We start from the raw sequence: 144179 nt of genomic DNA, 5'->3' as shown, positions 1-144179 counted from the left end.
TGACTGTGCTCAGTCCGCTGCTCTGCTCACTTCACACTGACTGTGTGACTGTGCTCAGTCCGCTGCTCTGCTCACTTCACACTGACTGCGTGACTGTGCTCAGTCCCTGCTCTACTCACTTCACACTGACTGTGTGACTGTGCTCAGTCCGCTGCTCTGCTCACTTCACACTGACCGTGTGACTGTGCTCAGTCCGCTGCTCTACTCACTTCACACTGACCGTGTGACTGTGCTCAGTCCGCTGCTCTGCTCACTTCACACTGACTGTGTGACTGTGCTCAGTCCCTGCTCTACTCACTTCACACTGACTGTGTGAATGTGCTCAGTCCCTGCTCTACTCACTTCACACTGACTGTGTGACTGTGCTCAGTCCGCTGCTCTGCTCACTTCACACTGACTGTGTGACTGTGCTCAGTCCGCTGCTCTGCTCACTTCACACTGACTGTGTGACGGTGCTCAGTCCGCTGCTCTGCTCACTTCACACTGACTGTGTGACTGTGCTCAGTCCGCGGCTCTACTCACTTCACACTGACTGTGTGACTGTGCTCAGTCCGCTGCTCTACTCACTTCACACTGATTGTGTGACTGTGTTGTCAGTCCCTGCTCTGCTCACTTCACACTGACTGTGTGACTGTGCTCAGTCCGCTGCTCTACTCACTTCACACTGACTGTGTGACTGTGCTCAGTCCCTGCTCTGCTCACTTCACACTGACTGTGTGACTGTGCTCAGTCCGCTGCTCTGCTCACTTCACACTGACTGTGTGACTGTGCTCAGTCCGCTGCTCTGCTCACTTCACACTGACTGTGTGACTGTGCTCAGTCCGCTGCTCTACTCACTTCACACTGACTGTGTGACTGTGCTCAGTCTGCTGCTCTGCTCACTTCACACTGACTGTGTGACTGTGCTCAGTCCGCTGCTCTACTCACTTCACACTGACTGTGTGACTGTGCTCAGTCCCTGCTCTGCTCACTTCACACTGACTGTGTGACTGTGCTCAGTCCCTGCTCTGCTCACTTCACACTGACTGTGTGACTGTGCTCAGTCCGCTGCTCTGCTCACTTCACACTGACTGTGTGACTGTGCTCAGTCCGCTGCTCTGCTCACTTCACACTGACTGTGTGACTGTGCTCAGTCCCTGCTCTGCTCACTTCACACTGACTGTGTGACTGTGCTCAGTCCGCTGCTCTACTCACTTCACACTGACTGTGTGACTGTGCTCAGTCCGCTGCTCTGCTCACTTCACACTGACTGTGTGACTGTGCTCAGTCGCTGCTCTGCTCGCTTTACACTGACTGTGTGACTGTGCTCAGTCCCTGCTCTGCTCGCTTTACACTGACTGTGTGACTGTGCTCTGTCCCTGCTCTGCTCACTTCACACTGACTGTGTGACTGTGTCATCAGTCCCTGCTCTGCTCACTTCACACTGACTGTGTGACTGTGCTCAGTCCCTGCTCTACTCACTTCACACTGACTGTGTGACTGTGCTCAGTCCGCTGCTCTGCTCACTTCACACTGACTGTGTGACTGTGCTCAGTCCGCTGTTCTGCTCACTTCACACTGACTGTGTGACTGTGCTCAGTCCGCTGCTCTGCTCAATTCACACTGACTGTGTGACTGTGCTCAGTCCGCTGCTCTGCTCACTTCACACTGACTGTGTGACTGTGCTCAGTCCGCTACTCTGCTCACTTCACACTGACTGTGTGACTGTGCTCAGTCCCTGCTCTGCTCACTTCACACTGACTGTGTGACTGTGCTCAGTCCCTGCTCTACTCACTTCACACTGACTGTGTGACTGTGCTCAGTCCCTGCTCTGCTCACTTCACACTGACTGTGTGACTGTGCTCAGTCCGCTGCTCTGCTCACTTCACACTGACTGTGTGACTGTGCTCAGTCCCTGCTCTACTCACTTCACACTGACTGTGTGACTGTGCTCAGTCCGCTGCTCTGCTCACTTCACACTGACTGTGTGACTGTGCTCAGTCCGCTGCTCTGCTCACTTCACACTGACTGTGTGACGGTGCACAGTCCGCTGCTCTGCTAACTTCACACTGACTGTGTGACTGTGCTCAGTCCGCGGCTCAACTCACTTCACACTGACTGTGTGACTGTGCTCAGTCCGCTGCTCTACTCACTTCACACTGATTGTGTGACTGTGTTGTCAGTCCCTGCTCTGCTCACTTCACACTGACTGTGTGACTGTGCTCATTCCGCTGCTCTACTCACTTCACACTGACTGTGTGACTGTGCTCAGTACCTGCTCTGCTCACTTCACACTGACTGTGTGACTGTGCTCAGTCCGCTGCTCTGCTCACTTCACACTGACTGTGTGACTGTGCTCAGTCCCTGCTCTGCTCACTTCACACTGACTGTGTGACTGTGCTCAGTCCCTGCTCTGCTCACTTCACACTGACTGTGTGACTGTGCTCAGTCCGCTGCTCTGCTCACTTCACACTGACCGTGTGACTGTGCTCAGTCCGCTGCTCTGCTCACTTCACACTGACTGTGTGACTGTGCTCAGTCCCTGCTCTGCTCACTTCACACTGACTGTGTGACTGTGCTCAGTCCCTGCTCTACTCACTTCACACTGACTGTGTGACTGTGCTCAGTCCCTGCTCTGCTCACTTCACACTGACTGTGTGACTGTGCTCAGTCCCTGCTCTACTCACTTCACACTGACAGTGTGACTGTGCTCAGTCCGCTGCTCTACTCACTTCACACTGACTGTGTGACTATGCTCAGTCCGCTGCTCTGCTCACTTCACACTGACTGTGTGACTGTGCTCAGTCCGCTGCTATGCTCACTTCACACTGACTGTGTGACTGTGCTCAGTCCCTGCTCTGCTCGCTTTACACTGACTGTGTGACTGCTCAGTCCGCTGCTCTGCTCACTTCACACTGACTGTGTGACTGTGCTCAGTCCCTGCTCTACTCACTTCACACTGACTGTGTGACTGTGCTCAGTCCGCTGCTCTGCTCACTTCACACTGACCGTGTGACTGTGCTCAGTCCGCTGCTCTGCTCACTTCACACTGACCGTGTGACTGTGCTCAGTCCCTGCTCTACTCACTTCACACTGACTGTGTGACTGTGCTCAGTCCGCTGCTCTACTCACTTCACACTGACTGTGTGACTGTGCTCAGTCCCTGCTCTACTCACTTCACACTGACTGTGTGACTGTGCTCAGTCCGCTGCTCTGCTCACTTCACACTGACTGTGTGACTGTGATCAGTCCGCTGCTCTGCTCACTTCACACTGACTGTGTGACTGTGCTCAGTCCGCTGCTCTACTCACTTCACAATGACTGTGTGACTGTGCTCAGTCTGCTGCTCTGCTCACTTCACACTGACTGTGTAACTGTGCTCAGTCCCTGCTCTGCTCACTTCACACTGACTGTGTGACTGTGCTCAGTTCCTGCTCTACTCACTTCACACTGACTGTGTGATTGTGCTCAGTCCCTGCTCTGCTCACTTCATACTGACTGTGTGACCGTGTCGTCAGTCCCTGCTCTGCTCACTTCACACTGACTGTGTGACTGTGTCATCAGTCCCTGCTCTACTCACTTCACACTGACTGTGTGACTGTGCTCAGTCCGCTGCTCTACTCACTTCACACTGACTGTGTGACCGTGTCGTCAGTTCCTGCTCTACTCACTTCACACTGACCGTGTGACTGTGCTCAGTCCCTGCTCTACTCACTTCACACTGACTGTGTGACTGTGCTCAGTCCCTGCTCTACTCACTTCACACTGACTGTGTGACTGTGCTCAGTCCCTGCTCTACTCACTTCACACTGACCGTGTGACTGTGCTCAGTCCCTGCTCTACTCACCTCAGACTGACTGTGTGACTGTGCTCAGTCCCTGCTCTACTCACTTCACACTGACTGTGTGACTGTGTCATCAGTCCCTGCTCTACTCAATTCTCACTGACTGTGTGACTGTGCTCAGTCCCTGCTCTACTCACTTCACAGTGACTGTGTGACTGTGCTTTGTCCCTGCTCTGCTCACTTCACACTGACTGTGTGACTGTGCTCAGTCCCTGCTCTACTCACTTCACACTGACTGTGTGACTGTGCTCAGTCCGCTGCTCTGCTCGCTTCACACTGACTGTGTGACTGTGTCATCAGTCCCTGCTCTACTCACTTCACACTGACTGTGTGATTGTGCTCAGTCCGCTGCTCTGCTCGCTTCACACTGACTGTGTGACTGTGTCATCAGTCCCTGCTCTACTCACTTCACACTGACTGTGTGACCGTGTCGTCAATCACTGCTCTACTCACTTCACACTGACTGTGTGACTGTGCTCAGTCCGCTGCTCTACTCACTTCACACTGACTGTGTGACTGTGCTCAGTCCGCTGCTCTGCTCACTTCACACTGACTGTGTGACTGTGCTCAGTTCCTGCTCTACTCACTTCACACTGACTGTGTGATTGTGCTCAGTCCCTGCTCTACTCACTTCACACTGACTGTGTGACCGTGTCGTCAGTCCCTGCTCTACTCACTTCACACTGACTGTGTGACTGTGCCCAGTCCCTGCTCTACTCACTTCTCACTGACCGTGTGACTGTGCTCAGTCTCTGCTCTACTCACTTCACACTGACTGTGTGACTGTGCTCAGTCTGCTGCTCTACTCACTTCAGACTGACTGTGTGACTGTGCTCAGTCCCTGCTCTACTCACTTCACACTGACTGTGTGACTGTGCTCAGTCCGCTGCTCTGCTCACTTCACACTGACCGTGTGACTGTGCTCAGTCCGCTGCTCTACTCACTTCACACTGACCGTGTGACTGTGCTCAGTCCGCTGCTCTGCTCACTTCACACTGACTGTGTGACTGTGCTCAGTCCCTGCTCTACTCACTTCACACTGACTGTGTGACTGTGCTCAGTCCCTGCTCTACTCACTTCACACTGACTGTGTGACTGTGCTCAGTCCGCTGCTCTGCTCACTTCACACTGACTGTGTGACTGTGCTCAGTCCGCTGCTCTGCTCACTTCACACTGACTGTGTGACGGTGCTCAGTCCGCTGCTCTGCTCACTTCACACTGACTGTGTGACTGTGCTCAGTCCGCGGCTCTACTCACTTCACACTGACTGTGTGACTGTGCTCAGTCCGCTGCTCTACTCACTTCACACTGATTGTGTGACTGTGTTGTCAGTCCCTGCTCTGCTCACTTCACACTGACTGTGTGACTGTGCTCAGTCCGCTGCTCTACTCACTTCACACTGACTGTGTGACTGTGCTCAGTCCCTGCTCTGCTCACTTCACACTGACTGTGTGACTGTGCTCAGTCCGCTGCTCTGCTCACTTCACACTGACTGTGTGACTGTGCTCAGTCCGCTGCTCTGCTCACTTCACACTGACTGTGTGACTGTGCTCAGTCCGCTGCTCTACTCACTTCACACTGACTGTGTGACTGTGCTCAGTCCGCTGCTCTGCTCACTTCACACTGACTGTGTGACTGTGCTCAGTCCGCTGCTCTGCTCACTTCACACTGACTGTGTGACTGTGCTCAGTCCGCTGCTCTGCTCACTTCACACTGACTGTGTGACTGTGCTCAGTCCGCTGCTCTGCTCACTTCACACTGACTGTGTGACTGTGCTCAGTCCCTGCTCTGCTCACTTCACACTGACTGTGTGACTGTGCTCAGTCCGCTGCTCTACTCACTTCACACTGACTGTGTGACTGTGCTCAGTCCGCTGCTCTGCTCACTTCACACTGACTGTGTGACTGTGCTCAGTCGCTGCTCTGCTCGCTTTACACTGACTGTGTGACTGTGCTCAGTCCCTGCTCTGCTCGCTTTACACTGACTGTGTGACTGTGCTCTGTCCCTGCTCTGCTCACTTCACACTGACTGTGTGACTGTGTCATCAGTCCCTGCTCTGCTCACTTCACACTGACTGTGTGACTGTGCTCAGTCCCTGCTCTACTCACTTCACACTGACTGTGTGACTGTGCTCAGTCCGCTGCTCTGCTCACTTCACACTGACTGTGTGACTGTGCTCAGTCCGCTGTTCTGCTCACTTCACACTGACTGTGTGACTGTGCTCAGTCCGCTGCTCTGCTCACTTCACACTGACTGTGTGACTGTGCTCAGTCCGCTGCTCTGCTCACTTCACACTGACTGTGTGACTGTGCTCAGTCCGCTACTCTGCTCACTTCACACTGACTGTGTGACTGTGCTCAGTCCCTGCTCTGCTCACTTCACACTGACTGTGTGACTGTGCTCAGTCCCTGCTCTACTCACTTCACACTGACTGTGTGACTGTGCTCAGTCCCTGCTCTGCTCACTTCACACTGACTGTGTGACTGTGCTCAGTCCGCTGCTCTGCTCACTTCACACTGACTGTGTGACTGTGCTCAGTCCCTGCTCTACTCACTTCACACTGACTGTGTGACTGTGCTCAGTCCGCTGCTCTGCTCACTTCACACTGACTGTGTGACTGTGCTCAGTCCGCTGCTCTGCTCACTTCACACTGACTGTGTGACGGTGCACAGTCCGCTGCTCTGCTAACTTCACACTGACTGTGTGACTGTGCTCAGTCCGCGGCTCAACTCACTTCACACTGACTGTGTGACTGTGCTCAGTCCGCTGCTCTACTCACTTCACACTGATTGTGTGACTGTGTTGTCAGTCCCTGCTCTGCTCACTTCACACTGACTGTGTGACTGTGCTCATTCCGCTGCTCTACTCACTTCACACTGACTGTGTGACTGTGCTCAGTACCTGCTCTGCTCACTTCACACTGACTGTGTGACTGTGCTCAGTCCGCTGCTCTGCTCACTTCACACTGACTGTGTGACTGTGCTCAGTCCCTGCTCTGCTCACTTCACACTGACTGTGTGACTGTGCTCAGTCCCTGCTCTGCTCACTTCACACTGACTGTGTGACTGTGCTCAGTCCGCTGCTCTGCTCACTTCACACTGACCGTGTGACTGTGCTCAGTCCGCTGCTCTGCTCACTTCACACTGACTGTGTGACTGTGCTCAGTCCCTGCTCTGCTCACTTCACACTGACTGTGTGACTGTGCTCAGTCCCTGCTCTACTCACTTCACACTGACTGTGTGACTGTGCTCAGTCCCTGCTCTGCTCACTTCACACTGACTGTGTGACTGTGCTCAGTCCCTGCTCTACTCACTTCACACTGACAGTGTGACTGTGCTCAGTCCGCTGCTCTACTCACTTCACACTGACTGTGTGACTATGCTCAGTCCGCTGCTCTGCTCACTTCACACTGACTGTGTGACTGTGCTCAGTCCGCTGCTATGCTCACTTCACACTGACTGTGTGACTGTGCTCAGTCCCTGCTCTGCTCGCTTTACACTGACTGTGTGACTGCTCAGTCCGCTGCTCTGCTCACTTCACACTGACTGTGTGACTGTGCTCAGTCCCTGCTCTACTCACTTCACACTGACTGTGTAACTGTGCTCAGTCCGCTGCTCTGCTCACTTCACACTGACCGTGTGACTGTGCTCAGTCCGCTGCTCTGCTCACTTCACACTGACCGTGTGACTGTGCTCAGTCCCTGCTCTACTCACTTCACACTGACTGTGTGACTGTGCTCAGTCCGCTGCTCTACTCACTTCACACTGACTGTGTGACTGTGCTCAGTCCCTGCTCTACTCACTTCACACTGACTGTGTGACTGTGCTCAGTCCGCTGCTCTGCTCACTTCACACTGACTGTGTGACTGTGATCAGTCCGCTGCTCTGCTCACTTCACACTGACTGTGTGACTGTGCTCAGTCCGCTGTTCTACTCACTTCACAATGACTGTGTGACTGTGCTCAGTCTGCTGCTCTGCTCACTTCACACTGACTGTGTAACTGTGCTCAGTCCCTGCTCTGCTCACTTCACACTGACTGTGTGACTGTGCTCAGTTCCTGCTCTACTCACTTCACACTGACTGTGTGATTGTGCTCAGTCCCTGCTCTACTCACTTCATTCTGACTGTGTAACCGTGTCGTCAGTCCCTGCTCTGCTCACTTCACACTGACTGTGTGACTGTGTCATCAGTCCCTGCTCTACTCACTTCACACTGACTGTGTGACTGTGCTCAGTCCGCTGCTCTACTCACTTCACACTGACTGTGTGACCGTGTCGTCAGTTCCTGCTCTACTCACTTCACACTGACCGTGTGACTGTGCTCAGTCCCTGCTCTACTCACTTCACACTGACTGTCTGACTGTGCTCAGTCTGCTGCTCTACTCACCTCAGACTGACTGTGTGACTGTGCTCAGTCCCTGCTCTACTCACTTCACACTGACTGTGTGACTGTGTCATCAGTCCCTGCTCTACTCAATTCTCACTGACTGTGTGACTGTGCTCAGTCCCTGCTCTACTCACTTCACAGTGACTGTGTGACTGTGCTTTGTCCCTGCTCTGCTCACTTCACACTGACTGTGTGACTGTGCTCAGTCCCTGCTCTACTCACTTCACACTGACTGTGTGACTGTGCTCAGTCCGCTGCTCTGCTCGCTTCACACTGACTGTGTGACTGTGTCATCAGTCCCTGCTCTACTCACTTCACACTGACTGTGTGATTGTGCTCAGTCCGCTGCTCTGCTCGCTTCACACTGACTGTGTGACTGTGTCATCAGTCCCTGCTCTACTCACTTCACACTGACTGTGTGACCGTGTCGTCAATCCCTGCTCTACTCACTTCACACTGACTGTGTGACTGTGCTCAGTCCGCTGCTCTACTCACTTCACACTGACTGTGTGACTGTGCTCAGTCCGCTGCTCTGCTCACTTCACACTGACTGTGTGACTGTGCTCAGTTCCTGCTCTACTCACTTCACACTGACTGTGTGATTGTGCTCAGTCCCTGCTCTACTCACTTCACACTGACTGTGTGACCGTGTCGTCAGTCCCTGCTCTACTCACTTCACACTGACTGTGTGACTGTGCTCAGTCCCTGCTCTACTCACTTCACACTGACTGTGTGACGGTGCTCAGTCCGCTGCTCTGCTCACTTCACACTGACTGTGTGACTGTGCTCAGTCCGCGGCTCTACTCACTTCACACTGACTGTGTGACTGTGCTCAGTCCGCTGCTCTACTCACTTCACACTGATTGTGTGACTGTGTTGTCAGTCCCTGCTCTGCTCACTTCACACTGACTGTGTGACTGTGCTCAGTCCGCTGCTCTACTCACTTCACACTGACTGTGTGACTGTGCTCAGTCCCTGCTCTGCTCACTTCACACTGACTGTGTGACTGTGCTCAGTCCGCTGCTCTGCTCACTTCACACTGACTGTGTGACTGTGCTCAGTCCGCTGCTCTGCTCACTTCACACTGACTGTGTGACTGTGCTCAGTCCGCTGCTCTACTCACTTCACACTGACTGTGTGACTGTGCTCAGTCTGCTGCTCTGCTCACTTCACACTGACTGTGTGACTGTGCTCAGTCCGCTGCTCTACTCACTTCACACTGACTGTGTGACTGTGCTCAGTCCCTGCTCTGCTCACTTCACACTGACTGTGTGACTGTGCTCAGTCCCTGCTCTGCTCACTTCACACTGACTGTGTGACTGTGCTCAGTCCGCTGCTCTGCTCACTTCACACTGACTGTGTGACTGTGCTCAGTCCGCTGCTCTGCTCACTTCACACTGACTGTGTGACTGTGCTCAGTCCCTGCTCTGCTCACTTCACACTGACTGTGTGACTGTGCTCAGTCCGCTGCTCTACTCACTTCACACTGACTGTGTGACTGTGCTCAGTCCGCTGCTCTGCTCACTTCACACTGACTGTGTGACTGTGCTCAGTCCGCTACTCTGCTCACTTCACACTGACTGTGTGACTGTGCTCAGTCCCTGCTCTACTCACTTCACACTGACTGTGTGACTGTGCTCAGTCCCTGCTCTGCTCACTTCACACTGACTGTGTGACTGTGCTCAGTCCGCTGCTCTGCTCACTTCACACTGACTGTGTGACTGTGCTCAGTCCCTGCTCTACTCACTTCACACTGACTGTGTGACTGTGCTCAGTCCGCTGCTCTGCTCACTTCACACTGACTGTGTGACTGTGCTCAGTCCGCTGCTCTGCTCACTTCACACTGACTGTGTGACGGTGCACAGTCCGCTGCTCTGCTAACTTCACACTGACTGTGTGACTGTGCTCAGTCCGCGGCTCAACTCACTTCACACTGACTGTGTGACTGTGCTCAGTCCGCTGCTCTACTCACTTCACACTGATTGTGTGACTGTGTTGTCAGTCCCTGCTCTGCTCACTTCACACTGACTGTGTGACTGTGCTCATTCCGCTGCTCTACTCACTTCACACTGACTGTGTGACTGTGCTCAGTACCTGCTCTGCTCACTTCACACTGACTGTGTGACTGTGCTCAGTCCGCTGCTCTGCTCACTTCACACTGACTGTGTGACTGTGCTCAGTCCCTGCTCTGCTCACTTCACACTGACTGTGTGACTGTGCTCAGTCCCTGCTCTGCTCACTTCACACTGACTGTGTGACTGTGCTCAGTCCGCTGCTCTGCTCACTTCACACTGACCGTGTGACTGTGCTCAGTCCGCTGCTCTGCTCACTTCACACTGACTGTGTGACTGTGCTCAGTCCCTGCTCTGCTCACTTCACACTGACTGTGTGACTGTGCTCAGTCCCTGCTCTACTCACTTCACACTGACTGTGTGACTGTGCTCAGTCCCTGCTCTGCTCACTTCACACTGACTGTGTGACTGTGCTCAGTCCCTGCTCTACTCACTTCACACTGACAGTGTGACTGTGCTCAGTCCGCTGCTCTACTCACTTCACACTGACTGTGTGACTATGCTCAGTCCGCTGCTCTGCTCACTTCACACTGACTGTGTGACTGTGCTCAGTCCGCTGCTATGCTCACTTCACACTGACTGTGTGACTGTGCTCAGTCCCTGCTCTGCTCGCTTTACACTGACTGTGTGACTGCTCAGTCCGCTGCTCTGCTCACTTCACACTGACTGTGTGACTGTGCTCAGTCCCTGCTCTACTCACTTCACACTGACTGTGTGACTGTGCTCAGTCCGCTGCTCTGCTCACTTCACACTGACCGTGTGACTGTGCTCAGTCCGCTGCTCTGCTCACTTCACACTGACCGTGTGACTGTGCTCAGTCCCTGCTCTACTCACTTCACACTGACTGTGTGACTGTGCTCAGTCCGCTGCTCTACTCACTTCACACTGACTGTGTGACTGTGCTCAGTCCCTGCTCTACTCACTTCACACTGACTGTGTGACTGTGCTCAGTCCGCTGCTCTGCTCACTTCACACTGACTGTGTGACTGTGATCAGTCCGCTGCTCTGCTCACTTCACACTGACTGTGTGACTGTGCTCAGTCCGCTGCTCTACTCACTTCACAATGACTGTGTGACTGTGCTCAGTCTGCTGCTCTGCTCACTTCACACTGACTGTGTAACTGTGCTCAGTCCCTGCTCTGCTCACTTCACACTGACTGTGTGACTGTGCTCAGTTCCTGCTCTACTCACTTCACACTGACTGTGTGATTGTGCTCAGTCCCTGCTCTGCTCACTTCATACTGACTGTGTGACCGTGTCGTCAGTCCCTGCTCTGCTCACTTCACACTGACTGTGTGACTGTGTCATCAGTCCCTGCTCTACTCACTTCACACTGACTGTGTGACTGTGCTCAGTCCGCTGCTCTACTCACTTCACACTGACTGTGTGACCGTGTCGTCAGTTCCTGCTCTACTCACTTCACACTGACCGTGTGACTGTGCTCAGTCCCTGCTCTACTCACTTCACACTGACTGTGTGACTGTGCTCAGTCCCTGCTCTACTCACTTCACACTGACTGTGTGACTGTGCTCAGTCCCTGCTCTACTCACTTCACACTGACCGTGTGACTGTGCTCAGTCCCTGCTCTACTCACCTCAGACTGACTGTGTGACTGTGCTCAGTCCCTGCTCTACTCACTTCACACTGACTGTGTGACTGTGTCATCAGTCCCTGCTCTACTCAATTCTCACTGACTGTGTGACTGTGCTCAGTCCCTGCTCTACTCACTTCACAGTGACTGTGTGACTGTGCTTTGTCCCTGCTCTGCTCACTTCACACTGACTGTGTGACTGTGCTCAGTCCCTGCTCTACTCACTTCACACTGACTGTGTGACTGTGCTCAGTCCGCTGCTCTGCTCGCTTCACACTGACTGTGTGACTGTGTCATCAGTCCCTGCTCTACTCACTTCACACTGACTGTGTGATTGTGCTCAGTCCGCTGCTCTGCTCGCTTCACACTGACTGTGTGACTGTGTCATCAGTCCCTGCTCTACTCACTTCACACTGACTGTGTGACCGTGTCGTCAATCACTGCTCTACTCACTTCACACTGACTGTGTGACTGTGCTCAGTCCGCTGCTCTACTCACTTCACACTGACTGTGTGACTGTGCTCAGTCCGCTGCTCTGCTCACTTCACACTGACTGTGTGACTGTGCTCAGTTCCTGCTCTACTCACTTCACACTGACTGTGTGATTGTGCTCAGTCCCTGCTCTACTCACTTCACACTGACTGTGTGACCGTGTCGTCAGTCCCTGCTCTACTCACTTCACACTGACTGTGTGACTGTGCCCAGTCCCTGCTCTACTCACTTCTCACTGACCGTGTGACTGTGCTCAGTCTCTGCTCTACTCACTTCACACTGACTGTGTGACTGTGCTCAGTCTGCTGCTCTACTCACTTCAGACTGACTGTGTGACTGTGCTCAGTCCCTGCTCTACTCACTTCACACTGACTGTGTGACTGTGCTCAGTCCGCTGCTCTGCTCACTTCACACTGACCGTGTGACTGTGCTCAGTCCGCTGCTCTACTCACTTCACACTGACCGTGTGACTGTGCTCAGTCCGCTGCTCTGCTCACTTCACACTGACTGTGTGACTGTGCACAGTCCCTGCTCTACTCACTTCACACTGACTGTGTGACTGTGCTCAGTCCCTGCTCTACTCACTTCACACTGACTGTGTGACTGTGCTCAGTCCGCTGCTCTGCTCACTTCACACTGACTGTGTGACTGTGCTCAGTCCGCTGCTCTGCTCACTTCACACTGACTGTGTGACGGTGCTCAGTCCGCTGCTCTGCTCACTTCACACTGACTGTGTGACTGTGCTCAGTCCGCGGCTCTACTCACTTCACACTGACTGTGTGACTGTGCTCAGTCCGCTGCTCTACTCACTTCACACTGATTGTGTGACTGTGTTGTCAGTCCCTGCTCTGCTCACTTCACACTGACTGTGTGACTGTGCTCAGTCCGCTGCTCTACTCACTTCACACTGACTGTGTGACTGTGCTCAGTCCCTGCTCTGCTCACTTCACACTGACTGTGTGACTGTGCTCAGTCCGCTGCTCTGCTCACTTCACACTGACTGTGTGACTGTGCTCAGTCCGCTGCTCTGCTCACTTCACACTGACTGTGTGACTGTGCTCAGTCCGCTGCTCTACTCACTTCACACTGACTGTGTGACTGTGCTCAGTCCGCTGCTCTGCTCACTTCACACTGACTGTGTGACTGTGCTCAGTCCGCTGCTCTGCTCACTTCACACTGACTGTGTGACTGTGCTCAGTCCGCTGCTCTGCTCACTTCACACTGACTGTGTGACTGTGCTCAGTCCGCTGCTCTGCTCACTTCACACTGACTGTGTGACTGTGCTCAGTCCCTGCTCTGCTCACTTCACACTGACTGTGTGACTGTGCTCAGTCCGCTGCTCTACTCACTTCACACTGACTGTGTGACTGTGCTCAGTCCGCTGCTCTGCTCACTTCACACTGACTGTGTGACTGTGCTCAGTCGCTGCTCTGCTCGCTTTACACTGACTGTGTGACTGTGCTCAGTCCCTGCTCTGCTCGCTTTACACTGACTGTGTGACTGTGCTCTGTCCCTGCTCTGCTCACTTCACACTGACTGTGTGACTGTGTCATCAGTCCCTGCTCTGCTCACTTCACACTGACTGTGTGACTGTGCTCAGTCCCTGCTCTACTCACTTCACACTGACTGTGTGACTGTGCTCAGTCCGCTGCTCTGCTCACTTCACACTGACTGTGTGACTGTGCTCAGTCCGCTGTTCTGCTCACTTCACACTGACTGTGTGACTGTGCTCAGTCCGCTGCTCTGCTCACTTCACACTGACTGTGTGACTGTGCTCAGTCCGCTGCTCTGCTCACTTCACACTGACTGTGTGACTGTGCTCAGTCCGCTACTCTGCTCACTTCACACTGACTGTGTGACTGTGCTCAGTCCCTGCTCTGCTCACTTCACACTGACTGTGTGACTGTGCTCAGTCCCTGCTCTACTCACTTCACACTGACTGTGTGACTGTGCTCAGTCCCTGCTCTGCTCACTTCACACTGACTGTGTGACTGTGCTCAGTCCGCTGCTCTGCTCACTTCACACTGACTGTGTGACTGTGCTCAGTCCCTGCTCTACTCACTTCACACTGACTGTGTGACTGTGCTCAGTCCGCTGCTCTGCTCACTTCACACTGACTGTGTGACTGTGCTCAGTCCGCTGCTCTGCTCACTTCACACTGACTGTGTGACGGTGCACAGTCCGCTGCTCTGCTAACTTCACACTGACTGTGTGACTGTGCTCAGTCCGCGGCTCAACTCACTTCACACTGACTGTGTGACTGTGCTCAGTCCGCTGCTCTACTCACTTCACACTGATTGTGTGACTGGTGGTTGTTCAGTCCCTGCTCTGCTCACTTCACACTGACTGTGTGACTGTGCTCATTCCGCTGCTCTACTCACTTCACACTGACTGTGTGACTGTGCTCAGTACCTGCTCTGCTCACTTCACACTGACTGTGTGACTGTGCTCAGTCCGCTGCTCTGCTCACTTCACACTGACTGTGTGACTGTGCTCAGTCCCTGCTCTGCTCACTTCACACTGACTGTGTGACTGTGCTCAGTCCCTGCTCTGCTCACTTCACACTGACTGTGTGACTGTGCTCAGTCCGCTGCTCTGCTCACTTCACACTGACCGTGTGACTGTGCTCAGTCCGCTGCTCTGCTCACTTCACACTGACTGTGTGACTGTGCTCAGTCCCTGCTCTGCTCACTTCACACTGACTGTGTGACTGTGCTCAGTCCCTGCTCTACTCACTTCACACTGACTGTGTGACTGTGCTCAGTCCCTGCTCTGCTCACTTCACACTGACTGTGTGACTGTGCTCAGTCCCTGCTCTACTCACTTCACACTGACAGTGTGACTGTGCTCAGTCCGCTGCTCTACTCACTTCACACTGACTGTGTGACTATGCTCAGTCCGCTGCTCTGCTCACTTCACACTGACTGTGTGACTGTGCTCAGTCCGCTGCTATGCTCACTTCACACTGACTGTGTGACTGTGCTCAGTCCCTGCTCTGCTCGCTTTACACTGACTGTGTGACTGCTCAGTCCGCTGCTCTGCTCACTTCACACTGACTGTGTGACTGTGCTCAGTCCCTGCTCTACTCACTTCACACTGACTGTGTGACTGTGCTCATTCCGCTGCTCTGCTCACTTCACACTGACCGTGTGACTGTGCTCAGTCCGCTGCTCTGCTCACTTCACACTGACCGTGTGACTGTGCTCAGTCCCTGCTCTACTCACTTCACACTGACTGTGTGACTGTGCTCAGTCCGCTGCTCTACTCACTTCACACTGACTGTGTGACTGTGCTCAGTCCCTGCTCTACTCACTTCACACTGACTGTGTGACTGTGCTCAGTCCGCTGCTCTGCTCACTTCACACTGACTGTGTGACTGTGATCAGTCCGCTGCTCTGCTCACTTCACACTGACTGTGTGACTGTGCTCAGTCCGCTGTTCTACTCACTTCACAATGACTGTGTGACTGTGCTCAGTCTGCTGCTCTGCTCACTTCACACTGACTGTGTAACTGTGCTCAGTCCCTGCTCTGCTCACTTCACACTGACTGTGTGACTGTGCTCAGTTCCTGCTCTACTCACTTCACACTGACTGTGTGATTGTGCTCAGTCCCTGCTCTACTCACTTCATTCTGACTGTGTAACCGTGTCGTCAGTCCCTGCTCTGCTCACTTCACACTGACTGTGTGACTGTGTCATCAGTCCCTGCTCTACTCACTTCACACTGACTGTGTGACTGTGCTCAGTCCGCTGCTCTACTCACTTCACACTGACTGTGTGACCGTGTCGTCAGTTCCTGCTCTACTCACTTCACACTGACCGTGTGACTGTGCTCAGTCCCTGCTCTACTCACTTCACACTGACTGTCTGACTGTGCTCAGTCTGCTGCTCTACTCACCTCAGACTGACTGTGTGACTGTGCTCAGTCCCTGCTCTACTCACTTCACACTGACTGTGTGACTGTGTCATCAGTCCCTGCTCTACTCAATTCTCACTGACTGTGTGACTGTGCTCAGTCCCTGCTCTACTCACTTCACAGTGACTGTGTGACTGTGCTTTGTCCCTGCTCTGCTCACTTCACACTGACTGTGTGACTGTGCTCAGTCCCTGCTCTACTCACTTCACACTGACTGTGTGACTGTGCTCAGTCCGCTGCTCTGCTCGCTTCACACTGACTGTGTGACTGTGTCATCAGTCCCTGCTCTACTCACTTCACACTGACTGTGTGATTGTGCTCAGTCCGCTGCTCTGCTCGCTTCACACTGACTGTGTGACTGTGTCATCAGTCCCTGCTCTACTCACTTCACACTGACTGTGTGACCGTGTCGTCAATCCCTGCTCTACTCACTTCACACTGACTGTGTGACTGTGCTCAGTCCGCTGCTCTACTCACTTCACACTGACTGTGTGACTGTGCTCAGTCCGCTGCTCTGCTCACTTCACACTGACTGTGTGACTGTGCTCAGTTCCTGCTCTACTCACTTCACACTGACTGTGTGATTGTGCTCAGTCCCTGCTCTACTCACTTCACACTGACTGTGTGACCGTGTCGTCAGTCCCTGCTCTACTCACTTCACACTGACTGTGTGACTGTGCTCAGTCCCTGCTCTACTCACTTCACACTGACCGTGTGACTGTGCTCAGTCTCTGCTCTACTCACTTCACACTGACTGTGTGACTGTGCTCAGTCTGCTGCTCTACTCACTTCAGACTGACTGTGTGACTGTGCTCAGTCCCTGCTCTACTCACTTCACACTGACTGTGTGACTGTGTCATCAGTCCCTGCTCTACTCACTTCACACTGACTGTGTGACTGTGCTCAGTCCCTGCTCTACTCACTTCACAGTGACTGTGTGACTGTGCTTTGTCCCTGCTCTGCTCACTTCACACTGACTGTGTGACTGTGTCATCTGTCCCTGCTCTACTCACTTCACACTGACTGTGTGACCGTGTCGTCAGTCCCTGCTCTACTCACTTCACACTGACTGTGTGACTGTGCTCAGTCCGCTGCTCTGCTCACTTCACACTGACTGTGTGACTGTGCTCAGTCCCTGCTCTACTCACTTCACAGTGACTGTGTGACTGTGCTTTGTCCCTGCTCTGCTCACTTCACACTGACTGTGTGACTGTGCTCAGTCCCTGCTCTACTCACTTCACACTGACTGTGTGACTGTGCTCAGTCCGCTGCTCTGCTCGCTTCACACTGACTGTGTGACTGTGTCATCTGTCCCTGCTCTACTCACTTCACACTGACTGTGTGACCGTGTCGTCAGTCCCTGCTCTACTCACTTCACACTGACTGTGTGACTGTGCTCAGTCCGCTGCTCTACTCACTTCACACTGACTGTGTGACTGTGCTCAGTCCGCTGCTCTACTCACTTCACACTGACTGTGTGAATGTGCTCTGTCCCTGCTCTACTCACTTCACACTGACCGTGTGACTGTGCTCAGTCCCTGCTCTACTCACTTCACACTGACTGTGTGACTGTGCTCAGTCCCTGCTCTGCTCACTTCACACTGACTGTGTGATTGTGTCATCAGTCCCTGCTCTACTCACTTCACACTGACTGTGAGACTGTGCTCAGTCCCTGCTCTGCTCACTTCACACTGACTGTGTGACTGTGCTCAGTCCGCTGCTCTGCTCACTTCACACTGACTGTGTGACTGTGCTCAGTCCCTGCTCTACTCACTTCACAGTGACTGTGTGACTGTGCTTTGTCCCTGCTCTGCTCACTTCACACTGACTGTGTGACTGTGCTCAGTCCCTGCTCTACTCACTTCACACTGACTGTGTGACTGTGCTCAGTCCCTGCTCTACTCACTTCACACTGACTGTGTGACTGTGCTCAGTCCCTGCTCTACTCACTTCACACTGACTGTGTGACTGTGTCGTCAGTCCCTGCTCTACTCACTTCACACTGACTGTGGGACTGTGCTCAGTCCGCTGCTCTACTCACTTCACACTGACAGTGTGACTGTGCTCAGTCCGCTGCTCTACTCACTTCACACTGACTGTGTGACTGTGCTCAGTCCGCTGCTCTACTCACTTCACACTGACTGTGTGACTGTGCTCAGTCCGCTGCTCTGCTCAACTCACACTGACTGTGTGACTGTGCTCAGTCCGCTGCTCTGCTCACTTCACACTGACTGCGTGACTGTGCTCAGTCCCTGCTCTACTCACTTCACACTGTCTGTGTGACTGTGCTCAGTCCGCTGCTCTGCTCACTTCACACTGACCGTGTGACTGTGCTCAGTCCGCTGCTCTACTCACTTCACACTGACCGTGTGACTGTGCTCAGTCCGCTGCTCTGCTCACTTCACACTGACTGTGTGACTGTGCTCAGTCCCTGCTCTACTCACTTCACACTGACTGTGTGACTGTGCTCAGTCCCTGCTCTACTCACTTCACACTGACTGTGTGACTGTGCTCAGTCCGCTGCTCTGCTCACTTCACACTGACTGTGTGACTGTGCTCAGTCCGCTGCTCTACTCACTTCACACTGATTGTGTGACTGTGTTGTCAGTCCCTGCTCTGCTCACTTCACACTGACTGTGTGACGGTGCTCAGTCCGCTGCTCTGCTCACTTCACACTGACTGTGTGACTGTGCTCAGTCCGCGGCTCTACTCACTTCACACTGACTGTGTGACTGTGCTCAGTCCGCTGCTCTACTCACTTCACACTGATTGTGTGACTGTGTTGTCAGTCCGTGCTCTGCTCACTTCACACTGACTGTGTGACTGTGCTCAGTCCGCTGCTCTACTCACTTCACACTGACTGTGTGACTGTGCTCAGTCCCTGCTCTGCTCACTTCACACTGACTGTGTGACTGTGCTCAGTCCGCTGCTCTGCTCACTTCACACTGACTGTGTGACTGTGCTCAGTCCGCTGCTCTGCTCAACTCACACTTGACTGTGTGACTGTGCTCAGTCCGCTGCTCTGCTCACTTCACACTGACTGCGTGACTGTGCTCAGTCCCTGCTCTACTCACTTCACACTGTCTGTGTGACTGTGCTCAGTCCGCTGCTCTGCTCACTTCACACTGACCGTGTGACTGTGCTCAGTCCGCTGCTCTACTCACTTCACACTGACCGTGTGACTGTGCTCAGTCCGCTGCTCTGCTCACTTCACACTGACTGTGTGACTGTGCTCAGTCCCTGCTCTACTCACTTCACACTGACTGTGTGACTGTGCTCAGTCCCTGCTCTACTCACTTCACACTGACTGTGTGACTGTGCTCAGTCCGCTGCTCTGCTCACTTCACACTGACTGTGTGACTGTGCTCAGTCCCTGCTCTACTCACTTCACACTGACTGTGTGACTGTGCTCAGTCCCTGCTCTACTCACTTCACACTGACTGTGTGACTGTGCTCAGTCCCTGCTCTACTCACTTCACACTGACTGTGTGACTGTGTCGTCAGTCCCTGCTCTACTCACTTCACACTGACTGTGGGACTGTGCTCAGTCCGCTGCTCTACTCACTTCACACTGACAGTGTGACTGTGCTCAGTCCGCTGCTCTACTCACTTCACACTGACTGCGTGACTGTGCTCAGTCCCTGCTCTACTCACTTCACACTGTCTGTGTGACTGTGCTCAGTCCGCTGCTCTGCTCACTTCACACTGACCGTGTGACTGTGCTCAGTCCGCTGCTCTACTCACTTCACACTGACCGTGTGACTGTGCTCAGTCCGCTGCTCTGCTCACTTCACACTGACTGTGTGACTGTGCTCAGTCCCTGCTCTACTCACTTCACACTGACTGTGTGACTGTGCTCAGTCCCTGCTCTACTCACTTCACACTGACTGTGTGACTGTGCTCAGTCCGCTGCTCTGCTCACTTCACACTGACTGTGTGACTGTGCTCAGTCCGCTGCTCTACTCACTTCACACTGATTGTGTGACTGTGTTGTCAGTCCCTGCTCTGCTCACTTCACACTGACTGTGTGACGGTGCTCAGTCCGCTGCTCTGCTCACTTTACACTGACTGTGTGACTGTGCTCAGTCCGCGGCTCTACTCACTTCACACTGACTGTGTGACTGTGCTCAGTCCGCTGCTCTACTCACTTCACACTGATTGTGTGACTGTGTTGTCAGTCCGTGCTCTGCTCACTTCACACTGACTGTGTGACTGTGCTCAGTCCGCTGCTCTACTCACTTCACACTGACTGTGTGACTGTGCTCAGTCCCTGCTCTGCTCACTTCACACTGACTGTGTGACTGTGCTCAGTCCGCTGCTCTGCTCACTTCACACTGACTGTGTGACTGTGCTCAGTCCGCTGCTCTGCTCAACTCACACTGACTGTGTGACTGTGCTCAGTCCGCTGCTCTGCTCACTTCACACTGACTGCGTGACTGTGCTCAGTCCCTGCTCTACTCACTTCACACTGTCTGTGTGACTGTGCTCAGTCCGCTGCTCTGCTCACTTCACACTGACCGTGTGACTGTGCTCAGTCCGCTGCTCTACTCACTTCACACTGACCGTGTGACTGTGCTCAGTCCGCTGCTCTGCTCACTTCACACTGACTGTGTGACTGTGCTCAGTCCCTGCTCTACTCACTTCACACTGACTGTGTGACTGTGCTCAGTCCCTGCTCTACTCACTTCACACTGACTGTGTGACTGTGCTCAGTCCGCTGCTCTGCTCACTTCACACTGACTGTGTGACTGTGCTCAGTCCGCTGCTCTACTCACTTCACACTGATTGTGTGACTGTGTTGTCAGTCCCTGCTCTGCTCACTTCACACTGACTGTGTGACGGTGCTCAGTCCGCTGCTCTGCTCACTTCACACTGACTGTGTGACTGTGCTCAGTCCGCGGCTCTACTCACTTCACACTGACTGTGTGACTGTGCTCAGTCCGCTGCTCTACTCACTTCACACTGATTGTGTGACTGTGTTGTCAGTCCGTGCTCTGCTCACTTCACACTGACTGTGTGACTGTGCTCAGTCCGCTGCTCTACTCACTTCACACTGACTGTGTGACTGTGCTCAGTCCCTGCTCTGCTCACTTCACACTGACTGTGTGACTGTGCTCAGTCCGCTGCTCTGCTCACTTCACACTGACTGTGTGACTGTGCTCAGTCCCTGCTCTGCTCACTTCACACTGACTGTGTGACTGTGCTCAGTCCCTGCTCTGCTCACTTCACACTGACTGTGTGACTGTGCTCAGTCCGCTGCTCTGCTCACTTCACACTGACTGTGTGACTGTGCTCAGTCCGCTGCTCTGCTCACTTCACACTGACTGTGTGACTGTGCTCAGTCCCTGCTCTGCTCACTTCACACTGACTGTGTGACTGTGCTCAGTCCGCTGCTCTACTCACTTCACACTGACTGTGTGACTGTGCTCAGTCCGCTGCTCTGCTCACTTCACACTGACTGTGTGACTGTGCTCAGTCGCTGCTCTGCTCGCTTTACACTGACTGTGTGACTGTGCTCAGTCCCTGCTCTGCTCGCTTTACACTGACTGTGTGACTGTGCTCTGTCCCTGCTCTGCTCACTTCACACTGACTGTGTGACTGTGTCATCAGTCCCTGCTCTGCTCACTTCACACTGACTGTGTGACTGTGCTCAGTCCCTGCTCTACTCACTTCACACTGACTGTGTGACTGTGCTCAGTCCGCTGCTCTGCTCACTTCACACTGACTGTGTGACTGTGCTCAGTCCGCTGTTCTGCTCACTTCACACTGACTGTGTGACTGTGCTCAGTCCGCTGCTCTGCTCACTTCACACTGACTGTGTGACTGTGCTCAGTCCGCTGCTCTGCTCACTTCACACTGACTGTGTGACTGTGCTCAGTCCGCTACTCTGCTCACTTCACACTGACTGTGTGACTGTGCTCAGTCCCTGCTCTGCTCACTTCACACTGACTGTGTGACTGTGCTCAGTCCCTGCTCTACTCACTTCACACTGACTGTGTGACTGTGCTCAGTCCCTGCTCTGCTCACTTCACACTGACTGTGTGACTGTGCTCAGTCCGCTGCTCTGCTCACTTCACACTGACTGTGTGACTGTGCTCAGTCCCTGCTCTACTCACTTCACACTGACTGTGTGACTGTGCTCAGTCCGCTGCTCTGCTCACTTCACACTGACTGTGTGACTGTGCTCAGTCCGCTGCTCTGCTCACTTCACACTGACTGTGTGACGGTGCACAGTCCGCTGCTCTGCTAACTTCACACTGACTGTGTGACTGTGCTCAGTCCGCGGCTCAACTCACTTCACACTGACTGTGTGACTGTGCTCAGTCCGCTGCTCTACTCACTTCACACTGATTGTGTGACTGTGTTGTCAGTCCCTGCTCTGCTCACTTCACACTGACTGTGTGACTGTGCTCATTCCGCTGCTCTACTCACTTCACACTGACTGTGTGACTGTGCTCAGTACCTGCTCTGCTCACTTCACACTGACTGTGTGACTGTGCTCAGTCCGCTGCTCTGCTCACTTCACACTGACTGTGTGACTGTGCTCAGTCCCTGCTCTGCTCACTTCACACTGACTGTGTGACTGTGCTCAGTCCCTGCTCTGCTCACTTCACACTGACTGTGTGACTGTGCTCAGTCCGCTGCTCTGCTCACTTCACACTGACCGTGTGACTGTGCTCAGTCCGCTGCTCTGCTCACTTCACACTGACTGTGTGACTGTGCTCAGTCCCTGCTCTGCTCACTTCACACTGACTGTGTGACTGTGCTCAGTCCCTGCTCTACTCACTTCACACTGACTGTGTGACTGTGCTCAGTCCCTGCTCTGCTCACTTCACACTGACTGTGTGACTGTGCTCAGTCCCTGCTCTACTCACTTCACACTGACAGTGTGACTGTGCTCAGTCCGCTGCTCTACTCACTTCACACTGACTGTGTGACTATGCTCAGTCCGCTGCTCTGCTCACTTCACACTGACTGTGTGACTGTGCTCAGTCCGCTGCTATGCTCACTTCACACTGACTGTGTGACTGTGCTCAGTCCCTGCTCTGCTCGCTTTACACTGACTGTGTGACTGCTCAGTCCGCTGCTCTGCTCACTTCACACTGACTGTGTGACTGTGCTCAGTCCCTGCTCTACTCACTTCACACTGACTGTGTGACTGTGCTCAGTCCGCTGCTCTGCTCACTTCACACTGACCGTGTGACTGTGCTCAGTCCGCTGCTCTGCTCACTTCACACTGACCGTGTGACTGTGCTCAGTCCCTGCTCTACTCACTTCACACTGACTGTGTGACTGTGCTCAGTCCGCTGCTCTACTCACTTCACACTGACTGTGTGACTGTGCTCAGTCCCTGCTCTACTCACTTCACACTGACTGTGTGACTGTGCTCAGTCCGCTGCTCTGCTCACTTCACACTGACTGTGTGACTGTGATCAGTCCGCTGCTCTGCTCACTTCACACTGACTGTGTGACTGTGCTCAGTCCGCTGCTCTACTCACTTCACAATGACTGTGTGACTGTGCTCAGTCTGCTGCTCTGCTCACTTCACACTGACTGTGTAACTGTGCTCAGTCCCTGCTCTGCTCACTTCACACTGACTGTGTGACTGTGCTCAGTTCCTGCTCTACTCACTTCACACTGACTGTGTGATTGTGCTCAGTCCCTGCTCTGCTCACTTCATACTGACTGTGTGACCGTGTCGTCAGTCCCTGCTCTGCTCACTTCACACTGACTGTGTGACTGTGTCATCAGTCCCTGCTCTACTCACTTCACACTGACTGTGTGACTGTGCTCAGTCCGCTGCTCTACTCACTTCACACTGACTGTGTGACCGTGTCGTCAGTTCCTGCTCTACTCACTTCACACTGACCGTGTGACTGTGCTCAGTCCCTGCTCTACTCACTTCACACTGACTGTGTGACTGTGCTCAGTCCCTGCTCTACTCACTTCACACTGACTGTGTGACTGTGCTCAGTCCCTGCTCTACTCACTTCACACTGACCGTGTGACTGTGCTCAGTCCCTGCTCTACTCACCTCAGACTGACTGTGTGACTGTGCTCAGTCCCTGCTCTACTCACTTCACACTGACTGTGTGACTGTGTCATCAGTCCCTGCTCTACTCAATTCTCACTGACTGTGTGACTGTGCTCAGTCCCTGCTCTACTCACTTCACAGTGACTGTGTGACTGTGCTTTGTCCCTGCTCTGCTCACTTCACACTGACTGTGTGACTGTGCTCAGTCCCTGCTCTACTCACTTCACACTGACTGTGTGACTGTGCTCAGTCCGCTGCTCTGCTCGCTTCACACTGACTGTGTGACTGTGTCATCAGTCCCTGCTCTACTCACTTCACACTGACTGTGTGATTGTGCTCAGTCCGCTGCTCTGCTCGCTTCACACTGACTGTGTGACTGTGTCATCAGTCCCTGCTCTACTCACTTCACACTGACTGTGTGACCGTGTCGTCAATCACTGCTCTACTCACTTCACACTGACTGTGTGACTGTGCTCAGTCCGCTGCTCTACTCACTTCACACTGACTGTGTGACTGTGCTCAGTCCGCTGCTCTGCTCACTTCACACTGACTGTGTGACTGTGCTCAGTTCCTGCTCTACTCACTTCACACTGACTGTGTGATTGTGCTCAGTCCCTGCTCTACTCACTTCACACTGACTGTGTGACCGTGTCGTCAGTCCCTGCTCTACTCACTTCACACTGACTGTGTGACTGTGCTCAGTCCCTGCTCTACTCACTTCACACTGACCGTGTGACTGTGCTCAGTCTCTGCTCTACTCACTTCACACTGACTGTGTGACTGTGCTCAGTCTGCTGCTCTACTCACTTCAGACTGACTGTGTGACTGTGCTCAGTCCCTGCTCTACTCACTTCACACTGACTGTGTGACTGTGCTCAGTCCGCTGCTCTGCTCACTTCACACTGACCGTGTGACTGTGCTCAGTCCGCTGCTCTACTCACTTCACACTGACCGTGTGACTGTGCTCAGTCCGCTGCTCTGCTCACTTCACACTGACTGTGTGACTGTGCTCAGCCCCTGCTCTACTCACTTCACACTGACTGTGTGACTGTGCTCAGTCCCTGCTCTACTCACTTCACACTGACTGTGTGACTGTGCTCAGTCCGCTGCTCTGCTCACTTCACACTGACTGTGTGACTGTGCTCAGTCCGCTGCTCTGCTCACTTCACACTGACTGTGTGACGGTGCTCAGTCCGCTGCTCTGCTCACTTCACACTGACTGTGTGACTGTGCTCAGTCCGCGGCTCTACTCACTTCACACTGACTGTGTGACTGTGCTCAGTCCGCTGCTCTACTCACTTCACACTGATTGTGTGACTGTGTTGTCAGTCCCTGCTCTGCTCACTTCACACTGACTGTGTGACTGTGCTCAGTCCGCTGCTCTACTCACTTCACACTGACTGTGTGACTGTGCTCAGTCCCTGCTCTGCTCACTTCACACTGACTGTGTGACTGTGCTCAGTCCGCTGCTCTGCTCACTTCACACTGACTGTGTGACTGTGCTCAGTCCGCTGCTCTGCTCACTTCACACTGACTGTGTGACTGTGCTCAGTCCGCTGCTCTACTCACTTCACACTGACTGTGTGACTGTGCTCAGTCCGCTGCTCTGCTCACTTCACACTGACTGTGTGACTGTGCTCAGTCCGCTGCTCTGCTCACTTCACACTGACTGTGTGACTGTGCTCAGTCCGCTGCTCTGCTCACTTCACACTGACTGTGTGACTGTGCTCAGTCCGCTGCTCTGCTCACTTCACACTGACTGTGTGACTGTGCTCAGTCCCTGCTCTGCTCACTTCACACTGACTGTGTGACTGTGCTCAGTCCGCTGCTCTACTCACTTCACACTGACTGTGTGACTGTGCTCAGTCCGCTGCTCTGCTCACTTCACACTGACTGTGTGACTGTGCTCAGTCGCTGCTCTGCTCGCTTTACACTGACTGTGTGACTGTGCTCAGTCCCTGCTCTGCTCGCTTTACACTGACTGTGTGACTGTGCTCTGTCCCTGCTCTGCTCACTTCACACTGACTGTGTGACTGTGTCATCAGTCCCTGCTCTGCTCACTTGACACTGACTGTGTGACTGTGCTCAGTCCCTGCTCTACTCACTTCACACTGACTGTGTGACTGTGCTCAGTCCGCTGCTCTGCTCACTTCACACTGACTGTGTGACTGTGCTCAGTCCGCTGTTCTGCTCACTTCACACTGACTGTGTGACTGTGCTCAGTCCGCTGCTCTGCTCACTTCACACTGACTGTGTGACTGTGCTCAGTCCGCTGCTCTGCTCACTTCACACTGACTGTGTGACTGTGCTCAGTCCGCTACTCTGCTCACTTCACACTGACTGTGTGACTGTGCTCAGTCCCTGCTCTGCTCACTTCACACTGACTGTGTGACTGTGCTCAGTCCCTGCTCTACTCACTTCACACTGACTGTGTGACTGTGCTCAGTCCCTGCTCTGCTCACTTCACACTGACTGTGTGACTGTGCTCAGTCCGCTGCTCTGCTCACTTCACACTGACTGTGTGACTGTGCTCAGTCCCTGCTCTACTCACTTCACACTGACTGTGTGACTGTGCTCAGTCCGCTGCTCTGCTCACTTCACACTGACTGTGTGACTGTGCTCAGTCCGCTGCTCTGCTCACTTCACACTGACTGTGTGACGGTGCACAGTCCGCTGCTCTGCTAACTTCACACTGACTGTGTGACTGTGCTCAGTCCGCGGCTCAACTCACTTCACACTGACTGTGTGACTGTGCTCAGTCCGCTGCTCTACTCACTTCACACTGATTGTGTGACTGTGTTGTCAGTCCCTGCTCTGCTCACTTCACACTGACTGTGTGACTGTGCTCATTCCGCTGCTCTACTCACTTCACACTGACTGTGTGACTGTGCTCAGTACCTGCTCTGCTCACTTCACACTGACTGTGTGACTGTGCTCAGTCCGCTGCTCTGCTCACTTCACACTGACTGTGTGACTGTGCTCAGTCCCTGCTCTGCTCACTTCACACTGACTGTGTGACTGTGCTCAGTCCCTGCTCTGCTCACTTCACACTGACTGTGTGACTGTGCTCAGTCCGCTGCTCTGCTCACTTCACACTGACCGTGTGACTGTGCTCAGTCCGCTGCTCTGCTCACTTCACACTGACTGTGTGACTGTGCTCAGTCCCTGCTCTGCTCACTTCACACTGACTGTGTGACTGTGCTCAGTCCCTGCTCTACTCACTTCACACTGACTGTGTGACTGTGCTCAGTCCCTGCTCTGCTCACTTCACACTGACTGTGTGACTGTGCTCAGTCCCTGCTCTACTCACTTCACACTGACAGTGTGACTGTGCTCAGTCCGCTGCTCTACTCACTTCACACTGACTGTGTGACTATGCTCAGTCCGCTGCTCTGCTCACTTCACACTGACTGTGTGACTGTGCTCAGTCCGCTGCTATGCTCACTTCACACTGACTGTGTGACTGTGCTCAGTCCCTGCTCTGCTCGCTTTACACTGACTGTGTGACTGCTCAGTCCGCTGCTCTGCTCACTTCACACTGACTGTGTGACTGTGCTCAGTCCCTGCTCTACTCACTTCACACTGACTGTGTGACTGTGCTCAGTCCGCTGCTCTGCTCACTTCACACTGACCGTGTGACTGTGCTCAGTCCGCTGCTCTGCTCACTTCACACTGACCGTGTGACTGTGCTCAGTCCCTGCTCTACTCACTTCACACTGACTGTGTGACAGTGCTCAGTCCGCTGCTCTACTCACTTCACACTGACTGTGTGACTGTGCTCAGTCCCTGCTCTACTCACTTCACACTGACTGTGTGACTGTGCTCAGTCCGCTGCTCTGCTCACTTCACACTGACTGTGTGACTGTGATCAGTCCGCTGCTCTGCTCACTTCACACTGACTGTGTGACTGTGCTCAGTCCGCTGTTCTACTCACTTCACAATGACTGTGTGACTGTGCTCAGTCTGCTGCTCTGCTCACTTCACACTGACTGTGTAACTGTGCTCAGTCCCTGCTCTGCTCACTTCACACTGACTGTGTGACTGTGCTCAGTTCCTGCTCTACTCACTTCACACTGACTGTGTGATTGTGCTCAGTCCCTGCTCTACTCACTTCATACTGACTGTGTAACCGTGTCGTCAGTCCCTGCTCTGCTCACTTCACACTGACTGTGTGACTGTGTCATCAGTCCCTGCTCTACTCACTTCACACTGACTGTGTGACTGTGCTCAGTCCGCTGCTCTACTCACTTCACACTGACTGTGTGACCGTGTCGTCAGTTCCTGCTCTACTCACTTCACACTGACCGTGTGACTGTGCTCAGTCCCTGCTCTACTCACTTCACACTGACTGTGTGACTGTGCTCAGTCCCTGCTCTACTCACTTCACACTGACTGTGTGACTGTGCTCAGTCCCTGCTCTACTCACTTCACACTGACCGTGTGACTGTGCTCAGTCCCTGCTCTACTCACTTCACACTGACTGTCTGACTGTGCTCAGTCTGCTGCTCTACTCACCTCAGACTGACTGTGTGACTGTGCTCAGTCCCTGCTCTACTCACTTCACACTGACTGTGTGACTGTGTCATCAGTCCCTGCTCTACTCAATTCTCACTGACTGTGTGACTGTGCTCAGTCCCTGCTCTACTCACTTCACAGTGACTGTGTGACTGTGCTTTGTCCCTGCTCTGCTCACTTCACACTGACTGTGTGACTGTGCTCAGTCCCTGCTCTACTCACTTCACACTGACTGTGTGACTGTGCTCAGTCCGCTGCTCTGCTCGCTTCACACTGACTGTGTGACTGTGTCATCAGTCCCTGCTCTACTCACTTCACACTGACTGTGTGATTGTGCTCAGTCCGCTGCTCTGCTCGCTTCACACTGACTGTGTGACTGTGTCATCAGTCCCTGCTCTACTCACTTCACACTGACTGTGTGACCGTGTCGTCAATCCCTGCTCTACTCACTTCACACTGACTGTGTGACTGTGCTCAGTCCGCTGCTCTACTCACTTCACACTGACTGTGTGACTGTGCTCAGTCCGCTGCTCTGCTCACTTCACACTGACTGTGTGACTGTGCTCAGTTCCTGCTCTACTCACTTCACACTGACTGTGTGATTGTGCTCAGTCCCTGCTCTACTCACTTCACACTGACTGTGTGACCGTGTCGTCAGTCCCTGCTCTACTCACTTCACACTGACTGTGTGACTGTGCTCAGTCCCTGCTCTACTCACTTCACACTGACCGTGTGACTGTGCTCAGTCTCTGCTCTACTCACTTCACACTGACTGTGTGACTGTGCTCAGTCTGCTGCTCTACTCACTTCAGACTGACTGTGTGACTGTGCTCAGTCCCTGCTCTACTCACTTCACACTGACTGTGTGACTGTGTCATCAGTCCCTGCTCTACTCACTTCACACTGACTGTGTGACTGTGCTCAGTCCCTGCTCTACTCACTTCACAGTGACTGTGTGACTGTGCTTTGTCCCTGCTCTGCTCACGTCACACTGACTGTGTGACTGTGTCATCTGTCCCTGCTCTACTCACTTCACACTGACTGTGTGACCGTGTCGTCAGTCCCTGCTCTACTCACTTCACACTGACTGTGTGACTGTGCTCAGTCCGCTGCTCTGCTCACTTCACACTGACTGTGTGACTGTGCTCAGTCCCTGCTCTACTCACTTCACAGTGACTGTGTGACTGTGCTTTGTCCCTGCTCTGCTCACTTCACACTGACTGTGTGACTGTGCTCAGTCCCTGCTCTACTCACTTCACACTGACTGTGTGACTGTGCTCAGTCCGCTGCTCTGCTCGCTTCACACTGACTGTGTGACTGTGTCATCTGTCCCTGCTCTACTCACTTCACACTGACTGTGTGACCGTGTCGTCAGTCCCTGCTCTACTCACTTCACACTGACTGTGTGACTGTGCTCAGTCCGCTGCTCTACTCACTTCACACTGACTGTGTGACTGTGCTCAGTCCGCTGCTCTACTCACTTCACACTGACTGTGTGACTGTGCTCTGTCCCTGCTCTACTCACTTCACACTGACCGTGTGACTGTGCTCAGTCCCTGCTCTACTCACTTCACACTGACTGTGTGACTGTGCTCAGTCCCTGCTCTGCTCACTTCACACTGACTGTGTGATTGTGTCATCAGTCCCTGCTCTACTCACTTCACACTGACTGTGAGACTGTGCTCAGTCCCTGCTCTGCTCACTTCACACTGACTGTGTGACTGTGCTCAGTCCGCTGCTCTGCTCACTTCACACTGACTGTGTGACTGTGCTCAGTCCCTGCTCTACTCACTTCACAGTGACTGTGTGACTGTGCTTTGTCCCTGCTCTGCTCACTTCACACTGACTGTGTGACTGTGCTCAGTCCCTGCTCTACTCACTTCACACTGACTGTGTGACTGTGCTCAGTCCCTGCTCTACTCACTTCACACTGACTGTGTGACTGTGCTCAGTCCCTGCTCTACTCACTTCACACTGACTGTGTGACTGTGTCGTCAGTCCCTGCTCTACTCACTTCACACTGACTGTGTGACTGTGCTCAGTCCGCTGCTCTACTCACTTCACACTGATAGTGTGACTGTGCTCAGTCCGCTGCTCTACTCACTTCACACTGACTGTGTGACTGTGCTCAGTCCGCTGCTCTACTCACTTCACACTGACTGTGTGACTGTGCTCTGTCCGCTGCTCTACTCACTTCACACTGACTGCGTGACTGTGCTCAGTCCCTGCTCTACTCACTTCACACTGTCTGTGTGACTGTGCTCAGTCCGCTGCTCTGCTCACTTCACACTGACCGTGTGACTGTGCTCAGTCCGCTGCTCTACTCACTTCACACTGACCGTGTGACTGTGCTCAGTCCGCTGCTCTGCTCACTTCACACTGACTGTGTGACTGTGCTCAGTCCCTACTCTACTCACTTCACACTGACTGTGTGACTGTGCTCAGTCCCTGCTCTACTCACTTCACACTGACTGTGTGACTGTGCTCAGTCCGCTGCTCTGCTCACTTCACACTGACTGTGTGACTGTGCTCAGTCCGCTGCTCTGCTCACTTCACACTGACTGTGTGACGGTGCTCAGTCCGCTGCTCTGCTCACTTCACACTGACTGTGTGACTGTGCTCAGTCCGCGGCTCTACTCACTTCACACTGACTGTGTGACTGTGCTCAGTCCGCTGCTCTACTCACTTCACACTGATTGTGTGACTGTGTTGTCAGTCCCTGCTCTGCTCACTTCACACTGACTGTGTCACTGTGCTCAGTCCGCTGCTCGACTCACTTCACACTGACTGTGTGACTGTGCTCAGTCCCTGCTCTGCTCACTTCACACTGACTGTGTGACTGTGCTCAGTCCGCTGCTCTGCTCACTTCACACTGACTGTGTGACTGTGCTCAGTCCGCTGCTCTGCTCACTTCACACTGACTGTGTGACTGTGCTCAGTCCGCTGCTCTACTCACTTCACAATGACTGTGTGACTGTGCTCAGTCTGCTGCTCTGCTCACTTCACACTGACTGTGTGACTGTGCTCAGTCCGCTGCTCTACTCACTTCACACTGACTGTGTGACTGTGCTCAGTCCCTGCTCTGCTCACTTCACACTGACTGTGTGACTGTGCTCAGTCCCTGCTCTGCTCACTTCACACTGACTGTGTGACTGTGCTCAGTCCGCTGCTCTGCTCACTTCACACTGACTGTGTGACTGTGCTCAGTCCGCTGCTCTGCTCACTTCACACTGACTGTGTGACTGTGCTCAGTCCCTGCTCTGCTCACTTCACACTGACTGTGTGACTGTGCTCAGTCCGCTGCTCTACTCACTTCACACTGACTGTGTGACTGTGCTCAGTCCGCTGCTCTGCTCGCTTCACACTGACTGTGTGACTGTGTCATCAGTCCCTGCTCTACTCACTTCACACTGACTGTGTGATTGTGCTCAGTCCGCTGCTCTGCTCGCTTCACACTGACTGTGTGACTGTGTCATCAGTCCCTGCTCTACTCACTTCACACTGACTGTGTGACCGTGTCGTCAATCCCTGCTCTACTCACTTCACACTGACTGTGTGACTGTGCTCAGTCCGCTGCTCTACTCACTTCACACTGACTGTGTGACTGTGCTCAGTCCGCTGCTCTGCTCACTTCACACTGACTGTGTGACTGTGCTCAGTTCCTGCTCTACTCACTTCACACTGACTGTGTGATTGTGCTCAGTCCCTGCTCTACTCACTTCACACTGACTGTGTGACCGTGTCGTCAGTCCCTGCTCTACTCACTTCACACTGACTGTGTGACTGTGCTCAGTCCCTGCTCTACTCACTTCACACTGACCGTGTGACTGTGCTCAGTCTCTGCTCTACTCACTTCACACTGACTGTGTGACTGTGCTCAGTCTGCTGCTCTACTCACTTCAGACTGACTGTGTGACTGTGCTCAGTCCCTGCTCTACTCACTTCACACTGACTGTGTGACTGTGTCATCAGTCCCTGCTCTACTCACTTCACACTGACTGTGTGACTGTGCTCAGTCCCTGCTCTACTCACTTCACAGTGACTGTGTGACTGTGCTTTGTCCCTGCTCTGCTCACTTCACACTGACTGTGTGACTGTGTCATCTGTCCCTGCTCTACTCACTTCACACTGACTGTGTGACCGTGTCGTCAGTCCCTGCTCTACTCACTTCACACTGACTGTGTGACTGTGCTCAGTCCGCTGCTCTGCTCACTTCACACTGACTGTGTGACTGTGCTCAGTCCCTGCTCTACTCACTTCACAGTGACTGTGTGACTGTGCTTTGTCCCTGCTCTGCTCACTTCACACTGACTGTGTGACTGTGCTCAGTCCCTGCTCTACTCACTTCACACTGACTGTGTGACTGTGCTCAGTCCGCTGCTCTGCTCGCTTCACACTGACTGTGTGACTGTGTCATCTGTCCCTGCTCTACTCACTTCACACTGACTGTGTGACCGTGTCGTCAGTCCCTGCTCTACTCACTTCACACTGACTGTGTGACTGTGCTCAGTCCGCTGCTCTACTCACTTCACACTGACTGTGTGACTGTGCTCAGTCCGCTGCTCTACTCACTTCACACTGACTGTGTGACTGTGCTCTGTCCCTGCTCTACTCACTTCACACGAACCGTGTGACTGTGCTCAGTCCCTGCTCTACTCACTTCACACTGACTGTGTGACTGTGCTCAGTCCCTGCTCTGCTCACTTCACACTGACTGTGTGATTGTGTCATCAGTCCCTGCTCTACTCACTTCACACTGACTGTGAGACTGTGCTCAGTCCCTGCTCTGCTCACTTCACACTGACTGTGTGACTGTGCTCAGTCCGCTGCTCTGCTCACTTCACACTGACTGTGTGACTGTGCTCAGTCCCTGCTCTACTCACTTCACAGTGACTGTGTGACTGTGCTTTGTCCCTGCTCTGCTCACTTCACACTGACTGTGTGACTGTGCTCAGTCCCTGCTCTACTCACTTCACACTGACTGTGTGACTGTGCTCAGTCCCTGCTCTACTCACTTCACACTGACTGTGTGACTGTGCTCAGTCCCTGCTCTACTCACTTCACACTGACTGTGTGACTGTGTCGTCAGTCCCTGCTCTACTCACTTCACACTGACTGTGTGACTGTGCTCAGTCCGCTGCTCTACTCACTTCACACTGACTGTGTGACTGTGCTCAGTCCGCTGCTCTACTCACTTCACACTGACTGTGTGACTGTGCTCAGTCCGCTGCTCTACTCACTTCACACTGACTGTGTGACTGTGCTCAGTCCGCTGCTCTGCTCACTTCACACTGACTGCGTGACTGTGCTCAGTCCCTGCTCTACTCACTTCACACTGTCTGTGTGACTGTGCTCAGTCCGCTGCTCTGCTCACTTCACACTGACCGTGTGACTGTGCTCAGTCCGCTGCTCTACTCACTTCACACTGACCGTGTGACTGTGCTCAGTCCGCTGCTCTGCTCACTTCACACTGACTGTGTGACTGTGCTCAGTCCCTACTCTACTCACTTCACACTGACTGTGTGACTGTGCTCAGTCCCTGCTCTACTCACTTCACACTGACTGTGTGACTGTGCTCAGTCCGCTGCTCTGCTCACTTCACACTGACTGTGTGACTGTGCTCAGTCCGCTGCTCTGCTCACTTCACACTGACTGTGTGACGGTGCTCAGTCCGCTGCTCTGCTCACTTCACACTGACTGTGTGACTGTGCTCAGTCCGCGGCTCTACTCACTTCACACTGACTGTGTGACTGTGCTCAGTCCGCTGCTCTACTCACTTCACACTGATTGTGTGACTGTGTTGTCAGTCCCTGCTCTGCTCACTTCACACTGACTGTGTCACTGTGCTCAGTCCGCTGCTCTACTCACTTCACACTGACTGTGTGACTGTGCTCAGTCCCTGCTCTGCTCACTTCACACTGACTGTGTGACTGTGCTCAGTCCGCTGCTCTGCTCACTTCACACTGACTGTGTGACTGTGCTCAGTCCGCTGCTCTGCTCACTTCACACTGACTGTGTGACTGTGCTCAGTCCGCTGCTCTACTCACTTCACAATGACTGTGTGACTGTGCTCAGTCTGCTGCTCTGCTCACTTCACACTGACTGTGTGACTGTGCTCAGTCCGCTGCTCTACTCACTTCACACTGACTGTGTGACTGTGCTCAGTCCCTGCTCTACTCACTTCACACTGACTGTGTGACTGTGCTCAGTCCGCTGCTCTGCTCGCTTCACACTGACTGTGTGACTGTGTCATCTGTCCCTGCTCTACTCACTTCACACTGACTGTGTGACCGTGTCGTCAGTCCCTGCTCTACTCACTTCACACTGACTGTGTGACTGTGCTCAGTCCGCTGCTCTACTCACTTCACACTGACTGTGTGACTGTGCTCAGTCCGCTGCTCTACTCACTTCACACTGACTGTGTGACTGTGCTCTGTCCCTGCTCTACTCACTTCACACGAACCGTGTGACTGTGCTCAGTCCCTGCTCTACTCACTTCACACTGACTGTGTGACTGTGCTCAGTCCCTGCTCTGCTCACTTCACACTGACTGTGTGATTGTGTCATCAGTCCCTGCTCTACTCACTTCACACTGACTGTGAGACTGTGCTCAGTCCCTGCTCTGCTCACTTCACACTGACTGTGTGACTGTGCTCAGTCCGCTGCTCTGCTCACTTCACACTGACTGTGTGACTGTGCTCTGTCCCTGCTCTACTCACTTCACACGAACCGTGTGACTGTGCTCAGTCCCTGCTCTACTCACTTCACACTGACTGTGTGACTGTGCTCAGTCCCTGCTCTGCTCACTTCACACTGACTGTGTGATTGTGTCATCAGTCCCTGCTCTACTCACTTCACACTGACTGTGTGACTGTGCTCAGTCCGCTGCTCTGCTCACTTCACACTGACTGTGTGACGGTGCTCAGTCCGCTGCTCTGCTCACTTCACACTGACTGTGTGACTGTGCTCAGTCCGCGGCTCTACTCACTTCACACTGACTGTGTGACTGTGCTCAGTCCGCTGCTCTACTCACTTCACACTGATTGTGTGACTGTGTTGTCAGTCCCTGCTCTGCTCACTTCACACTGACTGTGTCACTGTGCTCAGTCCGCTGCTCTACTCACTTCACACTGACTGTGTGACTGTGCTCAGTCCCTGCTCTGCTCACTTCACACTGACTGTGTGACTGTGCTCAGTCCGCTGCTCTGCTCACTTCACACTGACTGTGTGACTGTGCTCAGTCCGCTGCTCTGCTCACTTCACACTGACTGTGTGACTGTGCTCAGTCCGCTGCTCTACTCACTTCACAATGACTGTGTGACTGTGCTCAGTCTGCTGCTCTGCTCACTTCACACTGACTGTGTGACTGTGCTCAGTCCGCTGCTCTACTCACTTCACACTGACTGTGTGACTGTGCTCAGTCCCTGCTCTGCTCACTTCACACTGACTGTGTGACTGTGCTCAGTCCCTGCTCTGCTCACTTCACACTGACAGTGTGACTGTGCTCAGTCCGCTGCTCTGCTCACTTCACACTGACTGTGTGACTGTGCTCAGTCCGCTGCTCTGCTCACTTCACACTGACTGTGTGACTGTGCTCAGTCCCTGCTCTGCTCACTTCACACTGACTGTGTGACTGTGCTCAGTCCGCTGCTCTACTCACTTCACACTGACTGTGTGACTGTGCTCAGTCCGCTGCTCTGCTCACTTCACACTGACTGTGTGACTGTGCTCAGTCGCTGCTCTGCTCGCTTTACACTGACTGTGTGACTGTGCTCAGTCCCTGCTCTGCTCGCTTTACACTGACTGTGTGACTGTGCTCAGTCCCTGCTCTGCTCGCTTCACACTGACTGTGTGACTGTGTCATCAGTCCCTGCTCTGCTCACTTCACACTGACTGTGTGACTGTGCTCAGTCCCTGCTCTACTCACTTCACACTGACTGTGTGACTGTGCTCAGTCCGCTGCTCTGCTCACTTCACACTGACTGTGTGACTGTGCTCAGTCCGCTGTTCTGCTCACTTCACACTGACTGTGTGACTGTGCTCAGTCCGCTGCTCTGCTCACTTCACACTGACTGTGTGACTGTGCTCAGTCCGCTGCTCTGCTCACTTCACACTGACTGTGTGACTGTGCTCAGTCCGCTACTCGGCTCACTTCACACTGACTGTGTGACTGTGCTCAGTCCCTGCTCTGCTCACTTCACACTGACTGTGTGACTGTGCTCAGTCCCTGCTCTACTCCCTTCACACTGACTGTGTGACTGTGCTCAGTCCGCTGCTCTGCTCACTTCACACTGACTGTGTGACTGTGCTCAGTCCGCTGCTCTGCTCACTTCACACTGACTGTGTGACTGTGCTCAGTCCGCTGCTCTGCTCACTTCACACTGACTGTGTGACTGTGCTCAGTCCCTGCTCTGCTCACTTCACACTGACTGTGTGACTGTGCTCAGTCCCTGCTCTACTCACTTCACACTGACTGTGTGACTGTGCTCAGTCCGCTGCTCTGCTCACTTCACACTGACCGTGTGACTGTGCTCAGTCCGCTGCTCTGCTCACTTCACACTGACTGTGTGACTGTGCTCAGTCCGCTGCTCTGCTCACTTCACACTGACTGTGTGACTGTGTTCAGTCCCTGCTCTGCTCACTTCACACTGACTGTGTGACTGTGTCATCAGTCCGCTGCTCTACTCACTTCACACTGACTGTGTGACTGTGCTCAGTCCGCTGCTCTACTCACTTCACACTGACCGTGTGACTGTGCTCAGTCCGCTGCTCTGCTCACTTCACACTGACTGTGTGACTGTGCTCAATCCCTGCTCTGCTCACTTCACACTGACCGTGTGACTGTGCTCAGTCCCTGCTCTACTCACTTCACACTGACTGTGTGACTGTGCTCAGTCCCTGCTCTACTCACTTCACACTGACTGTGTGACTGTGCTCAGTCCGCTGCTCTACTCACTTCACACTGACTGTGTGACTGTGCTCAGTCTCTGCTCTGCTCACTTCACACTGACTGTGTGACTGTGCTCAGTCCCTGCTCTGCTCACTTCACACTGACTGTGTGACTGTGCTCAGTCCCTGCTCTACTCACTTCACACTGACTGTGTGACTGTGCTCAGTCCGCTGCTCTACTCACTTCACACTGACTGTGTGACTGTGCTCAGTCCGCTGCTCTGCTCACTTCACACTGACTGTGTGACTGTGCTCAGTCCGCTGCTCTGCTCACTTCACACTGACTGTGTGACTGTGCTCAGTCCCTGCTCTGCTCGCTTTACACTGACTGTGTGACTGCTCAGTCCGCTGCTCTGCTCACTTCACACTGACTGTGTGACTGTGCTCAGTCCCTGCTCTACTCACTTCACACTGACTGTGTGACTGTGCTCAGTCCGCTGCTCTGCTCACTTCACACTGACCGTGTGACTGTGCTCAGTCCGCTGCTCTGCTCACTTCACACTGACCGTGTGACTGTGCTCAGTCCCTGCTCTACTCACTTCACACTGACTGTGTGACTGTGCTCAGTCCCTGCTCTACTCACTTCACACTGACTGTGTGACTGTGCTTTGTCCCTGCTCTGCTCACTTCACACTGACTGTGTGACTGTGCTCAGTCCCTGCTCTACTCACTTCACACTGACTGTGTGACTGTGCTCAGTCCGCTGCTCTGCTCGCTTCACACTGACTGTGTGACTGTGTCATCAGTCCCTGCTCTACTCACTTCACACTGACTGTGTGATTGTGCTCAGTCCGCTGCTCTGCTCGCTTCACTCTGACTGTGTGACTGTGTCATCAGTCCCTGCTCTACTCACTTCACACTGACTGTGTGACCGTGTCGTCAATCCCTGCTCTACTCACTTCACACTGACTGTGTGACTGTGCTCAGTCCGCTGCTCTACTCACTTCACACTGACTGTGTGACTGTGCTCAGTCCGCTGCTCTGCTCACTTCACACTGACTGTGTGACTGTGCTCAGTTCCTGCTCTACTCACTTCACACTGACTGTGTGATTGTGCTCAGTCCCTGCTCTACTCACTTCACACTGACTGTGTGACCGTGTCGTCAGTCCCTGCTCTACTCACTTCACACTGACTGTGTGACTGTGCTCAGTCCCTGCTCTACTCACTTCACACTGACCGTGTGACTGTGCTCAGTCTCTGCTCTACTCACTTCACACTGACTGTGTGACTGTGCTCAGTCTGCTGCTCTACTCACTTCAGACTGACTGTGTGACTGTGCTCAGTCCCTGCTCTACTCACTTCACACTGACTGTGTGACTGTGTCATCAGTCCCTGCTCTACTCACTTCACACTGACTGTGTGACTGTGCTCAGTCCCTGCTCTACTCACTTCACAGTGACTGTGTGACTGTGCTTTGTCCCTGCTCTGCTCACTTCACACTGACTGTGTGACTGTGTCATCTGTCCCTGCTCTACTCACTTCACACTGACTGTGTGACCGTGTCGTCAGTCCCTGCTCTACTCACTTCACACTGACTGTGTGACTGTGCTCAGTCCGCTGCTCTGCTCACTTCACACTGACTGTGTGACTGTGCTCAGTCCCTGCTCTACTCACTTCACAGTGACTGTGTGACTGTGCTTTGTCCCTGCTCTGCTCACTTCACACTGACTGTGTGACTGTGCTCAGTCCCTGCTCTACTCACTTCACACTGACTGTGTGACTGTGCTCAGTCCGCTGCTCTGCTCGCTTCACACTGACTGTGTGACTGTGTCATCTGTCCCTGCTCTACTCACTTCACACTGACTGTGTGACCGTGTCGTCAGTCCCTGCTCTACTCACTTCACACTGACTGTGTGACTGTGCTCAGTCCGCTGCTCTACTCACTTCACACTGACTGTGTGACTGTGCTCAGTCCGCTGCTCTACTCACTTCACACTGACTGTGTGACTGTGCTCTGTCCCTGCTCTACTCACTTCACACTGACCGTGTGACTGTGCTCAGTCCCTGCTCTACTCACTTCACACTGATTGTGTGACTGTGCTCAGTCCCTGCTCTGCTCACTTCACACTGACTGTGTGATTGTGTCATCAGTCCCTGCTCTACTCACTTCACACTGACTGTGAGACTGTGCTCAGTCCCTGCTCTGCTCACTTCACACTGACTGTGTGACTGTGCTCAGTCCGCTGCTCTGCTCACTTCACACTGACTGTGTGACTGTGCTCAGTCCCTGCTCTACTCACTTCACAGTGACTGTGTGACTGTGCTTTGTCCCTGCTCTGCTCACTTCACACTGACTGTGTGACTGTGCTCAGTCCCTGCTCTACTCACTTCACACTGACTGTGTGACTGTGCTCAGTCCCAGCTCTACTCACTTCACACTGACTGTGTGACTGTGCTCAGTCCCTGCTCTACTCACTTCACACTGACTGTGTGACTGTGTCGTCAGTCCCTGCTCTACTCACTTCACACTGACTGTGTGACTGTGCTCAGTCCGCTGCTCTACTCACTTCACACTGACTGTGTGACTGTGCTCAGTCCGCTGCTCTACTCACTTCACACTGACTGTGTGACTGTGCTCAGTCCGCTGCTCTACTCACTTCACACTGACTGTGTGACTGTGCTCAGTCCGCTGCTCTGCTCACTTCACACTGACTGTGTGACTGTGCTCAGTCCGCTGCTCTGCTCACTTCACACTGACTGCGTGACTGTGCTCAGTCCCTGCTCTACTCACTTCACACTGACTGTGTGACTGTGCTCAGTCCGCTGCTCTGCTCACTTCACACTGACCGTGTGACTGTGCTCAGTCCGCTGCTCTACTCACTTCACACTGACCGTGTGACTGTGCTCAGTCCGCTGCTCTGCTCACTTCACACTGACTGTGTGACTGTGCTCAGTCCCTACTCTACTCACTTCACACTGACTGTGTGACTGTGCTCAGTCCCTGCTCTACTCACTTCACACTGACTGTGTGACTGTGCTCAGTCCGCTGCTCTGCTCACTTCACACTGACTGTGTGACTGGGCTCAGTCCGCTGCTCTGCTCACTTCACACTGACTGTGTGACGGTGCTCAGTCCGCTGCTCTGCTCACTTCACACTGACTGTGTGACTGTGCTCAGTCCGCGGCTCTACTCACTTCACACTGACTGTGTGACTGTGCTCAGTCCGCTGTTCTACTCACTTCACACTGATTGTGTGACTGTGTTGTCAGTCCCTGCTCTGCTCACTTCACACTGACTGTGTCACTGTGCTCAGTCCGCTGCTCTACTCACTTCACACTGACTGTGTGACTGTGCTCAGTCCCTGCTCTGCTCACTTCACACTGACTGTGTGACTGTGCTCAGTCCGCTGCTCTGCTCACTTCACACTGACTGTGTGACTGTGCTCAGTCCGCTGCTCTGCTCACTTCACACTGACTGTGTGACTGTGCTCAGTCCGCTGCTCTACTCACTTCACAATGACTGTGTGACTGTGCTCAGTCTGCTGCTCTGCTCACTTCACACTGACTGTGTGACTGTGCTCAGTCCGCTGCTCTACTCACTTCACACTGACTGTGTGACTGTGCTCAGTCCCTGCTCTGCTCACTTCACACTGACTGTGTGACTGTGCTCAGTCCCTGCTCTGCTCACTTCACACTGACTGTGTGACTGTGCTCAGTCCGCTGCTCTGCTCACTTTACACTGACTGTGTGACTGTGCTCAGTCCGCTGCTCTGCTCACTTCACACTGACTGTGTGACTGTGCTCAGTCCCTGCTCTGCTCACTTCACACTGACTGTGTGACTGTGCTCAGTCCGCTGCTCTACTCACTTCACACTGACTGTGTGACTGTGCTCAGTCTGCTGCTCTGCTCACTTCACACTGACTGTGTGACTGTGCTCAGTCGCTGCTCTGCTCGCTTTACACTGACTGTGTGACTGTGCTCAGTCCCTGCTCTGCTCGCTTTACACTGACTGTGTGACTGTGCTCAGTCCCTGCTCTGCTCACTTCACACTGACTGTGTGACTGTGTCATCAGTCCCTGCTCTGCTCACTTCACACTGACTGTGTGACTGTGCTCAGTCCCTGCTCTACTCACTTCACACTGACTGTGTGACTGTGCTCAGTCCGCTGCTCTGCTCACTTCACACTGACTGTGTGACTGTGCTCAGTCCGCTGTTCTGCTCACTTCACACTGACTGTGTGACTGTGCTCAGTCCGCTGCTCTGCTCACTTCACACTGACTGTGTGACTGTGCTCAGTCCGCTGCTCTGCTCACTGCACACTGACTGTGTGACTGTGCTCAGTCCGCTACTCTGCTCACTTCACACTGACTGTGTGACTGTGCTCAGTCCCTGCTCTGCTCACTTCACACTGACTGTGTGACTGTGCTCAGTCCCTGCTCTACTCACTTCACAGTGACTGTGTGACTGTGCTTTGTCCCTGCTCTGCTCACTTCACACTGACTGTGTGACTGTGCTCAGTCCCTGCTCTACTCACTTTACACTGACTGTGTGACTGTGCTCAGTCCGCTGCTCTGCTCGCTTCACACTGACTGTGTGACTGTGTCATCTGTCCCTGCTCTACTCACTTCACACTGACTGTGTGACCGTGTCGTCAGTCCCTGCTCTACTCACTTCACACTGACTGTGTGACTGTGCTCAGTCCGCTGCTCTACTCACTTCACACTGACTGTGTGACTGTGCTCAGTCCGCTGCTCTACTCACTTCACACTGACTGTGTGACTGTGCTCTGTCCCTGCTCTACTCACTTCACACTGACCGTGTGACTGTGCTCAGTCCCTGCTCTACTCACTTCACACTGACTGTGTGACTGTGCTCAGTCCCTGCTCTGCTCACTTCACACTGACTGTGTGATTGTGTCATCAGTCCCTGCTCTACTCAGTTCACACTGACTGTGAGACTGTGCTCAGTCCCTGCTCTGCTCACTTCACACTGACTGTGTGACTGTGCTCAGTCTGCTGCTCTGCTCACTTCACACTGACTGTGTGACTGTGCTCAGTCCCTGCTCTACTCACTTCACAGTGACTGTGTGACTGTGCTTTGTCCCTGCTCTGCTCACTTCACACTGACTGTGTGACTGTGCTCAGTCCCTGCTCTACTCACTTCACACTGACTGTGTGACTGTGCTCAGTCCCAGCTCTACTCACTTCACACTGACTGTGTGACTGTGCTCAGTCCCTGCTCTACTCACTTCACACTGACTGTGTGACTGTGTCGTCAGTCCCTGCTCTACTCACTTCACACTGACTGTGTGACTGTGCTCAGTCCGCTGCTCTACTCACTTCACACTGACTGTGTGACTGTGCTCAGTCCGCTGCTCTACTCACTTCACACTGACTGTGTGACTGTGCTCAGTCCGCTGCTCTACTCACTTCACACTGACTGTGTGACTGTGCTCAGTCCGCTGCTCTGCTCACTTCACACTGACTGTGTGACTGTGCTCAGTCCGCTGCTCTGCTCACTTCACACTGACTGCGTGACTGTGCTCAGTCCCTGCTCTACTCACTTCACACTGACTGTGTGACTGTGCTCAGTCCGCTGCTCTGCTCACTTCACACTGACCGTGTGACTGTGCTCAGTCCGCTGCTCTACTCACTTCACACTGACCGTGTGACTGTGCTCAGTCCGCTGCTCTGCTCACTTCACACTGACTGTGTTACTGTGCTCAGTCCCTACTCTACTCACTTCACACTGACTGTGTGACTGTGCTCAGTCCCTGCTCTACTCACTTCACACTGACTGTGTGACTGTGCTCAGTCCGCTGCTCTGCTCACTTCACACTGACTGTGTGACTGGGCTCAGTCCGCTGCTCTGCTCACTTCACACTGACTGTGTGACGGTGCTCAGTCCGCTGCTCTGCTCACTTCACACTGACTGTGTGCCTGTGCTCAGTCGGCGGCTCTACTCACTTCACACTGACTGTGTGACTGTGCTCAGTCCGCTGTTCTACTCACTTCACACTGATTGTGTGACTGTGTTGTCAGTCCCTGCTCTGCTCATTTCACACTGACTGTGTCACTGTGCTCAGTCCGCTGCTCTACTCACTTCACACTGACTGTGTGACTGTGCTCAGTCCCTGCTCTGCTCACTTCACACTGACTGTGTGACTGTGCTCAGTCCGCTGCTCTGCTCACTTCACACTGACTGTGTGACTGTGCTCAGTCCGCTGCTCTGCTCACTTCACACTGACTGTGTGACTGTGCTCAGTCCGCTGCTCTACTCACTTCACAATGACTGTGTGACTGTGCTCAGTCTGCTGCTCTGCTCACTTCACACTGACTGTGTGACTGTGCTCAGTCCGCTGCTCTACTCACTTCACACTGACTGTGTGACTGTGCTCAGTCCCTGCTCTGCTCACTTCACACTGACTGTGTGACTGTGCTCAGTCCCTGCTCTGCTCACTTCACACTGACTGTGTGACTGTGCTCAGTCCGCTGCTCTGCTCACTTTACACTGACTGTGTGACTGTGCTCAGTCCGCTGCTCTGCTCACTTCACACTGACTGTGTGACTGTGCTCAGTCCCTGCTCTGCTCACTTCACACTGACTGTGTGACTGTGCTCAGTCCGCTGCTCTACTCACTTCACACTGACTGTGTGACTGTGCTCAGTCTGCTGCTCTGCTCACTTCACACTGACTGTGTGACTGTGCTCAGTCGCTGCTCTGCTCGCTTTACACTGACTGTGTGACTGTGCTCAGTCCCTGCTCTGCTCGCTTTACACTGACTGTGTGACTGTGCTCAGTCCCTGCTCTGCTCACTTCACACTGACTGTGTGACTGTGTCATCAGTCCCTGCTCTGCTCACTTCACACTGACTGTGTGACTGTGCTCAGTCCCTGCTCTACTCACTTCACACTGACTGTGTGACTGTGCTCAGTCCGCTGCTCTGCTCACTTCACACTGACTGTGTGACTGTGCTCAGTCCGCTGTTCTGCTCACTTCACACTGACTGTGTGACTGTGCTCAGTCCGCTGCTCTGCTCACTTCACACTGACTGTGTGACTGTGCTCAGTCCGCTGCTCTGCTCACTGCACACTGACTGTGTGACTGTGCTCAGTCCGCTACTCTGCTCACTTCACACTGACTGTGTGACTGTGCTCAGTCCCTGCTCTGCTCACTTCACACTGACTGTGTGACTGTGCTCAGTCCCTGCTCTACTCCCTTCACACTGACTGTGTGACTGTGCTCAGTCCGCTGCTCTGCTCACTTCACACTGACTGTGTGACTGTGCTCAGTCCGCTGCTCTGCTCACTTCACACTGACTGTGTGACTGTGCTCAGTCCGCTGCTCTGCTCACTTCACACTGACTGTGTGACTGTGCTCAGTCCCTGCTCTGCTCACTTCACACTGACTGTGTGACTGTGCTCAGTCCCTGCTCTACTCACTTCACACTGACTGTGTGATTGTGCTCAGTCCGCTGCTCTGCTCACTTCACACTGACCGTGTGACTGTGCTCAGTCCGCTGCTCTGCTCACTTCACACTGACTGTGTGACTGTGCTCAGTCCGCTGCTCTGCTCACTTCACACTGACTATGTGACTGTGCTCAGTCCCTGCTCTACTCACTTCACACTGACTGTGTGACTGTGCTCAGTCCGCTGCTCTACCCACTTCCCACTGACCGTGTGACTGTGCTCAGTCCGCTGCTCTGCTCACTTCACACTGACTGTGTGACTGTGCTCAATCCCTGCTCTGCTCACTTCACACTGACCGTGTGACTGTGCTCAGTCCCTGCTCTACTCACTTCACACTGACTGTGTGACTGTGCTCAGTCCCTGCTCTACTCACTTCACACTGACTGTGTGACTGTGCTCAGTCCGCTGCTCTACTCACTTCACACTGACTGTGTGACTGTGCTCAGTCTCTGCTCTGCTCACTTCACACTGACTGTGTGACTGTGCTCAGTCCGCTGCTCTGCTCACTTCACACTGACCGTGTGACTGTGCTCAGTCCGCTGCTCTGCTCACTTCACACTGACTGTGTGACTGTGCTCAGTCCCTGCTCTGCTCACTTCACACTGACTGTGTGACTGTGCTCAGTCCCTGCTCTACTCACTTCACACTGACTGTGTGACTGTGCTCAATCCCTGCTCTGCTCACTTCACACTGACTGTGTGACTGTGCTCAGTCCCTGCTCTACTCACTTCACACTGACAGTGTGACTGTGCTCAGTCCGCTGCTCTACTCACTTCACACTGACTGTGTGACTGTGCTCAGTCCGCTGCTCTGCTCACTTCACACTGACTGTGTGACTGTGCTCAGTCCGCTGCTCTGCTCACTTCACACTGACTGTGTGACTGTGCTCAGTCCCTGCTCTGCTCGCTTTACACTGACTGTGTGACTGCTCAGTCCGCTGCTCTGCTCACTTCACACTGACTGTGTGACTGTGCTCAGTCCCTGCTCTACTCACTTCACACTGACTGTGTGACTGTGCTCAGTCCGCTGCTCTGCTCACTTCACACTGACAGTGTGACTGTGCTCAGTCCGCTGCTCTGCTCACTTCACACTGACCGTGTGACTGTGCTCAGTCCCTGCTCTACTCACTTCACACTGACTGTGTGACTGTGCTCAGTCCGCTGCTCTACTCACTTCACACTGACTGTGTGACTGTGCTCAGTCCACTGCATTACTCACTTTACACTGACTGTGTGACTGTGCTCAGTCCGCTGCTCTGCTCACTTCACACTGACTGTGTGAGTGTGCTCAGTCCGCTGCTCTACTCACTTCACACTGACTGTGTGACTGTGCTCAGTCCGCTGCTCTACTCACTTCACACTGATTGTGTGACTGTGTCGTCAGTCCCTGTTCTGCTCACTTCACACTGACTGTGTGACTGTGCTCAGTCCGCTTCTCTACTCACTTCACACTGACTGTGTGACTGTGCTCAGTCCCTGCTCTACTCACTTCACACTGACTGTGTGACTGTGCTCAGTCCGCTGCTCTGCTCACTTCACACTGACTGTGTGACTGTGCTCAGTCCGCTGCTCTGCTCACTTCACACTCACTGTGTGACTGTGCTCAGTCCGCTGCTCTACTCACTTCACACTGACTGTGTGACTGTGCTCAGTCCCTGCTCTACTCACTTCACAGTGACTGTGTGACTGTGCTTTGTCCCTGCTCTGCTCACTTCACACTGACTGTGTGACTGTGTCATCTGTCCCTGCTCTACTCACTTCACACTGACTGTGTGACTGTGCTCAGTTCCTGCTCTACTCACTTCACACTGACGGAGTGACTGTGCTCAGTCCCTGCTCTACTCACTTCACACTGACTGTCTGACTGTGCTCAGTCTGCTGCTCTACTCACCTCAGACTGACTGTGTGACTGTGCTCAGTCCCTGCTCTACTCACTTCACACTGACTGTGTGACTGTGTCATCAGTCCCTGCTCTACTCAATTCACACTGACTGTGTGACTGTGCTCAGTCCCTGCTCTACTCACTTCACAGTGACTGTGTGACTGTGCTTTGTCCCTGCTCTGCTCACTTCACACTGACTGTGTGACTGTGCTCAGTCCCTGCTCTACTCACTTCACACTGACTGTGTGACTGTGCTCAGTCCGCTGCTCTGCTCGCTTCACACTGACTGTGTGACTGTGTCATCAGTCCCTGCTCTACTCACTTCACAGTGACTGTGTGACTGTGCTCAGTCCGCTGCTCTGCTCGCTTCACACTGACTGTGTGACTGTGTCATCAGTCCCTGCTCTACTCACTTCACACTGACTGTGTGACCGTGTCGTCAATCCCTGCTCTACTCACTTCACACTGACTGTGTGACTGTGCTCAGTCCGCTGCTCTACTCACTTCACACTGACTGTGTGACTGTGCTCAGTCCGCTGCTCTGCTCACTTCACACTGACTGTGTGACTGTGCTCAGTTCCTGCTCTACTCACTTCACACTGACTGTGTGATTGTGCTCAGTCCCTGCTCTACTCACTTCACACTGACTGTGTGACCTTGTCGTCAGTCCCTGCTCTACTCACTTCACACTGACTGTGTGACTGTGCTCAGTCCCTGCTCTACTCACTTCACACTGACCGTGTGACTGTGCTCAGTCCCTGCTCTACTCACTTCACACTGACTGTGTGACTGTGCTCAGTCTGCTGCTCTACTCACTTCAGACTGACTGTGTGACTGTGCTCAGTCCCTGCTCTACTCACTTCACACTGAGTGTGTGACTGTGTCATCAGTCCCTGCTCTACTCACTTCACACTGACTGTGTGACTGTGCTCAGTCCCTGCTCTACTCACTTCACAGTGACTGTGTGACTGTGCTTTGTCCCTGCTCTGCTCACTTCACACTGACTGTGTGACTGTGTCATCTGTCCCTGCTCTACTCACTTCACACTGACTGTGTGACCGTGTCGTCAGTCCCTGCTCTACTCACTTCACACTGACTGTGTGACTGTGCTCAGTCCGCTGCTCTGCTCACTTCACACTGACTGTGTGACTGTGCTCAGTCCCTGCTCTACTCACTTCACAGTGACTGTGTGACTGTGCTTTGTCCCTGCTCTGCTCACTTCACACTGACTGTGTGACTGTGCTCAGTCCCTGCTCTACTCACTTCACACTGACTGTGTGACTGTGCTCAGTCCGCTGCACTGCTCGCTTCACACTGACTGTGTGACTGTGTCATCTGTCCCTGCTCTACTCACTTCACACTGACTGTGTGACCGCGTCGTCAGTCCCTGCTCTACTCACTTAACACTGACTGTGTGACTGTGCTCAGTCCGCTGCTCTACTCACTTCACACTGACTGTGTGACTGTGCTCAGTCCGCTGCTCTACTCACTTCACACTGACTGTGTGACTGTGCTCTGTCCCTGCTCTACTCACTTCACACTGACCGTGTGACTGTGCTCAGTCCCTGCTCTACTCACTTCACACTGACTGTGTGACTGTGCTCAGTCCCTGCTCTGCTCACTTCACACTGACTGTGTGACTGTGTCATCAGTCCCTGCTCTACTCACTTCACACTGACTGTGAGACTGTGCTCAGTCCCTGCTCTGCTCACTTCACTTTGACTGTGTGACTGTGCTCAGTCCGCTGCTCTGCTCACTTCACACTGACTGTGTGACTGTGCTCAGTCTGCTGCTCTGCTCACTTCACACTGACTGTGTGACTGTGCTCAGTCCGCTGCTCTACTCACTTCACACTGACTGTGTGACTGTGCTCAGTCCCTGCTCTGCTCACTTCACACTGACTGTGTGACTGTGCTCAGTCCCTGCTCTGCTCACTTCACACTGACTGTGTGACTGTGCTCAGTCCGCTGCTCTGCTCACTTCACACTGACTGTGTGACTGTGCTCAGTCCGCTGCTCTGCTCACTTCACACTGACTGTGTGACTGTGCTCAGTCCCTGCTCTGCTCACTTCACACTGACTGTGTGACTGTGCTCAGTCCGCTGCTCTACTCACTTCACACTGACTGTGTGACTGTGCTCAGTCCGCTGCTCTGCTCACTTCACACTGACTGTGTGACTGTGCTCAGTCGCTGCTCTGCTCGCTTTACACTGACTGTGTGACTGTGCTCAGTCCCTGCTCTGCTCGCTTTACACTGACTGTGTGACTGTGCTCTGTCCCTGCTCTGCTCACTTCACACTGACTGTGTGACTGTGTCATCAGTCCCTGCTCTGCTCACTTCACACTGACTGTGTGACTGTGCTCAGTCCCTGCTCTACTCACTTCACACTGACTGTGTGACTGTGCTCAGTCCGCTGCTCTGCTCACTTCACACTGACTGTGTGACTGTGCTCAGTCCGCTGTTCTGCTCACTTCACACTGACTGTGTGACTGTGCTCAGTCCGCTGCTCTGCTCACTTCACACTGACTGTGTGACTGTGCTCAGTCCGCTGCTCTGCTCACTTCACACTGACTGTGTGACTGTGCTCAGTCCGCTACTCTGCTCACTTCACACTGACTGTGTGACTGTGCTCAGTCCCTGCTCTGCTCACTTCACACTGACTGTGTGACAGTGCTCAGTCCCTGCTCTACTCACTTCACACTGACTGTGTGACTGTGCTCAGTCCCTGCTCTGCTCACTTCACACTGACTGTGTGACTGTGCTCAGTCCGCTGCTCTGCTCACTTCACACTGACTGTGTGACTGTGCTCAGTCCCTGCTCTACTCACTTCACACTGACTGTGTGACTGTGCTCAGTCCGCTGCTCTGCTCACTTCACACTGACTGTGTGACTGTGCTCAGTCCGCTGCTCTGCTCACTTCACACTGACTGTGTGACGGTGCACAGTCCGCTGCTCTGCTCACTTCACACTGACTGTGTGACTGTGCTCAGTCCGCGGCTCTACTCACTTCACACTGACTGTGTGACTGTGCTCAGTCCGCTGCTCTACTCACTTCACACTGATTGTGTGACTGTGTTGTCAGTCCCTGCTCTGCTCACTTCACACTGACTGTGTGACTGTGCTCATTCCAATGCTCTACTCACTTCACACTGACTGTGTGACTGTGCTCAGTACCTGCTCTGCTCACTTCACACTGACTGTGTGACTGTGCTCAGTCCGCTGCTCTGCTCACTTCACACTGACTGTGTGACTGTGCTCAGTCCCTGCTCTGCTCACTTCACACTGACTGTGTGACTGTGCTCAGTCCCTGCTCTGCTCACTTCACACTGACTGTGTGACTGTGCTCAGTCCGCTGCTCTGCTCACTTCACACTGACTGTGTGACTGTGCTCAGTCCCTGCTCTGCTCACTTCACACTGACTGTGTGACTGTGCTCAGTCCGCTGCTCTGCTCACTTCACACTGACTGTGTGACTGTGCTCAGTCCGCTGCTCTGCTCACTTCACACTGACTGTGTGACTGTGCTCAGTCCCTGCTCTGCTCACTTCACACTGACTGTGTGACTGTGCTCAGTCCGCTGCTCTACTCACTTCACACTGACTGTGTGACTGTGCTCAGTCCGCTGCTCTGCTCACTTCACACTGACTGTGTGACTGTGCTCAGTCGCTGCTCTGCTCGCTTTACACTGACTGTGTGACTGTGCTCAGTCCCTGCTCTGCTCGCTTTACACTGACTGTGTGACTGTGCTCTGTCCCTGCTCTGCTCACTTCACACTGACTGTGTGACTGTGTCATCAGTCCCTGCTCTGCTCACTTCACACTGACTGTGTGACTGTGCTCAGTCCCTGCTCTACTCACTTCACACTGACTGTGTGACTGTGCTCAGTCCGCTGCTCTGCTCACTTCACACTGACTGTGTGACTGTGCTCAGTCCGCTGTTCTGCTCACTTCACACTGACTGTGTGACTGTGCTCAGTCCGCTGCTCTGCTCACTTCACACTGACTGTGTGACTGTGCTCAGTCCGCTGCTCTGCTCACTTCACACTGACTGTGTGACTGTGCTCAGTCCGCTACTCTGCTCACTTCACACTGACTGTGTGACTGTGCTCAGTCCCTGCTCTGCTCACTTCACACTGACTGTGTGACTGTGCTCAGTCCCTGCTCTACTCACTTCACACTGACTGTGTGACTGTGCTCAGTCCCTGCTCTGCTCACTTCACACTGACTGTGTGACTGTGCTCAGTCCGCTGCTCTGCTCACTTCACACTGACTGTGTGACTGTGCTCAGTCCCTGCTCTACTCACTTCACACTGACTGTGTGACTGTGCTCAGTCCGCTGCTCTGCTCACTTCACACTGACTGTGTGACTGTGCTCAGTCCGCTGCTCTGCTCACTTCACACTGACTGTGTGACGGTGCACAGTCCGCTGCTCTGCTCACTTCACACTGACTGTGTGACTGTGCTCAGTCCGCGGCTCTACTCACTTCACACTGACTGTGTGACTGTGCTCAGTCCGCTGCTCTACTCACTTCACACTGATTGTGTGACTGTGTTGTCAGTCCCTGCTCTGCTCACTTCACACTGACTGTGTGACTGTGCTCAGTCCGCTGCTCTGCTCACTTCACACTGACTGTGTGACTGTGCTCAGTCCCTGCTCTGCTCACTTCACACTGACTGTGTGACTGTGCTCAGTCCCTGCTCTACTCACTTCACACTGACTGTGTGATTGTGCTCAGTCCGCTGCTCTGCTCACTTCACACTGACTGTGTGACTGTGCTCAGTCCCTGCTCTGCTCACTTCACACTGACTGTGTGACTGTGTCATCAGTCCGCTGCTCTACTCACTTCACACTGACTGTGTGACTGTGCTCAGTCCGCTGCTCTACTCACTTCACACTGACTGTGTGACTGTGCTCAGTCCGCTGCTCTACCCACTTCACACTGACCGTGTGACTGTGCTCAGTCCGCTGCTCTGCTCACTTCACACTGACTGTGTGACTGTGCTCAATCCCTGCTCTGCTCACTTCACACTGACCGTGTGACTGTGCTCAGTCCCTGCTCTACTCACTTCACACTGACTGTGTGACTGTGCTCAGTCCCTGCTCTACTCACTTCACACTGACTGTGTGACTGTGCTCAGTCCGCTGCTCTACTCACTTCACACTGACTGTGTGACTGTGCTCAGTCTCTGCTCTGCTCACTTCACACTGACTGTGTGACTGTGCTCAGTCCGCTGCTCTGCTCACTTCACACTGACCGTGTGACTGTGCTCAGTCCGCTGCTCTGCTCACTTCACACTGACTGTGTGACTGTGCTCAGTCCCTGCTCTGCTCACTTCACACTGACTGTGTGACTGTGCTCAGTCCCTGCTCTACTCACTTCACACTGACTGTGTGACTGTGCTCAATCCCTGCTCTGCTCACTTCACACTGACTGTGTGACTGTGCTCAGTCCCTGCTCTACTCACTTCACACTGACAGTGTGACTGTGCTCAGTCCGCTGCTCTACTCACTTCACACTGACTGTGTGACTGTGCTCAGTCCACTGCTCTGCTCACTTCACACTGACTGTGTGACTGTGCTCAGTCCGCTGCTCTGCTCACTTCACACTGACTGTGTGACTGTGCTCAGTCCCTGCTCTGCTCACTTCGCACTGACTGTGTGACTGTGCTCAGTCCCTGCTCTACTCACTTCACACTGACTGTGTGACTGTGCTCAGTCCGCTGCTCTGCTCACTTCACACTGACAGTGTGACTGTGCTCAGTCCGCTGCTCTGCTCACTTCACACTGACCGTGTGACTGTGCTCAGTCCCTGCTCTACTCACTTCACACTGACTGTGTGACTGTGCTCAGTCCGCTGCTCTACTCACTTCACACTGACTGTGTGACTGTGCTCAGTCCACTGCATTACTCACTTTACACTGACTGTGTGACTGTGCTCAGTCCGCTGCTCTGCTCACTTCACACTGACTGTGTGAGTGTGCTCAGTCCGCTGCTCTACTCACTTCACACTGACTGTGTGACTGTGCTCAGTCCGCTGCTCTACTCACTTCACACTGATTGTGTGACTGTGTCGTCAGTCCCTGTTCTGCTCACTTCACACTGACTGTGTGACTGTGCTCAGTCCGCTTCTCTACTCACTTCACACTGACTGTGTGACTGTGCTCAGTCCCTGCTCTACTCACTTCACACTGACTGTGTGACTGTGCTCAGTCCGCTGCTCTGCTCACTTCACACTGACTGTGTGACTGTGCTCAGTCCGCTGCTCTGCTCACTTCACACTCACTGTGTGACTGTGCTCAGTCCGCTGCTCTACTCACTTCACACTGACTGTGTGACTGTGCTCAGTCCCTGCTCTACTCACTTCACAGTGACTGTGTGACTGTGCTTTGTCCCTGCTCTGCTCACTTCACACTGACTGTGTGACTGTGTCATCTGTCCCTGCTCTACTCACTTCACACTGACTGTGTGACTGTGCTCAGTTCCTGCTCTACTCACTTCACACTGACGGTGTGACTGTGCTCAGTCCCTGCTCTACTCACTTCACACTGACTGTCTGACTGTGCTCAGTCTGCTGCTCTACTCACCTCAGACTGACTGTGTGACTGCTCAGTCCCTGCTCTACTCACTTCACACTGACTGTGTGACTGTGTCATCAGTCCCTGCTCTACTCAATTCACACTGACTGTGTGACTGTGCTCAGTCCCTGCTCTGCTCACTTCACACTGACTGTGTGACTGTGCTCAGTCCCTGCTCTGCTCACTTCACACTGACTGTGTGACTGTGCTCAGTCCGCTGCTCTGCTCACTTCACACTGACTGTGTGACTGTGCTCAGTCCGCTGCTCTGCTCACTTCACACTGACTGTGTGACTGTGCTCAGTCCCTGCTCTGCTCACTTCACACTGACTGTGTGACTGTGCTCAGTCCGCTGCTCTACTCACTTCACACTGACTGTGTGACTGTGCTCAGTCCGCTGCTCTGCTCACTTCACACTGACTGTGTGACTGTGCTCAGTCGCTGCTCTGCTCGCTTTACACTGACTGTGTGACTGTGCTCAGTCCCTGCTCTGCTCGCTTTACACTGACTGTGTGACTGTGCTCTGTCCCTGCTCTGCTCACTTCACACTGACTGTGTGACTGTGTCATCAGTCCCTGCTCTGCTCACTTCACACTGACTGTGTGACTGTGCTCAGTCCGTGCTCTACTCACTTCACACTGACTGTGTGACTGTGCTCAGTCCGCTGCTCTGCTCACTTCACACTGACTGTGTGACTGTGCTCAGTCCGCTGTTCTGCTCACTTCACACTGACTGTGTGACTGTGCTCAGTCCGCTGCTCTGCTCACTTCACACTGACTGTGTGACTGTGCTCAGTCCGCTGCTCTGCTCACTTCACACTGACTGTGTGACTGTGCTCAGTCCGCTACTCTGCTCACTTCACACTGACTGTGTGACTGTGCTCAGTCCGCTGCTCTACTCACTTCACACTGACTGTGTGACTGTGCTCAGTCCGCTGCTCTGCTCACTTCACACTGACTGTGTGACTGTGCTCAGTCGCTGCTCTGCTCGCTTTACACTGACTGTGTGACTGTGCTCAGTCCCTGCTCTGCTCGCTTTACACTGACTGTGTGACTGTGCTCTGTCCCTGCTCTGCTCACTTCACACTGACTGTGTGACTGTGTCATCAGTCCCTGCTCTGCTCACTTCACACTGACTGTGTGACTGTGCTCAGTCCCTGCTCTACTCACTTCACACTGACTGTGTGTCTGTGCTCAGTCCGCTGCTCTGCTCACTTCACACTGACTGTGTGACTGTGCTCAGTCCGCTGTTCTGCTCACTTCACACTGACTGTGTGACTGTGCTCAGTCCGCTGCTCTGCTCACTTCACACTGACTGTGTGACTGTGCTCAGTCCGCTGCTCTGCTCACTTCACACTGACTGTGTGACTGTGCTCAGTCCGCTACTCTGCTCACTTCACACTGACTGTGTGACTGTGCTCAGTCCCTGCTCTGCTCACTTCACACTGACTGTGTGACTGTGCTCAGTCCCTGCTCTACTCACTTCACACTGACTGTGTGACTGTGTTCAGTCCCTGCTCTGCTCACTTCACACTGACTGTGTGACTGTGCTCAGTCCCTGCTCTACTCACTTCACACTGACTGTGTGACTGTGCTCAGTCCGCTGCTCTGCTCACTTCACACTGACTGTGTGACTGTGCTCAGTCCGCTGCTCTGCTCACTTCACACTGACTGTGTGACGGTGCACAGTCCGCTGCTCTGCTCACTTCACACTGACTGTGTGACTGTGCTCAGTCCGCGGCTCTACTCACTTCACACTGACTGTGTGACTGTGCTCAGTCCGCTGCTCTACTCACTTCACACTGATTGTGTGACTGTGTTGTCAGTCCCTGCTCTGCTCACTTCACACTGACTGTGTGACTGTGCTCATTCCAATGCTCTACTCACTTCACACTGACTGTGTGACTGTGCTCAGTACCTGCTCTGCTCACTTCACACTGACTGTGTGACTGTGCTCAGTCCGCTGCTCTGCTCACTTCACACTGACTGTGTGACTGTGCTCAGTCCCTGCTCTGCTCACTTCACACTGACTGTGTGACTGTGCTCAGTCCCTGCTCTGCTCACTTCACACTGACTGTGTGACTGTGCTCAGTCCGCTGCTCTGCTCACTTCACACTGACTGTGTGACTGTGCTCAGTCCCTGCTCTGCTCACTTCACACTGACTGTGTGACTGTGCTCAGTCCGCTGCTCTGCTCACTTCACACTGACTGTGTGACTGTGCTCAGTCCGCTGCTCTGCTCACTTCACACTGACTGTGTGACTGTGCTCAGTCCCTGCTCTGCTCACTTCACACTGACTGTGTGACTGTGCTCAGTCCGCTGCTCTACTCACTTCACACTGACTGTGTGACTGTGCTCAGTCCGCTGCTCTGCTCACTTCACACTGACTGTGTGACTGTGCTCAGTCGCTGCTCTGCTCGCTTTACACTGACTGTGTGACTGTGCTCAGTCCCTGCTCTGCTCGCTTTACACTGACTGTGTGACTGTGCTCTGTCCCTGCTCTGCTCACTTCACACTGACTGTGTGACTGTGTCATCAGTCCCTGCTCTGCTCACTTCACACCGACTGTGTGACTGTGCTCAGTCCCTGCTCTACTCACTTCACACTGACTGTGTGACTGTGCTCAGTCCGCTGCTCTGCTCACTTCACACTGACTGTGTGACTGTGCTCAGTCCGCTGTTCTGCTCACTTCACACTGACTGTGTGACTGTGCTCAGTCCGCTGCTCTGCTCACTTCACACTGACTGTGTGACTGTGCTCAGTCCGCTGCTCTGCTCACTTCACACTGACTGTGTGACTGTGCTCAGTCCGCTACTCTGCTCACTTCACACTGACTGTGTGACTGTGCTCAGTCCCTGCTCTGCTCACTTCACACTGACTGTGTGACTGTGCTCAGTCCCTGCTCTACTCACTTCACACTGACTGTGTGACTGTGCTCAGTCCCTGCTCTGCTCACTTCACACTGACTGTGTGACTGTGCTCAGTCCGCTGCTCTGCTCACTTCACACTGACTGTGTGACTGTGCTCAGTCCCTGCTCTACTCACTTCACACTGACTGTGTGACTGTGCTCAGTCCGCTGCTCTGCTCACTTCACACTGACTGTGTGACTGTGCTCAGTCCGCTGCTCTGCTCACTTCACACTGACTGTGTGACGGTGCACAGTCCGCTGCTCTGCTCACTTCACACTGACTGTGTGACTGTGCTCAGTCCGCGGCTCTACTCACTTCACACTGACTGTGTGACTGTGCTCAGTCCGCTGCTCTACTCACTTCACACTGATTGTGTGACTGTGTTGTCAGTCCCTGCTCTGCTCACTTCACACTGACTGTGTGACTGTGCTCAGTCCGCTGCTCTGCTCACTTCACACTGACTGTGTGACTGTGCTCAGTCCCTGCTCTGCTCACTTCACACTGACTGTGTGACTGTGCTCAGTCCCTGCTCTACTCACTTCACACTGACTGTGTGATTGTGCTCAGTCCGCTGCTCTGCTCACTTCACACTGACTGTGTGACTGTGCTCAGTCCCTGCTCTGCTCACTTCACACTGACTGTGTGACTGTGTCATCAGTCCGCTGCTCTGCTCACTTCACACTGACTGTGTGACTGTGCTCAGTCCGCTGCTCTGCTCACTTCACACTGACTGTGTGACTGTGCTCAGTCCCTGCTCTACCCACTTCACACTGACCGTGTGACTGTGCTCAGTCCGCTGCTCTGCTCACTTCACACTGACAGTGTGACTGTGCTCAGTCCGCTGCTCTGCTCACTTCACACTGACTGTATGACTGTGCTCAGTCCCTGCTCTGCTCACTTCACACTGACTGTGTGACTGTGCTCAGTCCCTGCTCTACTCACTTCACACTGACTGTGTGACTGTGCTCAGTCCCTGCTCTACTCACTTCACACTGACTGTGTGACTGTGCTCAGTCCGCTGCTCTACTCACTTCACACTGACTGTGTGACTGTGCTCAGTCTCTGCTCTGCTCACTTCACACTGACTGTGTGACTGTGCTCAGTCCGCTGCTCTGCTCACTTCACACTGACCGTGTGACTGTGCTCAGTCCGCTGCTCTGCTCACTTCACACTGACTGTGTGACTGTGCTCAGTCCCTGCTCTGCTCACTTCACACTGACTGTGTGACTGTGCTCAGTCCCTGCTCTACTCACTTCACACTGACTGTGTGACTGTGCTCAATCCCTGCTCTGCTCACTTCACACTGACTGTGTGACTGTGCTCAGTCCCTGCTCTACTCACTTCACACTGACAGTGTGACTGTGCTCAGTCCGCTGCTCTACTCACTTCACACTGACTGTGTGACTGTGCTCAGTCCGCTGCTCTGCTCACTTCACACTGACTGTGTGACTGTGCTCAGTCCGCTGCTCTGCTCACTTCACACTGACTGTGTGACTGTGCTCAGTCCCTGCTCTGCTCGCTTTACACTGACTGTGTGACTGCTCAGTCCGCTGCTCTGCTCACTTCACACTGACTGTGTGACTGTGCTCAGTCCCTGCTCTACTCACTTCACACTGACTGTGTGACTGTGCTCAGTCCGCTGCTCTGCTCACTTCACACTGACAGTGTGACTGTGCTCAGTCCGCTGCTCTGCTCACTTCACACTGACCGTGTGACTGTGCTCAGTCCCTGCTCTACTCACTTCACACTGACTGTGTGACTGTGCTCAGTCCGCTGCTCTACTCACTTCACACTGACTGTGTGACTGTGCTCAGTCCACTGCATTACTCACTTTACACTGACTGTGTGACTGTGCTCAGTCCGCTGCTCTGCTCACTTCACACTGACTGTGTGAGTGTGCTCAGTCCGCTGCTCTACTCACTTCACACTGACTGTGTGACTGTGCTCAGTCCGCTGCTCTACTCACTTCACACTGATTGTGTGACTGTGTCGTCAGTCCCTGTTCTGCTCACTTCACACTGACTGTGTGACTGTGCTCAGTCCGCTTCTCTACTCACTTCACACTGACTGTGTGACTGTGCTCAGTCCCTGCTCTACTCACTTCACACTGACTGTGTGACTGTGCTCAGTCCGCTGCTCTGCTCACTTCACACTGACTGTGTGACTGTGCTCAGTCCGCTGCTCTGCTCACTTCACACTCACTGTGTGACTGTGCTCAGTCCGCTGCTCTACTCACTTCACACTGACTGTGTGACTGTGCTCAGTCCCTGCTCTACTCACTTCACAGTGACTGTGTGACTGTGCTTTGTCCCTGCTCTGCTCACTTCACACTGACTGTGTGACTGTGTCATCTGTCCCTGCTCTACTCACTTCACACTGACTGTGTGACTGTGCTCAGTTCCTGCTCTACTCACTTCACACTGACGGTGTGACTGTGCTCAGTCCCTGCTCTACTCACTTCACACTGACAGTCTGACTGTGCTCAGTCTGCTGCTCTACTCACCTCAGACTGACTGTGTGACTGTGCTCAGTCCCTGCTCTACTCACTTCACACTGACTGTGTGACTGTGTCATCAGTCCCTGCTCTACTCAATTCACACTGACTGTGTGACTGTGCTCAGTCCCTGCTCTACTCACTTCACAGTGACTGTGTGACTGTGCTTTGTCCCTGCTCTGCTCACTTCACACTGACTGTGTGACTGTGCTCAGTCCCTGCTCTACTCACTTCACACTGACTGTGTGACTGTGCTCAGTCCGCTGCTCTGCTCGCTTCACACTGACTGTGTGACTGTGTCATCAGTCCCTGCTCTACTCACTTCACACTGACTGTGTGACTGTGCTCAGTCCGCTGCTCTGCTCGCTTCACACTGACTGTGTGACTGTGTCATCAGTCCCTGCTCTACTCACTTCACACTGACTGTGTGACCGTGTCGTCAATCCCTGCTCTACTCACTTCACACTGACTGTGTGACTGTGCTCAGTCCGCTGCTCTACTCACTTCACACTGACTGTGTGACTGTGCTCAGTCCGCTGCTCTGCTCACTTCACACTGACTGTGTGACTGTGCTCAGTTCCTGCTCTACTCACTTCACACTGACTGTGTGATTGTGCTCAGTCCCTGCTCTACTCACTTCGCACTGACTGTGTGACCTTGTCGTCAGTCCCTGCTCTACTCACTTCACACTGACTGTGTGACTGTGCTCAGTCCCTGCTCTACTCACTTCACACTGACCGTGTGACTGTGCTCAGTCCCTGCTCTACTCACTTCACACTGACTGTGTGACTGTGCTCAGTCTGCTGCTCTACTCACTTCAGACTGACTGTGTGACTGTGCTCAGTCCCTGCTCTACTCACTTCACACTGAGTGTGTGACTGTGTCATCAGTCCCTGCTCTACTCACTTCACACTGACTGTGTGACTGTGCTCAGTCCCTGCTCTACTCACTTCACAGTGACTGTGTGACTGTGCTTTGTCCCTGCTCTGCTCACTTCACACTGACTGTGTGACTGTGTCATCTGTCCCTGCTCTACTCACTTCACACTGACTGTGTGACCGTGTCGTCAGTCCCTGCTCTACTCACTTCACACTGACTGTGTGACTGTGCTCAGTCCGCTGCTCTGCTCACTTCACACTGACTGTGTGACTGTGCTCAGTCCCTGCTCTACTCACTTCACAGTGACTGTGTGACTGTGCTTTGTCCCTGCTCTGCTCACTTCACACTGACTGTGTGACTGTGCTCAGTCCCTGCTCTACTCACTTCACACTGACTGTGTGACTGTGCTCAGTCCGCTGCACTGCTCGCTTCACACTGACTGTGTGACTGTGTCATCTGTCCCTGCTCTACTCACTTCACACTGACTGTGTGACCGCGTCGTCAGTCCCTGCTCTACTCACTTAACACTGACTGTGTGACTGTGCTCAGTCCGCTGCTCTACTCACTTCACACTGACTGTGTGACTGTGCTCAGTCCACTGCTCTACTCACTTCACACTGACTGTGTGACTGTGCTCTATCCCTGCTCTACTCACTTCACACTGACCGTGTGACTGTGCTCAGTCCCTGCTCTACTCACTTCACACTGACTGTGTGACTGTGCTCAGTCCCTGCTCTGCTCACTTCACACTGACTGTGTGACTGTGTCATCAGTCCCTGCTCTACTCACTTCACACTGACTGTGAGACTGTGCTCAGTCCCTGCTCTGCTCACTTCACTTTGACTGTGTGACTGTGCTCAGTCCGCTGCTCTGCTCACTTCACACTGACTGTGTGACTGTGCTCAGTCCGCTGCTCTGCTCACTTCACACTGATTGTGTGACTGTGTCGTCAGTCCCTGTTCTGCTCACTTCACACTGACTGTGTGACTGTGCTCAGTCCGCTTCTCTACTCACTTCACACTGACTGTGTGACTGTGCTCAGTCCCTGCTCTACTCACTTCACACTGACTGTGTGACTGTGCTCAGTCCGCTGCTCTGCTCACTTCACACTGACTGTGTGACTGTGCTCAGTCCGCTGCTCTGCTCACTTCACACTCACTGTGTGACTGTGCTCAGTCCGCTGCTCTACTCACTTCACACTGACTGTGTGACTGTGCTCAGTCCCTGCTCTACTCACTTCACAGTGACTGTGTGACTGTGCTTTGTCCCTGCTCTGCTCACTTCACACTGACTGTGTGACTGTGTCATCTGTCCCTGCTCTACTCACTTCACACTGACTGTGTGACTGTGCTCAGTTCCTGCTCTACTCACTTCACACTGACGGTGTGACTGTGCTCAGTCCCTGCTCTACTCACTTCACACTGACTGTCTGACTGTGCTCAGTCTGCTGCTCTACTCACCTCAGACTGACTGTGTGACTGTGCTCAGTCCCTGCTCTACTCACTTCACACTGACTGTGTGACTGTGTCATCAGTCCCTGCTCTACTCAATTCACACTGACTGTGTGACTGTGCTCAGTCCCTGCTCTGCTCACTTCACACTGACTGTGTGACTGTGCTCAGTCCCTGCTCTGCTCACTTCACACTGACTGTGTGACTGTGCTCAGTCCGCTGCTCTGCTCACTTCACACTGACTGTGTGACTGTGCTCAGTCCGCTGCTCTGCTCACTTCACACTGACTGTGTGACTGTGCTCAGTCCCTGCTCTGCTCACTTCACACTGACTGTGTGACTGTGCTCAGTCCGCTGCTCTACTCACTTCACACTGACTGTGTGACTGTGCTCAGTCCGCTGCTCTGCTCACTTCACACTGACTGTGTGACTGTGCTCAGTCGCTGCTCTGCTCGCTTTACACTGACTGTGTGACTGTGCTCAGTCCCTGCTCTGCTCGCTTTACACTGACTGTGTGACTGTGCTCTGTCCCTGCTCTGCTCACTTCACACTGACTGTGTGACTGTGTCATCAGTCCCTGCTCTGCTCACTTCACACTGACTGTGTGACTGTGCTCAGTCCGTGCTCTACTCACTTCACACTGACTGTGTGACTGTGCTCAGTCCGCTGCTCTGCTCACTTCACACTGACTGTGTGACTGTGCTCAGTCCGCTGTTCTGCTCACTTCACACTGACTGTGTGACTGTGCTCAGTCCGCTGCTCTGCTCACTTCACACTGACTGTGTGACTGTGCTCAGTCCGCTGCTCTGCTCACTTCACACTGACTGTGTGACTGTGCTCAGTCCGCTACTCTGCTCACTTCACACTGACTGTGTGACTGTGCTCAGTCCGCTGCTCTACTCACTTCACACTGACTGTGTGACTGTGCTCAGTCCGCTGCTCTGCTCACTTCACACTGACTGTGTGACTGTGCTCAGTCGCTGCTCTGCTCGCTTTACACTGACTGTGTGACTGTGCTCAGTCCCTGCTCTGCTCGCTTTACACTGACTGTGTGACCGTGCTCTGTCCCTGCTCTGCTCACTTCACACTGACTGTGTGACTGTGTCATCAGTCCCTGCTCTGCTCACTTCACACTGACTGTGTGACTGTGCTCAGTCCCTGCTCTACTCACTTCACACTGACTGTGTGTCTGTGCTCAGTCCGCTGCTCTGCTCACTTCACACTGACTGTGTGACTGTGCTCAGTCCGCTGTTCTGCTCACTTCACACTGACTGTGTGACTGTGCTCAGTCCGCTGCTCTGCTCACTTCACACTGACTGTGTGACTGTGCTCAGTCCGCTGCTCTGCTCACTTCACACTGACTGTGTGACTGTGCTCAGTCCGCTACTCTGCTCACTTCACACTGACTGTGTGACTGTGCTCAGTCCCTGCTCTGCTCACTTCACACTGACTGTGTGACTGTGCTCAGTCCCTGCTCTACTCACTTCACACTGACTGTGTGACTGTGTTCAGTCCCTGCTCTGCTCACTTCACACTGACTGTGTGACTGTGCTCAGTCCGCTGCTCTGCTCACTTCACACTGACTGTGTGACTGTGCTCAGTCCCTGCTCTACTCACTTCACACTGACTGTGTGACTGTGCTCAGTCCGCTGCTCTGCTCACTTCACACTGACTGTGTGACTGTGCTCAGTCCGCTGCTCTGCTCACTTCACACTGACTGTGTGACGGTGCACAGTCCGCTGCTCTGCTCACTTCACACTGACTGTGTGACTGTGCTCAGTCCGCGGCTCTACTCACTTCACACTGACTGTGTGACTGTGCTCAGTCCGCTGCTCTACTCACTTCACACTGATTGTGTGACTGTGTTGTCAGTCCCTGCTCTGCTCACTTCACACTGACTGTGTGACTGTGCTCATTCCAATGCTCTACTCACTTCACACTGACTGTGTGACTGTGCTCAGTACCTGCTCTGCTCACTTCACACTGACTGTGTGACTGTGCTCAGTCCGCTGCTCTGCTCACTTCACACTGACTGTGTGACTGTGCTCAGTCCCTGCTCTGCTCACTTCACACTGACTGTGTGACTGTGCTCAGTCCCTGCTCTGCTCACTTCACACTGACTGTGTGACTGTGCTCAGTCCGCTGCTCTGCTCACTTCACACTGACTGTGTGACTGTGCTCAGTCCCTGCTCTGCTCACTTCACACTGACTGTGTGACTGTGCTCAGTCCGCTGCTCTGCTCACTTCACACTGACTGTGTGACTGTGTTCAGTCCGCTGCTCTGCTCACTTCACACTGACTGTGTGACTGTGCTCAGTCCCTGCTCTGCTCACTTCACACTGACTGTGTGACTGTGCTCAGTCCGCTGCTCTACTCACTTCACACTGACTGTGTGACTGTGCTCAGTCCGCTGCTCTGCTCACTTCACACTGACTGTGTGACTGTGCTCAGTCGCTGCTCTGCTCGCTTTACACTGACTGTGTGACTGTGCTCAGTCCCTGCTCTGCTCGCTTTACACTGACTGTGTGACTGTGCTCTGTCCCTGCTCTGCTCACTTCACACTGACTGTGTGACTGTGTCATCAGTCCCTGCTCTGCTCACTTCACACTGACTGTGTGACTGTGCTCAGTCCCTGCTCTACTCACTTCACACTGACTGTGTGACTGTGCTCAGTCCGCTGCTCTGCTCACTTCACACTGACTGTGTGACTGTGCTCAGTCCGCTGTTCTGCTCACTTCACACTGACTGTGTGACTGTGCTCAGTCCGCTGCTCTGCTCACTTCACACTGACTGTGTGACTGTGCTCAGTCCGCTGCTCTGCTCACTTCACACTGACTGTGTGACTGTGCTCAGTCCGCTACTCTGCTCACTTCACACTGACTGTGTGACTGTGCTCAGTCCCTGCTCTGCTCACTTCACACTGACTGTGTGACTGTGCTCAGTCCCTGCTCTACTCACTTCACACTGACTGTGTGACTGTGCTCAGTCCCTGCTCTGCTCACTTCACACTGACTGTGTGACTGTGCTCAGTCCGCTGCTCTGCTCACTTCACACTGACTGTGTGACTGTGCTCAGTCCCTGCTCTACTCACTTCACACTGACTGTGTGACTGTGCTCAGTCCGCTGCTCTGCTCACTTCACACTGACTGTGTGACTGTGCTCAGTCCGCTGCTCTGCTCACTTCACACTGACTGTGTGACGGTGCACAGTCCGCTGCTCTGCTCACTTCACACTGACTGTGTGACTGTGCTCAGTCCGCGGCTCTACTCACTTCACACTGACTGTGTGACTGTGCTCAGTCCGCTGCTCTACTCACTTCACACTGATTGTGTGACTGTGTTGTCAGTCCCTGCTCTGCTCACTTCACACTGACTGTGTGACTGTGCTCAGTCCGCTGCTCTGCTCACTTCACACTGACTGTGTGACTGTGCTCAGTCCCTGCTCTGCTCACTTCACACTGACTGTGTGACTGTGCTCAGTCCCTGCTCTACTCACTTCACACTGACTGTGTGATTGTGCTCAGTCCGCTGCTCTGCTCACTTCACACTGACTGTGTGACTGTGCTCAGTCCCTGCTCTGCTCACTTCACACTGACTGTGTGACTGTGTCATCAGTCCGCTGCTCTACTCACTTCACACTGACTGTGTGACTGTGCTCAGTCCGCTGCTCTACTCACTTCACACTGACTGTGTGACTGTGCTCAGTCCGCTGCTCTACCCACTTCACACTGACCGTGTGACTGTGCTCAGTCCGCTGCTCTGCTCACTTCACACTGACAGTGTGACTGTGCTCAGTCCGCTGCTCTGCTCACTTCACACTGACTGTATGACTGTGCTCAGTCCCTGCTCTGCTCACTTCACACTGACTGTGTGACTGTGCTCAGTCCCTGCTCTACTCACTTCACACTGACTGTGTGACTGTGCTCAGTCCCTGCTCTACTCACTTCACACTGACTGTGTGACTGTGCTCAGTCCGCTGCTCTACTCACTTCACACTGACTGTGTGACTGTGCTCAGTCTCTGCTCTGCTCACTTCACACTGACTGTGTGACTGTGCTCAGTCCGCTGCTCTGCTCACTTCACACTGACCGTGTGACTGTGCTCAGTCCGCTGCTCTGCTCACTTCACACTGACTGTGTGACTGTGCTCAGTCCCTGCTCTGCTCACTTCACACTGACTGTGTGACTGTGCTCAGTCCCTGCTCTACTCACTTCACACTGACTGTGTGACTGTGCTCAATCCCTGCTCTGCTCACTTCACACTGACTGTGTGACTGTGCTCAGTCCCTGCTCTACTCACTTCACACTGACAGTGTGACTGTGCTCAGTCCGCTGCTCTACTCACTTCACACTGACTGTGTGACTGTGCTCAGTCCGCTGCTCTGCTCACTTCACACTGACTGTGTGACTGTGCTCAGTCCGCTGCTCTGCTCACTTCACACTGACTGTGTGACTGTGCTCAGTCCCTGCTCTGCTCGCTTTACACTGACTGTGTGACTGCTCAGTCCGCTGCTCTGCTCACTTCACACTGACTGTGTGACTGTGCTCAGTCCCTGCTCTACTCACTTCACACTGACTGTGTGACTGTGCTCAGTCCGCTGCTCTGCTCACTTCACACTGACAGTGTGACTGTGCTCAGTCCGCTGCTCTGCTCACTTCACACTGACCGTGTGACTGTGCTCAGTCCCTGCTCTACTCACTTCACACTGACTGTGTGACTGTGCTCAGTCCGCTGCTCTACTCACTTCACACTGACTGTGTGACTGTGCTCAGTCCACTGCATTACTCACTTTACACTGACTGTGTGACTGTGCTCAGTCCGCTGCTCTGCTCACTTCACACTGACTGTGTGAGTGTGCTCAGTCCGCTGCTCTACTCACTTCACACTGACTGTGTGACTGTGCTCAGTCCGCTGCTCTACTCACTTCACACTGATTGTGTGACTGTGTCGTCAGTCCCTGTTCTGCTCACTTCACACTGACTGTGTGACTGTGCTCAGTCCGCTTCTCTACTCACTTCACACTGACTGTGTGACTGTGCTCAGTCCCTGCTCTACTCACTTCACACTGACTGTGTGACTGTGCTCAGTCCGCTGCTCTGCTCACTTCACACTGACTGTGTGACTGTGCTCAGTCCGCTGCTCTGCTCACTTCACACTCACTGTGTGACTGTGCTCAGTCCGCTGCTCTACTCACTTCACACTGACTGTGTGACTGTGCTCAGTCCCTGCTCTACTCACTTCACAGTGACTGTGTGACTGTGCTTTGTCCCTGCTCTGCTCACTTCACACTGACTGTGTGACTGTGTCATCTGTCCCTGCTCTACTCACTTCACACTGACTGTGTGACTGTGCTCAGTTCCTGCTCTACTCACTTCACACTGACGGTGTGACTGTGCTCAGTCCCTGCTCTACTCACTTCACACTGACAGTCTGACTGTGCTCAGTCTGCTGCTCTACTCACCTCAGACTGACTGTGTGACTGTGCTCAGTCCCTGCTCTACTCACTTCACACTGACTGTGTGACTGTGTCATCAGTCCCTGCTCTACTCAATTCACACTGACTGTGTGACTGTGCTCAGTCCCTGCTCTACTCACTTCACAGTGACTGTGTGACTGTGCTTTGTCCCTGCTCTGCTCACTTCACACTGACTGTGTGACTGTGCTCAGTCCCTGCTCTACTCACTTCACACTGACTGTGTGACTGTGCTCAGTCCGCTGCTCTGCTCGCTTCACACTGACTGTGTGACTGTGTCATCAGTCCCTGCTCTACTCACTTCACACTGACTGTGTGACTGTGCTCAGTCCGCTGCTCTGCTCGCTTCACACTGACTGTGTGACTGTGTCATCAGTCCCTGCTCTACTCACTTCACACTGACTGTGTGACCGTGTCGTCAATCCCTGCTCTACTCACTTCACACTGACTGTGTGACTGTGCTCAGTCCGCTGCTCTACTCACTTCACACTGACTGTGTGACTGTGCTCAGTCCGCTGCTCTGCTCACTTCACACTGACTGTGTGACTGTGCTCAGTTCCTGCTCTACTCACTTCACACTGACTGTGTGATTGTGCTCAGTCCCTGCTCTACTCACTTCGCACTGACTGTGTGACCTTGTCGTCAGTCCCTGCTCTACTCACTTCACACTGACTGTGTGACTGTGCTCAGTCCCTGCTCTACTCACTTCACACTGACCGTGTGACTGTGCTCAGTCCCTGCTCTACTCACTTCACACTGACTGTGTGACTGTGCTCAGTCTGCTGCTCTACTCACTTCAGACTGACTGTGTGACTGTGCTCAGTCCCTGCTCTACTCACTTCACACTGAGTGTGTGACTGTGTCATCAGTCCCTGCTCTACTCACTTCACACTGACTGTGTGACTGTGCTCAGTCCCTGCTCTACTCACTTCACAGTGACTGTGTGACTGTGCTTTGTCCCTGCTCTGCTCACTTCACACTGACTGTGTGACTGTGTCATCTGTCCCTGCTCTACTCACTTCACACTGACTGTGTGACCGTGTCGTCAGTCCCTGCTCTACTCACTTCACACTGACTGTGTGACTGTGCTCAGTCCGCTGCTCTGCTCACTTCACACTGACTGTGTGACTGTGCTCAGTCCCTGCTCTACTCACTTCACAGTGACTGTGTGACTGTGCTTTGTCCCTGCTCTGCTCACTTCACACTGACTGTGTGACTGTGCTCAGTCCCTGCTCTACTCACTTCACACTGACTGTGTGACTGTGCTCAGTCCGCTGCACTGCTCGCTTCACACTGACTGTGTGACTGTGTCATCTGTCCCTGCTCTACTCACTTCACACTGACTGTGTGACCGCGTCGTCAGTCCCTGCTCTACTCACTTAACACTGACTGTGTGACTGTGCTCAGTCCGCTGCTCTACTCACTTCACACTGACTGTGTGACTGTGCTCAGTCCACTGCTCTACTCACTTCACACTGACTGTGTGACTGTGCTCTATCCCTGCTCTACTCACTTCACACTGACCGTGTGACTGTGCTCAGTCCCTGCTCTACTCACTTCACACTGACTGTGTGACTGTGCTCAGTCCCTGCTCTGCTCACTTCACACTGACTGTGTGACTGTGTCATCAGTCCCTGCTCTACTCACTTCACACTGACTGTGAGACTGTGCTCAGTCCCTGCTCTGCTCACTTCACTTTGACTGTGTGACTGTGCTCAGTCCGCTGCTCTGCTCACTTCACACTGACTGTGTGACTGTGCTCAGTCTGCTGCTCTGCTCACTTCACACTGACTGTGTGACTGTGCTCAGTCCGCTGCTCTACTCACTTCACACTGACTGTGTGACTGTGCTCAGTCCCTGCTCTGCTCACTTCACACTGACTGTGTGACTGTGCTCAGTCCCTGCTCTGCTCACTTCACACTGACTGTGTGACTGTGCTCAGTCCGCTGCTCTGCTCACTTCACACTGACTGTGTGACTGTGCTCAGTCCGCTGCTCTGCTCACTTCACACTGACTGTGTGACTGTGCTCAGTCCCTGCTCTGCTCACTTCACACTGACTGTGTGACTGTGCTCAGTCCGCTGCTCTACTCACTTCACACTGACTGTGTGACTGTGCTCAGTCCGCTGCTCTGCTCACTTCACACTGACTGTGTGACTGTGCTCAGTCGCTGCTCTGCTCGCTTTACACTGACTGTGTGACTGTGCTCAGTCCCTGCTCTGCTCGCTTTACACTGACTGTGTGACTGTGCTCTGTCCCTGCTCTGCTCACTTCACACTGACTGTGTGACTGTGTCATCAGTCCCTGCTCTGCTCACTTCACACTGACTGTGTGACTGTGCTCAGTCCCTGCTCTACTCACTTCACACTGACTGTGTGACTGTGCTCAGTCCGCTGCTCTGCTCACTTCACACTGACTGTGTGACTGTGCTCAGTCCGCTGTTCTGCTCACTTCACACTGACTGTGTGACTGTGCTCAGTCCGCTGCTCTGCTCACTTCACACTGACTGTGTGACTGTGCTCAGTCCGCTGCTCTGCTCACTTCACACTGACTGTGTGACTGTGCTCAGTCCGCTACTCTGCTCACTTCACACTGACTGTGTGACTGTGCTCAGTCCCTGCTCTGCTCACTTCACACTGACTGTGTGACTGTGCTCAGTCCCTGCTCTACTCACTTCACACTGACTGTGTGACTGTGCTCAGTCCCTGCTCTGCTCACTTCACACTGACTGTGTGACTGTGCTCAGTCCGCTGCTCTGCTCACTTCACACTGACTGTGTGACTGTGCTCAGTCCCTGCTCTACTCACTTCACACTGACTGTGTGACTGTGCTCAGTCCGCTGCTCTGCTCACTTCACACTGACTGTGTGACTGTGCTCAGTCCGCTGCTCTGCTCACTTCACACTGACTGTGTGACGGTGCACAGTCCGCTGCTCTGCTCACTTCACACTGACTGTGTGACTGTGCTCAGTCCGCGGCTCTACTCACTTCACACTGACTGTGTGACTGTGCTCAGTCCGCTGCTCTACTCACTTCACACTGATTGTGTGACTGTGTTGTCAGTCCCTGCTCTGCTCACTTCACACTGACTGTGTGACTGTGCTCATTCCAATGCTCTACTCACTTCACACTGACTGTGTGACTGTGCTCAGTACCTGCTCTGCTCACTTCACACTGACTGTGTGACTGTGCTCAGTCCGCTGCTCTGCTCACTTCACACTGACTGTGTGACTGTGCTCAGTCCCTGCTCTGCTCACTTCACACTGACTGTGTGACTGTGCTCAGTCCCTGCTCTGCTCACTTCACACTGACTGTGTGCCTGTGCTCAGTCCGCTGCTCTGCTCACTTCACACTGACTGTGTGACTGTGCTCAGTCCCTGCTCTGCTCACTTCACACTGACTGTGTGACTGTGCTCAGTCCGCTGCTCTGCTCACTTCACACTGACTGTGTGACTGTGCTCAGTCCGCTGCTCTGCTCACTTCACACTGACTGTGTGACTGTGCTCAGTCCCTGCTCTGCTCACTTCACACTGACTGTGTGACTGTGCTCAGTCCGCTGCTCTACTCACTTCACACTGACTGTGTGACTGTGCTCAGTCCGCTGCTCTGCTCACTTCACACTGACTGTGTGACTGTGCTCAGTCGCTGCTCTGCTCGCTTTACACTGACTGTGTGACTGTGCTCAGTCCCTGCTCTGCTCGCTTTACACTGACTGTGTGACTGTGCTCTGTCCCTGCTCTGCTCACTTCACACTGACTGTGTGACTGTGTCATCAGTCCCTGCTCTGCTCACTTCACACTGACTGTGTGACTGTGCTCAGTCCCTGCTCTACTCACTTCACACTGACTGTGTGACTGTGCTCAGTCCGCTGCTCTGCTCACTTCACACTGACTGTGTGACTGTGCTCAGTCCGCTGTTCTGCTCACTTCACACTGACTGTGTGACTGTGCTCAGTCCGCTGCTCTGCTCACTTCACACTGACTGTGTGACTGTGCTCAGTCCGCTGCTCTGCTCACTTCACACTGACTGTGTGACTGTGCTCAGTCCGCTACTCTGCTCACTTCACACTGACTGTGTGACTGTGCTCAGTCCCTGCTCTGCTCACTTCACACTGACTGTGTGACTGTGCTCAGTCCCTGCTCTACTCACTTCACACTGACTGTGTGACTGTGCTCAGTCCCTGCTCTGCTCACTTCACACTGACTGTGTGACTGTGCTCAGTCCGCTGCTCTGCTCACTTCACACTGACTGTGTGACTGTGCTCAGTCCCTGCTCTACTCACTTCACACTGACTGTGTGACTGTGCTCAGTCCGCTGCTCTGCTCACTTCACACTGACTGTGTGACTGTGCTCAGTCCGCTGCTCTGCTCACTTCACACTGACTGTGTGACGGTGCACAGTCCGCTGCTCTGCTCACTTCACACTGACTGTGTGACTGTGCTCAGTCCGCGGCTCTACTCACTTCACACTGACTGTGTGACTGTGCTCAGTCCGCTGCTCTACTCACTTCACACTGATTGTGTGACTGTGTTGTCAGTCCCTGCTCTGCTCACTTCACACTGACTGTGTGACTGTGCTCATTCCAATGCTCTACTCACTTCACACTGACTGTGTGACTGTGCTCAGTACCTGCTCTGCTCACTTCACACTGACTGTGTGACTGTGCTCAGTCCGCTGCTCTGCTCACATCACACTGACTGTGTGACTGTGCTCAGTCCCTGCTCTGCTCACTTCACACTGACTGTGTGACTGTGCTCAGTCCCTGCTCTGCTCACTTCACACTGACTGTGTGACTGTGCTCAGTCCGCTGCTCTGCTCACTTCACACTGACTGTGTGACTGTGCTCAGTCCCTGCTCTGCTCACTTCACACTGACTGTGTGACTGTGCTCAGTCCCTGCTCTGCTCACTTCACACTGACTGTGTGACTGTGTCATCAGTCCGCTGCTCTACTCACTTCACACTGACTGTGTGACTGTGCTCAGTCCGCTGCTCTACTCACTTCACACTGACCGTGTGACTGTGCTCAGTCCGCTGCTCTGCTCACTTCACACTGACTGTGTGACTGTGCTCAATCCCTGCTCTGCTCACTTCACACTGACCGTGTGACTGTGCTCAGTCCCTGCTCTACTCACTTCACACTGACTGTGTGACTGTGCTCAGTCCCTGCTCTACTCACTTCACACTGACTGTGTGACTGTGCTCAGTCCGCTGCTCTACTCACTTCACACTGACTGTGTGACTGTGCTCAGTCTCTGCTCTGCTCACTTCACACTGACTGTGTGACTGTGCTCAGTCCGCTGCTCTGCTCACTTCACACTGACCGTGTGACTGTGCTCAGTCCGCTGCTCTGCTCACTTCACACTGACTGTGTGACTGTGCTCAGTCCCTGCTCTGCTCACTTCACACTGACTGTGTGACTGTGCTCAGTCCCTGCTCTACTCACTTCACACTGACTGTGTGACTGTGCTCAGTCCCTGCTCTGCTCACTTCACACTGACTGTGTGACTGTGCTCAGTCCCTGCTCTACTCACTTCACACTGACAGTGTGACTGTGCTCAGTCCGCTGCTCTACTCACTTCACACTGACTGTGTGACTATGCTCAGTCCGCTGCTCTGCTCACTTCACACTGACTGTGTGACTGTGCTCAGTCCGCTGCTCTGCTCACTTCACACTGACTGTGTGACTGTGCTCAGTCCCTGCTCTGCTCGCTTTACACTGACTGTGTGACTGCTCAGTCCGCTGCTCTGCTCACTTCACACTGACTGTGTGACTGTGCTCAGTCCCTGCTCTACTCACTTCACACTGACTGTGTGACTGTGCTCAGTCCGCTGCTCTGCTCACTTCACACTGACCGTGTGACTGTGCTCAGTCCGCTGCTCTGCTCACTTCACACTGACCGTGTGACTGTGCTCAGTCCCTGCTCTACTCACTTCACACTGACTGTGTGACTGTGCTCAGTCCTCTGCTCTACTCACTTCACACTGACTGTGTGACTGTGCTCAGTCCCTGCTCTACTCACTTCACACTGACTGTGTGACTGTGCTCAGTCCGCTGCTCTGCTCACTTCACACTGACTGTGTGACTGTGCTCAGTCCGCTGCTCTGCTCACTTCACACTGACTGTGTGACTGTGCTCAGTCCGCTGCTCTACTCACTTCACAATGACTGTGTGACTGTGCTCAGTCTGCTGCTCTGCTCACTTCACACTGACTGTGTAACTGTGCTCAGTCCCTGCTCTGCTCACTTCACACTGACTGTGTGACTGTGCTCAGTTCCTGCTCTACTCACTTCACACTGATTGTGCGATTGTGCTCAGTCCCTGCTCTTCTCACTTCATACTGACTGTGTGACCGTGTCGTCAGTCCCTGCTCTGCTCACTTCACACTGACTGTGTGACTGTGTCATCAGTCCCTGCTCTACTCACTTCACACTGACTGTGTGACTGTGCTCAGTCCGCTGCTCTACTCACTTCACACTGACTGTGTGACCGTGTCGTCAGTTCCTGCTCTACTCACTTCACACTGACCGTGTGACTGTGCTCAGTCCCTGCTCTACTCACTTCACACTGACTGTGTGACTGTGCTCAGTCCCTGCTCTACTCACTTCACACTGACTGTGTGACTGTGCTCAGTCCCTGCTCTACTCACTTCACACTGACCGTGTGACTGTGCTCAGTCCCTGCTCTACTCACTTCACACTGACTGTCTGACTGTGCTCAGTCTGCTGCTCTACTCACCTCAGACTGACTGTGTGACTGTGCTCAGTCCCTGCTCTACTCACTTCACACTGACTGTGTGACTGTGTCATCAGTCCCTGCTCTACTCAATTCTCACTGACTGTGTGACTGTGCTCAGTCCCTGCTCTACTCACTTCACAGTGACTGTGTGACTGTGCTTTGTCCCTGCTCTGCTCACTTCACACTGACTGTGTGACTGTGCTCAGTCCCTGCTCTACTCACTTCACACTGACTGTGTGACTGTGCTCAGTCCGCTGCTCTGCTCGCTTCACACTGACTGTGTGACTGTGTCATTATTCCCTGCTCTACTCACTTCACACTGACTGTGTGATTGTGCTCAGTCCGCTGCTCTGCTCGCTTCACACTGACTGTGTGACTGTGTCATCAGTCCCTGCTCTACTCACTTCACACTGACTGTGTGACCGTGTCGTCAATCCCTGCTCTACTCACTTCACACTGACTGTGTGACTGTGCTCAGTCCGCTGCTCTACTCACTTCACACTGACTGTGTGACTGTGCTCAGTCCGCTGCTCTGCTCACTTCACACTGACTGTGTGACTGTGCTCAGTTCCTGCTCTACTCACTTCACACTGACTGTGTGATTGTACTCAGTCCCTGCTCTACTCACTTCACACTGACTGTGTGACCGTGTCGTCAGTCCCTGCTCTACTCACTTCACACTGACTGTGTGACTGTGCTCAGTCCCTGCTCTACTCACTTCACACTGACCGTGTGACTGTGCTCAGTCCCTGCTCTACTCACTTCACACTGACTGTGTGACTGTGCTCAGTCTGCTGCTCTACTCACTTCAGACTGACTGTGTGACTGTGCTCAGTCCCTGCTCTACTCACTTCACACTGACTGTGTGACTGTGTCATCAGTCCCTGCTCTACTCACTTCACACAGACTGTGTGACTGTGCTCAGTCCCTGCTCTACTCACTTCACAGTGACTGTGTGACTGTGCTTTGTCCCTGCTCTGCTCACTTCACACTGACTGTGTGACTGTGTCATCTGTCCCTGCTCTACTCACTTCACACTGACAGTGTGACCGTGTCGTCTGTCCCTGCTCTACTCACTTCACACTGACTGTGTGACTGTGCTCAGTCCGCTGCTCTGCTCACTTCACACTGACTGTGTGACTGTGCTCAGTCCCTGCTCTACTCACTTCACACTGACTGTGTGACTGTGCTCAGTCCCTGCTCTACTCACTTCACACTGACTGTGTGACTGTGTCATCAGTCCCTGCTCTACTCACTTCACACAGACTGTGTGACTGTGCTCAGTCCCTGCTCTACTCACTTCACAGTGACTGTGTGACTGTGCTTTGTCCCTGCTCTGCTCACTTCACACTGACTGTGTGACTGTGTCATCTGTCCCTGCTCTACTCACTTCACACTGACTGTGTGACCGTGTCGTCAGTCCCTGCTCTACTCACTTCACACTGACTGTGTGACTGTGCTCAGTCCGCTGCTCTGCTCACTTCACACTGACTGTGTGACTGTGCTCAGTCCCTGCTCTACTCACTTCACACTGACTGTGTGACTGTGCTCAGTCCGCTGCTCTGCTCGCTTCACACTGACTGTGTGACTGTGTCATCTGTCCCTGCTCTACTCACTTCACACTGACTGTGTGACCGTGTCGTCAGTCCCTGCTCTACTCACTTCACACTGACTGTGTGACTGTGCTCAGTCCGCTGCTCTACTCACTTCACACTGACTGTGTGACTGTGCTCAGTCCGCTGCTCTACTCACTTCACACTGACTGTGTGACTGTGCTCTGTCCCTGCTCTACTCACTTCACACTGACCGTGTGACTGTGCTCAGTCCCTGCTCTACTCACTTCACACTGACTGTGTGACTGTGCTCAGTCCCTGCTCTGCTAACTTCACACTGACTGTGTGACTGTGTCATCAGTCCCTGCTCTACTCACTTCACACTGACTGTGAGACTGTGCTCAGTCCCTGCTCTGCTCACTTCACACTGACTGTGTGACTGTGCTCAGTCCGCTGCTCTGCTCACTTCACACTGACTGTGTGACTGTGCTCAGTCCCTGCTCTACTCACTTCACAGTGACTGTGTGACTGTGCTTTGTCCCTGCTCTGCTCACTTCACACTGACTGTGTGACTGTGCTCAGTCCCTGCTCTACTCACTTCACACTGACTGTGTGACTGTGCTTAGTCCCTGCTCTACTCACTTCACACTGACTGTGTGACTGTGCTCAGTCCCTGCTCTACTCACTTCACACTGACTGTGTGACTGTGTCGTCAGTCCCTGCTCTACTCACTTCACACTGACTGTGTGACTGTGCTCAGTCCGCTGCTCTACTCACTTCACACTGACTGTGTGACTGTGCTCAGTCCGCTGCTCTACTCACTTCACACTGACTGTGTGACTGTGCTCAGTACGCTGCTCTGCTCACTTCACACTGACTGTGTGACTGTGCTCAGTCCGCTGCTCTGCTCACTTCACACTGACTGTGTGACTGTGGTCAGTCCGCTGCTCTGCTCACTTCACACTGACTGCGTGACTGTGCTCAGTCCCTGCTCTACTCACTTCACACTGACTGTGTGACTGTGCTCAGTCCGCTGCTCTGCTCACTTCACACTGACCGTGTGACTGTGCTCAGTCCGCTGCTCTACTCACTTCACACTGACCGTGTGACTGTGCTCAGTCCGCTGCTCTGCTCACTTCACACTGACTGTGTGACTGTGCTCAGTCCCTACTCTACTCACTTCACACTGACTGTGTGACTGTGCTCAGTCCCTGCTCTACTCACTTCACAATGACTGTGTGACTGTGCTCAGTCCGCTGCTCTGCTCACTTCACACTGACTGTGTGACTGTGCTCAGTCCGCTGCTCTGCTCACTTCACACTGACTGTGTGACGGTGCTCAGTCCGCTGCTCTGCTCACTTCACACTGACTGTGTGACTGTGCTCAGTCCGCGGCTCTACTCACTTCACACTGACTGTGTGACTGTGCTCAGTCCGCTGCTCTACTCACTTCACACTGATTGTGTGACTGCGTTGTCAGTCCCTGCTCTGCTCACTTCACACTGACTGTGTCACTGTGCTCAGTCCGCTGCTCTACTCACTTCACACTGACTGTGTGACTGTGCTCAGTCCCTGCTCTGCTCACTTCACACTGACTGTGTGACTGTGCTCAGTCCGCTGCTCTGCTCACTTCACACTGACTGTGTGACTGTGCTCAGTCCGCTGCTCTGCTCACTTCACACTGACTGTGTGACTGTGCTCAGTCCGCTGCTCTACTCACTTCACAATGACTGTGTGACTGTGCTCAGTCTGCTGCTCTGCTCACTTCACACTGACTGTGTGACTGTGCTCAGTCCGCTGCTCTACTCACTTCACACTGACTGTGTGACTGTGCTCAGTCCCTGCTCTGCTCACTTCACACTGACTGTGTGACTGTGCTCAGTCCCTGCTCTGCTCACTTCACACTGACTGTGTGACTGTGCTCAGTCCGCTGCTCTGCTCACTTCACACTGACTGTGTGACTGTGCTCAGTCCGCTGCTCTGCTCACTTCACACTGACTGTGTGACTGTGCTCAGTCCCTGCTCTGCTCACTTCACACTGACTGTGTGACTGTGCTCAGTCCGCTGCTCTACTCACTTCACACTGACTGTGTGACTGTGCTCAGTCCGCTGCTCTGCTCACTTCACACTGACTGTGTGACTGTGCTCAGTCCGCTGCTCTGCTCACTTCACACTGACTGTGTGACTGTGCTCAGTCCCTGCTCTACTCACTTCACAGTGACTGTGTGACTGTGCTTTGTCCCTGCTCTGCTCACTTCACACTGACTGTGTGACTGTGCTCAGTCCCTGCTCTACTCACTTCACACTGACTGTGTGACTGTGCTTAGTCCCTGCTCTACTCACTTCACACTGACTGTGTGACTGTGCTCAGTCCCTGCTCTACTCACTTCACACTGACTGTGTGACTGTGTCGTCAGTCCCTGCTCTACTCACTTCACACTGACTGTGTGACTGTGCTCAGTCCGCTGCTCTACTCACTTCACACTGACTGTGTGACTGTGCTGAGTCCGCTGCTCTACTCACTTCACACTGACTGTGTGACTGTGCTCAGTCCGCTGCTCTGCTCACTTCACACTGACTGTGTGACTGTGCTCAGTCCGCTGCTCTGCTCACTTCACACTGACTGTGTGACTGTGGTCAGTCCGCTGCTCTGCTCACTTCACACTGACTGCGTGACTGTGCTCAGTCCCTGCTGTACTCACTTCACACTGACTGTGTGACTGTGCTCAGTCCGCTGCTCTGCTCACTTCACACTGACCGTGTGACTGTGCTCAGTCCGCTGCTCTACTCACTTCACACTGACCGTGTGACTGTGCTCAGTCCGCTGCTCTGCTCACTTCACACTGACTGTGTGACTGTGCTCAGTCCCTACTCTACTCACTTCACACTGACTGTGTGACTGTGCTCAGTCCCTGCTCTACTCACTTCACACTGACTGTGTGACTGTGCTCAGTCCGCTGCTCTGCTCACTTCACACTGACTGTGTGACTGTGCTCAGTCCGCTGCTCTGCTCACTTCACACTGACTGTGTGACGGTGCTCAGTCCGCTGCTCTGCTCACTTCACACTGACTGTGTGACTGTGCTCAGTCCGCGGCTCTACTCACTTCACACTGACTGTGTGACTGTGCTCAGTCCGCTGCTCTACTCACTTCACACTGATTGTGTGACTGCGTTGTCAGTCCCTGCTCTGCTCACTTCACACTGACTGTGTCACTGTGCTCAGTCCGCTGCTCTACTCACTTCACACTGACTGTGTGACTGTGCTCAGTCCCTGCTCTGCTCACTTCACACTGACTGTGTGACTGTGCTCAGTCCGCTGCTCTGCTCACTTCACACTGACTGTGTGACTGTGCTCAGTCCGCTGCTCTGCTCACTTCACACTGACTGTGTGACTGTGCTCAGTCCGCTGCTCTACTCACTTCACAATGACTGTGTGACTGTGCTCAGTCTGCTGCTCTGCTCACTTCACACTGACTGTGTGACTGTGCTCAGTCCGCTGCTCTACTCACTTCACACTGACTGTGTGACTGTGCTCAGTCCCTGCTCTGCTCACTTCACACTGACTGTGTGACTGTGCTCAGTCCCTGCTCTGCTCACTTCACACTGACTGTGTGACTGTGCTCAGTCCGCTGCTCTGCTCACTTCACACTGACTGTGTGACTGTGCTCAGTCCGCTGCTCTGCTCACTTCACACTGACTGTGTGACTGTGCTCAGTCCCTGCTCTGCTCACTTCACACTGACTGTGTGACTGTGCTCAGTCCGCTGCTCTACTCACTTCACACTGACTGTGTGACTGTGCTCAGTCCGCTGCTCTGCTCACTTCACACTGACTGTGTGACTGTGCTCAGTCGCTGCTCTGCTCGCTTTACACTGACTGTGTGACTGTGCTCAGTCCCTGCTCTGCTCGCTTTACACTGACTGTGTGACTGTGCTCAGTCCCTGCTCTGCTCACTTCACACTGACTGTGTGACTGTGTCATCAGTCCCTGCTCTGCTCACTTCACACTGACTGTGTGACTGTGCTCAGTCCCTGCTCTACTCACTTCACACTGACTGTGTGACTGTGCTCAGTCCGCTGCTCTGCTCACTTCACACTGACTGTGTGAGTGTGCTCAGTCCGCTGTTCTGCTCACTTCACACTGACTGTGTGACTGTGCTCAGTCCGCTGCTCTGCTCACTTCACACTGACTGTGTGACTGTGCTCAGTCCGCTGCTCTGCTCACTTCACACTGACTGTGTGACTGTGCTCAGTCCGCTACTCTGCTCACTTCACACTGACAGTGTGACTGTGCTCAGTCCCTGCTCTGCTCACTTCACACTGACTGTGTGACTGTGCTCAGTCCCTGCTCTACTCACTTCACACTGACTGTGTGACTGTGCTCAGTCCCTGCTCTGCTCACTTCACACTGACTGTGTGACTGTGCTCAGTCCGCTGCTCTGCTCACTTCACACTGACTGTGTGACTGTGCTCAGTCCCTGCTCTGCTCGTTTTACACTGACTGTGTGACTGTGTCATCAGTCCCTGGTCTGCTCACTTCACAATGACTGTGTGACTGTGCTCAGTCCGCTGCTCTGCTCACTTCACACTGACTGTGTGACTGTGCTCAGTCCCTGCTCTACTCACTTCACACTGACTGTGTGACTGTGCTCAGTCCGCTGCTCTGCTCACTTCACACTGAATGTGTGACTGTGCTCAGTCCGCTGCTCTGCTCACTTCACACTGACTGTGTGACGGTGCTCAGTCCGCTGCTCTGCTCACTTCACACTGACTGTGTGACTGTGCTCAGTCCGCGGCTCTACTCACTTCACACTGACTGTGTGACTGTGCTCAGTCCGCTGCTCTACTCACTTCACACTGATTGTGTGACTGTGTTGTCAGTCCCTGCTCTGCTCACTTCACACTGACTGTGTGACTGTGCTCAGTCCACTGCTCTACTCACTTCACACTGACTGTGTGACTGTGCTCAGTACCTGCTCTGCTCACTTCACACTGACTGTGTGACTGTGCTCAGTCCGCTGCTCTGCTCACTTCACACTGACTGTGTGACTGTGCTCAGTCCCTGCTCTGCTCACTTCACACTGACTGTGTGACTGTGCTCAGTCCCTGCTCTACTCACTTCACACTGACTGTGTGACTGTGCTCAGTCCGCTGCTCTGCTCACTTCACACTGACTGTGTGACTGTGCTCAGTCCGCTGCTCTGCTCACTTCACACTGACTGTGTGACTGTGCTCAGTCCCTGCTCTGCTCACTTCACACTGACTGTGTGACTGTGCTCAGTCCGCTGCTCTACTCACTTCACACTGACTGTGTGACTGTGCTCAGTCCGCTGCTCTGCTCACTTCACACTGACTGTGTGACTGTGCTCAGTCGCTGTTCTGCTCGCTTTACACTGACTGTGTGACTGTGCTCAGTCCCTGCTCTGCTCGCTTTACACTGACTGTGTGACTGTGCTCAGTCCCTGCTCTGCTCACTTCACACTGACTGTGTGACTGTGTCATCAGTCCCTGCTCTGCTCACTTCACACTGACTGTGTGACTGTGCTCAGTCCCTGCTCTACTCACTTCACACTGACTGTGTGACTGTGCTCAGTCCGCTGCTCTGCTCACTTCACACTGACTGTGTGACGGTGCTCAGTCCGCTGCTCTGCTCACTTCACACTGACTGTGTGACTGTGCTCAGTCCGCGGCTCTACTCACTTCACACTGACTGTGTGACTGTGCTCAGTCCGCTGCTCTACTCACTTCACACTGATTGTGTGACTGTGTTGTCAGTCCCTGCTCTGCTCACTTCACACTGATTGTGTGACTGTGCTCAGTCCGCTGCTCTACTCACTTCACACTGACTGTGTGACTGTGCTCAGTCCCTGCTCTGCTCACTTCACACTGACTGTGTGACTGTGCTCAGTCCGCTGCTCTGCTCACTTCACACTGACTGTGTGACTGTGCTCAGTCCCTGCTCTGCTCACTTCACACTGACTGTGTGACTGTGCTCAGTCCCTGCTCTGCTCACTTCACACTGACTGTGTGACTGTGCTCAGTCCGCTGCTCTGCTCACTTCACTCTGACTGTGTGACTGTGCTCAGTCCGCTGCTCTGCTCACTTCACACTGACTGTGTGACTGTGCTCAGTCCCTGCTCTGCTCACTTCACACTGACTGTGTGACTGTGCTCAGTCCTCTGCTCTACTCACTTCACACTGACTGTGTGACTGTGCTCAGTCCGCTGCTCTGCTCACTTCACACTGACTGTGTGACTGTGCTCAGTCGCTGCTCTGCTCGCTTTACACTGACTGTGTGACTGTGCTCAGTCCCTGCTCTGCTCGCTTTACACTGACTGTGTGACTGTGCTCAGTCCCTGCTCTGCTCACTTCACACTGACTGTGTGACTGTGTCATCAGTCCCTGCTCTGCTCACTTCACACTGACCGTGTGACTGTGCTCAGTCCCTGCTCTACTCACTTCACACTGACTGTGTGACTGTGCTCAGTCCGCTGCTCTGCTCACTTCACACTGACTGTGTGACTGTGCTCAGTCCGCTGTTCTGCTCACTTCACACTGACTGTGTGACTGTGCTCAGTCCGCTGCTCTGCTCACTTCACACTGACTGTGTGACTGTGCTCAGTCCGCTGTCTGCTCACTTCACACTGACTGTGTGACTGTGCTCAGTCCGCTGCTCTGCTCACTTCACACTGATTGTGTGACTGTGCTCAGTCCCTGCTCTGCTCACTTCACACTGACTGTGTGACTGTGCTCAGTCCCTGCTGTACTCACTTCACACTGACTGTGTGACTGTGCTCAGTCCCTGCTCTGCTCACTTCACACTGACTGTGTGACTGTGCTCAGTCCGCTGCTCTGCTCACTTCACACTGACTGTGTGACTGTGCTCAGTCCCTGCTCTGCTCGCTTTACACTGACTGTGTGACTGTGTCATCAGTCCCTGCTCTGCTCACTTCACACTGACTGTGTGACTGTGCTCAGTCCGCTGCTCTGCTCACTTCACACTGACTGTGTGACTGTGCTCAGTCCCTGCACTGCTCGCTTTACACTGACTGTGTGACTGTGCTCAGTCCGCTGCTTTGCTCACTTCACACTGAATGTGTGACTGTGCTCAGTCCGCTGCTCTGCTCACTTCACACTGACTGTGTGACTGTGCTCAGTCCGATGCTCTGCTCACTTCACACTGACTGTGTGACTGTGCTTAGTCCGCTGCTCTACTCACTTCACACTGACTGTGTGACTGTGCTCAGTCCGCTGCTCTACTCACTTCACACTGACTGTGTGACTGTGCTCAGTCTCTGCTCTGCTCACTTCACACTGACTGTGTGACTGTGCTCAGTCCGCTGCTCTGCTCACTTCACACTGATTGTGTGACTGTGCTCAGTCCCTGCTCTGCTCACTTCACACTGACTGTGTGACTGTGCTCAGTCCCTGCTCTACTCACTTCACACTGACTGTGTTACTGTGCTCAGTCCCTGCTCTGCTCACTTCACACTGACTGTGTGACTGTGCTCAGTCCGCTGCTCTGCTCACTTCACACTGACTGTGTGACTGTGCTCAGTCCCTGCTCTGCTCGCTTTACACTGACTGTGTGACTGTGATCAGTCCGCTGCTTTGCTCACTTCACACTGAATGTGTGACTGTGCTCAGTCCGCTGCTCTGCTCACTTCACACTGACTGTGTGACTGTGCTCAGTCCGCTGCTCTGCTCACTTCACACTGACTGTGTGACTGTGCTTAGTCCGCTGCTCTACTCACTTCACACTGACTGTGTGACTGTGCTCAGTCCGCTGCTCTCCTCACTTCACACTGACTGTGTGACTGTGCTCAGTCTCTGCTCTACTCACTTCACACTGACTGTGTGACTGTGCTCAGTCCGCTGCTCTGCTCGCTTTACACTGACTGTGTGGCTGTGCTCAGTCCCTGCTCTGCTCACTTCACACTGACTGTGTGACTGTGCTCAGTCCGCTGCTCTACTCACTTCACACTGACTGTGTGACTGTGCTCAGTCCGCTGCTCTACTCACTTCACACTGACTGTGTGACTGTGCTCAGTCCCTGCTCTACTCACTTCACACTGACTGTGTGACTGTGCTCAGTCCGCTGCTCTGCTGGCTTTACACTGACTGTGTGACTGTGCTCAGTCCCTGCTCTGCTCACTTCACACTGACTGTGTGACTGTGCTCAGTCCGCTGCTCTGCTCACTTCACACTGACTGTGTGACTGTGCTCAGTCCCTGCTCTACTCACTTCACACTGACTGTGTGACCGTGTCGTCAGTCCCTGCTCTGCTCACTTCACACTGACTGTGTGACTGTGCTCAGTCCGCTGCTCTGCTCACTTCACACTGACTGTGTGACTGTGCTCAGTCCCTGCTCTGCTCACTTCACACTGACTGTGTGACTGTGCTCAGTCCGCTGCTCTGCTCACTTCACACTGACTGTGTGACTGTGCTCAGTCCCTGCTCTACTCACTTCACACTGACTGTGTGACTGTGCTCAGTCCCTGCTCTGCTCACTTCTCACTGACTGTGTGACTGTGCTCAGTCCGCTGCTCTGCTGGCTTTACACTGACTGTGTGACTGTGCTCAGTCCCTGCTCTGCTCACTTCACACTGACTGTGTGACTGTGCTCAGTCCGCTGCTCTGCTCACTTCACACTGACTGTGTGACTGTGCTCAGTCCCTGGTCTACTCACTTCACACTGACTGTGTGACCGTGTCGTCAGTCCCTGCTCTGCTCACTTCACACTGACTGTGTGACTGTGCTCAGTCCGCTGCTCTGCTCACTTCACACTGACTGTGTGACTGTGCTCAGTCCCTGCTCTGCTCACTTCACACTGACTGTGTGACTGTGCTCAGTCCGCTGCTCTGCTCACTTCACACTGACTGTGTGACTGTGCTCAGTCCCTGCTCTACTCACTTCACACTGACTGTGTGACTGTGCTCAGTCCCTGCTCTACTCACTTCACACTGACTGTGTGACTGTGCTCAGTCCCTGCTCTACTCACTTCACACTGACTGTGTGACTGTGCTCAGTCCGCTGCTCTGCTCACTTCACACTGACTGTGTGACTGTGCTCAGTCCGCTGCTCTGCTCACTTCACACTGACTGTGTGACTGTGCTCAGTTCCTGCTCTGCTCGCTTTACACTGACTGTGTGACTGTGCTCAGTCCCTGCTCTACTTGCTTTACACTGACTGTGTGACTGTGCTCAGTCCCTGCTCTACTCACTTCACACTGACTTTGTGACTGTGTCATCAGTCCCTGCTCTGCTCACTTCACACTGACTGTGTGACTGTGCTCAGTCCGCTGCTCTGCTCACTTCACACTGACTGTGTGACTGTGCTCAGTCCGCTGTTCTGCTCACTTCACACTGACTGTGTGACTGTGCTCAGTCCGCTGCTCTGCTCACTTCACACTGACTGTGTGACTGTGCTCAGTCCGCTGCTCTGCTCACTTCACACTGACTGTGTGACTGTGCTCAGTCCCTTCTCTGCTCGCTTTACACTGACTGTGTGACTGTGTCATCAGTCCCTGCTCTGCTCACTTCACACTGACTGTGTGACTGTGCTCAGTCCGCTGCTCTGCTCACTTCACACTGACTGTGTGACTGTGCTCAGTCCCTGCTCTGCTCGCTTTACACTGACTGTGTGACTGTGCTCAGTCCATTGCTCTGCTCACTTCACACTGAATGTGTGACTGTGCTCAGTCCGCTGCTCTGCTCACTTCACACTGACTGTGTGACTGTGCTTAGTCCGCTGCTCTACTCACTTCACACTGACTGTGTGACTGTGCTCAGTCCGCTTCTCTACTCACTTCACACTGACTGTGTGACTGTGCTCAGTCTCTGCTCTACTCACTTCACACTGACTGTGTGACTGTGCTCAGTCCGCTGCTCTGCTCGCTTTACACTGACTGTGTGGCTGTGCTCAGTCCCTGCTCTGCTCACTTCACACTGACTGTGTGACTGTGCTCAGTCCGCTGCTCTTCTCACTTCACACTGACTGTGTGACTGCTCAGTCCGCTGCTCTACTCACTTCACACTGACTGTGTGACCGTGTCGTCAGTCCCTGCTCTGCTCACTTCACACTGACTGTGTGACTGTGCTCAGTCCGCTGCTCTGCTCACTTCACACTGACTGTGTGACTGTGCTCAGTCCCTGCTCTGCTCACTTCACACTGACTGTGTGACTGTGTCGTCAGTCCCTGCTCTGCTCACTTCACACTGACTGTGTGACTGTGCTCAGTCCGCTGCTCTGCTCGCTTTACACTGACTGTGTGACTGTGCTCAGTCCGCTGCTCTGCTCGGTTTACACTTATTGTATGACTGTGTGGCTAAGCACAGCTGCAATGCCACATTTAAGTTTGCTGATACATCACTGTCACAGGCCGATTCAAAGGTGGTGACGAATCAGCATAAAGGAGGGGGATTGAAAATCTGGTTGAGTAGTGTCACAACAGCCTCTCACTCATTATCAGCAAGACCAAGGAGCTGATTCCTGACTTCAGGAGAAGGGAACCAGAGATCCGTAAGCCAGTCCTCATCGGAAAGTCAGAGACGGAGAAGGTTAGCAACTTTAAATTCCTGGATGTTGCTATTTCAGAGGACCTGTCCTGGGCCCAGCACGTGAGTGCAATCATGCAGAAAGCACGGTGGTGCCTCTGCTTCCGCAGGAATCTGCAGAGTGTTGGCATGACATCTAAAACTTTGACAAACTTCTACAGATGTGTCGTGGAGATTATATTGACTGGCTACATCTCAGTCTGGTATGCAAACACCAATGTCTTTGAATGGAAAATCCTATCCCACAACCAATGATCTCACTTTAAGGACTCTTTATCTCATGTTCTCGTTATTTATTGCTATTTATTTATATTTGCATTTGCACAGTTTGTTGTCTTCTGCACTCTGGTTGATCTTTCATTGGTCCTGTTGTAGTTAGATTTCCAGAGCACACCCACAAGAGACTGAATCTCAGAGTTGTATACGGTGACATGTATGCACTTTGATTAAAAATTTACTTAGAAATTTGAACTTTGAGTACAAATTCAAAAGCAATAGAAATTTGTAAGAAAAGTTTTGTTGTACTCGCAGACATGTGAGGGATCGGAGGAATCGTTTCTACTGATGGGAGAAGGGGAAAAAGTGGGTTACTGGCACCTTAAAAACAGATACTCCAGGCAGATGGGGCTTGTCACCCCTGGCTGACGGCTCAACTAAGAGAAGGAAAACTCTGATCTCAAACCTCCGCCGTCTTGCGGCTACTCCCACTCATGGGGAAGGCTTCAGGAGAAAACCCCAAGGGAAAAATGTGGAGCTGAGCTCTCAGGACGATCTTACGTCGAGTTCAATGCTGACTGGCAACTCCTGCAACGCTGCTGGTGCTGAACTGTATCGGCCTCTGCCGTTCCTTTTGGACTTACCAGCTGGGTGGAGAGGGGGAGCCTGCTGTATGGGCAACTTGCTCTCCATATCACCCCACCCTAGTGTGCATATGCAACATAGACATCCATTGTTGACCCTGACCAACGGAGGGCTTCACTCATAGACAACCTTGACCTTCACTTGGCAGATATATTGACAACAGCTTCTTGGGATTCTTCACAGTTCAAAGTTTAACGTAAATTTATTATCAATTTGCATATATGTCACCATATACAGCCCTGAGATTCATTTTCTTGCGGGCATTCAGAACAGATACAAAGAAACAGAATAGAACCAATGAAAGACCACACACAACCAGATGAACAAACAACCAATGTGCAAATGACAACAAACTGCAAATACATGAAAAGAAGAAATAATAATAATAGTAAATAAATAAGCTATAAATATCGAGAACATGAGATGAAGAGTCCTTGAAAGTCAGTCCATGGGTTGTGGGAACATTTCAGTGATGGGGTGGGTGAAGTTGAGTGAAGTTGTCCCCTCTGGTTTAAGAGCCTGATGGTTGAAGCTCTTGAACCAAATTGAAATTGAACTCTGATTGGTGATTGCTGATGTTGCAAAGTGTTCTTCTGACCACTACGCCACTGTAAGGTCTGGTAAAAAAGCAATTTTAAAGGTACGAAGGCTATGTTGACTATACTGTGTTCTGCGCTGAACTAGGACAGACTCTCTCTGTGGGCCAGTTCAGAACGGTATTTGCTTGCGTTTATTGTTTGCATGATTTATTTTTTTCTCTCTCTATGCATTGGGTGTTTGACAGTATTTTCTTAGTGGGTCCACTTGGATTTCTTTGTTTAGTGGCTCCCTGATAGGAGACAAATCTCAAGGTTGTATAATGTATACATACTTCGATAATAAATGTACTTTAAACTTTGAACTTTGAATTGTTACAAGAGATTAAAAAGACAGTAAACGAAGTGTTACAGCAGACGTTTAAGTAAATACTGTATTTCTCAATTCTCAACAAGGCCAAATTCCATTGGGAAGCATGGCCTCTACAAGAGTATTAAACCATCTGAGGTTACCAAGGAATTTACAGATAGTATTAGGTTGCTGGAAAACTTAAAAGATTAGCAGCAGGCCAGAGACTGAAGAAACTTTCAGACCTAGCCATGGATGACTCAAAATAAGAACAAAATATAAAAGGAAGCACTGAGCTTTCTCAGCATGTAAAAGAGGGAAAAGAATGTGTGAGGTAGAGAAAGATGTTTTGCTGGATGGGTCTAGGGGAGTAATATCAGGAAGCAAGGGGGATGGCAGAGGTTTTCAGCAAGTGTTTACTGGTAGAAGATATCGCCAGTGAACAACTCAACCAAGGCAACATCCCCCGGACAGATTACGAAACTACTTCTTTCATTTTGTTTATGTCATCTCCCTCCTTCAAATGTGGTTCTGCTCCTGTTAGAGCCTGTGATCTACATCTTGAAGGTGTGTTATTGGGCCGATTGAGCGATCTGGTGCTTTGCCATCTCCGAGGGAGTTTGGGTCAGGTTTTGAGTGATGGGAGTGGCTGGAGATGGGGTGCAAGCCCATGATCGACTCCATTCCTCATGGATCCCACTGATTAATGCATTGATAGATTGAAATGAATATGCACGAGAGCGGAAAGCAGGTGAGTGTTCAGTGTCGTCTGCCTGTGTATGTCCTCTCTCTCTCTCTCTCTCTCTCTCTCTCTCTCTCTCTCTCTCTCTCTCTCTCTCTCTCTCTCTTTTGCCTGCTACACCTGGCGGAAGGTCCCTACCTATGACCTGTCTCTCTCTCCGTCTCACTCAATGCTGTCAGAGGATGGTACCGGAGTCCATGGATCTTGGACAAGGTTTAATCGATGTGGTTTGTGGACTGGACCCTGTTGTTCACACTATGATGTGTTTCTGCTTTCTAGTCACTCCTTTCTTGTTCCTGTTTTGTGCGATTTTGACCGGGGTGGATTAGCGCAGTGATGCAATACTGGATTCAGTCGAACTTGTCACAACCAGGGATTCGGCAGACTGCAGAAACGGCAATTGCGCTTCTGAATATGCACACGTTAGCTAATTATTATTTCATTGTGATAGTATTTAACTCCATCCTATCCATCGTAGTGCTTGTTGAGACTTGAACCCAACACAGCAACAGTCTCCTGCCTGTTTGCATTTGGCCTTGTCTGAGAAATTGGACTGTTGAGTCAACTGACTCTGAAGACTAGCGTTATTCGTTTTCTATTAGTTATTCCTTTCAGCCACAGTGTTGGGCAACACACATCAAAGTTGCTGGTGAACGCAGCAGGCCAGGCAGCATCTCTAGGAAGAGGTACAGTTGACGTTTCAAGCCGAGACCCTTCGTCAGGACTAACTGAAGAAAGAGCTAGTAAGAGTTTTGAAAGTGGGAAGGGGAGTGGGAGATCCAAAATGATAGGAGAAGACAGGAGGAGGAGGGATGGAGTCAAGAGCTGGACAGGTGATTGGCAAAAGGGATACGAGAGGATCATAGGACAGGAGGCCCAGGGAGAAGGAAAAGGGGGAGGGGGGGAAAAACTCAGAGGATGGGCAAGGGGTATAGTGAGAGGGACAGAGGGAGAAAAAGGAGAGAGAGAGAAAGAATGTGTGTATAAAAATAAATAACAGATGGGGTACGAGGGGGAGGTGGGGCATTAGCGGAAGTTAGAGAAGTCAATGTTCATGCCATCAGATTGGAGGCTACCCAGACGGAATATAAGGTGTTGTTCCTCAACCTGAGTGTGGCTTCATCTTTACAGTAGAGGAGGCCATGGATAGACATATCAGAATGGGAATGGGATGTGGAATTAAAATGTGTGGCCACTGGGAGATCCTGCTTTCTCTGGTGGACAGAGCGTAGGTGTTCAGCAAAACGATCTCCCAGTCTGCGTCGGGTCTCGCCAATATATAGAAGGCCACATCAGGAGCACCGGACGCAGTATATCACCCCAGTCAACTCACAGATGAAGTGCCACACATTTTAATTCCACATCCCATTCCCATTCTGACATGTCTATCTACAGCCTTCTCTACTGTAAAGATGAAGCCACACTCAGGTTGGAGGAACAACACCTTATATTCCGTCTGGGTAGCCTCCAACCTGATGTCATGAACGTTGACTTCTCTAACTTCCGTTAATGCCCCACCTCCCCGTCGTACCCCAACCGTTATTTATTTATATACACACATTCTTTCTCTCTCTCTCTCTCCTTTTTCTCCCTCTGTCCCTCTAACTATACCCCTTGCCCATCCTCTGGGTTTTCTCACCTTGTCTCTCTCCCCGGACCTCCTGTCCCATGATCCTCTCGTATCCCCTTTTGCCAATCACCTGTCCAGCTCTTGGCTCTATCCCTCCCCCTCCTGTCTTCTCCTATCATTTTGGATCTCCCCTTCCCCCTCCAACTTTCAAGGGTCTCGGCCTGAAACGTCGACTGTACCTCTTCCTAGAGATGCTGCCTGGCCTGCTGCGTTCACCAGCAACTTTGATGTGTGTTGCTTGAATTTCCAGCATCTGCAGAATTCCTGTTGTTAGAGCCACAGTGTTGGGATTGGTTTTTCATTTTGAGAGCTCTCGTTAACAGCCTTGTTTGGCCTTGTGTTGATTGTTTTCCTGTCCCTCTGACTCTGTTCACATTAAAGTCTGTGAACTATCGACCTGCTTCCGTGTCTCTCGCTCCGCACTTGGGCCATGACCGAGTGCAGTGACAGTACTGAATTTGCCCGGACTCCTTCGATGGCTTTCTGATCTTGTGTTTTATATTCTGTGTTTCTCGCTCATTTTTTTTCACCGTTTGCACAATGTGTTTTTTTTGTGTGTGTGTTGGGTGTTTGATGACTTTATTCTTTTAACGGTTCCATGGTTTTGTCTTTGCTTTGTGGATGTCTGTGGGAAGATGAATCTCGGGGTTGTATGCTGCATACACAATACATGTACTTTGAATGATCATTCTTTACGGTAGGAAACACCAACATGTTGCAGTAACAGAAAGGAAGATAAAGCTCAGCACATCACAAACAGCAGCCTCCCGTCTGTGGACTCTGTGCACATCTCACTGCCTTGGTAGAGTAGCCAGCGCCAGCAAAGACCCCAGCACCCCCGACATTCTCTTTTCTCCCCTCGCCCATCGGGCAGATGATCCAAAAGCCTGAAAGCATGTACAACCAGGCTTGGGGACAGTTTCTACCCCACTGTAACCGACCTCTTCTACAATAGGATGGATTTGTGACCTCATGATAAACCTCGTGCCGCAGTGGCGTAGAGGACAGTGCAAAGCTATTGCAGCTCAGGGTGTCGGAGTTCAGAATACAGTTCCGCCGTCCTTTGTAAGGAGCTTGTACATTCTCCCATAATTGTGTGTATTTTCTCCGGGTGCTCTAGTTTCCTCCCACAGTCCAAAGATGTACTGGTTAGTAGGTAAATTGTCCCGTGATTAGGCTAGGATTAAATTGGGGGTTGCTGTGGCTCGTTAGGCTCGAAAGGCCTGTTCCACATTGTATCTCCAAATAAGTAATCTTGCAATTTATTGTTTATTTGCAAGCAACTTTCTCTGTAGCTTTTACGCTTTACAAATTAGAACATAGCAGAATATTGTTCCAACCTCTTAATCTACAGAAACATCAATCAAACCCTGTCCTCCTACATAAACCTCAATTTTTCTTTCATCCATGTATCCCTCTCTAAGAGTTTCTTAAATGTCCCTACTGTGCCTGCCTCTACTACCACCCTGGGCAGGATGTTCCACACACCCTCCACTCTCTGTAAAAAACCCACCTCTGACGTCCCCTGATAGCTTCCTCCAATCAACTTAAAAAATGATGCCCCTTTGTATAAGACATTTCCACCCTGGGGGAAAGTCTCTGGCTGTCCACTTGATCTATGCCTCCTATCATCTTGTATACCTCTATCTAATCACCAGTCGTCCTCCTTCATTCCAAAGATAAAAACCCTTGCTCACCCAATCGTTGGACGTGCCCTCTAATCCAGGCTGCAACTCTGTGCTCTCTCTGAAGCTTGGACATCTTCTCGTTAATGGTAAAAGGTAAACCAGTAATAGTAAAGGCATCCATTAGTCTTGCGAGACCATGGATCTGTGCCTGGAAAGCCTTCACTCTCCAGGGCGCAGGCCTGGGCAAGGTTGTATGGAAGACTGGCAGTTGCCCATGCTGCAAGTCTCCCCTCTCTACGACACCGATGTTGTCCAAGGGAAGGGCATTAGGACCCATACAGCTTGGCACCAGTGTCATCGCAGAGCAATGTGTGGTTAAGTGCCTTGCTCAAGGACACAACACGCTGCCTCGGCTGGGGCTTGAACTCACGACCTTCAGATCACTAGACCAATGCCTTAACCACTTGGCCACATGCCCACAAACCAGTAATAACACACTTTATTCTGCATTCTGGTTATAGTTTTACATTGTTCTAGCTCGATGCACTGTGCAATCTATATGAACAGTGTGCTAGGCGAGCTCCTCACTGTATCTCGGTACATCGGACAATAACATCAATACCAAAGAGAAATAAAAACCTGAAACGTAGTCAGCATGCTGGATAGGCAGCTTTCTGGGAGGGTGTTGGAACTGGCATAATTCTTTATTGAAGTGAGAATGGAGAGTAAATGTTAGAAATGTAGGGTAGAGTAGTGGTTAGCATAAGGCTTTTCAGCACCAATGATCTGGGTTCAATTCCTGTCACTGTCCACAAGGAGTTTGTACACAACTGTGCAAAAGTCTGATGCACATATACATTGCTAGGGTGCCTAAGACTTTTGCACAGTACTGTAGTAATGCTATGTATTGCACTGTACTGCTGCCACAAAAGAAAACAAATTTCATGACATATGTGAGTGATGATAAACCTGATTCTGATCTGGGTCTCTGTTGTGGACTGAGAGTGGGGAGGGGACAGGGAGAGGGGAATCATGGTTGGGAAAAGGGGAAGGGAGAGGGGAGGGAGCGGGAAGCACCAGAGAGACATTCTGTAATGATCAATAAACCAATTGTTTGGAATCAAATGACCTTGCCTGGTGTCTCAGGGCTGGGTGTGTCTGCACCTGTGCCACCCCTCACCCATCCCTCCTCTGTCATCGGTCCCACACCCCTCCCAGGGTCTCCGCCCTCACCATTCCCAGCATCCCTCGCTCCCACCAGACTTACAAACTGGCTCTCTGCTCCATGGGAGGTGTGTGGGGCAGATGCTGGAGAAAGAGTGCCATGGGCAGGGGTGTGGGTGCAGACACACCCAGTCCTGAGACACAGGCAAGGGTTGAGCGGCCTGCAGGAAATGATTGTCTACTCCTGAACTGATTCCTTATCTTCTTACGTTCCCTTAGTGTGACACCTGGACCCTCTCCCCAGATGCCGTGACCACCAGGTGTCGTATCACTGTCCCCTCAGTTCCCCTCCAAATTGTCGTCAGTTTTCCTCCTGGATTTCTAAATGCAGTGGAATACATCACTTTCTAGGTAAAGAGTACAGTCGACGTTTCAGGCCGAAACCCTTCTGCCCAAATCATCAACTATACTCTTCTCCGAGACGCTGCCTGGCCTGCAGAATTCCTCCAACATTTTGTGAGTGTTGCTGGGATTTCCAGCATCTGCAGATTTTCTCTGGTTTGTGATTGAATTCTTCAATTTCTCCTGGTAATCCCCATAAAGGTGAATTAGATGGAGGTGCTGTTCTGTCAATGAGACCCTCAGCCAAAGATCTGGTTGTTCTCAAGTCGTGAGGACAGACTCCACGAGGAACGTTGTGAAGTGACCCAGGGGTGCTGTCCTTTCAGAACCTCAGTTACTGCATTAACTGTGCAACACGCTGTTACAATAAGTGTTCCTTTTCTCAACAGACTTTGAATTCAGGACCAGGTTTAATATCACTGACATATGCCGTGAAATTTGTTGTTTTGTGGCAGCAGTACATTGTAATAAAAACTATAAATTACAGCAAGAAATAGACACATAAAGAAACAGTGCAAACAGAGAGCGAAATACTGAGGTAGTGTTACTGGACCGTTCAAAAATCTGATAGTGGAGGGGAAGACCCTGTTCCTAAGATGTTGAGTGTGTGCCTTCAGGCTCCTGTACCTCCTCCCTGATGGCAGCAATGAGAACGCCCTGGGTGGTGGACATTGCCTTCCTGAGACATTGCCATTTGGAGGTAAGACCATAAGACCATTTGGCCTTTTGGCCCAACGAGTCTGCTCCACCATTTCATCGTGACTGACCCATTTCCTTCTCAACCCCATTCTCCTGCCTTCCCCGACTAATCAAGAACCTATAAACCTCCACTTTGAATGAACCGTGATGTGGCCTCCACAGCCGCCTGTGGCAAGGAATTCCACAGTTTTGCCACTCTCCGGCTAAAGAAATTCCTCCTCACCTCCATTCTAAATGGACGTCCTTCTATCTTGAGGCTCTTCCCTCTGGTTCTAGGCTCCCCCACTGAAAGAAACATCCTCTTCGCATGCGCTCTATCTACACTTTTCAACATTTGATAAATTTCAGTGAGATCCCCCTCGTCCTTCTACGTTCCGGTGAATACAGGCCTAACGTCTTCAATTGCTGCTCATAAGACAACCCTTTCATTCCCATAATGATTTTCGTGAACCTCCTCTGAACCTTTTCCAATTTCAACACATCCTTTCTTAAATAAGGTGTCCAAAACTGTTGACAATATTCCAAATGAGGCCCACAATACACCAAATCAGCCAAAGCTCTATCCATGGTAGTATCTTTCCTGTAATAGCCTGGGCTCATAGCTCCTTAAGCAGCCTCATGTGTGGCTCCTTGTCATAGGTCTTCTGAAAATCCACCGATTCTCCTTTGTCTATCCCGATTGTTATTTCTTCAAAGAATTCCAACAGATTTGTCAGGCAAGATTTTTCCTTGAGTAAACCATGCTGATGTTGGCCGCTTTTGTCATGTGCCTCCAAATACTCTGAAACCACATCCTTAACAATCTACTCCAACATTTTCCCAACCACTGAAGTCAGACTAACTGGCCTATAATTTTCTTTATTCTGCCTCCTTCCCTTCTTGAAGAGTGGAGTGACATTTGTAATTTTCCAGTCCTACGGAACCATTCCAGAATCTATTGATTCTTGAAAGAGAATGCCTCCATATTTTCTTCAACTACCTCTTTCAGAATCCTGGGGTGTAGAGCATCAAATCCCAGTGACTTTTCTACCTTCTAAGCTTTCAGTTTCCCAAGTCCACATATTTTTACAGATGTACCGTGGAGAGCATTCTGACTGGTTCAATCAGCATCTGGTATGGAGGGGCCACTGCACAGGATCGGAAAAAGCTGCAGAAAGTTGTAAATTCAGCCAGCTCCATCATGGGCACTAGTCTCCCCCCAGCATTGAGGACATCTTTAAAATGTGTTGCCTCAAAAAAGGCAGCATCTTTCATTAAGGACCTCCATCACCCAGAACATGCCCTCTTCTCATTGCTACCATCAGGGAGGAGGTACAGGAGCCTGAAGACACACACTCAATAATTCAGAAACAGTTTCTTCCTCTCTGCTTAATTTCATTTTGTGTGTAGCCTCCGCTGGTCAGGGTTGATCATAGATGTTGTGACTAGATACACAAGCCTGGGCAGTAAGGATTGGAGAGGAGGCAGTCACCCATGTAGCAAGCTCTCTCTTCCCATGCGGCCGATGAACCCAAAGGAACAGCAGATACTGACACATGTTGGTACCAGCAGCTTCACAGGAATTGTCAGTCAGAGTTGAACTTCAAGTAGGGTTGTCCTAGGGACTCCAGGTCGAGACTTTTCCTTCAGGATTTACTCCCAAAGCCTTCCCCATGAGTGGGTATAGCCGCAAGGCAATGGCAGTTTGAGATCAGAGTTTTCCTTCTCCTGGATGAACTGGCGACCACAGCCTATGAGCCCAGTCTGCCTGAAGCGACTGGTTTTAAGGCACCAGTAACCCACCTTTACCGTTATGCTATCAGTAGAGATGATTCCGCCAGGCTTAGTCGCTAATCCACATGTGAAAGCCAGGAGCTGGACTTGGTTGTTAGCGGCTATTTGAGGCACACGCTATACCCACATAATTTTGTATATATCTATCAAATCTCCCCTCAATCTTCTACATTCAAAGAAATAAAGTCGTAACCTATTCAATCTTTCCTTACAACTCAGGACCTCCAGGCCGAGACCTTTTAACGACATCCTTGTAAATTTTCACTGTACTCTTTCAACCTTATTTACAGCTTTGCTGTAGGTAAGAGACCAAAACTGCACACAATACTCCAAACTTGGCTGTAATGTAGAGGGATTATGTGGATAAATAGATCTTTATTTAGCAGTACTTTAGGTGTTGCTTCTCAGATTTTCTCGAGACATGGACCATTTTGCCTCAGGTATCGGTGCAATCCCTATTTCCTAACTGACTTCCATGCCAGTCCATGTCCTCCTCTTCTGCCATGATGAAGCCTCTCTCAGGCTGGGGGTTCAACACCACTTATTGCATCTTGGTGGCTTCAAATCAAATGGCATGCACATCAATTTCTCCAGATTCTAGTGGTTTTTCCCACCTACCGTCCCTCTTCTTCTATTCCCCACTCCTACCTCTTACCTCTTCTCCTCACCTGCCCATCACCTCCCCTGGTTGACCTCCTCTTTTCCTTTCTCCTATGGTCCACTCTCCTCTCCTATCAGACTCCTTCCTCTCCAGCCCTTTAACTTTTCCACCTATCACCTCCCAGCTTCTTACTTCATCCCCCTTCCCCCAACCCTCCTGGCTTCATCTATCATCTTCTAGCTTGTCCTCTTTCCCCTTACCAACCTCCCTATTTTGGCTAATTCCTCCATCATTTCCAATCCTGATGAAGGGTCTCGGCCCGAAACATTGACTATTCATTTCCATAGAATCTGCCTGACCTGCTGAGTTCTTCCAGCATTTTGTTTCTGTTGCCCTCGACTTCCAGCATCTGCAGAACCTCTTGTGTCAATGACTCTTATAGATTCTCCTTCCCTCTTCTTCTATTCCCCATTCTGACCTCTTACCTCTTCCACTCACCTGCCTATCACCTCCCCTTGGAACCCCACCTCCTTCCCTTTCTCCCATTGCCCACTCTCCTCTCCTATCAGAGTCCTATTACTCCAGCCCTTTACCTTGTCACCCACCTGGCTTCACCTATCACCATCTCACTATCTTCCTCCCCTTCCCCACCTTCTTATTTTGGCATCTTCCCCCTTTCCTCTCCAGCTCTGATGAAGGGTCTCAGCCCAAAACGTCGACTGTTTACTCATCTCTACTGATGCTGCCTGGCCTGCCGAGTTCCTCCAGCATTTTGTGTGTGTTGCTGTGGATTTCCAGCACCTGCAGAATTTCTTGTGTTTATTACTAATTATTTTGGTTTACTCATAAAGTGGAATTTCAGTCTCCAGGTTGATAATGTAGATGGAAATACTGGAGACAAGAATTCTCAGCTCAGAGCCCATGAATCACCTGCTTTGTATCAGACTATGCTCGCCAATATTTTATTTCTTTTCCAGAAAACTAGTTAATCCACTGCTCGTACATCTTCATGATGGTATCGCACTGCAATGCAAATCTGTACTCCGATGACAGAACTAATTTCTCTGGAAGAGAATAAACAGTTGTAGTTTTAAGACTCTTCATCGGGACAGGAAAGCAAGGATACCGGAACCCAGAAAACCACGCGCCCTCTGCTCCCCTCCCACCTAAACATTTTCACTTCTACCCTCTTTGTTCCCAGTCCTAGTGAAGGGTCTGGGTCCCGAAATGTCGACAGTTTATTCCCCACAATTAATGTTGCCTCACCTGCTGAGATAGTCCAGCACTTTGTGTGTGTTGCTCTGGAATTTCCAGCATCTGCAGAATCTCTTTTCATAGAGTGATAGTGTCATAGAAAAATACAGAACAAAAACAGGCCCTTCAGCCCATCTAGTCTGTGCTGAACCATTTAAACTGCCTACTCCCATCAATCTGCACCGGGACCATAGCCCTCCGTACCCCTCCCATCCAAACTTCTCTTGAACACTGAAATCGAGCTTGCAGGCACCACTCGCGCTGGCAGCTCGTTCCACACTCTCCCCTGTGTCTCCTCACTTCTGCAGATCAGCTGGACCCGGTGTAGGGACCATGATGAAGAACGTATCTGAGTGTGGTCGAGATTAGGACAGGGGAATGAGTTACAGACTGGTTGGGTAGTGAGAGGGAATCAGTCTGCAGGAGGGAGAATATAATCAGAACATTGAACATTACAGCACGGTACAGACCCTTCGGCCCACAATGTTGTGCTGACCCTTTAATCTACTCCAAGATCAATCTAACCCTTCCCTTCCTTACAGCCCACCATTTTTCAATCACCAATGTGTCTATCTAGGAGTCTCTTAAATGCCCCTAATGTATCTGCCTCTACCACCAGCTCTGACAGCATGTTCTACGATCTCCCCACTCTCTGTGTAAAAAACTTACCTCTGACATCCCCCCTTTGCCTTCTTCCAATTGCCTTAAAATTATGCCCCTTGTATTTGCTGTTTGCACCCTGGGAGAAAGTCTCTAGCTGACCACTCGATCTATGCCTCTTGTCATCCTGTACATCTCTATCCTGTCACCTCTCTCCAAAGAGAAAAGCCCTAACTCACTCAACCTCTCCTCATCAGACATGCTCTCTAACCCAGGCATCACCCTGGTGAACCTCCTCTGCACCGTCTCCCTGCAGAGGGTCATTGGCACGGAACCGAGGCTGCTGCCGTAATCGTTCATCTGCCCAGCGAGCGCAGTCAATTTGCCTGTTTCTCCCACGGCTGCTGGATGTCTGTTGAAAGCCCTCGCTCACTCAAACTCCGCACAAAACGTGCTCTCTAATCCAGGCAGCATCCTGGGATATCTGTCATCATTGCCATCATTATGTGTTGTGTCATGTGGCGTGGGAGATCATGGTCTTTCCATGACCATGATTGTTCTTGACAAATTTTTCTACACAAGTGGTTTTCCATTGCCTTCTGGGCAGTGTCCTTACAAGACGGGTGACCTCAGTCATTATCAATACTCTTCAGAGATTGTCTGCCTGGTGTCAGTGGTCACATGACCAGGACTTGTCCAAGGGTGACCTGCAGGCCAGCGAGGGAAGGAGCGCCTTACACTTCCTTTACAAGTCCCTTCTGCACCCTCTGTAAAGCTTCCACATCCTTCCAATAATGACCGGAACTGAACACAATACTTCGGGTGTGGTCTATTAAAGGCCGGGAATGGGAGAGTAAACAGGTAGGGTGATGATGCCCACAGATCCCAGAAAATGGCAGAGCAGGCAGACAAGGTCTATAGGAAATTCCAGGGATAGTGTGAACACTAGGGCTTCTTCCCCCTTCATTTCCAGTCCTGATGAAAGGTCTCGGCCCCAAAACGTCAACTGGTTATTCCCCTCGATTGATGTTGCCTCACCTTCCAAATTACTCCAGCATTTTGTGTGTATTATTCTTCAAACGATTCCAACTCCCTCGATTCAACTCCCCTCTCGATTCAAATCCACCCCACTTGATCCAAACGACCTCAATTCATACACCTTGAATCAACCCTGTTCATTGAAACTCCTCGATTCATTTTCCCTTGATTCATCTTCCCTGATACACTCCCATCAATTCAACCCCCCTTATTTCAACACCACTTGATTCAACCCTCCTCAACTCAAATCACCCCTCGATTTAAACTCCCACAGTCAACTCCCCTCTATGCAGCCACCCTCGATTCAATACCCCTGATACGACCCTCTCAATTCAAACCACCTTGTTTCAACTCCTCTCAATTCAACTCACCTCAATCGAACATGCCTCGCTTGAACTTCCTCCTTGATTCAATTTCTCTCAGTTCTACCCTACTTGATTCAACTCCCCTCAATTCAACCCACTCTCAGTTCAACTCCATCTTGAACCAGCCCCCTCAATTCAACTCCACCTCAATTGAACACCTCACTTCAATTCTCCCCTTGATTCAACCTCCCTCAATTCAGCTCCCCCTCAATTCAACCCTCCTTGATTAAATCCCTCCGATTGATTCAAATCTCTTTGATTCAACTCCCCTCAAATCAACTGCTCTCACTTCAACCCCCCTCGATTCAACTCTGCCCCGATTCAATTCCCTCCTCAATTCAACCCCTTTCTACTCAGCTCCCCACTTGATACAACTCCCCTCAATTCAACCTTCCTCAAATCAACTCCCCCTTGATTCATCTCCCCTCAGTCAATCTACCCTGGTGAGCTCCCCTCTATGCAACTGCCTTCGATTGAACTCCCCTTGATTCAGACTGCCTAGATTCAACCCCACTTGATTCAAGCACCCTCAAATCAACCCCCCTCAATTATGATTATGAGGACACGCAGTCCTCTTTTATTGTCATTTAGTAATGCATGCATTAAGAAATGATACAATGTTTCTCCAGAATATCACAGAAACACATGACAAACCAACTGAAAAACTGACAAAAACCACATAATTATAACATATAGTTACAACTGTGCAAAGCAATACCGTAATTTGACAAGAACAGACCATGGGCACGGTAAAAAGTCTCAAAGTCTCTGGAAAGTCCCATCATCTCACGCAGACGGTGAACCTCCAGCGCCGCAAACTTGCCAATGCAGCATCCTGGAAGCATCCGACCACAGTCTGACTCCGAGTCTGTCTGAAAACTCCGAGCCTCCGACCAGCTCCCCGACACCGAGCACCAAGCACCATCTCTGCCGGGCGCTTCGACCCCGGCCCCGGCAATAGGCAACAGGCAAAGCCGAGGATTTGGGGCCTTCCCCTCCGGAGATTCTCGATCGCACAGTAGCAGCAGCAGCGAAGCGGGCATTTTAGAAATTTCTCCAGGTGTTCCTCCGTGTTTCTCACAGCTGTCTCCATCAAATCAGGATTGTGCACGGCCCCTAGTTAACACATACGATGTCATTCGGAACGCCGCGCGTGCTGCATCGTGCCGCCATCTTCTCCTCCCTCCTCCTCCCTCAGATGAAGTCCCATTTGATTCAATTCCTTTTGATTCAGAACTCTTCGATTCAACTCCCCTCAATTTAACCATCCACGATTCATCTCCCTCGATTGATCTGCCCCTAGTTCAATCCCCCTCAATTCAACCCCATCAAATCAACCCCCTTCAATTCAGCTCCCTCAAATCAATGCCTCTCGATTCAAATTCCCTTTATTAAAATCTCCTTGATTTTACTCCTCTTGATTCAAACTACCCTTTATTCAACTCCCTCTCCTTTCAACCATCCTTGATTCAACTCCCCACTCAATTCAACCCCCTATGAATCAAGTCCTCTCCATTGATTCAACTGCCCCTCCGATTCAACTCTCCACTTGATTAAACCGTCCTCAATATCCCCTCCTCGATTCAACTCCCACTTGATTCAAACCCCCTCAATGCAATCGCCCCCAATTCAGCACTCCAATCAACCCAACTCACCTGATTTCAATTCTCCCCTCAATGCGAAACTCCTAGATTGAAATCCCCTCGATTCAAACTTCTCAATTCAACTCCTCCAACTCAACATTCCCTGATTCGACCCCCTCAATTCAACTTTCCTCTCAATTCACCCTCCTTTGATTCAACTCTAACTTGAATTCAATTCCACCCTCAATTTAATCCCCATCAATTTAACTCCCTCTCAATCAAAACCCCCTCAATTCAACCAATGTTGTTTCAACTCCTACCTCACTTCAGTTCCCCTCAACTCAACTCCCCTAGCAATTCAACACCCCTTGAATTAACGCTCCCCTCCATTGAAATATTCTCCATTCAATCCCAACCACTCGATTCAACTCCACTTTATTCAAACCAGAGCAACACACTTAGAATGCTGGAGGAACTCAGCAGGCCAGGCAGCGTCGATGGAAAAAAGTACAGTCGAGGTTTTGGGCCTGAGTTCCTCCAGCATTTTGTTTGTGTTGCTTGGATTTCATGCATCGGCAGATTTTCTCTTGTTCTTGATTCAAACCCCTCAATTCAACCCCCTGAATTCAGCTCTTCTCTGTTCAACACCCATCGATTCAACCCACATCAATTCAACATCCCTCAATTGAACATCTCTAGATTGAACTCACATCGATTCAACCCCCTTGATTCAAACCCCATTTGAAACAACTACCCTCAATTCAACTCCTCCTGGACTCAAGTCTCCTCAATTCAACCCCCCTCCTTGATTCAAACCCCTCGATTCAAACCCTTTGATTCATCCCCCCTCGATTCATATCCTTCTGGATTCAACTCCCCTCAATTCAAGCTCCTCAATTCAAACCCTTTGATCAAACTTCCCTCAATTCAACTCCCCCTTGATTTAATCTGCTCCTCGATTCAATCATCCCACAATTCAACCCTCATCAATTCAACTCACATCTCGAACCAATCCCCCTCAATTCAACACCCCTCAATTCAACTCACACCTCAATTCAACACTCCTTAATTCAATTCAACTCCCCTCAATTCAGCTCCCTTAGGTTCAACTCCACTTAATTTATAACCCCTTGCTTTAACACCCCTCGATTGAACACTTGTTGCTTGATTCAACCTCTATTATTTAACCCTTGTCGAATCAACCACCCCTTGATTCCACTCCCCCTAGATTCAACCCCCTTTGATTCAACTCCCCATGATCCAACTCCCTTCCATGCAACACCCCTCATTTCAAACCCCTCAATTAAACTCCCCTTGATTCAACTTACCTCCATGCAACTGACCCTCAATTCAGCCCCCATCAATTCAACTCACCTTGATTCAACTGACCCTCAATTCAGCCCCCATCGATTCAACTCACCTTGATTCAACTGACCCTCAATTCAGCCTCCATTGATTCAACTCACCTTGATTCAACTCTCCTCTTGATGCAACCCATTAACTTAACCTACGCCAATTTAACTGCCCCTCGATTCAACTCACCCTGTGAATCAACTCACACCTCAATTCAACACACTTGATTCAACATCCCTCAATCAAACTTCCATCGATCCAACTCCCTTGATTCAACCCATCTGATTCAACACCCCTCGATTGAACATCCCTGGAACAAACTCCCCTTTGATTCAACTCACCTTGGTTCAACTCCCCCTTGATTCAACCTCCTTTAATTCAAACCCCTCAATTCACCCCACTCAATTCAAATCCTGTCTATTCAAACCCTCGCTATTTAACTCCCCCTCGATTCAACACCCATCAATTCAACTCGCACCTCGAAGCAACCCTCCTTGATTCAACACTGCTTGATTGAACACCTCTCGGTTCAACCCTCTTCGAATCAACTGCCCCTCAATTCAACTACCCCTGGATTTAACCCCCCTCGATTCAACAGTGTGCTGTTAATTTGTGGTGTGTCCTCTAAAGGTTTGACCTTCATATACTTTCCAATTGGCTGATTGGACATCATTTCAGAAATTTAATTGTGATGTGTGGAGGACATCTCATCGCTGATTGGTTGTATGGTGAACTTCGTGCCATACAACTTGGAATTCTGCTTGCGTTGACTCATAAAGAAGATTGAGGTCTACTTGTTTGTCTGCAGAATTGTTCTTGAAAAACCGCGCCTCTAGGAATTTTCCTGCATGCCCCGCGTTTATTTGCACCATGATTTTCACTTGAATTTGTGCCTCTCCTGATCTTCATGGGTAGAGACCAGGGAGGGTTGGTCATGGCCGCTTCACAGCCAGTCGATGTCTATCGATGATAGTGGACAGGTCGAAATTGACAAAACTGTTACAGTAACCACCAAAACGCACACAAGAAGAGCTGTGTGCATTTTGTTCCGAATAGCAGAGATACATTACAGCATGATGGAACTAAAGGATAAAGAGGAGAAACATTTCTTCAAAGTATTCGCATGAAATGGATACCCACAGAACTTCATGTGAAGATGCCTACGAGGTCAACAATGCACCAACCAAGAAGCGACCTTCCATACACTCGAAATATCTCAGAAATGACAACTTGCCTGCTCCAAAAACAGAATTTCAGTCGAGCATCAGCCAACAGCAATGTTGAGGAGAGGGCTTTGCAAACCAAAAAGACGAACCAATTTGGTCTACAAAAATCCAGTGCAGGGGCTGTAGAAAATATTACGTTGGCCAAGCTGGGAGAATACTATGTTATGGGCCTTTCTCAGGCACCTTTCTGTGTACACAGTGCTGGAGCTATGTCCTGGATGGTGGGTAGGGTGGTGCCAGTGATGCATTGGGCAATTATGACTACCCGATCTAGAGCTCCCACACCGTCCGTCCAAGTGGTGAAGCAGCTTCAAGGGATGCTCTGTACTGTGCATTTGTAGAGTGCCATGAGAATAGATGTGCAGAATCCAGTTTTCTCCAGCCCCCGCAGAAAGTAGAGAGTTCCTATTCAAACCATGCTCTGGATAAAGACATTCCATCTCATTTTATTGGTTCTATCGGTGACTTGCTGACATCCGACACCCAAGTCTGCCATCTCCCGTGTGCAATATTCGTACCACCTATCCGGCATCTCTCTTCACTGAAAGGGTCCAGAATTGGGCGACAGGCTGCAAACTGTTTGTGACATTTACCGGAAGCGCTGTAGACAAAGGACCAGAAGCATTGCTGAGGATCCCGACCACCCATCCCACAATCTCTTTGGTTAAGAAGGCTCGTGGAATATTTGGTCTTATTAGTTGAGACATCGGATTCAAAAGTCAAGGGATTATGTTGCAACTTTATAAATCTCTGCTTAGATAGCATATGGAGTACTACATTCAGTTCTGGTCACTCCACTGCAGGAAGGATGTTGAGGCTTTGGAGAGAGTGCAGAAGAGGTTTACTAGGATGCTGTCTGGTTCAGAGGGCGTGTGCTATATCAAGAGGCTGGATAAACTTGGGTTGTTTTCTCTGGAGTACCAGAGACCGAGGTGAGATCTGATAGAGGTTTATAAGATTATGGGTGGACAGAAAGCATCTGTTTCGCAAGGTTGAAATGACTAATACCAGAGGGCATGCATTGGAGGTGATAGGGGGTAGGTTCAAAGGGAATGTGAGGGGTAAGTTTTTTACTCCGAAATGCTATGGAATGCTATGGTGGTAGAGGCAAATACACTCGAGGCTTTTAAGAGACATTTGGATAGGCACATGGATGTGAGGAAGATGGAGAGATATGGACATGGTGTAGGTAGGAGGGATCAGTGTTTGGATGTTTTTGATTTGGTTTTTAGCTGGTACAGCACAACATTGTGGGCTGAGTGGCCTGTTCCTGTGCTGTATGGTTTTATGTTCACAGCTGTCAGGAAGGAGGTACAGGAGCATCAGGACTAGGACAGCGAGACTGGGTACCAACTTCTTTAAAGTTCAAATTTCAATGTTCAAAGTAAATTTATTATCAAAGTGCAAATAAGTCACCACATACAGACTTATTTTCTTGTGGGCATACTCAATAAATCCATAATACATAAAAACCATAATGGAATCAATGAAAGTCCGCATCAACTTGGGTGATCAACCAGTGTGCAAAAGGCAAACTGTGCAAATACAAAAAGAAAGAAATAATAATAATAATAATAATAATAAATAAACAATAAATATCAAAAACCTGAGAGGAAGAGGCCTTGAAAGTGAGTCCATATGTTGTGGGAACAGTTCAGTGATGGGGTGAGTGAAGTTATCCCCTCTGGTTCAAGATCCTGATGGTTGAGGGGTAATAACTGTTCCTGAACCTGGTGGTGTGGGTCCTGAGGCTCCTGTACCTCCTTCCTGATGGCTGAGGGGTAATAACTGTTCCTGAACCTGGTGGTGTGAGTCCTGAGGCTCCTGTGCCTCCTTCCTGATGGCTGAGGGGTAATAACTGTTCCTGAACCTGGTGGTGTGGGTCCTGAGGCTCCTGTACCTCCTTCCTGATGGCTGAGGGGTAATAACTGTTCCTGAACCTGGTGGTGTGAGTCCTGAGGCTCCTGTACCTCCTTCCTGATGGCTGAGGGGTAATAACTGTTCCTGTACCACATTCCTGATGGCAGCAGTGAGAAGAGAGGATGATCTGGGTGGTGGGGGGCCCTGTTAATGGATGCTGCTTTCCTGTGCTCAGTGGTGGAGAGGGCTTTACCCATGGAGAACTGAGCCGTACCCACTACGTTTTATAGGAGTTTCCGTTCAAAGGCTTTGGTGTTTCCATACCAGGCCATGATGCAGCCAGGCAATATACTCTCCACCACACATCTATAGAAGTTTGTCAAAGTTTTAGATGTCATGCTGAATCTTCACAAACTCCTAAGGAAACAGAGGTGCTGCCGTGCTTTCTTCATCTTTGAACTTACATGCTGGGTCCAGGGCAGATTTTCTGAAATAATAACACTGAGGGATTTAAAGCTGCTGACCCTCTCTGCCTCTGATCCTCTGGACTTATGGGCCTCCAGTGTCCTCCTGAAGTCAATAATCAGCTCCTTGGTCTTGCTGGTTGTGAGACTAATGAATACCCTGCCATCGCCATGGTCTCGTCACTAGAACAGCAAGATGTTTATAGCTTACCTTTACTGCGTGCTATGTGCATTTTGAATTATATTGTATTAATTTATTCATGATAATGTTTTGTGGTGCACCGTAGTCTGTTGTTTCACTGAGCATGAGGGTTAGATCACAAACATTTTGTCACATTTATTTCGGTCCGAATCGTTGTTCTGATTGGTTGGCTGTCACGCTAGCACTAGTCTTCACTGGGTCGCGGCCAAACAGATAGCTGAGTGATCCCCACTGGCCCGTGTGGTTCCTCGGGTGTTCATGGTTCCCGATCCCACAGATGCCTAAGCTTGTAAATTGCATCCGGGCCATTAAGCTTGTTAGTAGAGTCTTCTGTTGAGAACCAGGCTTCCAAGAATTCTCCTGATTTCTTGTTTTGTGCTTCTGCCAGGATTTTCATAGTTTCCCAGACAAGTACATGTCCTTCTTGGCCTTCATATACAGAGATGAGTGATATAACCACGTGCACTGGGCAGAAACAACACTCATTGCACGCTGATGATGTCAGCCGGACTGGCGAACATTTGTGACCTCACCTCCAGGCTCGGTGAACAACCATACAATCAAGCTGCCAACCCGAGCTCCCAGTCTTCTCTTTCACTTTGAAAGTTGTTTTGTTTGATTGTATATATGTGTAGTCAGATGACAATAAATGTAAACTTGAATTCTCAATTTCTATCTATTTAGCTCAACCACTCTCCGTGGAAAAGGATCTAGTGCTTTCCTAGCATATATTATGCATAAACTCTTCTCGGGCTTCCAGCCGGTACAGGTGTTGATTTTAACCGACGTTTTGATGACAAACTCTGCCATCTTCATCAGGGATGATGCCTAGGCATGTCTAGTCCAGTGGTATATATACTCACCTCCCATCACCCATCCCTCCTGATTGGTTAGTCCTCAACCAATCAGGTTCCCGCTGTCCCACCTTGTTTAAAATCGCATTCCAGTTCTTAGTTAGAGCGAGAATTTCATCTTTGTTAAAATTCTTTTCCTTGAGTTTTATTTCAATGGCTTCCTTCATCAGGCAGTCCCAAAAGCCACAGTTTTATGCCGTTGAAATCAGTCCTGCAGTCATTGCCTACGCAACCTTCTGCTGCCACCAATTTCTCCAGGTACAAATGGATACACCTCCTTTGCCCGAGAAGAGTTTATACTTCCAGTGCAAGTTTCAAACAATCTGCTGGTGGAACTCAGCTGGTCGAGCAGAGGGGAGGGGAAGGGATTATTGACCTTTCGGGTCAGAACCCAACATGTCAGCAATTCCTTCTCCCCTCCCCTCCTCAACACCCCACCAGATGCTGCCTGACTCACTGAGTTCCTCCAGCATTAATTTTGTTGCATCTGCCGCCTCCTGTGTCTCCAGTGAAATATTGAGGGTGTCCTTTCTGGCTGCATTGTTGTGTGGTACTGTAGCTGCAACTTGCCAGAATGCAAGACCCCACAGGGGATAGTAAAAACCGGCTGAGAGGGTCACTGGGGTCTCCCTCCCCATCATCTACCAGGAGCAGTCAAAAGGTCCAAAGCACTCTTGAGGATCCCACCACCCACTGAACCACGCCCTGGATAAAGATATTCCACCTCTTCTCACTGGTTTTATCAGCACCAAGATCTGCCATCTCCCATCTCCCATCTCCCAAACAATGTGGGTCTTCAGGTCCTGTACCTCCTCCCTGATGGCAGCAACGAGAAGAGGACATGTCCTGGATGGTGAAGGTCCTTCGTGGTCGACGCTGCCTTCTTGAGCCATCGCCATTTGAGGGTAAGACCGTAAGATGTAGGAGCAGAATCAGGCCATTCAGCCCATCATGTATTCTCCACCTCCCCCCATGGATGATCCATTTACCTCTCAGCCCCAACCTCCTGCGTTCTTGTTGTATCCCTTCATGCCCTGACTAATCAAGGATCTATCAACCTCTGCCTTCAACCTACCCAAAGACTCGGCCTCCACAGCCACCTGTGGCTACAAATTCCACAGATTCACCACCTTCTGGCTGAAAAAATTCCTTGAATTTTTAGCTTTTCAGTGACATCCAGCCTTCAACCCCAGTCCATAGGACCATGAGGCATTGGAGCAGAATTAGGCCATTCCATCATGGTTGATTCATTATCCCTCTTGACCCATTCTCCTGCCTTCTCCCCTTAGACTTTGACACCCTGACTACTCAAGAATCTATCTAGCTCCTCTACCACCTGACAGGCACCAAAAATCGATGACAGAGAGCAAGGCATTACAATGAGTTTTCATGCATTCAATCAATGAATGTTTTTTTATTCGAAAGCAAAAATTCTTTAAGTACCAAGTGTATTGATTCGATGAACTGCTCCATTTCTAGGATCAATGCTGTAACCTGTGTTACTGAACCAAATAAATAGTTTTCTCCTAATGGCTGAGATCAGATGCATTGATTGGTTAGAAATGGTCCTTCAAGCAGCACTTCCAAGCATTGTGCCTATCCCTCCATTGTCCTGAACTCTGGGAGTTCAGCTGGCTGGTACACGTTGCCTCCTTCAGGAGAACCACAACCTTCTCGTAGGGTTTGGAGGCTTGTGTGGCTCAAAGGCCTGGAGAGCGAACGTATGGGTCCTAGCTATACCTGCCTTTTTGTTGGCTTTGTGGAACAATCTATGTTCCGTGCCTATTCTGGTATCTGTCCCTCACTTTTCCTTCGCTACATCGATGACTGCATTGGCGCTGCTTCCTGCACGCATGCAGAGCTCATTGACTTTATTAACTTTGCCTCCAACTTTCACCCTGCCCTCAAGTTTACCTGGTCCATTTCCGACACCTCCCTCCCCTTTCTAGATCTTTCTGTCTCTGTCTCTGGAGACAGCTTATCCACTGATGTCTACTATAAGCCTACTGACTCTCACAGCTATCTGGACTATTCCTCTTCTCACCCTGTCTCTCGCAAAAACGCCATCCCCTTCTCGCAATTCCTCCGTCTCCGCTGCATCTGCTCTCAGGATGAGGCTTTTCATTCTAGGACGGGGGAGCTGTCCTCCTTTTTTAAAGAAAGAGGCTTCCCTTCCTCCACTATCAACTCTGCTCTCAAACGCATCTCCCCCATTTCACGCACATCTGCTGTCACTCCATCCTCCCGCCACCCCACTAGGAATAGGGTTCCCCTGGTCCTCACCTACCCCCCCACCAGCCTCCGGGTCCAACATATTATTCTCCGTAACTTCTGCCACCTCCAACGGGATCCCACCACTAAGCACATCTTTCCCTCCCCCCCCCCCGCTTTCCGCAGGGATCACTCCCTACGCGACTCCCTTGTCCATTCGTCCCCCCCATCCCTCCCCACTGATCTCCCTCCTGGCACTTACCCTTGTAAGCGGAACAAGTGCTACACATGCCCTTACACCTCCTCCTTTACCACCATTCAGGGCCCCAGACAGTCCTTCCAGGTGAGGCGACACTTCACCTGTGAGTCGGCTGGGGTGATATACTGTGCCCGGTGCTCCCGATGTGGCCTTCTATATATTGGTGAGACCTGACGCAGACTGGGAGATCGTTTTGCTGAACACCTACGCTCTGTCCGCCAGAGAAAGCAGGATCTCCCAGTGGCCACACATTTTAATTCCACATCCCATTCCCATTCTGACATGTCTACCCATGGCCTCCTCTACTGTAAAGATGAAACCACACTCAGGTTGGAGGAACAACACCTTATATTCCGTCTGGGTAGCCTCCAACCTGATGGCATGAACATCGACTTCTCCAACTTCCACTAGTGCCCCACCTCCCCCTCGTACCCCATCCGTTATTTATTTTTATACACACATTCTTTCTCTCACTCTCCTTTTTCTCCCTCTGTCCCTCTCACTATACCCCTTGCCCATCCTCTGGGTTTTCTTTCTCCCCGGACCTCCTGTCCTATGATCCTCTCGTATCCCTTTTGCCAATCACCTGTCCAGCTCTTGGCTCCATCCCTTCCCCCTCCTGTCTTCTCCTATCATTTTGGATCTCCCACTCCCCCTCCCACTTTCAAATCCCTTACTCACTCTTCCTTCAGTTAGTCCTGACGAAGGGTCTCGGCCCGAAACGTCGACTGTACCTTTTCCTAGAGATGCTGCCTGGCCTGCTGCGTTCACCAACAACTTTGATGTGTGTTGTCAGGGCTTTATGCTTCGGCTCTTGGTAGGGTCACCCATGCCAAACAGGTCAAAGGGTAGAGGCCAGACTAAGAGTGGTCCACCAGTCCCCCAGGATCGGGGGTTCAGCTCAGGGCTAACAATCATGATTGGTCAAACAATATTACTATGGAAACGGCAATGAAGAATCCTCCTACATATGAGTGCGACGGTATTGCTGGGTCTCCACCCAGGACCTGCATGACTGACAGTGGTGAAAAACATTGAAGGAAGCCCTGAACACCGCCAGAGACGGTGGATCTTCCTTGCTGTACGAACCGCCTGCGGCGTAGTGGCAGCAAGTAAGTAAGGTGTTGCCTGTTGTAGAGCCTGCTGCAGTACGTAACGCACGGGACCGACCCAAAGCTGTCTGTCAGTCTTGAGATTTGTTTATTTATTGAGATACAACACGGAATAGGCCCCTCCAGCCCTTTGAGCCGCACCTCCCAGCAATCCCCCGATTTAACCCTAGCCTTATCTCAGCACAACTTACAATGACCAGTCTTTGGACTGCGGGAGGAAAGCCACGCATACATGGGGCGAACGTACAAACTCTGTTCAGGCAGTGGCGGGAATGGAACCCGGGTCGTCTGTACTGTAAAGCGTTGTGCCAACCACTACGCTACTGTGTGGCGGGAATTGAACCCAGGTCGTCTGTACTGTAAAGCGTTGTGCTGACCACTATGCTGCAATGCTGCATTCAGTGTGTTATCCCTGCAGATGTGGACTGCAGAGGGTTCTCAATATTATTTATTTATTTACTTTTTTATTTGCATGTTTTGTCTTCTTTTGCATGTCTCCTTAAGCGTATTACAACCAGAGGGTGGTAATGGGGATCTACTACCTGTTAAATGCCCCCAATGGTATGTGTCTCAAATAACCTCTGACAACCAAGTCCAGCTCTGGCCTTCATGTGTGGCTTAGCTGCTAAGCCTGGCGGATCCGTTTCTACAGACAAGAGAAGAGGCAAAGGCAGGTTACTGGCATATTAAAACGAGTCACTTCAGGCAAATGGGGCTCGTCCGCCGTGGTTGGCAGCTCATCTAGAAGAAGGAAATCCTTGACCTCAAACCTCCGCTGCCGTGCGGCTATACCCACTCGTGGAGGACGTTACAAAAATAAACCCTGAGGAGAAATCCGGAGCTGGAGTCCCTATGGCAGTCCTACATTGAGTTCAAAGCTGCCTGGCAACTCCTGTGACATTGCAGGTGCCGAACTGTATCGGTCTCTGCTGTTCCATCAGCTGTGTGGAGAGGGAGAGCCTGCTGCACGGGCAACAGCTTGCTCTCCGTATCGGACTGCCCTGGCCTGAATATCACGTAGACAACTAGGACGCTACATTCACAGTCGACCCTGACCAATGGAGGGCTTGTAGAAGCAAAGCCTCAGACCTAAGCTAGATCTCCTCATGAATGGTGCAAACAGGGCAGCACAGTGTCATAATGGTGGCATCGTGGTTAGTGTAACAGTGACATCATTGTTAGTGCAATAGTGACATAGTGGCTAGCATAATGGTTGCGTAGTGGTTAGTGTAACGGTGATAATAGTGATTAGCATAATAGTGATGTAGTGGTTAATGTAACGGTGATAATAGTGGTTAGCATAATGGTGACATAGCAGTTAGTGTGATGGTGATGTGGTAGTTAGTGTAACTGTGATAATAGTGATTAGCGTAATGGTGACATAGCAGTTTGCGTAACAGTAGCATAATGATTAACGTAATGGTGGCCTAGCAGTTAGTGAGATGGTGATGTGGTGGTTAGTGTAACTGTGATGTAGCGGTTTGCGTAATGCTTTGTAGCATCAACAGTTGGGGTTTGATTCCTGCCACTGTCTGTAAGAAATGTTTACATTCGTCATCGTCATCATTATGTGCCATATTGTATAATGGTCTCCATGACCATGACTGTTCTTGGCAAATTTTTTTGTAGAACTGGTTTGCCATTGCCTTCTTCTGGGCAGTGTCTTTACAAGACGGGTGACCCCAGCCATTATCAATACTCTCCAGAGATTGTCTGCCTGGTGTCAGTGGTCACATGACCAGGACTTGTGATCTGCACCAGCTGCTCAAACGACCATCACCACCTGCTCCCATGGTCACCTGACCCTGATCGGGGGGGGGGCGCTAAGCAGGTGCTACACCTTACACAAGGGTGACTACAGGGTTGCGGAGGGAAGGAGTGACTTACATCTCCTTTGGTGAAGTATCTCCATCCCGCCACCCAAGTAGATTAACTGGTCATTGTAAATTGCTCTGCGATGAGGCTGGAGTAAAGTGGATGGGTTGCTGGCGGAAAGGCTCGAAGGGCCAGAACGGCCTGTTCTGTTCTGTATCTCTAAACAAGTAAATAAATGCCCAGACCTCTCCACCAATGGCAGCCCTGGCTTCATGAGTTCCTCCACACCACCCCCTCCATCTGTCTGAATCTGCCCACATCTTCCGCCGGTTTTGTTTATTGTCCTGCGCTCTGTGAACGACAGAGAGATCAATATCTTAAGTGGCTGCATTGATTACACATCAGCAAGTAATTCATTGTCTACGATGCACTGAGGTCCCTCCTTGCTAGTTCAAGTCATCAGATTAAACGAGGCAGGCTGTTTTAAAGTTCAAAGCAAATTTGTTATCAAACTACGTATATGTTACCATATACTAACCTGACATTCATTTTCTTGTGGGTATTCACAGGAACAATAAATATGATGGAATCTATGAAAATTTATAAAGGCGCACAAATAATCAATCTGCAAAAAAAGACGAACTGCAAATTTAAAAATAATTCTGAGAACATTCTGAGCTGTAAAAAGTCCTTCAAAGTGAGTGCGTAGGTTGCAGTACATTCCTTCATGACCACATGGACTTCCTCTGGGTGCTCCGCAGTTCAAAGGCATATTGGTTAGTAAGTGAATTGGTCATTGTAAATTGTCCCGTGATTGGGCTCGGGTTAAACCAGGAATTGGAAGGCACGGCACGGCTCGAAGAACCAGAAGGGCCTGTTGCACACTGTATCTCAATAAATGAATAAAAGACTCAGTTCAGAGTTGAGGTGAGTGAAGTTACCCACAGTTTCGAGAGCCTGATGGTTGGAGGGAGTAACTGCTCCTGAACTTGGTGGTGTGGACCCTAGGCTCAGTTCGGAGTTGTAAATGAAGTTATCCACACTGGTTCAGGAGCCTGATGGTTGAGGGGTAGTAACTGTTCCTGAGCCTGGTGGTGTGGCAACTAAGATTTCTGTATCTCCTGCCTGATGGTAGTGATGATGGTAGTGATGAGAAGAGAGCATAGCCTGGATGGCTGGGGCCTCAATGCTGCTTTCTCATGACAACACTCCTCTTAGGGCCCGGGTGCACACTTTGGCTAAGTATTTGCTGCTGTGTGCATGATTAGTGTCTGTCCTGTCCTGCCACTTCAGGTGACCAGTTTAGATAAATATTTGTAACTGGGTTTAACTTGAAGGATCTACTGAAAGTTTGGAGTCCATCTTGTCCTGTAAATGAAATAGTTCACTTACTTAGCAGTAGTGAGTGTTACCTATCCCCACTCACCAAACCTGCAAACCTGCTTTTACGCAACTAGACCCCTCACTCTTCCAGCTCAGAAGCAAAAGGTCTGTCCAGCTCGCTGTGGTTGGAGTCAGAGGTGTGAGCTGTTTGGGTGGAGCTCGGGACAAGGGCTTCCAATTCCAATTGTTGGGCTGTAGAAGCCATCTTGTTTCAGGAGGGCTGAGCAAGGAGATGGAGCAGCTGGGGATGAAGGAGTCGAACGTTCTCTCACTTTGCTCCTGCTGTTGAACATCTACTAGATATTGCAAAGGGATCCGGATCTGCGCGTGCTCTTTGCCCTGCCCCGTGTGCCAGCACCATCGCCAATTCCTTTGCCAAAAACATCAGAGGATCTGTCCTGGGACCAGCACAAAGAAACGTCAAAGTTGGCTGTGGGATATTGCTGTGCACATTGACAGCCACATGTTCAGAAATAGAATTAGAATCAGGGTTATTACCACTGAGATACTGCACAGCATGAAATCTTACAAAAAAGTAGTGGATACGGCCCAGTCCATCACAGGGAAAGCCCTCCCCACCATTGAGCACATCTGCATGAAATGCTGTCACAGGAAAGCAGCCTCCATCATCAGAGATCCCCACCACCCAGGCCAAGCTCACTGCTGCCATCAGGAAGTGGGTACAGGAGCCTCAGGACTCTCACCACCGGGTTCAGGAACAGTTTTTACCCTCAGCTAACAGGTTGTCGAAACAAAACGGGTAACTTCACTTGCCACATCACTGAAATGTTCCCACAACCAATGGAATCACTTTCTAGGATTCTTCATCTCATGTTCTTGATATTTATTTATTATTATTTTGTTCTTTTTGTATTTGCACAGTTTGTTGTCTTTTGCACACTGGTTGAAGGCCCAAGTTGGGGCAGTCTTTCATTGATTCTGTTATGGTTATTATCCTATAGATTTATTGAGTATGCCCACAAGAAAATGAATCTCAGGGCTCATATATGTACTTTGGTAATAAACTTACTTTGAACTTTATCCTGACAATTCAAGTGCCCAGTTTAGGTCAGTATTTGTAACTGAGTGTAACTTGAAGGGTTTACTGAATGATTAGTGTACGTCTTGTCCTGTAAGTAAAGAGTTAACTTGCTTACTGATCGTGAGAGCGTTCTGTCCCCACTCACTGAACCCGTGAAGCTGACTGCACACAACAGCCGGGAACCCCCTAGGTCGGCGGCTTCGGAGTTGGAAGACTGGAATTCCGCATTCCACTATCGGCAGATCCTGGAAACAATTCCAAAGATTGAAGCCTGAAGCCGGCAAGTCTGGAAGCCGAGGCAGATGGCAGAAGCCCTGTACCTGCTAGTCTACTGGCAAAGTCGAAGGCCTGGTGTCCATGGGCCCACTGGAGGCTGTCTGGAGACAGTCTGACCTGGAATTCACGGTCTGTCTGCGGGTATGTGGGTGGGACTGAGGAAAGGGGCATGGTTTCTATTTGTTCTGTTGCTACTGTGTTGTTTTTGCCTGTGTTGCTCTGCTGAATGTGGTGGGTGTGATATATTGGTGCCAGAATGTGGAGCAAAGTGCAAAATAACTTGTGTGTCCTCGTGCGCAATTCCCTAAAGGTTAACTTGCAGGATGAGTCAGTAGAGAGGAAGGCAAATGCAATATTAACATTCATTTTGAGAAGACTAGAATATAAAAGCAAGGATGTAATCCTGAGGTTTTATAAGGCATTGGTCAGACTGCACTTGGAGTATGTAAACAGTATTGGGCCCCTTATCTAAGGTAAGATGTGCTGGCACTTGTGAGGGTACAGAGGAAGTTTACAAGAATGATTCTGGGAATGAGAAGGTTAATGTGTGAGGAGTGTTTGATGACTCTGGGCTTTTAATCTCTAGAGTTTAGACGAATGAGGGGGGATCTCGTTGAAATCTATCAAATATTGAAAGGTCTAGATAGAGTGGATGTGAAGAAAATGCTTCCTGTTGTGGGCAAGTCTTGGGCCAGAGGGCATAGCCTCAGATTAGAGGAAAATTCCTTTAAAACAGAAATGAGGTGGAATTTCTTTCAGCAGAGGCTGGTGAATCTGTGGAATTCATTGCCACAGGTGGCTGCGGAGGCCAAATCATTGGGTATATTTAAGGCAGAGGTTGATAGATTTTTGATTAGTCAGGGAGTGAAGTGACACGGGGAGAAGGCAGGAGATTGGGACTGAGAGGGAAATGGATCAGCCATGATGAAATGCTGGAGCAGGCTTGATGGGCCAAATGGCCTAATTCTGCTCCAAAATCTTATGGTCTTATGCTCATCTGCAAATGGAGGAGGGGGAGGAGAAGATGGTGACGCGAGGCAGCACATGCAGCCTCTTCAGTGAATGATATCTGTATTTGTGAAGTAGGATGCTGTGCACAATCCTGATTTGATGGAGACAGACGTGAGATGCACAGAGGAACATCAGGAGAAACTTCTGGAATGCCCACTTCGCTGCCGCTGGTACTGTGCGATCGAGAATCTCCGGAGGGGAAGGCTCCAAATCCTCGACTTTGCCTGTTGCTTTGGCCGGGGCCAGGGCGAGGCACTCGGCAGAGATGGTGCTTGGTGTCGGAGGGCTGGTCGGAGGCTCGAAGTTTTCGGACGGACTCAAGAGTCGGCTGTGGTCAGGTGCTTCCAGGGTGCTGCATCGGCAAGTTTGCAGCGCTGGAGGTTCATGGCAGGGAGAGTTTTCTTCCTTCTATCATCTGCGTGAGATGATGGGACTTCCGAGAGACTTTGAGACTTTTTTTTACCATGCCCATGGTCTGTTCTTTATCAAATTACGGTATTGCTTGCACTGTTGTAACTATATGTTATAATTATGTGGTTTTTGTCAGTTTTTAGTCTTGGTCTGTCTTGTGTTTCTGTGATATCATACTGGAGGAACATTGTATCATTTCTTAATGCATGCATTACTAAATGACAATAAACGAGGACTGAGTGTCCTCATAATCTAATCCAAAAATGCACAGGGATTTAGGAGTCCTCGTGCAGGATTCCCCAAAGATTAACTTGCAGGTTGAGTTGGTGGTAAGAAAGGCAAATGCAATGTTAGTGTGCATTTTGCGATGACTAGAATATGAAAGCAAAGATATAATGTTTAGGGTTTATAAGGCATTGGTCAGATCACACTTAGAGTATTGTGCGTAGATTTGGGCCACTTATCTAAGGAAAGATGTGCTGGCATTGAACAGGGTTCAGAGGAGGTTCATGAGAATGGTTCTGGGAATGAAAGGGTTTTCATTTGAGGTGTATCTGATGGCTCTGGGCCTGTACTCACTGGCGTTTAAAAGAATTGGGGGGATGGGGTGCTCGCATTGAAACCTGTCGAATGTTGAAAGGCCTAGACAGAGTGGATATAAAGAGGATGTTTCCTATAGTGGGTGAATCCAGGTCCAGAGGCCACAGCCTCAGAACAGAGGGATGTCTACTTAGGACAGAGATGAGGAGAAATCTCTTTAGCCAGAGGGTGGTGAATCTGAGGAATTTGCTGCCACAGCTGGCTGTGAAGGCTGAGGCATTGGATTTATTTAAAGCGGAGGTTGATAGGTTTTTGATCAGACAGAGTGTCAAAGATGACAAGGAAAAGGCAGAAGAATGGGTTTAAGAGGGATAATAAATCAGCCATGATGGAACGGCAGAGCAGACACGATGGGCTAAGGGTCTAAATTCTGCTCCTATGGTCTTACAGGCACCTCCTTAAGTTGAGTTGGTTTTTGATGCAAACGAAGCCTTTCATTGTACTTTGATGTATGTATGATAAATAAATGAATCTGAATCTGAATCTGAAATATCTTACTGTTGCCTGGGAAACAAAGCAACCAATTCACATCAGAAACCATGAGCCTTTGAAGTTTTCCCATGACCAGCAGAGATGAATGTTCTCCCTCCTGTGAATCCTTGCCCCACCGGGTGGACCTGCAGAAGCCCCTGGCTGGAGTGATTGAGAGCAGAGGCTGGCTAGGCACCAGCAGAGAACTGAAGCCGGCAGGAATTCTGGGAATTACAAAGATGGGATAACAAGAGACAAGGGAACATTAGCGTCAGCAAAGGAAATTGTAATGTATATTGAATAATTGAATCACAAGGCACTAGACGCAATTTATGCTGAAGTTACCTGACAATCAAAATCCTCTGGCAGATTCTATTATTTTACTGCACTTTCACAAGGTTGTGGAGATTTTTATTTATCTAGAGATACAGTGTGGAATTGACCCTTTGTGCCGCACTGCGGAGCCACCCCCCATTTTACCCCAGCCCAGTCATGGAAGCCTCCAAGATGACCAACAACCTCGTTGGGGTTCGGAGACTTAATGCTTTGGCTCTTGGAAGGGTCATTCATTCGTTCGTTGTGTGCCATGTCATATGACGTCTTTTCATGGCCATGATTGTTCTTGGCAACATTTCATACAGCAGTAGTTTGCCATTGCCTTCTTCTGGGCCATGTCTTTACAAAACAGGTGACCCCCCCCCCACCCCCCAGCCATTATCTATAGCCTTCAGAGATTGTCCGCCTGGTGTCAGTGGTCACATGACCAGGACTTGTGGTGGATTGTCATAGGAGTAGCTGGTGCATATCACAGATACTGATTCTGTGACTACCAATGCCAGCCAGACAATCTCTGAAGAGTATTGATAATGGCTGGGAGTCACCCTTCTTGTAAAGACACTGTCCAGAAGAAGGCAATGGCAAACCATTTCTGTAGAAAAACTTGCCAAGAACAATCATGATCATGACACAGCGATCGCCTACATCATATGACACAACACCTAATGATGATGGTGATATTTAGCTATCTATCAGGGCAGTGGGAACAGAATGCTCTCATCTCGCTGCTGCCATCAGGAAGGGGGTACAGGAGCCTCTGGACCCACACCACCAGGTTCAGGAACAGTTATTACCCCTCAACCATCAAGCTCTTAAATCAGCGTGGATAACTTCACTCACCTCAGCACTGAACCGACTCCACAAACAACGGACTCATTTTCAAGGACTCTGCATCTCATGTTCTCAATATTATTTATTTTTTATTAATTTTTTATTTGCACAGTTTGATTTTTGCTCATTGATCATTTGTCCATCGTTGTTTGTGTGTAGGTTTTTATTAATTTTATTGGATTTCATTGTATTGACTGTAAATACCTGCAAGCAAATGAATTTCAAGGTATTATATGGTGACATATATGTACTTTAATAATAAATTTATTTTGAACTTTGAGCTTGCAGTCCTGGGGGGGAAGGGGCAAACATTCTGCAGAGAAATCTGATAGTGTGTCTCGTGCCTCAGGAGTCTGATGGAACACAGCTAACGGGCCGAATGGCCTAATTCTGATGTTCTATCTCGTGGTCAAAGCCTCAGGGAGACGCTCACCCGGCTGACTTATTTCAGCATGGGCTTTCACATGGAATCAGTGTCTTGCACAATGACTAAATTAATCAGGTGTCGGCTGGGAACTGGAGCCGCAGGCATGTAGACAGAAAGATTTGTTCCTCACCTTGGACAGTCAATGAATACAGATTTACTGAAGAATCAATTTTGAAGTTTGAAAGTCAGCCAACTAGATTGTCAAACAAAAACAAGCAGATGTGAGCGATCAGGCTGAGCAGTGTTCGATTAGGGTGTAGAATTGTTGCTTTTCCTGTATTTTCATAGTGTCATGGAGCCAAAGAGAAATATAGATCAAAAGACAGATCTGTTGGCTCATTTTGTCTGTAGGCAGTTTAACTATTTAAACTGCCTATTCCCATCGACCTGCACCAGGATCATACCCCTAACCGTCCATGTACCTATCCAAACTTCTCTTAAACGTTGAAAATGAGCTGATTTGCACCACTTGTGCTGGCAGCTCATTCCACACTCTCACCACCCTCTGAGTGAAGAAGTTTCTCCTCGTGCTCCCCTTAAACTTCTCACCTTTCACCCTTAACCCATGACCTCGAGTTGTAGTTCCACCCAACCTCAGTGGAAAAAGCCTGCTTGCACTTACCTTATCTATCCCCTCATAATTTTGTAAACCTCTATCAAATCTCCTCTCAATCTTCTACCATGTAAGGAATAAAGTCACAACCTCTTCAGTCTTGCCTTATAACTCAGGTCCTCCAGTCCAGGAAACATCCCTGTAAATTTTCTCTGACCTCTTTCAACCTTATTTACATCATTCCTGTAGGTTGGTGACCAAACCCGAACACAATACTCCAAATTATGCCTCACCAACGTCTCATACAACTTCAACATGACATCCCATCTCCTGTACTCAATACTTTGATTTATGAAGGCCATTTACAACCCTGTCTACCTGTGATGCCACTTTCAATGAATTATGGATTCCCTGATCCCTTTGTTCCTTGTAGTTTAACTTCCTGATGTATACCTATACGTGTATATTATCACCACATACATGTAACTGTTAAGTGAATTTTTCAGTAGTATTAGTACAGCCCGTCAGTCGTGGTTGGCAGTTCATCTAGGGGAAGGAAAACTCTGATCTCAAACCTCCCTTGCCTTGTGGCTGTGCCCACTCACGTGGAAGGCTTTAGGCATAAACTGTGAGTTCTCCGGAGCTGGAGTCCCTGTGGCAGTCCGACATTGAGTTCAACACTGACTGCATCTCCTGTGATGTCACTGGTGCCAAACTTTATTGCTCCCTGCTGTTTCTTCGCATTCATCAGCTGAGTGGAGAGGAGAAGCCTGCTACATAGGCAACAGCTTGCTCTCTATATTGTTCCGCCTGGCTTGCACCCCACCCACTGAAGCCATACATAGCAGAGCTGTGCCACAATATCGGAACCCAAGTGCGGAGGAAAGACAGACTCCGATGTAGAGATAGAAGTTTATTCATAATAATTTCATCAGACACCAGTGGCTCGGCCAAGCAACGCCATGAGAAGGAACATTCTCAAAACTAGGACCCTGCGATTAACACTAATTGGGCGTCCGCTTAAATAATACAAGCAACATGGAATGCCCGAGCCCATCAAAATAAACTTAACAAGCTTAAACACAAAGCACTGGGAGACCATATTACAAAGAGCGAGTTGCTCAAGAAAAACACAAGGAAGCCTAAACGGTTAACGACTCTCGTTAAACAACAATTAATCAATGAAGGTACTCTAAAAACCTCGGAGCCCAACGCTCTCTGGCGTCCTGCACTGGATTTTTCTAGAAGCTTCTGAGTTTTTCGGCAGCAGATGTCACGCCACTTGAACCTAGCTATTTCACTGGTTAAACACAAGATATTCTGCAGGTGCTGGAGCAACACACTAAAACGCTGGAGGAACTCAACAGATCAAGCAAGCAACTATAGAAATGAACCAATAGTCGATGTTTCGGCCCAAGACCCTTCTTCAGGACCAACCATGTGGCTGGCTGTGGTTGTCCATTGATGGGAAACCTGTGCGGGAGAGTTTAAAATGCAAAAGCCATTGCACTGGGCCAGTTCCATTCTCTCGACCTCGTAAATCCAGGTCCAGTGGTACAAACAAGCATCACAAACTGAAGTCTTCCTTGGATGCAGCGGATGACCATGATGTCTTCTGTATCTCGTCATGCCCTTCTCTCTGCGTTGCAGAACCTCCTTCCTGGCCGTCGGATCTCACTGTAGATCTCATCCACTCAGTCTGCCAGAGCTGACTTCACATGCTGGGACAGGCACGTCCGTATCTCACCTGGGTATGAGGCTGCCGGCTACCATCACCTGGTTTAGCCCATCTGTCAAAGTGGTACTGGGATGTGGCCTCTGTCACAGGCAAACAGCTACTTGGAGCCACAGGTGAGAGCTGAGTGTCCAAAAGGGACCAAAGATGAGTGAACTACCCCAGAATGGACACCAGAGGTCCCTTCACCAGAAGCACTACCCCTCCCTGGACAGCTCTTACACACCAACCTACTATCTAGTGATAACAATTGCTCTATATAATAACCACGAGAGATTCTGCAGATGCTCGCAATCCAAAGCAATACACACAAAATGCTGGAGGAACTCAGCAAGTCAGGCAGCATCCATGGAGATGAGTAATCGTCGACATTTCTGGCCGAGACCCTCCCTCGGGACTGAGTAGGAAAGGGGAAGATGCCAGAACAAAAAGTGGGGAGAGGGGAAGGAGGATGGCTAGCAGGTGATAGGTGAAGCCAAGTGGGCGGGAAAGTTAAGAGGCTGGAGCGGAGAGAGAGTTGGCCATTGGAGAAAGGGAAGAGGAGGAGAGTGAGGGGGAAGTGATAGGCAGATGAGAAGAAGTAACAGTGGGAAATAGAGGAAGTTGGGGGGGTGGAGTTTTGTACACTGGAAGTTTGAGAAATTGATATTCACGCCACCAGGTTGGAGGCTACCCAGAGAGAATATAATGTGTTGCTCCTCCACCCTGAGGGTGGCCTCATCTTGGCACAAGAGGAGGCCGTGGACTGACATGTGGAGATGGGAATGGGAATGGTAATTAAACTGTTTGGCCACCAGGAAGTTCTGCTTTTGGCAGATACGTTGTTATCTCTAGTCTGAGTATGACACAACCACATTGTTCTCTCGGACCTTTCATTGTTTATCATTGTTCTAACACTTAATAAAACTGTAAGACTATAAGATACAGGAGCAGAATTAGGCCATTTGGCCCATCGAGTCTGCTCTGCCATTTCATCATGGCTGATCCATTTCCCTCTCTGCTCCAATCTCCCCACTTCTCCCTGTATCCCTGACTAATCCAAAATCTATCAACCTCCGCTTTAAATATACCCAATGACTTGGCATCCACAGTGCACTTTGGCAACAAATTCCACAGATTCACCACCCTATGGCTAAAGAAATTCCTCCTCATCTCCATTCTGAATGGCCGTCTCTCTATTCTGAGGCTGTGTTCTCCGGTCCTAGATTCCCCTGTTGTGTCTGTGCAACTACATATCAATTAAAATAAAAGAACGCATGCGGGAGATGGCTTTAATTGGTGTATTCACATCGCAGAGAGAGAGAGGGAGGAAGAGTGGGAGAGAGAGAGAGGGAGAGAAGGAGAAATGCATAAACAGATCAATATGTAGCACTAATGGGGCGTCATTGCTCTAAAAGAAATAGATCCATACATTACACTTCCTCCCCCTTTAGATTAGTGCAACACAAACTGTACATGTACAAAACATTCCATTTCCCTTTTATAAACCCAGATTCCAAATAAACATGCTTTCACAGTACAGTCCCTCACTAACTTCACAGTTCTAACGGTTCAGTCTTTTGGGTGGCGCTCTGCTTCTTTCAGGATAGCGCCTCTGGACCCATGGAGTGGCATTGGGTTTGGTAGGTGTCTTGTCTAGATAACGTTCTTGTTTTACGGTGTCATGTTGCTGTCAGTGACATGATCATCACTGAAAGGTAAGTCCGGTGACTGTAATGTGTCCGTCTCATTGAAAACAATCAACTCAGGTGTGTCCTTTGGTTAAGAATCCAATATCTGGTCCACATGATGTCTCCATGTCTGATCTCCAACATCCACTGTGTACATCAGTGGCCCAGTTCTTGTAGCTATCCTACTGGGTGTCTATTTGTCTTCTTGTTAATCACACACTAGGACTTCCCGTCCAATCTCAAAGCTCTTTGCTGTTTCACTGGGCAACTGGCTGAACGGTTTATTTTGCACTTCCCTCCAGAGATCTGGTTTCTGGAGGTCTGTGCAAGATCTCAGATTCCTGCTCATAAACAGCATTGCAGGAGTTTGATTTGTCATTGCATGAACAGAGTTCCGATACACAAAAAGGAAGTTGTCCACCTTATGTGGTAGAGAAATGTCCTCCCTGTCCACCACTTTAATGAACTTCTTCAAGGTTTGGATAAACCTTTCAGCTAACCCATTCGTTGCTGGGTGGTGAGGAGCTGACTTGAAATATCTGATGCCATTTTCCTTCATGAACCGTCGGAATTCTTCTGATATGTATTATGGTCCACTGTCACTCAGAATTTCTCCTGGTAAGCTGTTTCTGGCAAAGATAGTCCTCAGAGTCTTTGCTGAGGTGGTGGACTTCATGGTATAACCTCTAGCCACTTTGAATGAGCATTCACAGCAATCAGAAACATGGAGTCCCTGAATGACCCAGCAAAGTCAACATGTATTCTTTGCTATGGAGATGACGGCCACTCCCACGGCTGTAATGGTATCTGTAGGGGTGCATTTTTAATTTTTTGACATCCTGAATAATTTTGTCCAAGTTTTCCATCTGTTTATCTATTCCCAGCCACCACATATAGCTCCAGGCAAGACTCTTCATCGTGACTGTACCCAGGTGTCCTTCATGCAGATTCTCTAACACTCTGGTATGCAGGTCAGGGAGAACCACAGCATGAGATCCACACACCAGTGTTCTTTGACATACTGACAGTTGGTCTCGTCTCACTGAAATCCTTGGAAACGTAGGGTTACTATGAGCTGGCTGTTCATGCATGGTGATGTCATAGACTTCTGACAATGTTGAGTCATCCTTGTTTCCCTTTGTATTTCGGAATTTGTAACTGCCAACAGGTCCACCAATGCTGTGTGGAACACTTCATGCTGGGTCGTAGTATGAAGACCTTTTTTCTTCAGTTGCCAACAGTGGAAGATGTGACAAGCCGTCAGTGTTGCTGTGTTGCTTGCTACCTTGAACTCCATGTCATAAGAGTGGGCTTCTGGGAACATGCCCAACATTGTAACCGGATAGCAGACATCACCGGAATTCTCTTCTGGGATTGAAAATGGACACAAGGGGTTGGTGATCTGTCACTAGTGTAAACTTTTGTCCATAGTGGTAGTGATGGAACTTCTTTATTCCCCATACTAGACTAAGGGCCCCTTGGTCGATCTGTGCGTGGTTGCATTCTGCGCTTGTCAGTGATCTTGAAGCAAATACAATTAGACATTCAGATCCTTCTTTCATAACATGTGACAAAACAGCTCTAATGCCACACGGGGATGCATCACACGCCAGTCTGATGGTCAGCGATGGGTCATAATGGGTGAGCAGTCCTCGGACGTTATTAGTCTCTTTGTTTCCTTGAGTGATTTTTCACGTCTTTCTGACCATTCCCTCTTTGCTCCTCTCTGTAACAGTGTGTTCAATGGGTGCAGCACTGTAGCAATGTTTGGGAGAAACCGGTGGTAGTAGTTTACAAAGCCCAAGTATGACCTGAATTGTGACACATTTTCCAGTTTGGGTGCCTGTAGCACTGCTTCAACCTTCTCTTGTGACTTATGTAAGCCCTGCTTCTCAGTGACATGTCCACAATATGAGATTTCACTCTTGAAAAACTCACATTTGTCTCTCTTTGCACACAGACTGTAAGCACTTTGTCAAGGTTCTGGAGGTGCTCGTCATCATTTTTGCCAGTCACAATGATGCCATCAAGGTAACATTGTGTTCCTGGGATATTTTGGAGCATTTGGTCAATTGCTCTTTGCCAAATCGCTGGAGCTGATGCGACACCAAAGACAAGACGATTATATTGTGAGTGGTCTTTGTGAGGAACTTCCTGCTTGACTCCTCAATCTACATTTGCAGAAAGGCTTGTGACAAATCAATCTTTGAAAACCTTTCCCCTCCCACCAAAGATACAAAAATGTCTTCTGTTCGTGGCAGGGGTTAGTGCACGGTACGCAGCACCAGGCTGATGCTCACCTTGAAATCCTCACGTACGCGAACAGCTCCGGCCTTTCCTTTCTTGATCATTGGGACAATGGGCATGGACCAATCACTCCACTCAATCTTGGAGAGGATTCCAGATGCCTCCAATCTCTGAAGTTCAGCATCCACTTCAGGACGTAGTGCATAAGGCACTAGGCATGTTTATGGAATCTTGGTGTTGCTGTTTCATCCAGTTCAATTCTGGCCTTCATGCCTTTGGGTTTACCAATCCCCTTCTCAAACACCTTCTTATTAGCATTGAGCAGCTGTGCCAGTCTCTGGTTAGTGCCACCATTTGGGCTGTCATTGCCTGTTGAAGCGACATTGAGCTTTGATTGACTGCCAGTCTAGTTGGAGTTTTCTCAACCATTCACATCCAAAAAGGGCTGACGCTCCACTTTCCAATACATATAACTCTAACTGTCGAGCTTGGCCTCCATACATCACGTTCACTTTCAGTTTGCCTTTGGCGGACACTTTTCTGCCTGTGTAAGTCTTTACCATTACTGAGATCTTCTCTAATGATAGCTTAGAAAACAGTCTGTTGTAGTCAGCCTCTGAAATTATACGGTAGACAAAGCTGACGCTGCATCCAGCTCCATTTTCAGTTTTATACCAGACACATCTGTTGTGATCCAGATGATTTTATCATCTGGTTCAGTAATGCTATGCAGTTCTAGGCATGACAGCTCACCTTTGTCAGTCTCTGTGTTGTCTGATTCAGTTTCACATTCAGTCACTTTTTGCATTTGCTTAGTTTTGTGTTTGAGACTTTTCACTCAGTTGTGCTTTTTATCTGCCTGGCACACTCTCCCTACATGACTTTGTCTGTGATGCTTCCTGCAAACTTTTTCCTTGAACTAACAGTCACTTGCGTCATGGGAGGATTTGCCACATCGATAACATTTTTGGCTTGTTGCACCATTCAGGGACATTTTGTGTATTCACATTCTATACTCTTTTTCTCTAGGTCTGCTGCATCCTTTTCTGTTGTCTCTAACAATATTGCAATGGTCAATGCCCGTTGTAAGGTCAAGTCTCTTTCCGACAGTAGCCTCTTCTGAGTGCTTTCACTATATGCCCCTTAATGCATCAGAAAGTTCATCTCTGAAGTCACAGTACTGGACAAAGTTTGCGCGGTTCTGCAATGTATTCAGAAATGCTTTCATCCTTTGACTGGTTCCTTTTGTAAAAATCTAAATCTCTCAGCTATTGCCAGTGATTTAGAGCTCAAGTGATTTTGTAAAATTGTAACAATTTTGTCAAACATCTTGTTTGCTTGTTTGCTGGCTTTTTAGGTGTTACTAGATTGTGTAAGAGACTACATCCTAGGACCCATTAAGCTAAGAAACTTGGGGGCTTTCTTTTGTTCTTTCACGTAGAATTCCACCCTCTCAATATTTGACTCCCAGCATTCATTAACACGATCAAATTCATCAACTTTCCAGACTGAAGTCATCGCTCTGTTATTTTCACTTTAACTTTGCTAGTTGCTTCTTTCACTGTGTACTATGCAGTTACTCACACGTCCTTTTGTTAGTGTCCTCGACGGCTTTCGTACTGTTCAACTCTCGCTGTTTCATCCCATAAATGTCAATGCCATTAGTGATATTCTCTGACATTCAGGTTTGTACTCATCACCAATTTGTTGTGCCTATGCAACTACATATCAATTAAAATAAAAACATGTATGCTGGAGATGGCTTTAACTGGTGTATTCTTATTACAGAGAGGGACAGAGAGATAGCAGTGCACATGCGTAGACAACAGATCAATATGTAGTGTTAAGGGGGGAGTCATTGCTCTGAAAGAAATAGGTCCATACATTACATCCCCCACTATAGGAAACACTATAGGGTTAAACTCACCTCAACATGTCTTTTACAGTTAGGGTTGCCAACTTTCTCACTCCCAAATAACGGACAAAAGTAGCAGTCAAATCTCGGGACACTTTACCCCGGGAAAAGACAACCATGACCATGAAGCCTTGCGCGGGCACCTGTGCGCGCATGCGTGTACGTGCCAATCTTTTTCCCCCCACAAATCGGTTTTACCTTCATCTTCCCTACTATACTGTACATACATTATTTCTACTTTATATAGGCTGTGTATTTATCATATCATTCCTGCTTTTACTCATTGTTAGTGTTATTTTAGGTTTATGTGTTATTTGGTATGATTTGTTAGGCTATTTTTTGGGTCTGGGAACGCTCAAAAAATTTTCCCATATAAATTAATGGTAATTGCTTCTTCGCTTTACACCATTTCGACACGAAAGGTTTCATAGGAACGCTGTAGGGGGAAGTATGGGACAAGGGTGGTCCCCTATGGGACAAACCAATTTAGCCCAATATACAGGATGTCCCGGCTAATACGGGGCAGTTGGCAACCCTATATACAAGTTCAACAGTGCGTGACAGGGAATGAGGAAAGGTGCAGCTGACTCATATCGTTTCCTCGCGGTATGGGGACCGCTGACTTAGAGTATTGCGAGTAGTTATGGACACCTTATCTAAGAAAGGATGTCCTGACATTGGAGAGAGTTCAAAGGAGGTCCATGAGAATAATCCTGTGAATGAAAGGGTTAACGTACTGTATGAGGAGCATTTGATGGTTCTCGCTGGAGTTCAGAAGAATGAAGGGGGGATCTCATTGAAACCTACCAAATACTGAAAACCTAGAGATGGTGGATGTGGTTCCTATCTTGGGGGAGTCTAGGACCAGAGGACACAGCCTCAGAATAGAAGGACGTCCATTTAGAACAGAGATGAAGAGAAATTTCTTTAGCCAGTGGATGGTGGACCTGTGGAATTCATTACCATCAACGACTGTGGAGGTCAGATCATTGGGCATATTTAAACTGAAGGTTGATAGGTTCTTGGTTAGTCAGGATGTCATAGGTTACAGGGAGAATGCAGGAGAATAGGGTTAAGAGGGATAATAAATGAGCCATGATGGAATAGTGGAGACTCGATGGGCTGAATGGCCTAATTCTGCTCCTATGACTTATAGCACAGATGTACAGACCAGTGCGCCAGTGTGTATATACAGACATTTCCAATCTGGCTGCATCATTGTCTGGTACGGTGAGAGGGCACTGCACAGGGTCGAGAAAAACCGCAGAGAGTTGTAAGCTCAGTCAGCTCCATCACGGGCATGAGCCTCCATAGTATCCAGGACATCTCCAAGCAGCGATACTTCAAAAAGGCAGCGTTCATCATTAAAGACCCTCATCACCCAGGTCATGCCCTCTTCTCATTGCTACCATCAGGGAGGAGGTACAGGAGCCTGAAGACACACACTCAATGATTCAGGAACAGCTTCTTCCTCTCTGTCATCGATTTCTGAATGGACATTGAACCCATGAACACCACCTCACTACTTTTTCACTTCTATTTATTTGCACTACTTACTTAATTTAACTATTTTATATATATATTTGCTGTAATTAACAGTTTTTTCTCTATTATTATGTATTTCATTGTACTGCTGCCACAAAGTTAACAAATTTCATGGAATATGTCGAAGATATTAAACCTGATTCTGATTCTGATAATAAATGTTTATTTATCTAGTGATTCAGTGTGGAGTCCGCCCTTTCAGCACTTTCGCCACCCCAGCAAACCCCATTAAAACCCAATTAACCCTAACCTAATCACGGGGCAAGTTACAATGACTAATTAACCTCCTAACCAGTACATCTTTGGACTGTGGGAGAAAACCGGCGCACCTGGAGATGAACGCATGGATCCAACAGGGATGAGAAGACTCCTTACAGGCAGTGCTGGGATTGAGCTCCAAACTCCAGAATGGCCCAGTCTGTAATAACATGGCTCTAACCTTTACACTACCATGGCTACTGAGTATATATCCATGGTCTTCTGCTGCTGTAGCCCATCCACCTCAAAGTTCAATGTGTTGTGCATTCAGTGATGCTTTTCTGCACTCCACTGTTGGAACGTGTGGTTATTTGAATTACTGTCACCTTCCTGTCAGCTTGAACCAGTCTGGCCGTTCTCCTCTTCTCGGAGACAGCAAAGCGCCAGACTGCTCAATTGATCTTCAAACTGTAGATCACAGGCTCCAACAAAACCAGAAACACATTTAAGATAAAAAGAAGATGTAGAAGAAGTGAAAGAGAGAATTTGAGGAAGATGTCGCCCAAGGTAGTGGTGTTCACTGGAGCAATCTTGAACACATCATACACGCCACTGAATCTAACTCAGCAGAAGTGTTCCAAAGTTCATCATATCTGTTATCAAGCCACACAGGGAAACACAAGGACCAGACAAAAACTCATGCCAACACAGAACATGGAACGCAGGCCATAGACCAGCCAGCGATCTGGATGATAACATGGTTAACTGGATCAGCAAATTTGTGAATGACACCAAGATCAGGGGTGTACTGGACAGTGAGAAAGACTATCATGGCTTACAGTGGGATCTAGACCAGCTGGAAAAAATGGGCTGAAAAATGGTAGATGGAATTTAATAGACAATAGACAATAGGTGCAGAAGTAGACCATTCGACCCTTCGAGCCTGCACCGCCATTCTGAGATCATGGCTGATTATCTACTATCAATACCCGGTTCCTGTCTTGTCCCCATAACCCTTGATTCCCCTATCCATAAGATACTTATCTAGCTCCTTCTTGAAAGCATCCAGAGAATTGGCCTCCACTGCCTTCTGAGGCAGTGCGTTCCACACCTCCACAACTCTTTGGGAGAAGAAGTTTCTCCTCAACTCTGTCCTAAATGACCTACCCCTTTTTCTTAAACCATGCCCTCTGGTACTGGACTCTCTCAGCATCTGAAACATATTTCCTGCCTCTATCTTGTCCAATCCCTTAATAATCTTATATGTCTCAATCAGATCCCCCCTCAATCTCCTTAATTCCAGCGTGTACAAGCCCAGTCTCTCTAACCTCTCTGCGTAAGACAGTCCGAACATCCCAGGAATTAACCTAGTGAACCTACACTGCACCTCCTCCACAGCCAGGATGTCCTTCCTTAACCCTGGAGACCAAAACTGCACACAATACTCCAGGTGTGGTCTCACCACGGCCCTGTACAAATGCAAAAGGATTTCCTTGCTCTTGTACTCAATTCCCTTTGTAATAAAGGCCGACATTCCATTAGCCTTCTTCACTGCCTGCTGCACTTGCTCATTCACCTTCAGAGACTGATGAACAAGTACTCCTAGATCTCTTTGTATTTCTCCCTTACCTAACTCCACACCGTTCAGATAATAATCTGCCTTCCTGTTCTTGCTCCCAAAGTGAATAACCTCACACTTATTCACATTAAACGCCATCTGCCAAGTTTCTGCCCACTCACCCAGCTTATCCAAGTCACCTTGAATTCTCCTAACATCCTCATCACGTCACACTGCCACCCAGCTTAGTATCATCAGCAAACTTGCTGATGTTATTCACAATGCCTTCCTCTAAATCATTGACTTAAATCGTAAACAGCTATGGTCCCAATACCGAGCCCTGTGGCACCCCACTAGTCACGACCTGCCATTCCGAGAAACACCCATTCACTGCTACCCTTTGCTTTCTATCTGCCAACCAGTTTTCTATCCATGTCAATATCCTCCCTCCAATGCCATGAGCCCTGATTTTACCCACCAATCTCCTATGTGGTACCTTATCGAATGCCTTCTGAAAGTCAAGGTACACCACATCCACTGGATCTCCCGTGTCTATCTTCCTGGTTACATCCTCGAAAATCTCCAATAGATTAGTCAAGCATGATTTGCCCTTGGTAAATCCATGCTGGCTCGGCCCAATCTTATCACTGCTATCAAGATATGCCGCTATTTCATCTTTAATAATGGACACTAGCATCTTCCCCACTACTGATGTTAGGCTAACAGGGCGATAGTTCTCTGTTTTCTCCCTCCCTCCTTTCTTAAAAAGTGGGATAACATTAGCCATTCGCCAATCCTCAGGAACTGATCCTGAATCTAAGGAACATTGGAAAATGATCACCAATGCATCTGCAATTTCCAGAGCCACCTCCTTTAGTACCCTAGGATGCAGAGCATCTGGACCTGGGGATTTGTTAGCCTTCAGTCCCATCAGTCTACTCATCACCGTTTCCTTCCTATTGTCAATCTGTTTCAGTTCCTCTGTTACCCTATGTCCTTGGCCCATCCATACATCTGGGAGATTGCTTGTGTCTTCTCTAGTGAAGACAGATCCAAAGTACTTATTAAATTCGTCTGCCATTTCTCTGTTTCCCATAACAATTTCTCCCAATTCATTCTTCAAGGGCCCAACATGGTTCTTAACTATCTTCCTTCTCTTCACATACCTAAAAAAACTTTTGCTGTCCTCCTTTATATTCCTAGCTAGCTTGCATTCATACCTCATTTTTTCTCCCCGTATTGCCTTTTTAGTTAAGTTCTGTTGCTCCTTAAAAATTTCCCAATCATCCATCTTCCCACTCACCTTAGCTCTGTTATAATTCTTCTTTTTTAGTGCTATGCTATCTCTGACTTCCTTTGTCAACCACTGTGGCCACTTTCCCCCCCTTTGAATCCTTCCTTCTCCGGGGGATGAACTGATTTTGCACCTTGTGCATTATTCCCAAGAATACCTGCCATTGCTGTTCCACTGTCTTTTCTGCTAGGATATCAGACCAGTCAACTTTGGCCAGCTCCCCCCATCATGGCTCCATAGTCTCCTTTGTTCAATTGCAATACTGACACTTCTGATCTGCCCTTATCCCTCTCAACTCGCAGATAAAAACACAACACTAAATCCAGAATAGCCTTATCCCTGGTCGGCTCTCGTACAAGCTGCTCCAAAAATGCATCCCGTAGGCACTCTACAAACTCCCTATCCTGGGGTCCAGTACCAACCTGATTTTCCCAGTTCACCTGCATGTTGAAATCCCCCATAACTACTGCGACATTTCCTTTGCCACATGTCATTGTTAACTCCCTATTCAACTTGCACCCAATATCCATGCTACTGTTTGGGGGCCTGTAGATAACACCTATTAGGGTCTTTTTGCCCTTACTGTTCCTCAGTTCTATCCACACTGACTCTACTTCTCCTGATTCTATGTCCCCCCTTGCAAGGGACTGAATCTCATTCCTCACCAACAGGGCCACCCCACCCCCTCTGCCCACCTTTCTGTCCCTTCGATAGCATGTATACCCTTGTACATTCAATTCCCAGGTCTGATCCCCCTGCAGCCATGTCTCCGTTATCCCAACAACATCGTAGTTACCCATTCGCACCTGAGCTTCAAGCTCATCCGCCTTATTTCTGACACTTCGTGCGTTCAGATATTGAATTTTTAACCCATTTCTCCTCTCTCTGTTTAAATCGCTGCCTATTGTGCATAACCCAGCTCCCCGAACTCTCACCGGGCTATACGCCTCCTGAATTTTGTTGTCCTTCTAAAATTTACTGACTCTTTCTGCACATTTAACTCCATGCTCCGTCAGACCATCCCCCTGCACATGTATCCTCCTTATCACTCGTTCCGTCTCACCTTTCTCTACTTCACACTTAATATTCCGGAACTGTGTAATCCCCACCTGTCCTTTATACTTCATCTCGCTATCCTCTCTCACATTCTGGATCCCTGCCCCCTGCAAATTTAGTTTAAACCCCCCCCCAAGCAGCACTAGCAAACTTTCCTGCAGGAATGTTAATACCCCTCCAGTTCAGGTGTAAACCGTCCCGTCGGAACAGATCCCACCTTCCCTGGAACAAAGCCCAATTATCTAAAAACCTAAAGCCCTCCCTCCTGCACCATCCTCTCAGCCACGTATTGATCTCTGTAATCCTTCTGTTCCTTGCCACACTCGCACGTGGCACAGGCAGCAATCCTGAGATTGTGAGGTATTGTACTTCAGTAGGACCAACTAGAATAGGTCTTATACAGTGAACAGTAGGGTACTGAGGAGTGTGGTAGAATAAAGGGATCTGGGAATACAGGTCCTTAATCAATTGAAAATGGTGGCACAATAGGGTTGCAAAGAAAGCTTTTGGCACATTGGCCTTCATAAATCAAAGTATTGAGTACAGTTAGTCCTGACGAAGGGTCTCGGCCTGAAACATCGACTGCACCTTTTCCTACAGATGCTGCCTGGCCTGCTGCGTTCACCAGCAACTTTGATGTGTGTTGCTTGAATTTCCAGCATCTGCAGAAATCCTGTTGTATTGAGTACAGGAGATGGGATGTTATGCTGAAGTTGTGTAAGACGTTGGTGAGGCCTAATTTGGAGTATTGCGTGTTGTTTTGGTCACCTACCTACAGGAAAGATGTAAATAATGGTGAAAGAGTACAGAGAAAATTTACAAGGATGTTGCTGGGTCTGGAGGACCTGAGTTATAAGGAAAGATTGAATAGTTTAGGACTTTATCGCTGAGAATAGAGAAGACTGAGGGGAGATATAGGTATACAGAATTATGAGGGGTATACGTAGGGTAAATGTAAATTGGCTTTTCCCAATGAGGTTGGGTAGAACTACAACTAGAGATCATGAGTGTGGGGATTTTAATTGTGTTCCTTTGTTTTGTGGCTGCCTGCAGGAAGACAAATCTCAAGGTGCTATATTGTATACAGAAATGCCTCCGTAAATGTATTTGGAACTTTCCTTATCCTGCTCAGGGTAACCGCATATGCCTTGGCAAACAAAGCAGGGTATTCGCATTTACCTTGGCAAACAAAGTATGGTATTCGCATAAGCCTTGGATAACAAAGCAGGGTATTCGCATATGCCTAGACAAACAAAGCAGGGTATTCGCATAAGCCTTGGATAACAAAGCAGGGTATTCACATATGCCTTGGCAAACAAAGCAGACACTGCACTCTTGATCGAGGCCACAACAGGCACAATTACAAGACAGAAAGAAAAATAAACGTCTGAGGTTTCTGTTAGTCAAAATAATACTTATCAGTCACTAAATGCCAGTCTCTGCAACGTCAGAACTGAAGCACAGACCCGATAATTGTACACACAGACTGTTTCTCTAACTCCGACTCAACATAATTGCCCGACCTTCATAGCATTAGCACCGGCTGTGACCTAGCCTAAGACAAAACTCTCCCCCCTGCACAAAGAAAGTGTTCTTTTTTTATACAGTTTAAGATTCCTTCAAGGCATAATATAATGAGGCTGCACCTCACTTATCTATTATGACGCCCAGCCCAGACAAACATTTTTTCAACTCTCTCCACTGTTATGGCTGCAGATTTATACGTCCCTGACTCTGTCAAAACATTGCTGTAGACCAGTTCCCTCGTACTTTCTCAAAGCAATCCCTCTTCAAGTTAACACTTTTGTCTTACAGACTTCCATTTTATTTCAGCATATACCAAGGAGAAATCACATCTAACTATTTCCTTATTTATGATCACCGTATGGAAACCATATACAACCCGGAGATTCATTATCTTGCAGGCAGCCAGGAAGCTGAAACACAACAGCATCCATGAAAATCTACTCCCCACCACAAAGATCGTCAAACATTCAATGTTCAAAAATAAAGAGCAAATTGTGCAAACATTTTTAAAAAAAGTAAACAAATAATCCACATAACATGAACCACAGAGTCCCTGAATGTGAGGCCACAGCCACAGAGACAATTCAAAGCTACAGCCAGTCCAGGAGCCCGATGTCTGCGGGGAACAGACACAGCCATGAAGTGAGTGCTGAAGCTGCAGGCTGTAGTTAGAAACATAGAAAACCGACAGCACAATACAGGCGCTTCGGCCCACAATGCTGTGCCGAACATGTACTCTCTTTAGAAATTACCTAGGGTTACCCATAGTCCTCTATTTTTCTAAGCTCCATGTACCTATCCAAAGTTCTCTTAAAAGACCCTATCGTATCCGCCTCCACCACCATCACCAGCAGCCCATTCCACGCACTCACCACTCTCTGTGTAAAAAACTTACCCCGACATCTCCTCTGTACCTACTTCCAAGCACCTTAAAACCGTGTCCTCTTGTGCTAGTAATTTCAGCCCTGGGAAAAAGCCTCTGACTATGCTCACAATCAATACCTTTCATTATCTTGTACACCTCTGTCAGGTTACCCCTCATCCTCCGTTGCTCCAAGAAGAAAAGGCTGAGTTGTTTTGCTTGATTGTATATACTGTTTTTAGTGAGGGTATACCGTTGTCGGGGGGGATGTTGTTTTGTTTGTTTTATATACACTAAGTAGTGAGGGTACACCACAGTCCAGAGGAACGTTGTCTCGTTCGGTTGTAAATTCTGTATGTCGTGAGGGTACACCGTTGTCCAGGGGAACGTTGTTTCGTTTGTTGTATACACTGTAGTGAGGGTACACCGTTATCTGGGGGAACGTTGTTTATTTGGTTGTATACACTGTCTGTAGTGAGGGTACGCCGTTATCTGGGGGAACATTGTTTTGTTTGTTGTATACACTGTCTGTAGTGAGGGTACACCGTTACCTGGGGGAACGTTGTTTATTTGGTTGTATACACTGTCTGTAGTGAGGGTACACCGTTATCTGGGGGAACGTTGTTTCGTTTGTTGTATACACTGTCTGTAGTGAGGGTACACCGTTATCTGGGGGAACGTTGTTTATTTGGTTGTATACACTGTCTGTAGTGAGGGTACGCCGTTATCTGGGGGAACATTGTTTTGTTTGTTGTATACACTGTCTGTAGTGAGGGTACACCGTTACCTGGGGGAACGTTGTTTATTTGGTTGTATACACTGTCTGTAGTGAGGGTGCACCGTTATCTGGGGGAACGTTGTTTCGTTTGTTGTATACACTGTCTGTAGTGAGGGTACACCGTTATCCGGGGGAACGTTGTTTATTTGGTTGTATACACTGTCTGTAGTGAGGGTACACCGTTATCTGGGGGAACATTGTTTCACTCGTTGTATACACTGTCTGTAGTGAGGGTACACCGTTATCTGGGGGAATGTTGTTTATTTGGTTGTATACACTGTCTGTAGTGAGGGTACGCCATTATCTGGGGGAACATTGTTTTGTTTGTTGTATACACTGTCTGTAGTGAGGGTACACCGTTACCTGGGGGAACGTTGTTTATTTGGTTGTATACACTGTCTGTAGTGAGGGTACACCGTTATCTGGGGGAACGTTGTTTCGTTTGTTGTATACACTGTCTGTAGTGAGGGTACACCGTTATCTGGGGGAACGTTGTTTATTTGGTTGTATACACTGTCTGTAGTGAGGGTACACCGTTATCTGGGGGAACATTGTTTCATTCGTTGTATACACTGTCTGTAGTGAGGGTACACCGTTATCTGGGGGAACGTTGTTTATTTGGTTGTATACACTGTCTGTAGTGAGGGTACACCGTTATCTGGGGGAACGTTGTTTATTTGGTTGTATACACTGTCTGTAGTGAGGGTACGCCGTTATCTGGGGGAACGTTGTTTTGTTTGTTGTATACACTGTCTGTAGTGAGGGTACGCCGTTATCTGGGGGAACGTTGTTTATTTGGTTGTATACACTGTCTGTAGTGAGGGTGCACCGTTATCTGGGGGAACATTGTTTATTTGGTTGTATACACTGTCTGTAGTGAGGGTACACCGTTATCCGGGGGAACGTTGTTTTGTTTGTTGTATACACTGTCTGTAGTGAGGGTACACCGTTATCTGGGGGAACGTTGTTTTGTTTGTTGTATACACTGTCTGTAGTGAGGGTACACCGTTATCCGGGGGAACGTTGTTTTGTTTGTTGTATACACTGTCTGTAGTGAGGGTACGCCGTTATCTGGAGGAACATTGTTTTGTTTGTTGTATACACTGTCTGTAGTGAGGGTGCACCGTTGTCCGGGGGAATGTTGTTTTATTTGGTTGTATACACTGAATGTAGTGAGGGTATATTGTTGTCCAGGGGAACGTTGTTTATTTGGTTGTATACACTGTCTGTAGTGAGGGTACACTGTTATCTGGGGGAACATTGTTTATTTGGTTGTATACACTGTCTGTAGTGAGGGTACACCGTTACCTGGGGGAACGTTGTTTATTTGGTTGTATACACTGAATGTAGTGAGGGTATATTGTTGTCCAGGGGAACGTTGTTTCATTTGGTTGTATACACTGTCTGTAGTGAGGGTACACCGTTACCTGGGGGAACATTGTTTCGTTCGTTGTATACACTGTCTGTAGTGAGGGTACACCGTTATCTGGGGGAACATTGTTTCATTCGTTGTATACACTGTCTGTAGTGAGGGTACACCGTTATCTGGGGGAACGTTGTTTATTTGGTTGTATACACTGTCTGTGGTGAGGGTACGCCGTTATCTGGGGGAACGTTGTTTCGTTTGTTGTATATTCTGTATGTCGTGAGGGTACACTGTTATCTGGGGGAACGTTGTTTCGTTTGTTGTATACACTGTCTGTAGTGAGGGTACACCGTTATCTGGGGGAATGTTGTTTATTTGGTTGTATACACTGTCTGTAGTGAGGGTACACCGTTATCTGGGGGAACGTTGTTTATTTGGTTGTATACACTGTCTGTAGTGAGGGTACACCGTTATCTGGGGGAACATTGTTTTGTTTGTTGTATACACTGTCTGTAGTGAGGGTGCACCGTTATCTGGGGGAACATTGTTTATTTGGTTGTATACACTGTCTGTAGTGAGGGTACACCGTTATCTGGGGGAACATTGTTTATTTGGTTGTATACACTGTCTGTAGTGAGGGTACACTGTTATCTGGGGGAACGTTGTTTTGTTTGTTGTATACACTGTCTGTAGTGAGGGTACACCGTTATCTGGGGGAACGTTGTTTATTTGGTTGTATACACTGTCTGTAGTGAGGGTACACTGTTATCTGGGGGAACATTGTTTTGTTTGTTGTATACACTGTCTGTAGTGAGGGTGCACCGTTGTCCAGGGGAACGTTGTTTTATTTGGTTGTATACACTGTCTGTAGTGAGGGTACACCGTTATCTGGGGGAATGTTGTTTATTTGGTTGTATACACTGTCTGTAGTGAGGGTACACCGTTATCCGGGGGAACGTTGTTTTGTTTGTTGTATACACTGTCTGTAGTGAGGGTACACCGTTATCTGGGGGAACGTTGTTTTGTTTGTTGTATACACTGTCTGTAGTGAGGGTACACCGTTATCCGGGGGAACGTTGTTTTGTTTGTTGTATACACTGTCTGTAGTGAGGGTACGCCGTTATCTGGAGGAACATTGTTTTGTTTGTTGTATACACTGTCTGTAGTGAGGGTGCACCGTTGTCCGGGGGAATGTTGTTTTATTTGGTTGTATACACTGAATGTAGTGAGGGTATATTGTTGTCCAGGGGAACGTTGTTTATTTGGTTGTATACACTGTCTGTAGTGAGGGTACACTGTTATCTGGGGGAACATTGTTTATTTGGTTGTATACACTGTCTGTAGTGAGGGTACACCGTTACCTGGGGGAACGTTGTTTATTTGGTTGTATACACTGAATGTAGTGAGGGTATATTGTTGTCCAGGGGAACGTTGTTTCATTTGGTTGTATACACTGTCTGTAGTGAGGGTACACCGTTACCTGGGGGAACATTGTTTCGTTCGTTGTATACACTGTCTGTAGTGAGGGTACACCGTTATCTGGGGGAACATTGTTTCATTCGTTGTATACACTGTCTGTAGTGAGGGTACACCGTTATCTGGGGGAACGTTGTTTATTTGGTTGTATACACTGTCTGTGGTGAGGGTACGCCGTTATCTGGGGGAACGTTGTTTCGTTTGTTGTATATTCTGTATGTCGTGAGGGTACACTGTTATCTGGGGGAACGTTGTTTCGTTTGTTGTATACACTGTCTGTAGTGAGGGTACACCGTTATCTGGGGGAATGTTGTTTATTTGGTTGTATACACTGTCTGTAGTGAGGGTACACCGTTATCTGGGGGAACGTTGTTTATTTGGTTGTATACACTGTCTGTAGTGAGGGTACACCGTTATCTGGGGGAACATTGTTTTGTTTGTTGTATACACTGTCTGTAGTGAGGGTGCACCGTTATCTGGGGGAACATTGTTTATTTGGTTGTATACACTGTCTGTAGTGAGGGTACACCGTTATCTGGGGGAACATTGTTTATTTGGTTGTATACACTGTCTGTAGTGAGGGTACACTGTTATCTGGGGGAACGTTGTTTTGTTTGTTGTATACACTGTCTGTAGTGAGGGTACACCGTTATCTGGGGGAACGTTGTTTATTTGGTTGTATACACTGTCTGTAGTGAGGGTACACTGTTATCTGGGGGAACATTGTTTTGTTTGTTGTATACACTGTCTGTAGTGAGGGTGCACCGTTGTCCAGGGGAACGTTGTTTTATTTGGTTGTATACACTGTCTGTAGTGAGGGTACACCGTTATCTGGGGGAATGTTGTTTATTTGGTTGTATACACTGTCTGTAGTGAGGGTACACCGTTGTCCGGGGGAACGTTGTTTATTTGGTTGTATACACTGTCTGTAGTGAGGGTGCACCGTTGTCCAGGGAAACGTTGTTTTATTTGGTTGTATACACTGTCTGTAGTGAGGGTGCACCGTTATCTGGGGGAATGTTGTTTATTTGGTTGTATACACTGTCTGTAGTGAGGGTACACCGTTGTCCAGGGGAACGTTGTTTTATTTGGTTGTATACACTGTCTGTAGTGAGGGTACACTGTTATCTGGGGGAACATTGTTTCGTTTGTTGTATACACTGTCTGTAGTGAGGGTACACCGTTACCTGGGGGAACGTTGTTTATTTGGTTGTATACACTGTCTGTAGTGAGGGTACACCGTTATCTGGGGGAACGTTGTTTCGTTTGTTGTATACACTGTCTGTAGTGAGGGTACACCGTTACCTGGGGGAACGTTGTTTATTTGGTTGTATACACTGTCTGTAGTGAGGGTACACCGTTATCTGGGGGAACGTTGTTTATTTGGTTGTATACACTGTCTGTAGTGAGGGTACACCGTTACCTGGGGGAACGTTGTTTATTTGGTTGTATACACTGTCTGTAGTGAGGGTGCACTGTTATCCGGGGGAACGTTGTTTCGTTTGTTGTATACACTGTCTGTAGTGAGGGTACACCGTTACCTGGGGGAACGTTGTTTATTTGGTTGTATACACTGTCTGTAGTGAGGGTACACTGTTATCTGGGGGAACGTTGTTTCGTTTGTTGTATACACTGTCTGTAGTGAGGGTACACCGTTATCTGGGGGAACGTTGTTTATTTGGTTGTGTACACTGTCTGTAGTGAGGGTACACTGTTATCCGGGGGAACGTTGTTTCGTTTGTTGTATACACTGTCTGTAGTGAGGGTACACCGTTATCTGGGGGAACGTTGTTTCGTTTGTTGTATCCACTGTCTGTAGTGAGGGTACACCGTTATCTGGGGGAACATTGTTTCATTCGTTGTATACACTGTCTGTACTGAGGGTACACCGTTATCTGGGGGAACGTTGTTTATTTGGTTGTATACACTGTCTGTAGTGAGGGTACGCCGTTATCTGGGGGAACATTGTTTTGTTTGTTGTATACACTGTCTGTAGTGAGGGTGCACCGTTGTCCGGGGGAATGTTGTTTTGTTTGTTGTATACACTGTCTGTAGTGAGGGTGCACCGTTATCTGGGGGAACATTGTTTCGTTCGTTGTATACACTGTCTGTAGTGAGGGTACACCGTTATCTGGGGGAACATTGTTTATTTGGTTGTATACACTGTCTGTAGTGAGGGTGCACCGTTGTCCGGGGGAACGTTGTTTCGTTTGTTGTATACACTGTCTGTAGTGATGGTACACCGTTATCCGGGGGAACGTTGTTTCGTTTGTTGTATACACTGTCTGTACTGAGGGTACACTGTTATCTGGGGGAACGTTGTTTTGTTTGTTGTATACACTGTCTGTAGTGAGGGTACACCGTTATCTGGGGGAACGTTGTTTATTTGGTTGTATACACTGTCTGTAGTGAGGGTACACCGTTATCCGGGGGAACGTTGTTTTGTTTGTTGTATACACTGTCTGTAGTGAGGGTACACCGTTATCTGGGGGAACGTTGTTTATTTGGTTGCATACACTGTCTGTAGTGAGGGTACGCCATTATCTGGGGGAACATTGTTTTGTTTGTTGTATACACTGTCTGTAGTGAGGGTACACCGTTATCCGGGGGAACGTTGTTTTGTTTGTTGTATACACTGTCTGTAGTGAGGGTACACCGTTATCCGGGGGAACGTTGTTTTGTTTGTTGTATACACTGTCTGTAGTGAGGGTACACCGTTATCTGGGGGAACGTTGTTTATTTGGTTGTATACACTGTCTGTAGTGAGGGTACGCCATTATCTGGGGGAACATTGTTTTGTTTGTTGTATACACTGTCTGTAGTGAGGGTACACCGTTATCTGGGGGAACGTTGTTTCATTTGGTTGTATACACTGTCTGTAGTGAGGGTACACCGTTATCTGGGGGAACGTTGTTTATTTGGTTGTATACACTGTCTGTAGTGAGGGTGCACCGTTGTCCGGGGGAACGTTGTTTCGTTCGGTTGTAAATTCTGTATGTCGTGAGGGTACACTGTTATCTGGGGGAACGTTGTTTTATTTGGTTGTATACACTGTCTGTAGTGAGGGTACACCGTTATCTGGGGGAACGTTGTTTTATTTGGTTGTATACACTGTCTGTAGTGAGGGTGCACCGTTATCTGTGGGAACGTTGTTTATTTGGTTGTATACACTGTCTGTAGTGAGGGTACACCGTTACCTGGGGGAACGTTGTTTATTTGGTTGTATACACTGTCTGTAGTGAGGGTACACCGTTATATGGGGGAACATTGTTTGTTTGGTTGTATACACTGTCTGTAGTGAGGGTACACCGTTATCTGGGGGAACGTTGTTTATTTGGTTGTATACACTGTCTGTAGTGAGGGTACACTGTTACCTGGGGGAACGTTGTTTTGTTTGTTGTATACACTGTCTGTAGTGAGGGTACACCGTTACCTGGGGGAACGTTGTTTATTTGGTTGTATACACTGTCTGTAGTGATGGTACACCGTTGTCCGGGGGAACGTTGTTTTATTTGGTTGTATACACTGAATGTAGTGAGGGTATATTGTTGTCCAGGGGAACGTTGTTTCGTTCGGTTGTAAATACTGTCTGTAGTGAGGGTACACCGTTATCCAGGGGAACATTGTTTCATTTGGTTGTATACACAGTCTGTAGTGAGGGTATATTGTTGTCCAGGGGAACGTTGTTTCATTTGGTTGTACAAACTGAATGTACAGTCAGATGACAATAAACTTGAACGGAAGGTGATGCTGAGATATCTTTGTCACCACCCGTTAACAGGACTCTGACAACTCGCACTCGTTCCTCAAATGCACTTTATTTATTTGTGCACAAGGGAGACAGCCTCGCCCTGTCACTACACTCTTCTTAAGTCTGAACAAAGAGATACAATTTTCATACAGAAATTGACTAGCTGTAGACAGATATTCATCCAATTGAAACTTTGTACACATTTGATTCCCGTCATTAGCATAGACTGTACGACAAAGGAGTAGAATCAGGCCACTCAGCCCATCAAGACAGCCCCACCATTCTATCTTGGCACATTTATTATCCATCTCAACCCCATTCTCCTGCCTTCTACACATAACCTTTGGTGCCCTGACTGACCAAGAATCTATCAACCTCCGCTTTAAATATACACAATGACTCGTCCTCCATAGCCGCCTGTGGCAATGAATTCCACAGATTTCCCACCCTCTGGCTAAAGAAGTTCCTCCTCAGTTTGTTCTATATGAATGTCCATCTATTCTGAGGCTGTGCCCTCTGGTCCTAGGCTCACACATCATAGGAAACATCCTCTCCATGTCCACTCTATATAGGCCTTTCTACATTCGATCGGTTTCAATGAGATCCCCATCATTCTTCTAAACTCCAGCAAATACAGGCCCAGGGCCATCAAACACTCATCATAGGTTAACCCTCTCATTCCTGGAATTATTCTTGTGAACCTTCTCTGGACTCTCTCCAATGCCAGAATATCCTTTCTTAGATAAAGGGCCCAAAACTGCTCACAATACTCCAAGAGTGGTCTGACCAGTGCCTTATAAAACCTCAGCGTTACATCTTTGCTTTTATATTCTAGTCCTCTCAAGATGAATGCTCACATTGCATTTCCCTTCCTTACCACCTTTAGGGAATCCTGCACAAGGACTCCCAAGTCCCTTTGAACCTCATATTTTTAATTGTCTCTCCCTACTATATATACTATAAATTCCAGTAAAAAATGTATGTAAAACAAATCAGCATTGTGAAAAGAGGGCAAGATAGTGAGGTAGTGTTCAGGCGTACATGGACCATTCAGAAATCCGGTGGCAGAGGGGAAGAAGCTGTTCCTTAATCACTGAGTGTGAGTCTTTAAACTCCTGTACCTCCTCCATGATGGCTGCAATGACCTGGGTGATGGGGGTCGTTGTGATGGATGCCACCTCCTTATGTACTGCAATAGACTGCTGCCACAAAGCAACAACTTTCACAACATGTGTCAGTGATATTATACCTGGTTCTGAATGCAATGTCTACACTGTTTAGTAAGCGAGTACTTGTTGTGACACTGTGTTGCACAGTTAGTGCAGTAATTGAGGTTCTGAAAGGACAGCACCCCTGGGTCACTTCAGTTCATTTCTCATGGATGTTCTCTTCTTGAGAACAACCAGGTCTTTGGCTGATGGTCGCATTGACCGAACAACACCTCCATCTAATTTGCCTTTTTGAAGGTTACCAGGAGAAACTGAAGAATTTCCTAGATGTATTCTGTTGTATTTAGAAGTCAAGGAGGAGAACTGACGACAGTTCGGAGGGGAACTAAGGGGGCAGTGATAGAACACCTGGTGGTCACGGCA

The sequence above is a fragment of the Mobula birostris genome, chromosome 22 (assembly GCF_030028105.1).
Source record: "Mobula birostris isolate sMobBir1 chromosome 22, sMobBir1.hap1, whole genome shotgun sequence".
NCBI lineage: Eukaryota > Metazoa > Chordata > Chondrichthyes > Myliobatiformes > Myliobatidae > Mobula > Mobula birostris.
Note: the sequence above shows the minus strand (reverse complement) of the source record.